Source organism: Chionomys nivalis, chromosome 4 (assembly GCF_950005125.1).
Source record: "Chionomys nivalis chromosome 4, mChiNiv1.1, whole genome shotgun sequence".
NCBI classification, from domain to species: Eukaryota; Metazoa; Chordata; class Mammalia; order Rodentia; family Cricetidae; genus Chionomys; species Chionomys nivalis.
In genome coordinates, this window is record NC_080089.1 from 36,848,096 (window position 1) to 36,992,274 (window position 144,179).

The 144,179-nt window shown below is 36.2% G+C and overlaps 9 protein-coding genes and 3 pseudogenes across 9 annotated transcripts; all 12 read left to right on the forward strand.

Annotated features, from left to right (window-relative positions):
- The first annotated feature begins 11,297 nt into the window (after positions 1-11,297).
- On the forward strand, positions 11,298-12,233 carry LOC130873331 (olfactory receptor 147-like). Its single transcript, XM_057768120.1, has one exon. It carries the CDS (start codon positions 11,304-11,306, stop codon positions 12,231-12,233), a length of 930 nt encoding a protein of 309 aa, XP_057624103.1. The 5' UTR covers positions 11,298-11,303.
- Positions 12,234-40,342: 28,109 nt separating this feature from the next.
- On the forward strand, positions 40,343-41,317 carry LOC130872726 (olfactory receptor 143-like; annotated as a pseudogene).
- A 5,827-nt stretch (positions 41,318-47,144) lies between these two features.
- LOC130873832 (olfactory receptor 143-like) lies at positions 47,145-48,980 on the forward strand. Its single transcript, XM_057768811.1, has 2 exons — positions 47,145-47,156; positions 48,438-48,980. The coding sequence occupies exons 1-2, from the start codon at positions 47,145-47,147 to the stop codon at positions 48,978-48,980; spliced, it is 555 nt and encodes a 184-aa protein (XP_057624794.1).
- Positions 48,981-51,028: 2,048 nt separating this feature from the next.
- On the forward strand, positions 51,029-51,988 carry LOC130873452 (olfactory receptor 143-like). Its single transcript, XM_057768295.1, has one exon. The coding sequence runs from the start codon at positions 51,035-51,037 to the stop codon at positions 51,986-51,988; it is 954 nt and encodes a 317-aa protein (XP_057624278.1). The 5' UTR covers positions 51,029-51,034.
- Positions 51,989-56,179: 4,191 nt separating this feature from the next.
- LOC130872728 (olfactory receptor 143-like) lies at positions 56,180-58,504 on the forward strand. The gene is made up of 2 exons (XM_057766943.1): positions 56,180-56,277; positions 57,535-58,504. Exons 1-2 carry the CDS (start codon positions 56,180-56,182, stop codon positions 58,502-58,504), a joined length of 1,068 nt encoding a protein of 355 aa, XP_057622926.1.
- A 13,657-nt stretch (positions 58,505-72,161) lies between these two features.
- LOC130872729 (olfactory receptor 143-like) lies at positions 72,162-73,130 on the forward strand (annotated as a pseudogene).
- A 7,900-nt stretch (positions 73,131-81,030) lies between these two features.
- LOC130872730 (olfactory receptor 143-like) lies at positions 81,031-81,990 on the forward strand. Its single transcript, XM_057766944.1, has one exon. It carries the CDS (start codon positions 81,037-81,039, stop codon positions 81,988-81,990), a length of 954 nt encoding a protein of 317 aa, XP_057622927.1. The 5' UTR covers positions 81,031-81,036.
- Positions 81,991-89,607: 7,617 nt separating this feature from the next.
- On the forward strand, positions 89,608-91,266 carry LOC130873392 (olfactory receptor 143-like). The gene is made up of 2 exons (XM_057768202.1): positions 89,608-90,116; positions 90,822-91,266. Exons 1-2 carry the CDS (start codon positions 89,614-89,616, stop codon positions 91,264-91,266), a joined length of 948 nt encoding a protein of 315 aa, XP_057624185.1. The 5' UTR covers positions 89,608-89,613.
- Positions 91,267-98,086: 6,820 nt separating this feature from the next.
- Positions 98,087-99,028, forward strand: LOC130873266 (olfactory receptor 147-like). Its single transcript, XM_057767989.1, has one exon. It carries the CDS (start codon positions 98,087-98,089, stop codon positions 99,026-99,028), a length of 942 nt encoding a protein of 313 aa, XP_057623972.1.
- Positions 99,029-111,973: 12,945 nt separating this feature from the next.
- On the forward strand, positions 111,974-112,936 carry LOC130872731 (olfactory receptor 143-like). The gene has a single exon (XM_057766945.1). It carries the CDS (start codon positions 111,974-111,976, stop codon positions 112,934-112,936), a length of 963 nt encoding a protein of 320 aa, XP_057622928.1.
- Positions 112,937-120,570: 7,634 nt separating this feature from the next.
- On the forward strand, positions 120,571-121,494 carry LOC130873827 (olfactory receptor 143-like; annotated as a pseudogene).
- Positions 121,495-131,332: 9,838 nt separating this feature from the next.
- LOC130873158 (olfactory receptor 147-like) lies at positions 131,333-132,277 on the forward strand. Its single transcript, XM_057767757.1, has one exon. The coding sequence runs from the start codon at positions 131,333-131,335 to the stop codon at positions 132,275-132,277; it is 945 nt and encodes a 314-aa protein (XP_057623740.1).
- Positions 132,278-144,179: the final 11,902 nt, after the last annotated feature.

Sequence of the window (144,179 nt, forward strand, 5' to 3'; positions counted from 1 at the left end):
GAACATAGTTGAACAAATGCTTTTGTCATATGATAGGGCATCTCTTGGGTATATTCCTAAGAGTGGTATTACTGGGTCTTGGGGTAAGTTGATCCCAAATTTCCTGAGAAATCGCCACACTGATTTCCAAAGTGGTTGCACAAGTTTGCATTCCCACCAGCAATGGATGAGTGTGCCCCTTCCTCCACAACCTCTCCAGCAAAGGCTATCATTGGTGTTTTTGATATTAGCCATTCTGACAGGTGTAAGATGGTATCTCAAAGTTGTTTTAATTTGCATTTTCCTTATCGCTAAAGAGGTTGAGCATGACCTTAAGTGTCTTTTGGCCATTTGAATTTCTTCTGTTGAGAATTCTCTGTTCAGTTCAGTGTGCCATTTTTTAATTGTGTTAATTTGCATTTTAAAGTCTAGTTTCTTGAGTTCTTTATATATTTTGGAGATCAGACCTTTGTCTGTTGCAGGGTTGATGAAGATCTTTTCCTGGTCAGTGGGTTGCCTTTTTGTCTTAGTGATAGTGTCCTTTGCTTTACAGAAGCTTCTCATTTTCAGGAGGTCCCATTTATTCAATGTTGTCCTTAATGTCTGTGCTGCTGGGGATAAACGTAGGAAGTGATTTCCTGTACCCATATGTTGTAGAGTACTTCCCACTTTTTTTCTATCAGGTTCAGTGTGTTCAGACTGATATTGAGGTCTTTAATCCATTTGGACTTGAGTTTTGTGCATGGCGATAGATATGGATCTATTTTCATTCTTCTACACATTGACAACCAGTTCTGCCAGCACCATTTGTTGAAGATGCTCTCTTTTTTCCATTGAATACTTTTAGCTCCTTTATCAAAAATCAGATGTTCATATGTTTGTGGGTTAAAATCAGGGTCTTCTACTCAGTTCCATTGATCGACCTCTCTGTTTTTATGCCAATACCAAGCTGTTTTCAATACTGAAGCTCTGTAATAGAGTTTGAAGTCAGGGATGGTAATGCCTCCAGACGATCCTTTATTATATAAGATTGTTTTGGCTATCCTGGGTTTTTTGTTTTTCTATATAAAGTTGATTAATGTCCTCTCAAGATCTGTGAAGAATTTTGATGGGATTTTAATGGGGATTGCATTGAATCTATAAATTGCCTTTGGTAGAATTGCCATTTTTACTATGTTGATCCTCCCAATCCAAGAGCAAGGGAGATCCTTCCATTTTCTGGTATCCTCCTCTATTTCTTTCTTCAAAGACTGGTCAGCTAAAAACACTGCAGGATGCTGTTCTATCATGGTTTATTGTGTTGTGATTAGCAACAGAATGTCTGGATAACCTCTGTGACTGAAAAATCATGCCTCATGTGTCTCTAGGAAAAGAGTTTTGCAGTCTCATTCTTGTGACATTCTGAGTTTTCATTCTCAATGTATTCAGCCTACTAATGAACTCTGAGCACTTAGTATTTTCCTATCCTTGCCTATTTATTATTTCTTTGAACTTCTATATAGGTTTAAGTATCTGTGCTAAATCCTCATTTATATACTCAGGAATAAGGCCTGAACCTTGCTGTGAAGAGAACGTTTCAGAGTCTTACCAACAAGCGAAATACAGTTATGTTTCTCTTAAGATATATTTCCATTTGTCTGCTGTTCCCCTTTAATTCTTTATTTGTAGTTTTGATTACCTATCTTTTATTTTTCATTCTTTTCATGTTTCTACAGTGCTTCTAGTTTCCTACAGTATCCCTTTTCTTCTACTATGTAATGTCTCTTGTATGCAACCATTCATTGTCTGTAGATACCTACAGACTCATTGTATTCAGCATGGTATCCATTGCCTATATCAGCACAAGACCATGCTCTGCCTACTTATTTTCTTAAGGACAAGACTACCTATTTCTTTCTTTTGTGTATCTGTTCTTTCCAAGACAACCATGAGCTTTCATTCTTTATCTCAAATTGATTTCTTTCCTGATCTTTTTTTCTTTTATTTTTCGAGACAGGGTTTCTCTGTAGCTTTTTGGTTCCTGTCCTGGAACTAGCTCTTGTAGACTAGGCTGGCCTTGAACTCACAGAGATCCGCCTGCCTCTGCCTCCCCAGTGCTGGGATTAAAGGCGTGTACCACCACTGCCCGGCGTTTCCTGATCTTTTGTAATAATTTTGTATATGCATTTTTTATTATGATGAGTTTATTTTCTACATAGTGATTAACAGAGATAAAAGGTGACTTAATTGTCAAAGTTTCAGTAACTTTTCAGGTTGCTTTGCTATTATTTCTTTTAAAAATATGTATGTTACTTTAATATATTTTTCACCTACATTATTGACTTTCTCCCTCCATCTCCATGCTCCCAATTTTGTCAGGTGATCGTGTCTGTTTTGATGTTTTACGTGGAGCTATATATGTTTTTCTTAGGGTTAAACTTATTACTTAGTTTCTCTAGGATTATGAACTTAGGCTCAATATCCTTTGTTTATAGCTAGTATCCACTTATCATATCATATTTTTCTTTTTGGGTCTCGGTTACCTCACTCAGGATAGTGTTCTCTATCTATTTTTATGCAAAATTCAAGATGTCATTATTTTTTACCACTGAGTAGTACTCTAGTGTTTACATGTACCACATTTTCTTTATTCATTCTTCTGTTGAGGGAAATCTAGGTTGTTTCCAGGTTTTGGCTATTACAAATAATGCTGCTATGAACATAGTTGAACAAATGCCTTTGTAGTATGGTTGAGCATCTTCTGGATATATGCCCAAGAGTGGTAATCCTGGATCCTGAAGTAGGTTGGTTTCCAATTTTCAGAGAAACCAGTATACTGATTTCCAAAGTGGTCGTACACAATTGCATTCCCACCAGCAATGGATGAGTGTTCCCCTTACTCCACATCCTCCCCAGCATAAGCTATTATTGGTGTTTTATATCTTAGCCATTCTGACAGGTGTAAGATGGTCTCTCAGAGTTGTTTTGATTTGCGTTTCCCTGATGGCAAAGGATGTTGAAAGAGATATCTTGATTGAGGGAGCCATTATAGGGTTATCAAGAAACCTGGCTCTAGAGAAATTCCCAGGAATCAACAAGGGTGACCCTAGCTAAGACCCAAAGCAATAGAGCAAAAGGGGCCCTGATGTTGACTTGCCTGTAGTCAGACTGATGAATATATTAAATATCATCATAGAACCTTCATCCAACAACTGATAAAAACAGAGGAAGATACCCGTATTGGAGCACTGGACTGAGCTCCCAAAGTCCAGTTGAAGAGTGGAAGAAAAGAGACTATGAGCAAGGAGGTCAACACCATGATGGGTTCACTCACTGAAACAGTCTACCTGAGCTAAGGGGAGCTGACCAACTCCAGTCAGACTGGGAAAAAACAAGCATAGGACCAAAGTAGTACCTCTGATTGTGATTGACAGATACATGGCTGGGGCAGACTGAGGGGCCACTGGTAGTGGCACCAGGTTTTATCCCTACTGCATGTTCTGGCTTTTGCAGAACCTATTCTTGATGGAGGAAGGTCATTGGCTAATAAAGAAACTGCCTTGACCCATCTAATAGGGCAGAATTTAGATAGGTGGAGTAAATAGAACAGAATTCTGGGAGGAAGAGGAAGTGAGCTCAGATGCAGGGCAGCATCTCTCAGAGCCAGATGCGATGAAGCAAGCCGCCAGGTCAGACATGCTGAATCTTTCCTGGTAAGACTGATGCTACACAGATTATTAGAGATGGGTTGATCAGGATATGAGAATTAGCCAGTAAGGGCTAGAGCTAATGGGCCAAGCAGTGTTTAAAAGAATAGAGTTTGTGTGTTGTTATTTCGGAGCATAAGCTAGCCAGGCTGGGAGCTGTGTGGCAGGAATGTAGCCCGCAGTTCCCACAACAGAATGGCCCCCAACATGTGGACAACTATATCCACAGAAAGCCTTGGGAAAGAATAGAGTACAGCATGGCTTCTTGGTAGCAGCAATTTCTCGGGTCTGCTCTGCTTGCTAGAGGCAAGTAAGCGCTCTCCTCTAAGAGATGCTTCCTGACTCAGCTTTAGCTGCAAAACCCTGCAGCTCTTAAGAGGTCCTGCCACGAAACACTTAAATGGTGTTGATGAAAAGCTGAACATGTGCTTTTCGGTTTTCAGCTGTAGCAGGAAAAAACCTGTGCCGATTTAAAATGCTGGCTTTCTGGGCCGTCTGGCCAGAGAAAACTCTGACTCTTTCAAGCAGGCAGTCCTGACTACGGAGCTTTTGAGTGTTGGTTAATACTGCTGCAGCTTGCTTGCTGGCAAGGACCTTGAAACACCACAGAGTTGTGGCAAGAAAAATGGCTCCAGCAGTACCTCAGCCATGAGGCTGGAAAGCTAAGGAATGGGCTGGATCCAGCCGTCAAAGCCACGGCTTTAGTCCTACCAATATTGCTTGGTAAATTAAAGACATATATGGTCAGAAAAACAGAGAGAGATACAGTAAAGAGAGATTCAAAGATAAAGAAAACCTTTAAATGATTTACAGTGTGTTTAAAAATATATGCAGGCTAAAAGTTAAAGTTCTTAAAAGAAAAAAAAGGAAGAAAGAAAGTAGTTGGGTGTGGTAGTACACACCTTTAATCCCAACACTTGGGAGGCAGAGGGAGATTGACCTCTGTGACTTCAAGGTGTGGTAGCACAAGCCTTTAATCCCAATGCCTGGGAGGCAGAGACAGGCGGATCTCTGAGAGTTCAAGGACAGCCTGGTCTACAGATTTATTCCAGGACAAAGATACACAGAGAATATAAAATAAAAGTAAAAATAAACAAAATAGAGGTTAAAATAAAGTGCACAAAGATGGAAAATACACAGAGAATTTTGATACTGTATGCTATTATGCTCTGTTTGAATTGTTTGAATACTGAGGAAAGAGCAACAGATGCTAAAAGATATTTGTTTATAAATGCTGCTGAACTAATCCAACATAGATATTTTGAAAATACCTTGACTTTAAAATTTGAATCTAAGGACATGATGCTTTGGAAAGGAGTTTCTTTTGTTTTCACAGAGGATGAGACTCTTTGGATTCCTTCTATCCCAATATGGTATGATAGACTATGCCCTCCTGAAAGGTTGCTGTGAACACCTTCAGAAAATTACTTCACTCAACTGCCGACTGAGATGACCCTGGCACACAGGTTACACCATGAAAGATCTGAATAACAGTGCCTCCATTCAGCAGGAAGCAGTTTGGAGAGAAATAACTACGCCCATATTCCCAAATATTGTTTATAAATGTTCTTTTACATTTAAAGGGGGATATGATATAGGTATGAATAATTTGCATTAGTATAGATTTTACTTTATTGATAGAGATTTAAGGTCAATTTTGTTATATGTATATGTATTTCTGATCTTGATTAAGGTATTGTGATTGTGTAGTTCATGTAAAAATGTAATTATATAGGCTGTTAATAGATAATCATCTATAATAGTCAAGTTTGTAGTCACGTTAGTTAGATTTTCTAGATGTGCATAGATATATTTTAGATAGACATTCTTCATATCTTTCAAAGACTATGGAATATGCTATTTAATGTTTTAATAACTTAGGGTTTTCATGACAATGAGACATGTCTGCTCCTGGCAGCACCAATCTACTTCAAGAGGAAGATGGGCATCGAAGAGGATCCTTATGGAGTTTGACAGCCATTTGGGCAAGAATGCTGTTGCCTGGACTATTGTATAAACTGGACACAGAGAACCTGCAGAGAGCGAGGACTACTGAACTTGCCTAAAGGTGAGATGACTTTTCAGGGTTCCTGATTCATGAAGGAGTCTGCAAAACATTCTGCAGGACACAGCAGATAGTGACTGAACTGCCTTTGAATTTTCCTGCTTCATGGAAATGTCTGCTGGATACCATGGGTCTGTAGGCCGAAGATGGATACCCCAACGGTACAGAGAAACTTTGGGTGACTGTCCAGGCAGTGAGATGTCTCTGTCATTTCTAGGGTTTGGAAGTTGCTTATATCTTGTTTGCTTAGATAATATTGTATCCTTCTGGAGTTTTTGATGGAGTTGAAGAATAGATAGTTATAGTTGTTTTCCTTTGTTATGATAAAAGATAAAATAGATGTAAATATTGTAACTGTAATTCTTACTTGATAACTGTTTTGTTATATGTAATTTTGCTACGTTAAAGCCTTTCCTTTTTGTTTAAACAGAGAAAGGGGAAATGATGGAGGAAGGACATTGGCTAATAAAGAAACTGCCTTGGCCCATCTGATAGGGCAGAATTTAGATAGGCAGAGTAAACAGAACAGAATGCTGGGAGGAAGAGGAAGTGAGCTCAGATGCAGGGCAGTGTCTTTCAGAGCCAGATGCGATGAAGTAAGCCGCCAGGTCAGACATGCTGAATCTTTCCCGGTAAGACTGATGCTACACAGATTATTAGATATGGGTTGATCGGGATATGAGAATTAGCCAGTAAGGGCTAGAGCTAATGGGCCAAGCAGTGTTTAAAAGAATAGAGTTTGTGTGTTGTTATTTCGGAGCATAAGCTAGCCAGGCTGGGAGCTGTGTGGCAGGAATGTAGCCCGCAGCTTCCACAACATATTCTGTTTGGATGGATACCTTGCTCAGCCTAGATATAGTAGACAGGGCCTAGGACCTTCCCCAAAGCAATGTGCCTTACTGTCTCTGAGGATTGGATAGGGGTAAGGTGGGAGGGTATGTGGAGGAATTGGAGGAGGGGAGGGAGTGGGAACAAAGATAATTTGCTTTCTTTTAATTAATTATTTAAAAGAAAGCAAAGTATCTTTTAATTAATTAATTAAATAAAAAAGAAAGCATCACCATATAACGAGAGAGACAATACCTCAGCTAGACATTTTATACCAACTAAAACATCCAGTGCCATGAATGCGTTATATCATGTTAACATGTTGGCTAGAAGGTTCACATAGACTGTCCCCACAAACCTTACAGGCCATTGCCAAGGCTATTATTACTGCTCTTTCTCAACAACCTGACAGCATGGTCTTTTTGCTGGCATCACTTATGTCTTTGAACATGGAAATAACTAGTTGGTACCCAGTTAGAAGCTTTATTCCTACAGACTGACATTCACAATGCTAGAAAGTACTTTGCTTAGACTGGAGGAAAGAAATAATTAAAAAAGAAAATCAAAACAAAACTAATCAACGAAAAAGTTCTTAGTATTTTATATAGAATATATTTTAGTAAATCACTTTTGGAAGGCATTGCTTGCTGGTAGAGGTTGCAATCTGCCATAGCCTGGCAGATTTCTGTGGAAACTCCATCCCTTCCTTCCAAGCAAAGCTTCCTGCTCTCTACCTGTCCTTAGATGGAGGATGTCCCTGGGCCTGGAGAACTGACCTTATCTAAAAGCTATCTCTAAACTGGATGCCTGATTCATCTTTAGTTTGACCCTTGACACAGATCCCTGATAAGAATACTTGGGTTAGGAGCTCTGCTATAGAAACCTACTGGCACAAACCAAGTCTTTTGATAGGAGCATGCCACTTAGTGCAAATCAGAGTTTGGACCCAGACTCCCCTATCCTGTATATTCTTTATCTTCTGGAATACTGTTGCGCTGATTCACAGAAGTCTGTCTCCTGGAGGGCTCTCTCTGTGCTCATTCCCTACATACAAAGCTTTCTGCCGCCATTTCTGTCTCTTTCCCTTCTTGTATTGATGGCCTACAGCCCAAAAGGGAAGGAGGACCCCCACAAATCACCAAGTCGTGATCACTGTGGTACACCAAGGAAAGTTTTCCTGTGGTGTACATTTCATGTTTGCCCTGAGCAATTTTTGGTTCCTTAGTAATTTTGGCGAGTTAAGAAGTACTTTTTCCCTTTTGTTCTCTATCTCCCAGTTTTTCTTCTGTTCCTACTCATTGCCTTTTGTAATTGCCACTGGATTTGGACTTCACTTCCCTCTCTCTGTTGCTAATCATTTTCCCTGTTCTGTTTGACCAACTTAATTTTTCTAAGCACTGAAGTTGTTTTAATATTGTGCCACAAATTTTTATGGCTCCCAATGGAATTCCAAACTTTAGAAAACTTTGCTTTTGGAATTTCAGACCTCATTATAAGGATGCGCTATTATAGATTTTCCTCTGATCTTAGTATATGCTACAAGTGTGGGAAAAGACATTGGGTATTTTCAGCAAACCGGAGTGACATTCATGGATGGAAGCTATAGCTTTTTTTCTTTGACCTTAGTAACTCTAATCTAGGGGTTCTTTTGTTGGCCTCTGGATTTACCTGTTGCTCTATGTGCCTTATGGATCTCACCCTGCCACATTCTTGTCTATAAGTAAATGCATTGGCACTGTGTAAGTTTTTGCCTGAGTGTCAAATATTTTGCATAGTATCCAGCATATATTCGTAGAGAACTGAGAACTATCCCTTCTCAGTTCTAATTTGCCAATTATTCTTTATACATTTATAAATTTCTGCCTTCACATGTAAGGTTCAATTGCTTTAAGTGCTTCCAAAGTAGCTCTAAAATAAACAGGCATATCCCCTTATTATCATGCACATAGATTAAGAAACAAGTGTGATATGACTGAAAGAAGACATTAAAAAGAAGAATAAAAGATTTCATCTAGCAAAGAAAAACATGGAGAATCTGTAGTATATGAGACACACTTTCATGCTTTTCTAATGGAAAGTTCCCAGATTGGCAGGAATAAAAGGTAGGTAACTCTGGAGCGCAGATGATGTGAATGAAGAAGGGGAATAACAGGAATTAAGATTGGATCAGGCACAAGATGGAAGAGCAGAGTGGAGGAGGTAGTTTGAGGATGGATAACCAACACTAAATACCTTTGAGAAAGTCATGTGGAAACTACTGCTGTACAATACTTGCATGTCTAAAATGAGATGAAATGAAAATACCTTATCATTTGGAGAAAGTGTCCCTTCTATACAACACAGGCTATCAAATAAATACCTAGAACCAGACATGAGCAACCTCTTTGAAGCTGTTAGCCAATTGTGTCCCATAGACTCCCAAATATTATAGGCTATTTCCTCTGCTCTTGATTATCCCCAGATTTGGCGCTTAAGACCCTATTCAAGAAGACACCATATATGCATGTCATAAAATGGAGAATAAAAATCATTTGTCTAATTTGTAACCTATTATCTAGCATTTTAAAGAAAAAGAATTTGACATTTATCCTTTTTTGTACTCACTTCTTTTATTATTTGGTAATTTCATACTTGAAAAAAATGGACTTAGACCATGTCTACCTACATACAGTTCCAAATTCCAAACCATTAACTCAAACACACAACTGAAAAGAAAGTGTGATAATTTTACTTGCATTATATGAAGTTATCAAAAGCATTGCTTTCCCTCAGCATGATTCAAAGACTGGTGAGAAACTAATCCTTCCCTGAAAGCAGTGTCTCAACTGTTCTGTGTAGTTAAAGAGATAGCAGGATATATCATTATTTGAAAGTGAGTAATGTCTTCTGTAAGAAGTTGGGAGATGAATCTGGCATTGTCCAGCTATTAAAGTGCTGAAAATCTATACATGCTATTAAAGAAGAAATGCAATAATCAATTTCACTGAGGTTTGAATCATGAGAGCTACAGTCATAGCTAACCTAGCAGGCATAAAACTGGTGCAATATTGTTATAAGTGTTGTAGGAGTAATCAACCTCAAACCATTTTTTTTGGAATGGATTTCAGGCTTGCTCCACAGACAAAATTCTTTCCTAGCATGGTTTTTGCAGTCAGCTACTGAGGCTACATAGGTCAGAGTCCTGAGGGAAGTACTTATAACTGTTTATTTGCTTTGGATATAATAGCCTCCTAATGACTTTCCATTATACCTATAATTTAGTGCATCTCTCAACCTTCATCAGAGATGCTTCTTTCAGCAGTAGATGGTGATTAACACAGGTGTCTTCAGTGGATCAACTGGTAGTGAATAAGAGACTATGAATGATCAATCCTAAATGGACCTCCACATCATGCTCCTTTTCCCAAGTCTCATAGATTATAAGGGAATTAGGGCTAGAAAGATTGTAAGAGCCAGAAGAGATAGATGATTGCATTAAAACAATGTTTTCACTATGTGTTCAAGGACCTCAGAGTGGTTACAACTGTATGCATAAGATCGCTGGAAAATTAAGCTTGATAAAAATCCAATTTGAGGGGGAATGTGGTAGTGAATCCTACTTCTAGCTGAGGAACTATTGACAGTCGATGGCTGCTGTGAGAAACGTGGTCATTTTCAAGGATGCAGTCCCTGAGAGGTTACACATTCTGAAACAGATGGGCTCTATACTCATATATATAATACAGGTAATGAGGAGTTGAGTCGGTGGGTTAAAAAAATTGAAAAGTAGAGATGAAGTTAGAAGGGAATATGGTAGGAGGATAGAGAAAAATTGGCAGGCAGGAAATCAGGAGTGAACTTCATCAAAACACACTTTATATGTGTATAAAACTTTCAAAAAATAACAACAAAACAAAATAACAGTGTATACCTGCAATAAGCTAATGCCATTACTATTGAGCTAGTTTGTAATCGCCCAGCCTGACCTCTTGGGGAAAATACCTGGTAATCACAAGCCTTTCAATTTTTACTCAGGTCCCTCAGATTACAAAATCCTTGAACCCTCTTGGGTCATTACCTGGTGACTCTTGTGACATCAGTAGATGTTTGTTTTGCCAACCTTTGGGATAAAGAAGGCATTCTGGGAAATGTCACTACTGGAAATCATGAAATACAACTCATGGTTTTCAGAATCTGGAGAATGAGGGCTCTGGATTACCATTCCAAAGTGAGTTTCCCTCATGACCAAACCAAAACTAGTAATATCAAAAAAGAGCATTGCTTCTCTATGCTATTCACCTTATAGCTCATCCGTGGCATGTGTACGTTCCCTCTGTGAAAACAGAAGCGTTACTAAGGTCACTTGTGAGTTCTCCAGGAAAAAAGGTAAGCAAAGAATTAGATGCATGTTTTTTTTCTCCCAAACTACCTCTGAACAATTCAGTGTACCTTGTCTCTTCTCTTTTTTGATGATCTCTGAGCCTGAATTGGGTGGTGGATTGTCAGGGTAGAAGAACAGAGATGCTTCAGATCCAGGAATGGTCATTGATGCCATGAATATTATACTCAAAGAAATGACCTTCCATTTATTAATTGTTATTTCTATACATAAACTCCAGAAACCCACATAGAAAACAGAGGAACAGAGAAGTGTAAGCTTGGCATTATCATTTGATTCTGGTTCTTATTCTCATATCAGAGAAGGCTGCAATTTTATTATAATGTAACCATTTATTGCTACTGTTCTCACAGATATAACCCGAGGAATGGCCTCAGAATATAACTCTTCAGTGAAGGAGTTTATCCTGCTGGGTTTGACACAGAAGCCAGAGCTCCAGCTGCCTCTCTTCTTCCTCTTCTTGGGAATCTATGTCATCTCCACGGTGGGGAACCTGGGCTTGATTGTCCTGATTGTTTTGAACCCTCACCTGCACACCCCCATGTACTACTTTCTCTTCAACCTTTCCTTCACAGATCTCTGCTACTCCTCTGTCATAACTCCCAAAATGCTGGTGAGTTTTGTGAAGCAGAACACCATCTCCCATGCAGAGTGCATGACTCAGCTCTTCTTCTTTGCCTTCTTTGTTATAGATGAATGTTATATTTTGACAGCCATGGCCTATGACAGATATGCTGCCATCTGTAAGCCCTTGCTTTATCAGGTCACCATGTCCTATCAGGTCCGCCACATGATGATGGTGGGTGTGTATGTGATGGGATTTGTGGGTGCAATGGCCCACATAGTTTGTATGCTGAGACTGACCTTCTGTGATGGCAACATCATCAATCACTACATGTGTGATATTCCTCCTCTCTTGAAGCTCTCCTGCACAAGTACCTACATCAATGAGCTGGTGGTTTTCATTGTTGTGGGTGTCAATGTAACAGTGCCCAGCCTGACTATCTTTATCTCTTATACCTTGATCCTTTCCAGCATTCTTGGCATTCGTTCTGCAGAGGGTAGGTCAAAAGCCTTCAGCACCTGTGGCTCCCATGTTGTAGCTGTTTCTCTTTTCTTTGGAGCTGCAGCATTCATGTATTTTAAACCTTCAAGTGCATCTGTGGAAAATGATAAAATATCTACCATATTTTATACAATTGTGGGTCCAATGTTGAATCCTTTCATCTATAGTATAAGAAATAAGGATGTTCACATTGCACTTAGAAAAACTTTGAAGAAAAGTGCATTTACCTAAGCAAAATCTATATTGACTTTGGAAGTAAATCTTGGTACACATGAGGTTTACAATTAGAGAGAGTAGCAGAGGAATTGCTCATTGGCAGAGCATTTGCTTACAAGCATGGGGCCCTGGAATTTGACCCATTATATAGAATAACTTCAATGGGTACAATAATTAAAATAACATAAAACTTATCAATAATGAGAATAGTATGGAATTTAAATTATTTAACATTATTCAAAATTGTTAATTATCAAAGATAAACTGAAGTAAAAAGAGTAAAGGATGATTAATTCATCACCTTTTAGGGCAGAATATACAGTTTATTTTATATTTTTCCAAAATCAAATATATCTTCTGTCAGTATTGAAACTGAACAAACCCAGTTGTATAGCCATCTACTAGCAGAGTACACTCTAGGTTCAGAAATCACAAGGAGATAAGTATATAGCACCGTATGATACTATACTCAGAATCAATAAGGTCATAAGATCTTTCAATTGTGTATTTTTGAATATATTTGTAGTTTATGTACTTGGGTAATAATGTCCAGGCCTTTTTGCCTGTTGGGCAAGTGCTCATCCATTGATCTGTGTCTTACAGACAACTGTGATATCTTTGCCTGGGGTCCATCTAGAAGTCTTATGTTGCTGTACCACCAAGAAAAAAAATTCAGTAGTCTTAGAGATAGTGTCTCATTTAATCAGTTAGCAACCCCCGGGGATATTTGTGGGAAAGTTCATGTTAAAAGGTCTTTTTTTTTTTTTTTTCTCAGAGGGTTAAGATAAGAAGTAGAAATGTCCTTTTCACTCTGGTTATTTCTCTTTAGTTTTAAATCAGTTTGGGAAAGAGCAGTGGTAATTCTGTTAAAATTTGTGTGCTTGAAGGCTGAAAATGAAACTCTTTAGATCATTCAGGATAAAGGGAACCAATATTAGGTTTTTATATCATGGACTTGAGGGCAGGTATGTGCATATATGGATCTGTTATATCTTCATTGGGAAGAATCTGACTAAGCAAATTTACTAGCTATTGGTAGAGGGATTTTTCTTTTACTCAAATAAATCATATAATCTGAATTTATTAGCAGTCAATTCTTTCCATTTAGTGATTTCCACTGTCATTCTATCTCAGAATGCTATGTACAATAATGCTGTTTGTTGAAGTAACAAATATAAACTGAACATGTATTTTATTCTACACATCAAAATATGTAGCCCCTGTCAAACATTAAAAATACAGTCAGACATGATGCCGAGTGAGGGTCTAAGTGGGACACTTCATCCAGTCTCTCTCCCAGTAGTTCAGGGAATCCCAAGGAAGAGGGAAGGGGTAGAGGGACTATAGGAACCAGAGATAATAGAGGACCCCCCCCCCCCGCCAAAAAAACCACAGGGCACTGAATCAACTAAGCAAAGCACATATGGGCTCACAGAAACCGAAGGGAGGAAGCATGTCTCTTACAGGTATCTGCACCAGATCCTCAGTGTGTGTGTTATAGCTGTTAGCTTGGTGTTTTTGTGGGCCTCCTAACTGTGGGAACAGGTATGTCTTTGACTCTTTTTGTTTACTCTTGGGACTCCTTTCCTCCTATTGGTTTACATTGTCCAGCTTTGTTGGGAGGGATAACAAATTAAAGTATGTATATATGTATATCTGTATAGAAATATGAAGATACTTGTGAACTCAGAACTCTACAGATTAGAAGGATAATAAAAATAATACTGTTTCTGTAAGTTTGTGTCAGAAAAATGAAACACAATGACTTGAACCAATGTTCTTGTACTGATAACAGCTGCCTTATTATTTTGGGTTGGCTGGTAGGAAGGACTCCTTCAGATGGGGCAGGGGGCCTTTCTGAAGGCAAGGTTGCCTGCTGAACACCTAAACATAAGGATGAGATGAGCAGCATTTCAGATGCGGGAACATTTTCAAGAAGATTGATCTGGAAACATATGAATGCTATGGAAGAAAGTGAAGCAGAAAAGCACGTACACAAGTGTGAAAAATGATTAGTAAATGAGGTTGAATTGGGACTAGGTAAGAGAAAAGAATGAATGTCAAGAAGCACAATAAAATTCCAGGTAATATCAAACATACATTGGACTTTATTTTCTTCCTTCCTCCATATTCTGAAGCTCAGTCAATTCACTTACAAGCAATATGTAGTAAAATTCATGAAACAACAAATTTTAATAACAAACATTTTCATGACCTGTCGGAGGGATGCCCTTTCTTTGCTAATTATACATACATGAAGAACTGGTCAGCAAGTGCCAGATGTCAGCTGAGGCAGCAACAGGAGTTAGCTTGATCCTGCCTCAGCCCTTTCGCTTCAGTAAACTGTGTCAAATGGAAAGATTAGTACAACTAGTCAGTTTTTGACTATGGATTCTGTAAGCTTTGCTTCTTTGTCTTTTCAGTCCTAGATTCTGCACAACAAATATTAAAACTGCTATGGTATACATTAAATAAATGATGCACATTTTAAAAGTACTATATGTTGCCTTTAAATATCATATTCAAGAAATATAAACATGCAATTATTTTTTCACTTAACGTCCTTGAAGTCAGCCTCCCACTGTTTATTTTGGTTTTATTTTACATTGATAAAGGATTGTATTTTGTACCACAGGATGTCCATGAAATTAGTCCCTTGAGTACTGAGACTGTAAATGTGTTCTACTACCCATGGCTTAACAACTTCTCAGTGTTGACAGTATCCTGCAGGTGGTTCCAACATAGCTGTCATTGCTTATACATATGCAAGTAACTGAACATAGTTATTGATTTTTCTGTTATTACAATTAATTTGGGAGAATTAGTCCATGTTAATTTTCCCAAGCTAACACACACACAGAGTTCTTTCTGGACTACTTAAGAGTCATATATATTTATGAAAAAGTATATTCAATTTTAAAACTATGAGATTCATTCAAACTATACTATAAAATGAAGCTATACTTCTGACACACACCCACACCACTCATATATATACATATCAGAATATTAGCATATTAAAAGTAATTAAGGAAAAATAACACAATTTTACTACTTTGAATGGATTGAGTATCTTCCCATGTCAGAAAAGCACTAAATACTCATGGCTATACCTTCAATTTTAAAGGATTTTATTGTTGAAATTGTACCATTCTTATATACTAATTTACTTATTCATTCATTGCAAAGCAATCATTCCCCAGGCTTCCAAATAGCCATAAGTCATAGGAACTAGGTCATTATATCTGAAGCTCATGCAAAAAAATAGCATATATATCAAAAACTTTATTTCTTAAGACAGGATAAATTGTCAAGTCATCTTGAAATAGGAGTGTATACATACACATAGTACACATCAAGCCCTACTAATCTTGGTATTGATGCCTTAGTGTAGTTCCAGTCTTTTTCTTTGTAGAATAGTGGTTCTTATACAGGTGTGTTTCTGTAGGCGCTTTTGTTGATGTCCCATTTCCCAAGAAAATAGAGTATAACAGTGCTAGGTTCTTAATGATGTGAGTAGTTTAAAACTCATTTAAGTTAATTTGTAATGTTAAGGTTGGTCATAATCCAATCTGACTAGTGTCTTTAAGAGAAAAGAAATGGAACACATAAACATTAAGAATGGACATACTCACAGGAAGTGCCTGGTGATACAGCAAAAGCATAGTCATCTGTAAACCAAAAAGAGAAGCAAGCCTCAGACATGACCTACACTTGATGGATGACTTTTATTTCCCAGAGCTGCAAGAATGGTCTCCTCTTGTTTAAGTCATTTTGTCTACTACACTGTTAAAAATATCTTATGGTAGACCTAAGCAACTGACACAGTGGAAAATACAATTTTAAATCTTTGTGTGATAGGCACTAAACATAGGACTAAGAAGTACTTTATCACAGTTCTATATATAGACATTCCTTTTTTCAATTTTGCATTTGAAACAAGCTCTCCCTGATTGACTCATGATGACCTTGAGCCCTACCTAGGGTCCAGGTAGGTCTTGACTTCAGCATCCAGAGTTGTTAGAATTATAGTCATGTATCACCAGGCCGAGTTACTCATATTCTTAAGAGCCTATAGCGAGAAAAACAAAACAACAGAACTCAAATGAACTTGTCAGCACGGGTGTCCATACTGTATCACATACTGTTATTCCACACATGGGAGTCTGAGACAGAAAGCTGGCCAGTAACAATGCTTTCCTGAACATACACAAGCCAGCATGTGTTATATAATGAGACTGTGTTTCAATACCAACTACCCAACCAGCCAAATAAAAATCTGAAACGGAAAACAAACCAAAACAAAAAGGCAACCTACTCTGAAAACCAAAACTCAAAAAAAATAAATCAAAAACACTAAAAATGAAACCAAATCTCTCAAGTTTTTGAAATATTAAAAAAATTATTTTATGTAAAGAAATATAATTTTAATAGATGAATTCTGCCAGAGGAAAAAATTATTTTGAAAAGGTTGAGTTCTTACAGTTTTTTAAAAGAAGGAGGAGAAATAAACGAAGGAAAGGAAGAGAGGATAAGGAAGAAGAGGAAGAAGCAGCAGCAAACTTATAGCAAACACAGTGTTCATTACAATTGCACTGCTCAGCTAGGATCACTGAAGGGTGCTGTTCTATCGCTGGTGCTTTCTGTCTATGCCAGGTGAGAACTGTGATGAACAACAAAAAGCCAGAATGACTTTGGTCATGCCTCCTGTTTGTTAGGTAAAGAGTTTTGTGATCTCATTCTTGTGACATTCTAATGTTTTTTTCTTCCATTATTAACTGTATTCAGTCTGATGATCAAATCTGAGTGCTTAGAATTTTCCTATCCTTCCTCATCTGTCATTTCATTGGGTAGAGAACACTTGAACACATCTCTTCTAATATAGATTTCAGTGAGTATAGTCATTCCACCTTGGAGAGAAAGGCCTAGGAGGAACATTTCAAACCCTTGGACATAAAACAACAGCCTCTGTGGGTTCACCCATCTTGACACCCCTGCCTTGTACAATCCTTCCTCCCTTTCTTCCACAGGACTCTCAGAGTTCAGTGCAGTACTTGTCTGTGGATCTCTGCCTCTGCTTTCGTCAGTTACTGGATGGAGTATTTTTGATGGCAATTAGGGAGTCACCAAATTGCTTCCAGTAGATGGTCATTGTATAAATGTACCACATTTTCCAAACCCACAGAAATAGTGGACCTGAGTTCGCAGAGCTCATGGATGATGGACCGACAATTAGGGAGCTTTTATGGAACCGACCTTGGCCCTCTGCATGTGTAAGACAATTGTGTAGCTTGGTTTCTTAGTAAGGCTTCTAACAGTGGGACAAGGTCCTATCCCTGACTATTAGTTGCCTTTTGGTAACCTGTTCCCCATCCTGGATTACCTTGCCCCACCTTGACATAAGGGGAGGAACTAGGTCCTGCCTCAACTTGATCTGTCATGTTTTGTGCAAGCCTATGGAATGCTTTTCCCTTTCTTAATGGAGATGGAGGAAGAGCAGATGGGGAGGACCACAGGTCAGAAATAGGAGGGGGATGGAGGAGAGGAGGAAGGGGAACCGGGTTGTAAAATGAATTTTAAAAATGTTATTTAAATAAAAAATAAAACAAAAGCCTAAAGGGTTTATTCAGTTTTTTAATTTCAAGCATATTTTTTGAGATGCGAGGTACAAACAAATTATTTTTACAGTTTTTTGAAAGGAAATGTTGAAAACATTAATAAAATGGGTGTATACTCTTAGTTAATTTTGGGGAAAAATTTATCTTTTAAAATAAATAGGTATAAAATTTAGAATTTAAAAAATGAAATTACGGGGCTGGAGAGATGGCTCAGAGGTTAAGAGCACTGGCTGCTCTTCCGGAGGTCCTGAGTTCAATTCCCAGCAACCACATGGTGGCTCACAACCATCTGTAATGAGATCTGGCGCCCTCTTCTGGCGTGCAGGCATACATCGAGGCAGAATGTTGTATACATAATAAATAAATCTTTAAAAAAAATGAAATTACATCAATGATAGATTACATCAGGTATGCTATGTATGATATATATCACACTAATGGTCAAAAGACACACATGTCAAACTTACTTTTATTGATGACTAATCTCTTTTTTGAAAATTTATTACTGTTAATTAGATCAAAGTCCATATACACAGAAAGAGAAAGGAGTCTGGTGAGCTAAGGGTGAGTTATTGGAATTAAAAAAAAAGCTTTATTTATAGAGTCTGCAAGACAAGATGGTGGCTAGTATCCACAAGTGACTGTCTTAACATAGCACTAATTTAAGTTCCTTTTGAATTTGGAAAGAGTTACACACACAGGTTTATGTTAGGAAAGTGCTGGTGCCTTGTAGGCAGTGCTCTGAAGTTGCAAAACCTAATAGTTGTCGATCTGGGGGTCCTGATGCCTCTGTAAACCATGAAGCTATGTTGGTCACACAATTTATATTTAGCCCTGAGGGAGACTAGGGAGCTGAGAAAATTTTGGCATCTATCAATATCCTACTGCCTTTCTCTGAATGTCTAGCATGTATGTGTGCGAAGTTTAACAGGAGCAATCTGACCCAAAGGTAAGAAAATAGAGAATACAGACATGGTTCAAAGACCAAGATGTTAAGCTTATTAACCCTGTTTGTCACCCTAGAACAATCTGCAGACTGAATTGCTTTTGACATATGTATATAAAAAGTTTCTCAGGCAGCCACCATCATCATAACCCACAAATCAGCATGATACATATATAGCAAAGCAAAGTGTGTGAATACATCTTATGTTGTTCATAGGCATGCTGTCTAAGAGTAGTGATTTTGAAGTTAACTGAAATAAAAAGAAGCTAAAGGGTTTGCTTAGATTTCAAGAACATGTAAAGATTAGATTCATTAAAGCATCAGGAAAGTTCTGAAAATGTTCACATCTGTCCACTTGGCAGACATTCCAAACTACTTTTTTAAAATTTAAAAATAATCTAGGTTATAGGAGAAATCTCAATGGTCTCAATGCAAAACCACATGTGTCATTTCAAAGAGATCATTTTTTCTATATTGACTACAGCTTAGAGACATGGATTCAGGTTGCTCCAAATACCATGCTTCAATGGTACAGTTTTATGGAGGGTTTTATAATAACACAACAAAGAAAGTCATAAGTCAATGTACCTTTAAAATACTAGCAGGGTCATCACATAGGAGGTTAGCACAAAGGGGAAATTTCTTTGTTATAGCCCACAGATGCCATCTGTTGAAATTTTTTTTGCCTTTAAGTTGGTGGAAACAAGTGGTAGTTAGTATATTCCAAAAGTATTTTGCCTGATTGTTACAAGTATGGGAGGGAAGGATGAGGGAGGGGTGGTGAGGGGTAAGTATCACTAACCTGTGAATGGAACATTTACATCGCACTCCCTCACTCCAAGATGCAGGCATCTACAAGGTAGGAAAGAAGAATTGTAAGAGTCAGAGGGATTAGACATTGCCAGGTAAATAGCATCCTTTGACTATGACAATGACACAGAGCAGGTACTCTACAAATGGCATTTATCCCAGTCCACAGTTTTGATTTTAATCTGTTAAATGCAAGGAAATTTTTGTCAGAATAATATAATCAAAATACATTTTAATGTAATAGTCATTTTTATCATACAGTATTTTTCTTTAAAAACTAGCATACAACTTTTCTTCATATTTTAAATATTTGCCCTTGGTTATTTAAATAGAGAATCAATGTGCAACAGTATAATAAATAAATAATATATGGCACATATATTTTAAGAAAAATAAAGCAATGTCTAGAATTCTAATTATGCAACTTTAATGATATTTATGTTTCACTATTGTTTTCACTATGAATTATTTCACTATGAATGACTTTGGAATGTCCTAACATCTGTTTCAAAGGACAGCAAAATTCCAGGTAGGAAGTTTATATCCAATACCATAAATTAGATTGTAAACTTAGATACTTCTATATCTTCCTTTCCAATTTGATCACCACAGTGAATTCCTAATGGAGTTCTACTCTGGAAGTCTAGGGAAGTCTAGATGGACTTTATGAGTCTCATGAAAATGGCACATGCTTTTAAGGCATGGTGGCTCTGCTACCAGCTTCTTACCTGTCCACACTCTCTTGGTAAATGATTAACTAGTAGTATGATCTCTACTGCTTAGTGATTCCTTGAACACGCAGAAAAAACACACAGTTTTGTGTGCTATCTTACCATTTTACTATTTTTGTGGTAAAGGAGAAGGATTCTGTGATTGCCACTGATTAGGTTTGACACATCCTGAGCTAGAGCCTGCTCCAGGAAAGTGGAAGTGAGATGAACACAGAGGTCAGCATCAAGTTATCTGGGGTGATTCAGATGAGTTCATCAAACCTCTAGTTCATCTTATTTATGTGGCTGAAACAGTAAAACTGGTTTATAGACTAGCAATCTCATCTCTGACTTACTGTTTCTATTTCATCAGAGATTTTGCTATGTTGACTGCATTCTTAGTCATCTGGCAGCAAGGCAGATTTACAAGATTCAAGTACACAATGACATCATTCATCCCTTCACAAAAACTGATGTGTGCTATAGATATAAGAATGTCATCTATAAGCTGGGCGGTGGTGGCACACGCCTTTAATCCCAGCACTTGGGAGGCAGAGGCAGGCGGATCTCTGTGAGTTCGAGACCAGCCTGGTCTACAAGAGCTAGTTCCAGGACAGGCTCCAAAACCACAGAGAAACCCTGTCTCGAAAAAACCAAAAAAAAAAAAAAAAAAAAAAAAAGAATGTCATCTATAATAAGAATACAGTTGGGCATTCATTCATATTTAATAAATAATGAAATAATATGCAAATTAATTATGTTTCTCATTCAACTATAAAACATCATTTAAAAACATATTTTTATTCTTTATTCATCCATTATCTATCTAGAATGGAGGAGAGGAGACTACACAGAGAACTAGGACATGGTTTGTGATTAATTATAAAGTTTAAGATATGAACTGTTAAGCCAGCCAGGTGGTGGTGGCGCACGCCTTTAATCCCAGCACTCGGGAGGCAGAGGCAGGTGAATCTCTGTGAGTTCGAGGACAGCCTGGTCTACAAGAGCTAGTTCCAGGATAGGATCCAAAAAAGCTACAGAGAAACCTGTCTCAAAAATCAAAAAAAAAAAAAAAAACAAAAAAAAAAACAAAACAAAAAAACCAAAACAACAGATATGAACTGTTTCTTCATATCTTATGAATCTTCATTATGATATCTGAAAACCCTGCAGAAGTAGAAGACTATCTTTTTTTTATCTCTTCCTTAGAGGAATTCCCTTTCTTGATAATCATCATCAGAGAATTGAGGTGTCTGGTAAAATAACTGAGATATGAATGGTGACTAGCAATTAAAGGGAGGTTTGAGAGACAAATCTTTTGTAAGCAAATTCAGCAGACAGTTTGAGATATCAGATAATCATTTATTTTCACTAAGGAATGGAGAAATAATTTGTCACATTCAACTCAAGTGTGTCAAAACCAGAAAGACTAAAATGTTGAAGGGAGAGTATGGTTGTACATTCAGATGTCATTGACAAAGGAAAACTTTCTTCATAATTTTCACCAGACCCTGGTTATACATGTGAGTTGGAAGCAGATGGTTGGCATGTTTATCAGAGAAAATTTCTTCTGTCTCCCCAGATTTTGACAATGGAGTTTTCTGGCTGGAAATGGCTCCTTCATGACTGAGTTCATTCTACATGAATTGACAGATTTTTCCTGAGCTTCAGCTGAACCTCTTTTACCAGTTTCTAATGATCTACATGGTCACAATTGTGGGAACTTTCTTTATTACCCTCATTGGCCTCAAACCTCATCTGTACACCAGCTTCTACAATTTCTTTTTCAGCATTGCCTTCATTTATTTCTGTTATCCTTCTTTTCCAGTTTCAAGATTCTTATGAATTTTGTCTTTGAGAAGAATGCCATTTCCTATACTGGGTATATGACTCATATTTTTTTTAATATATTTTTTTTTGTCATATCCGAATGCTACATGCTGACTTCAATAGACTTATGATAGCTACGTAGCTTGTTTGGATAAAACAATAATATCCTTGCTCGAACAATTAAAAATAATTGCACACATTAATTTCTATTAATAACAATTATTGTAGTAAAAGGAACGGTGGGCTGCTTCTTACCTGGCTCCCATCTGCCCAGCTAGCTTAGCCCCCAAAATAACTACACGGAAATTGAATTAATTTAAATACTGCCTGGCCCATTAGCTCTAGCCTCTTATTGTCTAATTCTCACATCTTGATTCAACCCATTTCTAATAATCTGTGTATCACCACAAGGCCATGGCTTGCTGGGAAAGATTCAGCATGTCTGACCTGGCGCTTCATGGTGGGCGGCTCTCTGCCTCTGCCTCCTTTCTCCTAACATTCTGTTCTGTCTACTCTGTCTAAGCTGCTCTCCTATCAAAAGGCCAAGGCAGTCTATTTATTTAACCAATGAAAGCAACACATAGAAAGAAGACCCTCCTACACCAAATTATAAACAACTTTAGGGTTAATTTGTTTGTTGGACTTTAGCCTTAGATGATACTGCTTAGCTAGTTGTCAAGAGAGGTACCTGGAGTGTAGAAATTTGATGACAGCCTGTGTCTGGTAAGATTTTGTGTGTACTTTAGTGCTCAGGCTAAGAAAGGTTTACTTGGAGACGCTCCAGTTAATGACTAAGCCTGGTGTGTCTACGTACAAGGGCTGGCTACTTTCTGCCTAATATAGCTTACTCATTAATCTGTTCAAGATTTTTTAGAACCATACTGTCGTTTGAGATACTTTCACCACCACTAAATTCTTCCATTTGTTTCTTTTTTTTTTTTTTTTTTTTTTTTTTTTTTTTTTTTTTTTTTTTATTTTTTATTCTTTTTTAATTAAAATTTCCACCTGCTCCCCGTTTCCCATTTCCCTCCCCTCCTCCCAAATATTGCCCCCTCCCCCCACTCCCCTCCCCCTATCCCCACTCCTCTTCTCCTCCCCCCACACCATTCCCCCTCCCTCTCGATACTGAAGAGCAGTCCAAATTCTCTGCCCTGCGGGAAGACGAAGGTCTTCTATCTACGTCCAGGAAGGTGAGCTTCTAAACAGGCTAAGCTCCCACAAAGCCAGTTCATGTATTAGGATTGAAACCTAGTGCCATTGTCCTTGGCTTCTCATCAGTCTTCGTTGACCGCCATGCTCAGAGAGTCCGGAATCAACCCATGCTTATTCAGTCCCAGACCAGCTGGCCTTGGTGGGCTCCTAATAAATCAGTTCCACTGTCACAGTGGGTGGGTGCATCCCTCGTGGTCCTGATTTTTTGCTCTTGTTCTCCCTCCTTCTGCTCCTCATTTGGACCTTAAGAGCTCAGACCGTTGCTCCAAATTGAGACTCTGTCTCTACCTTGATCCATCACCAGATGAAGGTTCTAAGGTGATATGCAAGATATTCATCAGTATAGGATAGGGTCATTTCAGGTTCCCTCTCCTTAGTTGCCCAAGGTACCAGCTGGGGACATATTCCTGGACACCTGCGAACCCCTCTAGAGTCAAGTCTCTTGCCAACCCTAAGATGGCTCCCTTAGATAGGATATATACTTCGCTGCTCCCGTATCCATCCTTCCTATATCCCAACCATCCCAATCCCCCGAGCTCCTCCCATCCTCCCCTTCTCATATTTCTCATCCCATTTCCCCTTTGCCCCATGCCACCTCACCCGCAAGTTCCCATTTTTTGCCCTGCAATCTTGTCTACTTCCCCCTCTCCATGCGGATGACTATATGATTTTCTTTGGGTTCACTTTCTTATTTAACTTCTATAGGATCGCACATTATATGCTTAATGTCTTTTACTTATGGCTAGAAACCGATTATGAGTGAGTACATCCCATGTTCCTCTTTTTGGGTCTGGGATACCTCACTCAGGATAGTGTTTTCTATTTCCATCCATTTGCACGCAAAATTCGAGAAGTCATTGTTTTTTACTGCTGAGTAGTACTCTAATATGTATATATTCCACACTTTCTTCATCCATTCCTCCATTGAAGGGCATCTAGGTTGTTTCCAGGTTTTGGCTATTACAAACAATGCTGCTATGAACATAGTTGAACAGATACTTTTGTCATTTGATGTGGCATCTCTTGGGTATATTCCCAATAGTGGTATTACTGGATCTTGGGGTAGGTTGATCCCTAATTTCCTGAGAAATCGCCACACTGATTTCCAAAGTGGTTGCACAAGTTTGCATTCCCACCAGCAATGAATGAGTGTGCCTCTTTCTCCACAACCTCTCCAGCAAAGGCTATCATTGGTGTTTTTGATTTTAGCCATTCTGACAGGTGTAAGATGGTATCTCAAAGTTGTTTTAATTTGCATTTCCCTTATCGCTAAGGAGGTTGAGCATGACCTTAGGTGTCTTTTGGCCATTTGAATTTCTTCTGTTGAGAATTCTCTGTTCAGATCAGTGCCCCATTTTTTTATTGGGTTCATTAGCATTTTAAAGTTTAGTTTCTTGAGTTCTTTATATATTTTGGTGATCAGACCTTTGTCTGTTGCAGGGTTGGTGAAGATCTTCTCCCAGTCAGTGGGTTGCCTTTTTGTCTTAGTGACAGTGTCCTTTGCTTTACAGAAGCTACTCAGTTTCAGGAGGTCCCATTTATTCAATGTTGCCCTTAATGTCTGTGCTGCTGGGGATAAACGTAGGAAGTGATCTCCTGTACCCATATGTTGTAGAGTACTTCCAACTTTTTCTTCTATCAGGTTCAGTGTGTTCAGACTAATATTGAGGTCTTTAATCCATTTGGACTTGAGTTTTGTGCATGGTGATAGATATGGATCTATTTTCATTCTTCTACACGTTGACAACCAGTTCTGCCAGCACCATTTGTTGAAGATGCTCTCTTTTTTCCATTGAATACTTTTAGCTCCTTTATCAAAAATTAGGTGTTCATAAGTTTGTGGGTTAAAATCAGGGTCTTCTACTCGGTTCCATTGATCGACTTCTCTGTTTTTATGCCAATACCAAGCTGTTTTCAATACTGAGGCTCTGTAATAGAGTTTGAGGTCAGGGATGGTAATGCCTCCAGACGATCCTTTATTATATAAGATTGTTTTGGCTATCCTGGGTTTTTTGTTTCTCCATATAAAGTTGATTATTGTCCTCTCAAGATCTGTGAAGAATTTTGATGGGATTTTAATGGGGATTGCATTGAATCTATAAATTGCCCTTGGTAGAATTGCCATTTTTACTATGTTGATCCTCCCTATCCAAGAGCAAGGGAGATCCTTCCATTTTCTGGTATCCTCCTCAATTTCTTTCTTCATTGACTTAAAGTTCTTGTCAAATAGATCCTTTACTTCCTTGGTTAGGGTTACCCCAAGATATTTTATGCTATTTGTGGCTATCGTGAAGGGTGATGCTTCTCTGATTTCCATCTCTGCTTCCTTATCCTTTGTGTATTGTTTCTTAGTTGTCATTATGCTGTAATTGTTATCATTAGCTTAGATAGTAATTCATTGATGGGCATATAAACTAAGTATATGTCTTGGATGGATGTTAAAATAATAGTTAGTGAATGCCTGCTGTTTACAGAAGCACAGATATATTAATTATCTGAATGGCTTAGATTTAGGGGAAGGGCAAAGCCTTCCCTGAGTCAAGCTCATAGAAAAGGCAAAGACTTGCCCTGTTCCTCTATGGAAACCTGCTACTGATAGACTAGCTAAACCTGTTTCTTTGTTCAAATGGTGATGTGAATAAGAATTGCCCTTATAGACTTGCATGCATATATTTGAATGCATCGTCCTCAATTGGGTGAAACTATCTGTGAAGGATTAGGAGGTATGGCTTTGCTGGAATAGGTAGGTCACTAAGTGTTCAGAAGCCCATTTCATATCCAGTTTCTTTCTGCCTTCTATTTGAGGAAAAAAATATTAGGTCTCAGCTACTGTTCCAGAACCATGACTGCCCTGCCTCAGCCATATTGCCCATCATAATAATCATGTACTCCAACCCTCTGGAGCCATAAGTCCAATTAACTCTTCCCTAAGTTAGCTTTGTAATGGTGTGTCTTTACAGCAATATGGTATAACTAAGACTACTCCATTTGGGATCAACCTACCCCTGGACCCAGCAATACCACTCTTGGGAATATACCCAAGAGATGCCCTATCATACAACAAAAGTATATGCTCAACTATGTTCATAGCAGCATTGTTTGTAATAGCCAGAACCTGGAAACAACCTAGATGCCCTTCAATGGAAGAATGGATGAAGAAAGTATGGAATATATACATATTGGAGTACTACTCAGCAGTAAGAAACAATGACTTCTTGAATTTTGCATGCAAATGGATGGAAATAGAAAACACTATCCTGAGTAAGGTAAGCCAGACCCAAAAAGAGGAACATGGGATGTACTCACTCATATTTGGTTTCTAGCCATAAATAAAGGACATTGAGCCTATAATTCGTGATCCTAGAGAAACTAAATAAGAAGGTGAACCAAAAGAAAAACATATAGGCATCCTCCTCAATATTAACCTTCATCAGACAATGAAAGGAGACAGAGGCAGAGACCCACATTGGAGCACCGGACAGAAATATCAAGGTCATCTGTTCCTACTGGAGATTTCTCAGGTGGTCTTTCTTGATCAAACCTGATTTTTTCTTAATTCAGAATGAATATACAGCCTCTCATTTCTTGTGGGAACAAAAGCAAATATTCTTCTTCAAAGTAACATATATTTTGACTTCAATTTTTAAGTCAAGGTATTTTCAAAAAACCTATCTTGGATTAATTCAGCAGCATCTATAAACAAATATCTTTTAGCAGCTGTTGCTCCTTCCTCAGCATTCAATCCATTCAAAGAGAACATAATAACATAAAGTATCCAGACTCTCTGTGTATTCTTCATCTTTATGTGGCTTTATTTTAACTTCTATTTCTTTTAAGTTTTTTGCTTTTTGAGACAGGGTTTCTCTGTGTATGTTTGGCTATCCTGGAATTCACTCTGTAGACCAGGTTGTCCTTGAACCCACAGAAATATGCCTGCCTCTGCTTCTGGGTGTTGGGATTAAAGGTGTGTGCCACCACACCCTACTACTCTCTTTTTTATTTTGTGACTTTAACCTTTAGCCTGCATACATTTTTAACACGCTTTAAAGAGGTTTTCTTTACCTTTGACTCTCTCTTTACTGTATATTTCTCTTTTTCTGACCACGTGAGTCTTTAATTTGCTAAGTGATGTGGCTAAGGTTAAAGCCATGGATTTATCAGCTGAATCCAGCCCATTTTTTAGCTTTCTGATATTCCACCCTCATGGAAGAGGTAATGGCTGTAGCCATGTTTATTGCCATAACTCTATGGCATTTCAAGGTCCTTGCCAGCAAGCAAGCTACAGCAGTCTGCTCATAAACCACATTCAAATGCTCTGTAGCTGGACCGCCTGCCTGAAAGAGTTAGAGTTTGTGCTGGCAGGACAGCCCAGAAAGCTGGCATTTTAAAATGGCCCAGCCTTTTTCCTAAAATGGCTGAAAATCAAAAAGCATGAGGTCAGCTTTTCATCAACAACATTTAAGTATTTTGTGGCAGGGCCTCTAAAAATAGCTGTAAGGTTTTGCAGCTAAAGGTGAGTCTCTTTAATGAGGCACATTTGCCTCTAGCAAACAGAGCCCACCTGAGAAAATGTTGCTATCAATAAGCTTTGTTTAATTCTATTCTTTTTGTCTAGAATTACTCCCCAAACTCTCTCAGGCTTTATGTGGATGCAGTTGTCCTAATGGGTGCCATTTATTGTCTGAGTTTCTGTCCTGCCCAGTTCCTGCAATCATTAAGCAACAAAGAAATTACACAGAAGTCTATAATAGTTATAAACTGATTTTCCCATTAGCTCAGGCTTCTTACTAACTCGTATAACTCATATTAGCCCATTATTCTTTTCTATGTTATACAACATGGCTTGGTACCTTATTCAATGAGGCAGCCACATCTTATTTCTTCTATTCCTGGGTCATGACTGCAGAATCTGCTTCCATCTTCCCAGAATTCTTCTGTTCTTAAAGACTCAACTCTACTTCCTGTCTGGTTTTTCCCACCTATACTTCCTGCCTGGCTACTGGTCAAACATCATTTTATTAACATATAATTGACAGGGTACAAATAATGGTCTCACAACAGACTTGTGTATGCAAAGTAATGTTTCTACTACTGGACCATATCTTAGACCCTCTCTTATGAGCAATATTATATAGACATATATACAAATATGGATATGTAAATAAAATTAGAACTTTGGTATATAGTTTCATTATTAAGAAACAAAATCCAAATTTAATCTCATATATTCTTTTCTTATTCTTTTTTAATTAAAATTTCCACCTGCTCCCCGTTTCCCATTTCCCTCCCCTCCTCACAAATATTGCCCCATCCCCCCACTCCCCCCCTCTATCCCCACTCCTCTTCTCCTCCCCCCACACCATTCCCCCTCCCTCTGGATACTGAAGAGCAGTCCAAATACTCTGCCCTGTGGGAAGACGAAGGTCTTCTATCTACGTCCAGGAAGGTGAGCGTCTAAACAGGCTAAGCTCCCACAAAGCCAGTTCATGTATTAGGCTCGAAACCTAGTGCCATTGTCCTTGACTTCTCATCAGCCTTTATTGTCCGCCATGCTCAGAGAGTCCAGTTTCAACCCATGCTTATTCAGTCCCAGACCAGCTGGCCTTGGTGGGCTCCCAATAAATCAGTTCCACTGTCACAGTGGGTGGGTGCATCCCTCGTGGTCCTGATTTCCTTGCTCATGTTCTCCCTCCTTCTGCTCCTCATTTGGGCCTTAAGAGCTCAGACCGTTGCTCCAAATTGAGTCTCTGTCTCTACCTCGATCCATCGCTAGATGAAGGTTCTAAGGTGATATGTAAGATATTCATCAGTATAAGATAGGATCATTTCAGGTTCCCTCTCCTCAGTTGCCCAAGGTACCAGCTGGGGACATCTCCCTGGACACCTGCGAACCCCTCTAGAGTCAAGTCTCTTGCCAACCCTAAGATGACTCCCTTAGTTAGGATATATACTTCGCTGCTCCCGTATCCTCCCTTCCTATATCCCAACCATCCCAATCCCCCGAGCTCCTCCCATCCTCCCCTTCTCATGTTTCTCATCCAATTTCTCCTTTACCCCATGCCACCTCACCAGCAAGTTCCCAGTTTTTGCCCTGCAATCTTGTCTACTTCCCCTCTCCAGGTGGATGACTATACGATTTTCTTTGGGTTCACTTTCTTATTTAGCTTTTCTAGGATCACAAATTATATGCTCAATGTCCTTTATTTATGGCTAGAAACCGATTATGAGTGAGTACATCCCATGTTCCTCTTTTTGGGTCTGGGATACCTCACTCAGGATAGTGTTTTCTATTTCCATCCATTTGCACGCAAAATTCGAGAAGTCATTGTTTTTTTACCGCTGAGTAGTACTCTAATATGTATATATTCCACACTTTCTTCATCCATTCCTCCATTGAAGGGCATCTAGGTTGTTTCCAGGTTCTGGCTATTACAAACAATGATGCTATGAACATAGTTGAACAGATACTTTTGTCATTTGATGGGGCATCTCTTGGGTATATTCCCAATAGTGGTATTACTGGATCTTGGGGTAGGTTGATCCCAAATTTCCTGAGAAATCGCCACACTGAATTCCAAAGTGGTTGCACAAGTTTGCAATCCCACCAGCAATGAATGAGTGTGCCCCTTTCTCCACAACCTCTCCAGCAAAGGCTATCATTGGTGTTTTTGATTTTAGCCATTCTGACAGGTGTAAGATGGTATCTCAAAGTTGTTTTAATTTGCATTTCCCTTATCGCTAAGGAGGTTGAGCATGACCTTAAGTGTCTTTTGGTCATTTGAATTTCTTCTGTTGAGAATTCTCTGTTCAGTTCAGTGCCCCATTTTTTTATTGGGTTAATTAGCATTTTAAAGTCTAGTTTCTTGAGTTCTTTATATATTTTGGAGATCAGACCTTTGTCTGTTGCAGGGTTGGTGAAGATCTTCTCCCAGTCAGTGGGTTGCCTTTTTGTCTTAGTGACAGTGTCCTTTGCTTTACAGAAGCTACTCAGTTTCAGGAGGTCCCATTTATTCAATGATGTCCTTAATGTCTGTGCTGCTAGGGATAAATGTAGGAAGTGATCTCCTGTACCCATATGTTGTAGAGTACTTCCCACTTTTTCTTCTATCAGGATCAGTGTGTTCAGACTAATATTGAGGTCTTTAATCCATTTGGACTTGAGTTTTGTGCATGGTGATAGATATGGATCTATTTTCATTCTTCTACATGTTGACAACCAGTTCTGCCAGCACCATTTGTTGAAGATGCTCTCTTTTTTCCATTGAATACTTTTAGCTCCTTTATCAAAAATTAGGTGTTCATATGTTTGTGGGTTAAAATCAGGGTCTTCTACTCGGTTCCATTGATCGACTTCTCTGTTTTTATGCCAATACTAAGCTGTTTTCAATACTGAAGCTCTGTAATAGAGTTTGAAGTCAGGGATGGTAATGCCTCCAGACGATCCTTTATTATATAAGATTGTTTTGGCTATCCTGGGTTTTTTGTTTCTCCATATAAAGTTGATTATTGTCCTCTCAAGATCTGTGAAGAATTTTGATGGGATTTTAATGGGGATTGCATTGAATCTATAAATTGCCCTTGGTAGAATTGCCATTTTTACTATGTTAATCCTCCCAATCCAAGAGCAAGGGAGATCCTTCCATTTTCTGGTATCCTCCTCAATTTCTTTCTTCATAGACTTAAAGTTCTTGTCAAATAGATCCTTCACTTCCTTGGTTAGAGTTACCCCTAGATATTTTATGCTATTTGTGGCTATCATGAAGGGTGATGCTCCTCTGATTTCCATCTCTGCCTCCTTATCCTTTGTTTATAGGAGGGCAACTGATTTTTTGGAATTGATCTTGTATCCTGTAACGCTACTAAAGGTGTTTATCAGCTGAAGGAGTTCTTTGCTGGAGTTTTTGGGGTCACTTATATACACTATCATATCGTCTGCAAATAATGAAAGATTAACTTCTTCCTTTCCAATTTGAATCCCTTTGATCCCCTTATGTTGTGTTATTGCTATTGCTAGAATTTCAATCACTATATTAAAGAAGTATGGAGAGAGTGGACAGCCTTGTCGTGTTCCTGATTTTAGTGGAATAGCTTTGAGTTTCTCTCCATTTAATTTGATGTTAGCTGACGGCTTGCTATAAATAGCTTTTATTATACTTAGGTACGACCCTTGTATTCCTAATCTCTCTAAGACCTTTATCATAAAGGGATGTTGAATTTTGTCAAATGCTTTTTCAGCATCTAATGAAATGATCATATGGTTTTTTTCTTTCAGTTTATTTATATGATGGATTACATTGATAGATTTTCGTATGTTGAACCAGCCCTGCATCTCTGGGATGAAGCCTACTTGATCATAATGGATAATTTTTCTAATGTGTTCTTGGATTCGGTTTGCCAGTATTTTATTGAGTATTTTTGCGTCGATGTTCATGAGTGAGATTGGCCTGTAGTTCTCTTTCTTGGTTGGGTCTTTGTGTGGTTTTGGTATCAGAGTAACTGCAGCTTCATAAAAGGAATTTGGCAATGACTTCTCTGTTTCTATATTGTGACATACATTAAGGAGTATAGGTATTAGGTCTTCTTGGAAGTTCTGGTAGAATTCTGCATTGTAGCCGTCTGGACCTGGGCTTTTTTTGGTGGGGAGGTTTTTTATAACTTCTAATTCTTCGCGACTAACAGGTCTATTTAGTTTGTTCACCTGGTCCTGGTTTAACTTTGGTATATGGTACTTATCTAAAAAAGTGTCCATTTCTTTTACATTTTCCAATTTTGTGGCATACAGGTTTTTGTAGTAAGATCTAATGATTCTCTGAATTTCCTCTGTGTCTGTGGTTATGTCTCCCTTTTCGTTTCTGATTTTGTTAATTTGCGTATTCTCTCTCCGCCGTTTGATTAGTTTGGATAGTTGTTCATCAATCTTATTGATTTTCTCCAAGAACCAGCTTTTTGTTTCATTGATTCTTTGGATTGTTTTCTGTGTTTCTATTTTGTTGATTTCAGCCCTCAATTTGATTATTTCCAGTCTATTTCTCCTAGGTGAGTCTGCTTCTTTTTTTTTCTAAAGCTTTCAGGTGGCCTATTAAGTCTCCAATGTGTGCTTTCTCTGTTTTCTTTAAGTGGGCACTTAATGCTATGAACTTTCCTCTTAGCACTGCTTTCATAGAATCTCATATATTCTTGAGAGCCCATTCCTCTTCCCTCAACCTTCTTTTGTAGTTTTCATCTATGAACTATGTAGTTACTGATGCAAATGCTAGGATTTGTAGAAAATTACAAAAAATGACAAGTTTATATGTCTCTGGAGTTTACTCTTGCTGAGTTGTGCAGGGATTAATGAGTAGAATTCTAAAGGGAACAACGCAACACTGCTCAGGGAACTAGGTATTCCTTGTGGAAAATTGTGCAATAAACAGGACTTTGAATCTCAAAGAGAGAGAGTGTTTATATCCATACTATATGGTGTAAACACCAGTTCTGTTTTTTTTTTTTTTTCATTAAGCAACTCACTCAGCCTCAGAGATGGCATCAAGGACAGAATAATTTTCTATGCTTCTCTGATGGCTGTTCTTGGTTTTCAACTTGATTATAAGTAGAGCAAACTATAATCCAGAAATGGAGAGCACACTTGTGTTACAGATCTTGAGGCAGGAAGCTATGTGCCTTTAATCTAGATATTGAGGCTGGCAGGTATGCCTTTAATCTGGGCCTGTAGAAGGACAATGAAATAAAGAAGGGTTTGATTTTCGCATTTTTGTCTTAACCTCAACAGTTCATCCATTCCTTTTTTGGGATCGCAGCAGACTAGTTGAGACACCCAGCCTTGTCTGCCTTAGCAGGTACTAGATTCTTATATTTTCCATTTATAACTAACATTGTTGGACTGCAGCCTGTAAGTCATTTCAATAAAGTTTTACAATATGAGTACTGTGAGTCTAGAGAACCCTAATGAATACAATGTCTATTATATTTTCCTAGAATATATGTATGAGTCTCACTTGAAAGAAATGATGTATTGTATGAACATATGAGATTGTTATTTTTCTGTGTAAATAAAAAGTATTTTAAAGAGAAATTCTTAAATTGAAATCATGTCATATCCTTGTCATAAATATTTTAGGAGGTCAGAGCTAATTTTGTATTGATAGCTAGCATATCTCTTCATGTCTTAGGATATTGAAGTGGGACCAGGGTGGTTCAAGAGCAGTGACATATTCAGGTAAACATGGGTTAGCATTTCATCAATCGTCTTTATCTTAATAACACCTCTAAAAACTCTAAGCACTGTAAATCATAGGTTCAGAAGACAGTGATGGTTTGTATTCTTTCCATTTCTAATCTTTGATGAAAACTAGAGAGATAGGAGAAAATGGTAATTTAGAGACTTTAGGAGCTGTGTCAGTGTTTAATCAGAGTAGATTTTTTTCAAGACCAGGAAAAGAATAAATAGGGATTTATTTATTTATTTATTTATTTATTTATTTATTTTTTTATTGAAAAAAAAATTTCCGCCTCCTCACCGCCTCCCATTTCCCTCCCCCTCCTCCTGCCCCTCTCCCCCTCCCCCCACTCCTCTTCTCCTCCCTCTGCAGTCCCAGGAGCAGTCAGGGTTCCCTGCCCTGTGGAAAGTCCAAGGTCCTCCCCCCTCCATCCAGATCTAGGAAGGTGAATATCCAAACTGTGTAGGCTCCCACAAAGCCAGAACCTGAAGTAGGATCAAAACCCCATGCCATTGTTCTTGGCCTCTCGTCAGCTCTCATTGTCCGCCATGTTCAGAGAGTCTGGTCTTATCCCATGCTTTTTCAGTCACAGTCCAGCTGGCCTTGGTGAGCTCCCAATAGATCGGCCCCACTGTCTCAGTGGGTGGGTGCACCCCTCGTGGTCCTGAGTTCGTTGTACATGTTCTCCCTCTTTCTGCTCCTCATTAGGACCTTGGGAGCTCAGTCCGGTGCTCCAGTGTGTGTCTCTGTCTCTATCTCCATCCATTGCTAGATGAAGGTTCTATGGTGATATGCAAGATATTCATCAGTATGGCTATAGAATAGGTTCACTTCAGGTTCCATATCCTCAGGTGCCCAAGGAACTAACTGGGGACATTGCCCTGGGCATCGGGTAGCCACTCCAAGTTCAAGTCTCTTGCCAACCCTTAGGTGGCTCCCTTAACTAAGATATGAGTTTCCCTGCTCCCCTATCCAACCTTCCTATATCCCCAATCATCCCGTTTCCCCAAGTTCCCCTCATCCTCTCCTTCACACTTTTCTCTCTCCATCTCCCCTTACCCCCATCCCACCCTACCCCCAAGATTCCAATTTTTTGCCCGGCAATCTTGTCTATTTCCCATAGCCAGGAGGATAACTATATGTTTTTCCTTGGGTTTGCCCCCTTGTTTAGCTTCTTTAGGACCACAAATTATAGACTCAGTGGCTCCCTATCCATGGCTAGAAACCAATTATGAGTGAGTACATCCCATGATCTTCTTTTTGGGTCTGGGTTACCTCACTCAGGATAGTATTTTCTATTTCCATCCATTTGCATGCAAAATTCGAGAAGTCATTGTTTTTTTACTGCAGAGTAGTACTCTAATATGTATATATTCCACACATTCTTCATCCATTCTTCCATTGAGGGACACCTAGGATGCTTCCAGGTTCTGGCTATTACAAATAATGCTTCTGTGAACATAGTTGAACAAATGCTTTTGTCATATGATAAGGGATCTCTTGGGTATATTCCCAAGAGTGGTATTACTGGGTCCAGGGGTAGGTTGATCCCAATTTTTCTGAGAAACCGCCACACTGATTTCCAAAGTGGTTGCACAAGTTTGCAGTCCCACCAGCAATGGATAAGGGTACCCCTTTCTCCACAACCTCTCCAGCAAAGGCTATCCTTGGTGTTTTTGATTTTAGCCATTCTGACAGGTGTAAGATGATATCTCAAAGTTGTTTTGATTTGCATTTCTCTGATCGCTAAGGAGGTTGAGCATGACCTTAAGTATCTTTTGGCCATTCGAACTTCTTCTGTTGAGAATTCTCTGTTCAGTTCAGTGCCCCATTTTTTAATTGGGTTAATTATCATTTTAAGGTCTAGTTTCTTGAGTTCTTTATATATTTTGGAGATCAGACCTTTGTCTGTTGCAGGGTTGGTGAAGATCTTCTCCCAGTCAGTAGGGTGCCTTTTTGTCTTAGTGACAGTGTCCTTTGCTTTACAGAAGCTTCTCAGTTTCAGGAGGTCCCATTTATTCAATGTTTCCCTTAATGTCTGTGCTGCTGGGGTTATACATAGGAAGCGATCTCCTGTGCCCATATGTTGTAGGGTACTTCCCATTTTCTCTTCTATCAGGTTGAGTGTGTGCAGATTGATATTGAGGTCTTTGATCCATTTGGACTTGAGTTTTGTGCATGGTGATAGATATAGGTCTATTTTCATTCTTCTACAGGTTGACATCCAGTTGTGCCAGCACCATTTGTTGAAGATGCTTTCTTTCTTCCATTGTACACTTTTAGCTCCTTTATCGAAAATGAGGTGTTCATAGGTTTGTGGGTTAAAATCCGGGTCTTCTATATGATTCCATTGGTCGACTTCTCTGTTTTTATGCCAGTACCACGCTGTTTTCATTACTGTAGCTCTGTAATAGAGTTTGAAGTCAGGGATGGTAATGCCTCCAGAAGTTCCTTTGTTATATAAGATTGTTTTGGCTATCCTGGGTTTTTTGTTTTTCCATATAAAGTTGATTATTGTCCTCTCAAGATCTGTGAAGAATTTTGATGGGACCTTGATGGGGATTGCATTGAATCTATAGATTGCCTTTGGTAGAATTGCCATTTTTACTATGTTGATCCTCCCAATTCAAGAGCAAGGGAGAGCCTTCCATTTTCTGGTATCCTCTTCAATTTCTTTCTTCAAAGACTTAAAGTTCTTGTCAAATAGATCTTTCACTTCCTTGGTTAGAGTTACCCCAAGATATTTTACGGTGTTTGTGGCTATCGTGAAAGGTGATGATTCTCTTATTTCCCTCTCTGTTTCCATATCCTTTGTGTATAAGAGGGCGACTGATTTTTTGGAGTTGATCTTGTATCCTGTCACATTACTAAAGGTATTTATCAGCTGTAGAAGTTCTTTGGTGGAGTTTTTGGGGTCGCTTAAGTACACTATCATATCATCTGCAAATAACGCAAGTTTAACTTCTTCCTTTCCAAATCGATCCCCTTGATCCCCTTATGTTGTCTTATTGCTATTGCTAAGACTTCAAGAACTATATTGAAGAGGTATGGGGAGAGTGGACAGCCTTGGCATGTTCCTGATTTTAGTGGGATGGCTTTAAGTTTCTCTCCATTTAATTTGATGTTAGCTGTCGGCTTGCTGTAAATAGCTTTAATTATATTTAGGTATGACCCTTGTATCCCTAATCTCTCCAAGACTTTTATCATAAAGGGATGTTGAATTTTGTCAAATGCTTTTTCAGCATCTAATGAAACTATCATATGTTTTTTTCTTTCAATTTATTTATATGATGGATTACATTGATAGATTTGCATATGTTAAACCAGTCCTGCATCTCTGGGATGAAACCTACTTGATCATAATGGATAATTTTTCTAATGTGTTCTTGGATTCGGTTTGCCAGTATTTTGTTGAGGATTTTTGCGTCGATGTTCATGAGTGAGATTGGTCTGTAATTCTCTTTCTTGGTTGAGTCTTTGTGTGGTTTTGGTATCAGAGTTACTGTAGCTTCATAAAAGGAATTTGGCAATGACTCTTCTGTTTCTATATTGTGAAATACATTTAGGAGTATAGGTATTAGGTCTTCTTTGAAGTTCTGGTAGAATTCCGCATTGAAACCATCTGGTCCTGGACTTTTTTTGGAAGGGAGGTTTTTGATAACAGCTTCTAATTCTTTGCGACTCACAGGTCTATTTAGGTTGTTTACCTGGTCCTGGTTTAACTTTGGTATATGGTATTCATCTAAAAAAGTATCCATTTCTTTTACATTTTCCAGTTTTGTGGCATACAGGCTTTTGTAGTAAGATCTAATGATTCTCTGAATTTCCTCTATGTCTGTGGTTATGTCCCCCTTTTAATTTCTGATTTTATTAATTTGCAAATTCTCTCTCTGCCGTTTGATTAGTTTGGATAGGGGTTTATCAGTCTTGTGGATTTTCTCCAGGAACCAGCTTTTTGATTCATTGATTCTTTCAATTGTTTTCTGTGTTTCTATTTTGTTGATTTCAGCCCTTAGTTTGATTATTTCCAGTCTTCTACCCCTTCTAGGTGAGTCTGCTTCTTTTTTTTCTAAAGCTTTCAGGTGGGCTGTTAAGTCTCCAATGTGTGCTTTCTCTGTTTTCTTTAAGTGGGCACTTAGTGCTATGAACTTTCCTCTCAGGACTGCTTTCATAGTGTCCCATAGGTTTGAGTATGTTGTTTCTTTATTTTCATTGAATTCATGGAAGACTTTAATTTCTTTCTTTATTTCTTCCTTAATCCAGGTATGGTTCAGTAGTTGACTGTTCAGTTTCCATGAGTTTGTAGGCTTTCTGGGGGTAGCATTGTTGTTGAATTCTAGCTTTAATCCATGGTGATCTGATAAGATACAGATGGTTACAGATATTTTTTTGTAACTCTGGATGTTTGCTTTGTTACCAAGTATGTGGTCAATTTTTGAGAAGGTTCCATGGGCTGCAGAGAAGAAGGTATATTCTTTCCTATTTGGGTGGAATATTCTATAGATGTCTGTTAAGTCCATTTGATTCATTACCTCCATTAATTCTCTTATTTCTCTGTTAGGTTTCTGTCTAATTGACATGTCCATTGGTGAGAGAGGAGTGTTAAAGTCTCCTACTATTAATGTGTGGGGTTTGATTGCTGCCTTGAGTTTTAGCAATGTTTCTTTTACGTACGTGGGTGCTTTTATATTAGGGGCATAGATATTCAGGATTGAGACTTCATCCTGATGAATTGTTCCTGTTATGAGTAGAAAATGTCCCTCTCCATCTCTTCTGAATGATTTAAGTTTGAAGTCAACTTTGTTAGAAATTAGTATGGCCACACCTGCTTGTTTCTTAGGTCCATTTACTTGATAAGCCTTATCCCAACCCTTTACTCTGAGTAGGTGTCTGTCTTTGTGGTTGAGGTGTGTTTCTTGTAAACAGCAGAATGTTGGATCCTGTTTTCGTATCCAATCTCTTAGTCTGTGCCTTTTTATAGGTGAGTTGAGTCCATTGACATTAAGTGATATTAATGATCAGTGATTGTTAACTCCGGTCATTTTTTAGTAGTAAATTTTGTGTGTTTCCCTTCTTCGAGTTGCGCTGGTGAAGGGTCTCTAGTTGTCTGAGATATTGTGGTCATTGCTGGACTCCTTGGTTAGTGATTTTCCTTCTATTACTTTCAGTAAGGCTGGATTTGTGGCTACGTATTGTTTAAATTTGTTTTTATCCATGAAAATTTTGTTTTCTCTATTTATAGTGAATGAAAGTTTGGCTGGGTATAGTAGTCTGGGCTTGCTCTTAGTTTCTGCAGTACATCTATCCAGGACCTTCTGGCTTTCATGGTTTCCATAGAGAAGTCAGGTGTAAGTCTGATAGGTTTACCTTTATAAGTAACTTGGCCTTTTTCCTTTGCAGCTCTTAATATTCTTTCTTTGTTCTGTATGCTTTGTGTTTTGATAATTATATGGCGAGGGGATGTTATTTTTTTGATCCAGCCTATTCGGTGTTCTGTGTGCTTCTTGAACCTTCGTAGGTATATCTTTCTTTAGGTTGGGAAAGTTTTCTTCTATAATTTTATTAAATATATTTTCTGGATCGTTGAGCTGCGCTTCTTTCCCTTCTTCTACTCCTATTATTCTTAGGTTTGGTCTTTTTATTGTGTCCCATATTTCCTGAATGTTTTGTGATGAGAGTTTGTTGGCCTTGCTGTTTTCTTTGATCAGCATGTTTATTTTCTCTATGGTATCTTCAGAATCTGAGATTCTCTCTTCTATCTCTTGTATTCTGTTGGTTATGCTTGTTTCTGTAGACGCTATTCGTTTACCTAGATTTTCCATGTCCAGCCAGCCTTCTGTTTGTGTTTTCTTCTTTGCCTCCATTTCAGTTTTCAAGACTTGAACTGTTTCCATTATCTGTTTGATTGTTTTTCCTTGGTTTCCTAGGGTATCATTCACTGATTTACTCAGTTCTTCGAACTTTCTGTTGTACTTCTCATCCATTTCTATAAGGGCATTTTTTACATGCTGTTTAGGGCGTCAATCACTTTCATAAAGTCAATTTTTTCTACTTCTTCATGATTAAGGTGTTCATGTTCTCCTGTTGTGAGGTCGCTGGGTTCTGGTGGTTTCATATTATTTTTCAGATTTTTGGGTGAATTCTTGCATTGGTGCCTGCCCATCTCTTCCTCCGAATGCTCTCCTATGGATCTTCTTTTACAGGATCAGGTCTCCTTGCCTACTGTTGTACCTTCCCAGTGATGGTACTCCCCAGTGATGGTTCTCCTGTTGTTCCAGTGATGGCTCTCCTGGTGACATTATCAGATCTCCATGCCCAATGATGGCTCTCCTGGTGCCAAGATTAGCTCTCCGTGCCCAATGATGGTTCTCCTGGTGCTGAGATCAGATCTCCATGCTGGTTGGGTAGTTGGTAAACAAAGCGCCTACCTTGCTTGGTGCAGGTAGGCCAGTGAAACAAAGGAACTCCTGCCCGCCTGTTTACCCTGAGGATTCGCCCCCAGCGCCCAGACAGGCTGAGCTAGGTGGTGTTATGTGCCCAAAGAAGGAAGGGGGCAGAAGGAAGAAACGTTCTGGATGCAAGCTGGGTGGGGTAGGAAGAGAGAGGCAGTCTGCAGGGAGTAGAGTCTCTGCAGGGAGCCAAATAGGGATTTCTTAAGAATGGGAAGTAATGCTTTGTTCAGTGGCTTTAAATAACCATGAACTTGTAATAACTGGCTCTAGTTGTCTTTTTGGACTCTAAAAACAGTTCCTTGCCAATGTGAAGATTTACTTCTGTTTTTATAGAGCTGCTGATGACATAAATGGCTATGGAGAATGACTCTACAGTGACCGAATTCATTCTCACAGGACTGACAAAACAACCTGAGCTCCAGCTACCCCTCTTCATCCTCTTTCTGGTGAACTATGTCATCACAATTTTGGAAAACTTGAGTTTAATGAGTCTCATTTTCCTGAATTCAAACCTGCAGAATCCCATGTACTTTTTTCTCTTTAATTTGTCCTTTATTGACTTATGTTATTCCTTTGTCTTTACTCCCAAAACACTAATGAGTTTTGTTTCAGAGAAGAACACCATCTCCTTTAGAGGATGCATGACTCAGCTATTTTTCTTCTGCTTTTTTGCCAACTCTGAGTGCTATGTGTTGACAGCCATGGCCTATGATCGCTATGCAGCCATCTGTCAACCACTTTTGTACATGGTCATCATGTCTCATAGGATATGTTCCCTGATGATGCTTGCTTCATACTTGATGGGGTTTGCTGGTGCCATTGTCCACACAGGATTTATGATCAGGCTACACTTTTGTAATTCTAACATCATCAACCACTATCTGTGTGATATCTTCCCCCTTCTGCAACTCTCCTGCAGCAGCACCTATGCCAATGAGCTTGTGAGTTCTGTTGTTGTCAGCACAGTAGTCATTGCATCTAGTGTTATCATTTTAATGTCCTATGCTTTGATTCTTTTTAATATCACTCAGTTGTCATCAGGTAAAGGTTTGTATAAAGCCATGAACACCTGTAGTTCTCACATAATCACTGTGGCCTTATTCTATGGATTTGGTATGCTTACACATATCAAAACATCATCTGATGAGTCTGAAGATCAGGGGAAAATTCTCAGTGTATTTTGTACATTTTTGCTGCCATTATTGAACCCTTTTATATACAGTCTCAGGAATAAGGATGTGAAGCTTGCTCTAAGGAGAACTCTGAGGAGATTCACAGTGAGTCAATCACCTGAGCTGTCATAGTCCATGTCTCCAATTTGGGTCTTTGTCTCCAGTTTATTTTCTTATCACCTTCTTTTCAATATTCTCTTTCCTTCTCTTCATCTTTCTTTCTATATTTTCCTAAGTCTTTCTCTTCCTTTTGCTCTATAAAAATTCTTGATATTCTTATCTAGCAATAAGAAAATATTTTTGATCTAGGGCCTTGTACTGAATGTGGAAACAACACATCTTTGTACAAGCTAGAGACACAAGATGACATATTTTGAATCTTGAGACATATCTACCAACTATGTATCTATATACTTCTACAACCAAGGAAAGCCAGGAAGTTGAATGTTAATAAGTTTAATTGTGTTATTCTTTTCAGAGAGAAATTTGTAGTGTTCTTCCTATTTCAGCTCTTTAAAAATACTTGAGAATTGCACATAATTTCAGAATGGATGACAAAAGCTGTGGCCACGGTAAAATTGTCAAAGGTTTTAGTATTAGTTATTGCCTTTCAAGATTTTCCTTATTTTGAATTTTGTAACTCATCATTACAAAATGACATTATGTGTTTTCTTGGAGAAATGATTAACCATTTTTATAACCATTAAAGCTTAATTTATGCTAATTTTGTATTCATACTTCTTAAATATCACTAGCAATGACTGATTTTTTTGTAAAAGGATGTTTTGTCATAAATACAATGGAATTTGTCCTTTTTTCCGATCTATTGATATTCATTACTTTTAGTAACCACACAATAATAATACATAGTGTCTAAAGTCATTATTCTCTTTGTTATATAGCAAGGATGATGCTTTCAAAGAAATGTCTATTTACTTCTTTAAAAGAAACCTTAGATGAAATTATAGCCTAATGATAGAGTGCTAGTATATGCTCCTGTTTGATTCTTAACACACATGTACATACATATAACTACATTTAATGTATATATCATGAACATATGTTCATATACATGTATTTATGGCACAAATATCAAACAACTGTAATTTTTATTTAAATGTGTTAATCTAGTTTTTTCTTTTGCTTATTTCTAGGAATGCCTCCCCACAACTAATGGCAAACCAAACAAATAACTAATCTTCCTGAATGTCAATGTAATGTGTAATATTCTTAAATATAGTGTTACTATAATTCTTTTCTGTTCTATGGATTTGACTTGTTTTAGGTTATATAGTTAGTAACACAGATCCTAAATTTTAACTCACCATGCATCAAATGAACAAACAGAATGAAGGAAAGAAAGAGAATTGTTAAATGACAGAGAGAGCTAGAGAGTCATTCAGGATGAGTCTGAAAGAGGGTGCATACCTGGTGACCACATGGACAGCCTGATACCTCTGCCTTGGCAGAGATTGAGTGTGTTATCATGACCCAACAGTTTCCAGTTTCACGACAAGGTATTGTTTGGGACCTGAAAACTGACACTGGTTAAAAATCACATCATAAGAACAGTGGCTTGGAAGACATGAAGCTGTGAGCAAAAATGGCAGAGCCCTGGGCTCAGTGGCAAGCAAGACTGACTCTTTACAGATTTTGTGATTCTGTGTTGTAGTGGATCATTCCCTCAGATAACACAACCTTAGCAATTGTCAATGCCATCCAGTTGATGAATTGCTTATATCATTGTTTCCCCACATGATGCTTAGAGACAGCCTTTTAAGACTTTTTCTTTTGCATGGCTTTGACTTTGGGTTGGAGTTCAACTGTATCGATGTATTAAGACATGTAAGCAGCTACCAACAGTTGCTTAAAGTAGATTGCTAAAAAGCAGGAGTGAGAAAAAATACTCCAAAGAGATAATTAAGCCTCAAGCTGATCTATAAACAACAACAAGAGCAGCCATAATCATTTTAATAGTTGTCCTTAGAGTAGATCATGGATATCAGAGAAGTTCAAAGCCAGACAACAGACTGAAAGTGGGAACAATGTCTTCTATTGGTTTCTGTTTTTGAAGGTTATCTTTAGAAATGATGGATTGTTTGTCAGAATAAATGACAGGATGCTTAACCATGAAATCAAAAAAGCTTATGCATCATAAGAATACATTTTTTTCACTAGAGAGTAAATTTTACAATTTAGTGCATATGTCACTTCATCTCTTCATAGAACTAAATGGAACATCATAATTTTCAAATAAAAGAAACAGTATGCAAGAAGTAAATATTTCCAGAAAGAATTAGGTAAGAACAATTCTGCTGACTCACACAAAGCATAACTGAATAATAAAATGTGATATGACATATACCTATTGTATAATATTGGTAGACACCTGAGGTATATATTAGTGGTGTTTTTGTTATGAAATTAATTCTGCTTTGTTTTGTAAATTTTCTGTAGACTCAATTGAGAAACAATAAAAAACTGCTGCAGTCTGATTCTTAACAACTGGTATTTGTACTGTCTAACTTCAATTTATTTTGGAGAATTATGCCACCGACCACCTCAGCCGGGTATGTGGTCTTGTGGGACGTGGTTTCTTGAAGACTAGGTGGTTAAGGATTCGGTGGTTACAAACAGAAACAAACACAGAGGAAGTTTGAATCTGAGTGTATTTTGCAGCTCTCAAACAAGGGTTTTTATAGAAGAAGAACAGGTATTGCACTCTTAAAAGATGTGCTCAGTGAAGCAGTTACAAAGAACAGTTATCATAATCATTTGGCACAGGAAAGCATAAAATCAATCAGGTTTTACATTTCCTGAACAGTTTGTTCAAAGAATCAATTATGACGAAAACAGATAACATCTTAGTTACTAAACAGTGAGTTCGAAGAATTAATTATGACACTAAACAAGTACAAAAAAAATCACTTATAGTTAATGAATGACTCTTAGGTCCTGATCAAGTTCATAAATTTTCATGTGTAATCCTTAACTATCATCTAGTTTTTGTTTTATTAAAAATCCTCGAAGTTGAGTTTAAAACTACTTAAGCAATGCTTTCTATTCCTCAGTGTCAAAGCCAACCTCACCTACACATGCACAGCCATACAAATTCATATGTTGTTGAATATATTTTTGTAATTATGTAAATGATTGTGAAGCAAAGCATTGAATCTCTTAGAAAAGAGGGTGGTGGCGGCGCACGCCTTTAATCCCAGCACTCGGGAGGCAGAGGCGGGCGGATCTCTGTGTGTTCGAGGCCAGCCTGATCTACAAGAGCTAGTTCTGGGACCGGCACCAAAGCTACGGAGAAACCCTGTCTCGAAAAACCAAAAAAAAAAAAAAAAAAAAAAAAAAAAAAAAGAAAAGAGGTCATGGCCAGTAATCCCAGTTCAAGGGGATGGCTTATTCTCCGCCAAGGCTATCAGGAACATCTTGTAAATATTAAAAAGAAGTAGAAGCAGACAAACTGCCATGAGAAGTACGGCTCAATAATTTCTCTCTGGCTAGAGAGTTCCACAACCGGTTCCAGGAGATCTCCTCCCTTTGGAGTCTAAAGCCTCAGTCTATGGAACTTGTCACACAGAATCTACTGCGGTTGGTGTGGCAGAACTACATGCTTTGTTGCTAAATTTGGATTTCTAAATAATTATCACACAGTGTGTCCTCAGTAGTGGTGGTGTGTGTATGTCTCATGAATGGTTAATATAATCTGCATTTACTTCGAAACTGTGTTCTACTGTGAGGAGGTTAGTGGAAATCACTGAATCCCAGTGACCGTGGCTTTTTAAAGAATACTTGGAGTCTATCGCACATACTGGCTTTCGGGGATCCTGTTTCCTTTGGATGTATACCTTGCTCAACCTGGATGTAGTGGGGAGGGCCTTGGACTTTCCACAGGGCAGGGTGCCTTAGCCTCTCTTAAGATTGGAGGTGGGCGAGGTGAGGGTGTGTGGAGGGAGTGGGAGGGGAGTAAGATGAGGGGAGGATGTGGGATTTGGATTGGTATTTTTTAAAGGAATATAATAATAATAATAAATACTTGGAATTAGCTGATTAATGGTGGCACACACCTTTAATCCCAATACTTGGGAGGCAGAGGCAGGCGGATCTCTGTGAGTTCAATTCCAGCCTTGTCTACAAAAGCTAGTTCCAGGACAGGCTACAGAGAAACCCTGTCTTGGAAAAAAAATAAGACAAACAAACAAACAAAGAATACTTGAAATTAGATATATTTATGCACTAACTCTTAACTTTTGACCTTCTGATATTGATTTGGAGAGTTGTGACCTATGATCTTGGAAATTAATTCCATATTGTAATGATCTTCCTGCACATTACTCATTTGAAAGTTGTTTTATTTCCTAATTTAAATTATATTTAAATTTCGTGAAAAAATTATGTAAATAAACAAAGATTCCAATGTTAGTTTACATAAATCATCATGGCCTTTGCAATCTGAAAAATGGTCTACTTTGCCTATCAGAGCTATCTTTCCTCCCTCTTTAGGTACTGTGAAATTTCAAAGTGAGTAGCACAGAAAGTCTACAAAAGTAAACCTCAAGCACTTTTTCTTATTTATATGATGTTTAAATTATTCTAGTAGTCTTTTTCTGCCTTTTCTGCCTTTCTAAATGGTCTTTATAAAATGGTTGACAATAATATCAAGTAAAGAACCAGGTAAATTTAAATTTTTCAAAAAAAAGTTTTAAATAAGAGAGAAATAATGCCACTTTTGTTTTTCCCTGGAATTATTGTTGTACATATTTCATTTGGCTTGACAAGCCATTAAATAAGAATACTAAAAAGAATTAGAAAAGTTGTTCCATTATTGACCTGAAAATAAACTTTAGTGTACCATAGTTGAATATACTCATCATTATTCCAACTTTGTTATATTATTGTCACACAAACAAATGGGATATTTTATTAGTGATATTTTCAATAAATATTTTCAATGTTTGTCTGTCTTTTGTACTATAATTTATGATATTGCAATGAATATTTGTTTACAAGATCCTGTTAAGGACTTAGTAATTTCTTTTGAGCACGTAGTGTATATGTTTATAAGCTAGTTACATATGCATTTAAAATGTTTCCTAAGATGCTACAGGATTTGGTTAAAAATTTCAAAATATTATTAAAAGAGAGTGTGTAACTTTATTTTCATAATAGTTTATGAATATTCCAGTTGTTTCACATCTGCCTATGTAATCAATTTTGTCAGCTTTGTTACTGAGCTGACTGTTTCAAATCAATATTAGTAGCCATGCTGCTTTGTGGAAAGATGACTTCATATATTTACCACATGGGTAGTTTAGAAAGAATGTTACAAAGTTTCCTTTGTTTCCTGATAAGATATCCTATCAGAAATCTGAATAAGTGAATGAAAAGTATCAAAATTACCCCTGCTCTGTATCCAGATGACTAAAAACACAAAACAGTAAAAGGATACAAAATTAATATATGAAATCTATTCTTTGATTTGATGAAAGCAACAAATATTTGAAATTAAAATACAATATCGTTGATGTTAGTGTGAAAGAGTAGAGTCACATATACACCAGCCTAGCAGTTGTGGGTAGATATCTTCCAAAGCAAGGATAGAACACACTATCACATGAATATAAAATGACCTCTAAAGTCTCATGTGCTTGACCACCTGGTCCTAAGCTGATTGTGCTATTTTTGTTTGGCTGTGTCCTTGTTAGAAAAAGTAGATTACCATAGAAAGGCTTGAAGGCTATATTGACTTGAGGCTCTGGCCCAAGCTCTCTATATTCTGGTCAACTCTATGTAAAATGTGTTTTCTGCATGTTCCTGCTGCTGTTTTCAAATGGAGCTTCTTCCACTGCTGTGCTTTCCCTGAAAAGATAGAGCACAATCCCATCAAATTCTGAGACTAAATAAAGCTTTCTGCCCTTAATTTGTCTGTGTTATATGTTGTGCCACAATATATATGACGAGAAAGGCAATCTACAGGATCTTTATTCATAAAATGTATGAACTGATCTCTTAGTCTTTTGTACTCTAAAAATTCTATCACCATTCCAAAACTCATACCATTTTTTTTCAAAGTACTTTAGTCTGTTTATTTCTTAAGCATATATAAGATACATTTCTAAGTATATACAGATATAGTTCTATGTAAATAAGGGTCATTTCTGTCTACCTCTACACTAATAAAAGTGTAAAAGCCTATGTGTAAACTTATATTACTCTCCTCTCTTAATTTATCTATAGAGTTTAATCTATCTGTCTGTCTGTCTGTCTATATACATATCTAGAATTTTAAAACTGTGGTCTACTTTTTATTACTCCATTCAAAGAGGTTCATAGGATAGCTGCAAATGGCAAGTGAGCAGTTCTCTCAATGTTCTATTGTAGAGCTATGTAGAGCTTGAGAATGGCAAAGGGGACCAATCACAACTCTGTCCTGGGAACTAGATGTTCCCTGGTGAGAAATTATAAACAGAATAAGACTGTGAATCTCAAAAGATTCACCTTAGTTTTACAGCAGTTGATGTAAACATAAATTCAGTAATTTTTACCCTCAAGAGGTATAACCCATAGAGAGGATATCATAAAGAAGAGAATACTTTTCTGTACTTACAAGATTTTTTTTCCCACAAACCTTGACCTTCATATTCTCATGAGTAAGGTAATGCTTTAGAGACTCATGTAAGATGTTGTTTTATTTTTGAGTATGTGGAAAGAACTTTCTATGTCATTTCACATAATGAACTTCTTCTAGCAAGTCATATATAATCTACACTTGTGCAACTACCCACTTCATCACCAGTAACTTTGGCTCTTCTAGACTGTGAAGAAAGGTACAAAGAGATCTGAAAGTAAGACAGGTTCTAGATGACCAATGCTGAGCATTGAATTTTTGTATTGACAATTTCCCTTAGAATTTCGAATTTCATAAATCTTGGGTTTTGAAAGAAACCTCTTATGTATTACTTTTTTCAACTTCAATGTTTAGTAAAGAACAAGGGAAAGGGAAGAAATTATATTCTGAGTCACTGGAGGTCAATTGACAACATTTCTGTGGATACATATTATGGGTAGAGGAAATAGAAATAGGGATGACTTAGGAATCAACACATAGGTTTTGCTCTTTGGGGGGCCACCTATGTGTTCCCTCATGCTTGGAAATCACTAAATCAAGCTTTCCACTTGGAGAGAAAAATGTGCTATTGATTAAAGTTCATTTCTATATTTGTTCTTCCAGGTGCCACACATGTAGCAAATGATTATGGAAAATGACTCTTCAGTGTCTGAGTTCATTCTTATGGGTCTGACAGACCAACCTGAACTCCAGCTGCCCTTATTTGCTCTGTTCTTGGTGAATTACACAGCCACTGTGATGGGAAACTTGAGCTTAATGAGTCACATTTTCTTGAATTCAAACCTTCACACCCCCATGTACTTTTTTATCTTTAATCTCTCCTTCATTGATTTCTGTTATTCATTTGTCTTTACCCCCAAAATGCTGATGAGCTTTGTTTTAAAGAAGAACACTATTTCCTTCAGAGGATGCATAACTCAGCTGTTTTTCTTCTGCTTTTTTGTGAGCTCAGAGTGTTATGTGTTGACAGTCATGGCCTATGATCGCTATGTGGCCATTTGTCAGCCACTATTGTACAAGGCTATTATGTCTCCTGAGATATGTTTTACATTGATGTTTGGTTCTTACATAACAGGGTTTGGTGGGGCCATGGCTCACACAGGGTGCATGCTCAGGCTCAGGCTTTGTGATTCTAACATCATCAACCACTACATGTGTTGAAGTGAGCTGCGGGCCTCTTCCCACAGCCCCGCTCATGGCTGCCTGGCTAGCTTATGCCCCGAAATAACAACACATAAACTGTACTCTTTTAAACACTGCTTGACCCATTTCTATTTATGTGTGTAGCACCCCAAGGAGCGCTTACCGGGAAGATTCTAGCCACCACCGCCCAGCCTATATGCTCCTTTTTGAGACATATTTTATAGATAGCCACAAAACATAAATATGTTAATATAAATAAAAAAGGCCAAATAGATTACATTTTTTTGTATAGATTCATTAGTAAGAAACAGAAGCCAGGCGGTGGTGGCGCACGCCTTTAATCCCAGCACTCGGGAGGCAGAGACAGGCGGATCTCTGTGAGTTCGAGGCCAGCCTTGTCTACAAGAGCTAGTTCCAGGACAGGAACTAAAAGTTACGGAGAAACCCTGTCTTGAAAAAAAAATCAAAAAAATAAATAAATAAATACAAAAACAGAAAAATCTGGATTTAAACTCAAACTGTCTTGAAGCATAACTTTTTTCTTAAATGTTTTGCTCCAAAATCTTTTATGTTTAGTAGAGTATTATTTAATAATTATTGATGCAATTGCAAGACTTGTAGATAATTATTAATAATGACAAATGAATATGTCCCTGTTTTTTTTTCCCTTGCTGAGTTGTGCAGGGCATAATGAGTAGATTTCTGAAGGGAACAACCCAATACCCTGCTCAGGGAACTAGGTATTCCTGTTGGGGAATTACAAACTAAGCAGGACTTTGAGACTCAAAAGAGAGAGTGTTTATATCCATGCTACATGATATAAACACAGGTTCTGTTATTTCTACTCTTAAGGTAGAAATCACTAAACGTGGGAGGTGTCATCAGAAGAGAATAATTGTCTATACCTCTCTGATGGCTATTCTTGGTTGTCAACTTAACTATAACCGGAATTAGCTATAATCTAGAAATGGAGAATACACTTGTGATCCAGATCTTGAGGCAGAAAGATGCCTTTTATCTAGATATTGATGCTGAAAGGCACACTTTTAATCTGGGCCACACCATTTTCTAGAAGCCTGTATGAGGACAATGTAAGAAGGAAGGGTTTTTTTCTTTTCCTGCTTGCTCTCACCTCATCAGCACACCAATTCCTTCTTCAGGATCCTGCAGACTAGCTGAGACATATAGATTTGTCTTCCTGAGAAGCTACTAGATTATTGTACTTTTAGAAGATATGGTTGAAATATAATCTGTAAGTCATTCTAATAAATTGGATTTAAATTTCACAAAATATTCATATTTTATATATAACATAGTATTCATAACTTATAGTATATATAAGATAATAGATAATATATATTTATTCCAAATTTCATAAGTTTTGTGACAATAGAGAACCCTGACTAATAATATTTCTAATATATTATTTTACAATACTGTGTTAGAAGAATCTAAATTGAGAGAAATGATGTATTGGATACAAATGAGATTATATTTCTTTGTGCAAATTAAGAGAACATTTAAGAAAAATAATTGAAATCATGCCACATCCCTGGTATACATATTTTAGGGAGTCTGAGCAGGTTTTGTATTGAAAACTATCATCTCTTCATTGTCAGAAGCTTGAACTCCTTAGAATATTGAAGCGAAAGTAGCTATGTGGTATAACAGCAGTGATATATTCAAGCATAAAAAAATAAATCGTCTTTATCTTCATAATATACCATAAAACTCAAAGCTATATAAATCATGGGTTAAGAAGACAGTGATGTTTTCTTTCTAATTTTGTCCCAAATCCTAAAAGAAGCTTAAAAAGACAGGAGACAGTGGTTGCTTAAAGTCTTTAGGAGTTGGGCTAGTGTTTAATCATAGTGGATGCTCATCATAAATAGGAAAAGAATAATCAGAGATTTCTCAAGAATGACAAACAATTTTTCTGAATGTTTTGCTCATTGGCTTCAGACAACCTCGAATTTTAACAACTCACTCTAGCTGTTCTTTTGTAGTCAGTGACAGAGTTCATTGTTTAATGTGACCTTTACTAATGTTTCTCCAGATCTACTGTGACAAAAATGGCTATGCAGAATGACTCTTCAGTGACCGAATTCATTCTCGCAGGATTGACAGACCAACCTGAGCTCCAGCTACCCCTGTTCATCCTGTTTCTGGTGTATCACACAGTCACTGTGGTGGGGAACTTGAGTTTAATGAGTCTCATTTTCCTAAATTCAGACCTGCAGACCCCCATGTACTTTTTTCTCTTTAACTTGTCCTTCATTGACTTATGTTATTCCTTTGTTTTTACTCCCAAAACACTAATGAGTTTTGTTTCAGAGAAGAACATCATCTCCTTTAAAGGATGCATGACTCAGCTGTTTTTCTTCTGCTTTTTTGCCCATTCTGAGTGCTATGTATTGACAGCCATGGCCTATGATCGCTATGTAGCCATCTGTCAACCTCTGTTGTACATGGTCATCATGTCTCCTAGGACATGTTTCCTGATGATGTTTGGTTCATACATCATGGGGTTTGCTGGTGCCACTGTCCACACAGTGTTTATGGTCAGGCTCAAATTTTGTGATTCTAACATCATCAACCATTACCTGTGTGATATCTTTCCACTTCTCCAACTCTCCTGCAGCAACACCTATGCCAGTGAGCTTGTGAGTTCTGTTGTTGTCAGCACAGTGGTCATTGCATCTAGTGTTGTCATCTTAATGTCCTATGCTTTGATTCTTTTTAATGTCACTCAGTTGTCATCAGGTAAGGGTTTGTACAAAGCCATGAGCACCTGTAGTTCTCACATAATCACTGTTGCCTTATTCTATGGATTTGGTATGCTTTCTCATATCAAAACATCATCTGATGAGTCTGTGGTTCAGGGGAAAGTTCTCAGTATATTTTGTACATTTTTGCTTCCATTGCTGAACCCTTTTATTTACAGTCTCAGGAATAAGGATGTCAAAGTTGCTCTAATGAGATCTCTAAGGAGACTCAAAGAGAATGAAGCACTGGGGCTGCCATAGTCCACATTTCTAATTGAGTCTTTTTCTCCATTTATTTTGTTCTCACCTTCTCTTCAATATTCTATTTTTTTCCTCTCATCTCTGTTTTTTTTTTTTTTTTTTTTTTTTTTTTTTTTTTTTTTTTAGCAATAATAATGGTTTCCATTTATTGGGCAACTACTATGTTACAGGAATTTTGCTAAATGTTTTATATACATACACCACCATATTTAACTCTAAAAACACCATAAGGAGCTATGAGTCCCATCTTACAGATATAGAAACTAAGCCATAAGTGTTAAGTGAATTTCTCAAAGTCTCAAAGCTAGTAAATTACAGAGCTGAATCTCCAACATAAATTGGTGTGAAAACTTAAAATTGTTAGCATTAACACCTGTAATTACACATGTATAATTATTTCTGGTATCATCTCATCTCTGTTTTTATATTCTTGCAAGGTTTACAAAAATTCTTGATTATTTTACTTGGAGATAAAATATTTTTGATCTGGGGACTCATTCTGAATATGGATCCAGCTTCATCTTTGTACATGTTAAAATCACAAGGTGGCATATTTTGTATTTTAAGAGAACTCTATTTTCTTTTTATCTATGTACTTCTATGACTAAGTAAAGTCAGGGAGATGAATGCTTTCTAATAAGTGTACTTCTGTTGGTCATTTCAGAGAGAATTTTGTAGGGCTTTTCCAATTTAAGTTCCTTGAGTACACTTGTGAGTTGCATTCAAAGAGAGAATGATTAACTAATTTGAGGCCATAGTAAAGTTATCAATATTTCTAGCATTATTGATTGATTTTCAAGATTTTTCTAATTTTGGATTTTTCTCCTCATTATTACAAAATGACATTGTGTACTTTTATGGAGTAATGGTCAGGTTTTTATAATTATTGAAGACTGAACTAGGCTATATTTTATTCAGAATTTTTAAATATTATTAACAATGACAGTGATTTTGTGAAAAGTTAGTTTGTCATAAATGCAATGGAATTTGTCACTGCATTTGAACTATTGATAAGAACTAGTTACTTTTAATAAACACAAATAAATAACATACAATGTCTAAAGTTACGATTCACTTTCTTATATAACAAAGATGATATTTTTAAAGAAAACTCTACTTACTTACAGAAAAAAAAAACTAGACGTGACATTATCACCCAGTGATGGAGTACTTATATAAGCGCCTGTTTAATTCTTATCACATATGTACATATACATGCTCACATATATTTATGTATACATCTTAAACATATGTTCATATATATATGTTGTTATGGCACAGATATTTGAGTTACTGAAATTTTTATTTAAATGTGTATATAAACATTTTTCTCTTGCTTATTTCTAGGAACCCCACCCCACAAATCATGCCAGTACAAACAAAACTCTACCTGAAAGTTAGTGCAATGTTTAATGCTCTTACACAGAGGGTTAATATAATTCTTCTTTTCTGTTCACTGTATTTGACATGTTTTTGGTTATATAGTTAGTAATACAAGTCCTAGTTTTAAACACAATATGTATCCAATAAAGAAACATATGGAATGAAACAAAGAGAATTGTGAAGTGACAGAAAGAGCTAAAAGTTGTTCAGAATGACTCTAATAGAGGGGGAGAACATTTGACCACTTCTGCAGCCTGATACATGTGTCTCTACAGGTTTTGAGTGTGCTATGATGACCTAACCATTCCCAGTTTCACGGCAAGAAATTATTTGGGACCCGAAAGCTGACATTGACCAAGACTCATGTCATAAAACAGTGGCTGGGGAGACATGAAGCTCTGTGCAGAAATTGGCAAAAGTTCTGAGCTAAGGGGAAAGCAAGATTGACACTTTACAGATTTTTATGATTCTATGTTGTGGTAGATCATTCCCTCAGATAACACAACTTCAGCAATTGGCAACTTCATCCACTTGGTGAATTGCTTATACCATTCCCTCCCACATAATGCTTAGAGGACACATTTTAAGACTTTTGCAAGGCTTTGACTTTAGAATGATGTTCAACTGTACAAATGAGTTAAGATGTATAAACATCTACCAACAGATGCTCAATGTAGATTTCTGCAAAGCAGGAGGGAGGATGAATACTACCAAGAGATAATTAAACCTTATATTGGTCTATACACTGGAGTATAAAAAACATGTTTTAGATAATCTCTTTAATTGTTATTCTTACAATAGATCATGGATATCAGAGAAGTTCATAGCCAGAAAAGAGATTGAGAAGTTTCTCTGTTTGAGGATCAGCCATGTCTACACCCAATTTTACTTCTGAACTTGAATGATTGAGAAAGGCCTTCCTACTGGTTTTCTTCTGTTGAGGGTTGTCTTTAGAAACAATGGGTTGTGTATCAGAATGAATGTCAGGATGCTTAGCCATGAGATCAACAAGACATATGCTTCATGGAGTACATAGTTTACTAGAGATCACATTTTATAATTTAGTGCATACTTCATCTCTTCTTTTCATGGAATTTAATGAAACACTAGAATTTACAAGTAACAGAGATAGTTAGTGAGAGGTGAATATTTCCAGAAAGAATCAGTTAATAACAATTCTGCAGACTCACACAAATGTATATCTGAATAATAAAATCTTATATACCTATTACATAATGTAGTTGATCACTTTAGGTACATATTATGGGTATTTTGTTATTAAATTAATCTCTCTTATTTATGTAAATTTTTATAGTCTCAATTGAAAAATAATAGATAATAGTCTGATTATTTCAGCAACTGCTGATTTTAGTGTATAACTTAAAAGTTCATCCAGAGAATTGCATGTTCTGAAGCTGAATTTGCATTTCTAAATAACTATCACGTAGTATGACCTCAGTAGTAGCAGTGTGTGCGTGTCTCATGAATGGTTAACATAATCTGTACCTACTGTGAAACACTGTGTTCTACTGTGAAGATGTTAGTGGAATTCAGTGAATCCCAAGCCTGTGGCATTTTAAAGAGTTCTTGGATAAAGAAATACTCATGTATTAGCTCTTTTTTTTTTTTGACCTTCTGATATTTGGAGAGTTGTGATCTATGATCTTAGAAATAAACCTCATGTTGTAATGGTCTTCCTGCACACAATTCATTTGAAAGATCTTTTGTTTTCTAAATTTAAATTAGCTTTAACATTTGAACAAAATTTTATATGTGAGGAAGTAAACAAACAAACAAAAATACCAGTGTTATATTACTTAAGCCATCATGTCCATGGAAGTATATAATAATTTTTACTTTTTCTATCAGAACTACCTTTCTTCCATCTTTAGATATTAACAGCATGGAACTGAGTAGTACAGAAATTCCCCAAATTAAATCTCAAGCATATCTGTTTATTTAGGTGATGTTTAAACAATTTTAGTCTCTTTTCTGTTTTTTTAGATGGTCTTTAAAAAAGAGAAGAATATAAAATGATCAGGTAAAAATAAGTTTTCAAAGAAAAATTTTTAAAGAAGAGAGAAATATCACCACTTTGCTTTTGTTCTGAAATCAATATTGTACATATTTCTTCTGACTTGATAAGCCATTAATTAAAGATATTAGAACGTATTAGAAAAGTTCTTCAATTATTGACCTGAAGATAAATTTTAGTGGACTATACTTGAACATATTCATCATTATTCCACTTTGTTATATGATTTTCAATCAGACTTGCAGGGGATACTTTGTTAGTGACATATGTTCAGAAAAAGTTTTGGTATTTATCTATCTTTTTTTACTACAATTCACAACATTTCAGTCAATATACAAGATTTTGTTAAGGACTTAGTGGTTTCTTTTGAGTACACAATGTATACTTTTACAGACTACTTATAAACGCACTTTTAATGTTTCCTCAGATGCTACATGTATGTGTATCTTAGGTTGGAAATTTTAAGATACCTGACGAGTTTGTGTAACTTTTCTTTCATAAATTTTTTGAGTATTCAGTCATCTGTTTATACCATTTTGGCTGACTCTGATGTCAATAGAAATAGTAGATTATCATGGGAATGCCTTGTAGATTATATGTGTTGGTGAGTGAATATTCCTTCTTTCCTTAAATGTTTTGCTCCAAAACTTTTTTTTCTTGTAGAAAGTTTATCTAATCGTTGCTGATGCAATTGCAAGGCTTGTAGATAATTACTAGAAATGGCAGGTGAGTATGTCCCTAGTTTTTTCTCTTGCCAATTTGTGCAGGGCATAATGAGTAGAAGGGAACAACCCAATACCCTGCTCAGGGAACTAGGTATTCCTGTTGGGGAATTACAAACTAAGCAGGACTTTGAGTCCCAAAAGACAGAGTATTTGTATTCTTGCTACATGATATAAACACTGGTTCTGTTAATTCTACTCTTAAGGTAGAAACTCACTCAACCTGGGAGGTGTCATCAGTAGAGAATAATTGTCTAAACTTCTCTGATGGCTATTCTTGGTTGTCAACTTGACTATAACAGGAATTAGCTATAATATAGAAATGGAGGATACACTAGTGATCCAGATTTGGGGGCAGGAAGATGCCTTTAATCTAGATATAGAACATAGAAGGCCTACTTTTAATTTGGGTCACTCCTTTTACTAGATGCCTATAAAAGGACAATGTAAGAAAGAAGGATATATTCTTTCCCTGTTTGTACTCACCTCATCAGAATCCCACAGATTATCTGAGACACATAGCCTTGTTCTTTGAACAATTTGTAAGTCATTCCATTAAATTGCCTTTAAATTTCATAGAAATATTTATATTTTATATATTATAGTATTCATAATATAATATATATATATATATGATAATGGATAGTATATATTCATTCCATAAGTTGTGTGACAACAAAGAACACTGACTAATACAATTTTTCTAATAATTCCAGGTTATAAGATCCTCAATCGAATGAAATGATGTAAATGAGATTATTTTTCTTAAGGAAGTAAAAAGAACTTTTAAAAGAAATTCTTAAATTTAAATCATGTCATGTCACTGGCATAGATATTTTAGGAGATCCCAGCAATTTTTAATTGATAACTAGAAACTCTTCATTGTCAGAAACTTAAACTCCTTAGGATATTGGTGTGAAAGGTCTTGTGGGTACAACAGCACTGACATCTTTAGGACAAAAAAGGAAGGAAGGGAGGAAGGGAGGGAGGGAGGGAGGGAGGGAGAGAGAGAGAGAGAGAGAGAGAGAGAGAGAGAGAGAGAGAGAGAGAGAGATCATCTTTTTCTTTATAACAATCTTTAAAACTCTAAGCTATATAATTATCTGTTTAGGAGACAGTGATATTTTATTTCTTCTTTTGTCCTTAATCCTTAAAGAAGCTTAAAAAGACAGGAGAAAGTGGTTGCTTAAAGACTTTGGAGTTGTGCCAGTGTTTAATCATAGTAGATGCTCATCATAAATAGGAAAAGAATGAACAGAATTCGCAGAATGAGTAGCAATGTTCTCTGCATGCTTTGCCCAGTGGCTTCAGACAACCCTGAACTTGTCACAGCTTGCTCTAGCTGTCCCTTTGTAGTCAGTGACAGAATTCATTGTTTAATGTGACCTTTACTAATGTTTCTCCAGATCTGCTGTGACAAAAACGGCTATGAAGAATCACTCTTCAGTGACTGAATTCATTCTCACAGGATTGACAGACCAACCTGAGCTCCAGCTACCCCTGTTCATCCTGTTTCTGGCGAATCACATAGCCACTGTGGTGGGGAACTTGAGTTTAATGAGTCTCATTTTCTTAAATTCAGACCTGCAGACCCCCATGTACTTTTTTCTCTTTAACTTGTCCTTCATTGACTTATGTTATTCCTTTGTCTTTACTCCCAAAACACTAATGAGTTTTGTTTCAGAGAAGAACACCATTTCCTTTAGAGGATGCATGACTCAGCTGTTTTTTTTCTGCTTTTTTGCCAACTCTGAGTGTTATGTGTTGACAGCCATGGCCTATGATCGCTATGTAGCCATCTGTCAACCTCTGTTGTACATGGTCATTATGTCTCCTAGGACATGTTCCCTGATAATGTTTGGTTCATACTTCATGGGGTTTGCTGGTGCCATTGTCCACACAGGGTTTATGATCAGGCTCAACTTTTGTGATTCTAACATCATCAACCACTACCTGTGTGATATCTTCCCCCTTCTCCAGCTTTCCTGTAGCAGCACCTATGCCAATGAGCTTGTGAGTTCTGTTGTTATAGGCACAGTAGTCCTTGCATCCAGCACTGTCATCTTAATGTCCTATGCTTTGATTCTTTTTAATGTCACTCAGTTGTCATCAGGTAAGGGTTTGTACAAAGCCATGAGCACTTGTAGTTCTCACATAATAACTGTGGCCCTATTCTATGGACTGGGTATGCTTACACATATCAAAACATCATCTGATGAGTCTGTGGATCAGGGGAAACTTCTCAGTATATTTTATACATTTTTGCTGCCACTGCTGAACCCTTTTATTTACAGTCTTAGGAATAACGATGTCAAGCTTGCTCTAAAGAGATCTCTAAGAAGACTCATAGTGAATGAAGCACTTGGGCTGCCATAATCCACATTCCCAATTTGAGTTTTTTTCTCCATATTTTTTTGTTCTCTCCTTGTTTTCAATATTTTAATTTATTTCTTTTATCTTTGCTTTTATATTCTGGCAAGTGTTCCAGTGTATTTTTTCTTCTCATTCCTTCACAAAAATTCTTGATTATTTTACCTGGAGATAAGAAAATATTTTTGTTCTGGGGACTCATTCTGTGGATTCAGCTTCATTCTTGTACAAGGTAGAATCATAAGAAAACTCTATTAACTTTTTATGTACTTCTATGACCAAACAAAGCAAGGGAGATGAATGCTTTCTCATAGCTTACCACTGGTTTTTTTTTTTTTTTTGCTGTTGTTGTGTTCAGAGAGAAATACATAGAACATTTCTAATTAAGTTCTTTAATATACTTGTGAATTGCATTCAAAGAGAAAATGGTTGACTGAGTTGTGGCCACTTTAAAGTTGTCAATATTTCAAGCAGTATTTATTGTTTTTCAGTATGATATTCTGCAAGTTTTTCTGTTTATTATTTCTTCTTTTTCCTTCACAAAATTCTTGTATTATTTTACATGGAGATACAAAAATAATTTTGATCTGGGGACTCATTCTGAATGCGGATCCTGCTTCATCTTTGTACAAGGTAGAGACAAAGGTGGCATATTTTGTATCATACGTGAGCTCTGTTTACTATTTATCTATGTACTTCTATGACCGAGGAAAGCCAGGGAGATTAATACTTTCTTATAACTTTACTAGTGTTATTCTTTTCAGAGAGTTATTTATATAGCTTTTTTAATTTAATTTTTTTATTGATTTTATTGAGCTGTAGTTTTCTCTGATCATCTCCCTTCCATTTCCAGTTTAAGAGCTTTAAATTCATGTGCGAATTGCCTTCAAAGAGATAATGGTTGACTCTATTGTGGCTACTGTAAAGTTGTCAATGTTTCTAACAGTACTTACTATTTTTCAATATTTTTCTTATTTTGGATTTTGCACCTCATCATTAAAAAATGACATTATGAGCCTTCATTGTCCGCCATGTTCAGAGAGTCCAGTTTCAACCCATGCTTATTCAGTCCCAGTCCAGCTGGCCTTGGTGGGCTCCCAAGAGATCAGTTCCACTGTCACAATGGGTGGGTGCACCCCTCGTGGTTCTGACTTCCTTGCTCATGGTCTCCCTCCTTCTGCTCCTCATTTGGACCTTAAGAGCTCAGTCCGTTGCTCCAAATTGGGTCTCTGTCTCTATCTCGATCCATTGCCAGATGAAGGTTCTAAGGTGATATACAAGATATTCATCAGTATGGCTATAAGATAGGGTCATTTCAGGTTCCCTCTAATGAGAAGCAAAGGACAATGGCACTAGGTTTCGATCCTAATACATGAACTGGCTTTGTGGGAGCTTAGCCTGTTTGGATGCTCACCTTCCTGGACCAAGATAGAAGTGGGAGGACCTTGGTCTTCCCGCAGGGCAGGGAATTTGGACTGCTCTTCAGTATCGAGAAGGAGGGGGAATGGAGTGGGGGGAGGAGAAGAGGAGTGGGAATAGGAGGAGGGGAGGGGGGGGGAGGGGGCAATATGTGGGAGGAGGGGGAGGGAAATGGGAAACGGGGAGGAGGCAGAAATTTTAATTAAAAAAGAATAAAATAAAAAAATGACATTATGTATTTTACTGGATGGTCAATTTTTATAACTATTGAGGACTGAACTAGGCTATTTTGTATTCAGAATTATTAAATATCATTAACAATGACAGTGATTTTTGTGAAAGTTCGGTTTGTCAAAAATACAATGGAATTTGTCACTGCATTTAAAGTATGATAAGAATTAATTACCTTTAAGAAACAAACCAATATATACTAAACAAACTTTAGTATATATTATTGGTATTTTTGTTATGAAATTGATCTCTCTTGTTTATGTAATTTTTCTGTAACCTCAATTGAGACATGATAAATTTCTCTGTCATATTATTTCAACAACTGAGGTTTTCCCTGTCTAACTTAAAGTTCATCCAAAGAATGCATATTCTGGAGCTGAATTTGGATTTCTAAGTAATTATTACATAGTGTGATCTCAGTAGTATCAGTGTGTATATGTTTCATAAATGGTTATCATAATCTCTACCTACTGTGAAACACTGTGTTCTATTGTGAAGATGTTAGTGGAATTCAGTGAATCCCAATGCCTGTGGCATTTTAAAGAGTACGTGGAAGTAGACATACTGGTATACTAGCTCTTCTCTTTTGACCTTCTGATATTAATTAATATATTTGGAGAGTTGTGGTCAAAAATAATCCCATGTTGTAATGGTCATCCTGTACACAATTCATTTGAAAGATCTTTTGTTTTCTAAATTTAAATTAGCTTTAATATTTGAGCAAAATTTCATATGTAAATAAGCAAACAAAAGAAAACAAACAAAAATCCCAGTGTTATATTACTTAAGCCATCATGTCTATGGAAATGTGCAATAATGGTTACTTTGTCTATTAGAGCTATCTTTTTCAACTTTATATATTGCAGTATGGAACTGAGTAGTACAGAAAGTCCCCCAAGTTATCTCAAGCTTATTTATTTATTTGTTTAGATGATATTTAAACTGTTTTAGTGTCTCTTCTGTTTTTCTAGTTGGTCAGCATAAAAGGGTAGGTTATAAAACCATCTGCTGTGGGAGCACATTCTGCTCCATCAGTCAATAGCCTTTAAGATACCAGCCCACTTGGGCATTGTCTCTTTTGCTTTAAAAAAGCAGTAGCCATGCGCTCGCTCTCTTGCTTCTGGCTTCTGCTTCTGGCTGCCAGACTCTGTTCCTGGTTGTGCCGAGGGCTATTGTCTAGGACAGTGATCCGTAAGTCTTTCCCCTTAAATAAATAAGCCTTTTAATAATTGTAATTCCAAACTGATGTGGGATTGTTTTGTGACTTATGCTTTCATCTGATGCCGAACATTTGGTTTTAGATCCCCTCAGCTCCACTGCCTGCTGCCTTCTAGGAGTGTGTCTGGCTTGGCATGAACCCTCCCTCATCCAGCTGTGGCCAGTACGTGGATCCAGCAGTTCAGTATAGAATCATGAACAGCTGCTTTTCTTGCTAAGGATCAGCTGCAATTCTTTATATTTTCTCTTTACATGCCTCGAACTGGCTTCAAGTCCCCAATAACCCTACTGTTTGCCTCCCACCAGGGCACACCATAGAAATCTGGGTGAGATGCGGACTTCCCTGTTCTGAGCCAGCTGTTCCATGGCTTTCTAACGATATGTTTGCATTTGCCTATTCCACTGCTATAAAGACATCCGCAAAGCACACAGTCTGTGATTTATCTTTCTTTTTTTAATTTTATTCTTTTTAATTAAAATTTCCGCCTACTCCCCATTTCCCATTTCCCTACCCTCCTCCCACACATCGCCTCCTCCCCCCACTCCCCTCTTCCTCTCTCTACTCCTCTCCCCCTCCCCCAACTCCATTCCCCCTCCCTCTCAATACTGAAGAGCAGTCCAAATTCCCTGCCCTGAGGGAAGTCCAAGGTCCTCACACTTCTCTCTAGGTCCAGGAAGGTGAGCATCCAAACAGGCTAGGCTCCCACAAAGTCAGTTCATGTATTAGGATCGAAACCTAGTGCCATTGTCCTTGGCTTCTCATCAGCCTTCATTGTTCGCCATGTTCAGAGAGTCCAGTTTCATCCCATGCTTATTCAGTCCCAGTCCAGCTGGCCTTGGTGAGCTCTCAGTAGATCAGTTCCATTGTCACAGTGGGTGGGTGCACACCTCATGGTCCTGACTTCCTTGCTCATGTTCTCCCTCCTTTTGCTCCTCATTTAGACCTTAAGAGCTCAGTCCGTTGTTCCAAATTGGGTCTCTGTCTCTATCTCGATCCATTACCAGATGAAGGTTCTAAGGTGATATGCAAGATATTCATCAGTATAGGATAGGGTCATTTCAGGTTGCCTCTCCTCAGTTGCCCAAGGCACTAGCTGGGGACATCTCCCTGGACACCTGTGAACCCCTCTAGAGTCAAGTCTCTTGCCAACCCTAAGATGGCTCCCTTAATTAGGATATATATTTCTCTGCGCCCGTATCTACCCTTCCTTTATCCCAACCATCCCATTCTCCCAAGCTCCCCCCACCCTCCCCTTCTCACGTTTATCACTCCATTTCCCCTTAGCCCCATACCACCTCACCCCCAAGTTCCCAGCTTTTGCCTGGCAATCTTGTCTACTTCCCCTATTCAGGCAGATGGCTATACGTTTTTCTTTGGGTTCATCTTCTTATTTAGCTTCTATGGATCACAAATTATATGCTCAATGTCCTTTATGGCTAGAAACCAAATATGACTGAGTACATCCCATGTTCATCATTTTGGGTCTGGGATACCTCACTCAGGATAGTGTTTTCTATTTCCATCCATTTGCATGAAAAATTCACGATGTCGTTGTTTTTTACCGCTGAGTAGTACTCTAATATGTATATATTCCACACTTTCTTCATCCATTCTTCCATTGAAGGGCATCTAGGTTGTTTCCAGGTTCTGGCTATTACAAACAATGCTGCTATGAACATAGTTGAACAAATGCTTTTGTCATATGATAGGGCATCTCTTGGGTATATTCCCAAGAGTGGTATTACTGGATCTTGGGGTAGGTTGATCCCAAATTTCCTGAGAAATCGCCACACTGATTTCCAAAGTTGTTGCACAAGTTTGCATTCCCACCAGCAATGGATGAGTGTGCCCCTTCCTCCACTACCTCTCCAGCAAAGGCTATCATTGGCGTTTTTGATTTTAGCCATTCTGACAGGTGTAAGATGGTATCTCAAAGTTGTTTTAATTTGCATTTCCCTTATTGCTAAGGAGGTTGAGCATGACCTTAAGTGTCTTTTGGCCATTTGAATTTCTTTTGTTGAGAATTCTCTGTTCAGTTCAGTGCCCCATTTTTTAATTGGATTAATTATCATTTTAACGTCTAGTTTCTTGAGTTCTTTATATATTTTGGAGATCAGACCTTTGTCTGTTGCAGGGTTGGTGAAGATCTTCTCCCAGTCAGTGGGTTGCCTTTTTGTCTTAGTGACAGTGTCCTTTGCTTTACAGAAGCTTCTCAGTTTCAGGAGGTCCCATTTATTCAATGATGTCCTTAATGTCTGTGCTGCTGGGGATATACATAGGAAGTGATCTCCTGTGCCCATATGTTGTAGAGTACTTCCCACTTTTTCTTCTCCAAGGTTCAGTGTGTTTAGACTGATATTGAGGTCTTTAATCCATTTGAACTTGAGTTTTGTGCATGGCAATAGATATGGATCTATTTTCATTCTTCTACACATTGACAACCAGTTCTGCCAGCACCATTTGTTGACGATGCTTTCTTTCTTCCATTGAATACTTTTAGATCCTTTATCAAAAATCAGGTGTTCATAGGTTTGTGGGTTAAAATCAGGATCTTCTACTCGATTCCATTGATCGACTTCTCTCTTTTTATGCCAATACCAAGCTGTTTTCAATACTGGATCTCTGTAGTAGAGTTTGAAGTCAGGGATGGCAATGCCTCCAGAAGTTCCTTTATTGTATACGATTGTTTTGGCTATCCTGGGTTTTTTGTTTTTCCATATAAAGTTGATTAATGTCCTCTCAAGATCTGTGAAGAATTTCGATGGGATTTTAATGGGGATTGCATTGAATCTATAAATTGCCCTTGGTAGAATTGCCATTTTTACCATATTGATCCTCCCAATCTAAGAGCAAGGGAGATCCTTTCATTTTCTGGTATCCTCCTCAATTTCTTTCTTCAAAGACTTAAAGTTCTTGTCAAATAGATCCTTCACTTCCTTGGTTAGAGTTACTCCAAGATATTTTATGCTATTTGTGGCTATCGTGAAGGATGATGCTTCTCTGATTTCCCTCTCTGCTTCCTTATCCTTTCTGTATAGGAGGGCAACTGGTTTTTTGGAATTGATCTTGTATCCTGCCACGCTACTAAAGGTGTTTATCAGCTGTAGGAGTTCTTTGCTGGAGTTTCTGGGGTCGCTTATGTACACTATTATATCATCTGCAAATAATTAAAGTTTAACTTCTTCCTTTCCAATTCGAATCCCTTTGATCCCCTTATGTTGTCGTATTGCTATTGCTAGAACTTCAAGCACTATATTGAAGAGGTATGGAGAGAGTGGACAGCCTTGTCGTGTTCCTGATTTTAGTGGGATGGCTTTGAGTTTCTCTCCATTTAATTTGATGTTAGCTGTCTGCTTGCTATAAATAGCTTTTATTGTAGTTAGGTACGACCCTTGTATCCCTAATCTCTCTGAGACCTATATCATAAAGGGATGTTGAATTTTCTCAAATGCTTTTTCAGCATCTAGTGAAATGATCATATGTTTTTTTTCTTTCAGTTTATTTATATGATGGATTACATTGATACATTTTCGTATGTTGAACCAGCCCTGCATCCCTGGGATAAAGCCTACTTGATCATAATGGATAATTTTTCTAATGTGTTCTTGGATTCGGTTTGCCAGTATTTTATTGAGGATTTTCGCATTGATGTTCATGAGTGAGACTGGCCTGTAGTTCTCTTTCTTGGTTGGGTCTCTGTGTGGTTTTGGTATCAGAATAACTGCAGCTTCATAAAAGGAATTTGGCAATGACTTCTCTGTTTCTATATTGTGAAATACAATAAGGAGTATAGGTATCAGGTCTTCTTGGAAGTTCTTATAGAATTCTGCATTGAAGCTGTCTGGACCTGGGCTTTTTTTGGTAGGGAGATTTTTTTATAAAACTTCTAATTCTTCGCGACTAACAGGTCTATTTATATTGTTCACCTGGTCATGGTTTAACTTTGGTATATTGTACTTATCTAAAAAAGTGTCCATTTCTTTTACATTTTCCAATTTTGTGGCATACAGGCTTTTGTAGTAAGATCTAATGATTCTCTGAATTTCCCCTGTGTCTGTGGTTATGTCTCCCTTTTCTTTTCTGATCTTGTTAATTTGCATATTCTCTCTCAGCCCTTTGATTAGTTTGGATAGGGGTTTATCAATCTTGTTGATCTTCTCCAAGAACCAGCTTTTTGTTTCATTGATTCTTTGGATTGTTTTCTGTGTTTCTATTTTGTTGATTTCAGCCCTCAGTTTGATTATTTCCATTCTTCTACTCCTCCTAGGTGAGTCTGCTTCTTTTTTTCTAGAGCTTTCAGGTGGGTTGTTAAGTCTCCAATGTGTGCTTTCTCCGTTTTCTTTAAGTGGGCACTTAGTGCTATAAACTTTCCTCTTAGCAGTGCTTTCATAGTGTCCCATAGGTTTGAGTATGTTGAGTCTTTGTTTTCATTGAATTCAAGAAAGACTTTAATTTCTTTCTTTATTTCTTCCTTGATCCAGGAATTACTCAAAAATCACCATCATTGTAACTCACAAATCATCACAATATTTACAGCAAAGTAATGTGACCGAATACATCTTATGTTGTTTACCTGCACGATACCAAAGTTTAGTGATTTCCAACTTAACTAAAGCAAAAGAAGTTAAAGATCTTACTCAGAGATTTCTATAAAATGTAGGATTTGATTCATTAAAACATTAGGAAGCCCTGGAAATGTTCACATCTTTCCACTTGGAGGTATTCTGAGCTTTTTTCCTAAAACAAATAAACAATAACAACCCCCCACCAATTTAGATTATAGAAAAAGTCTTGGAAGTTAAATAATGACTGTTCTCAGTGCAAAAATACATTTGTCACTTCAGAGAGTGTTTATTCTGGGTTGACTACACCTCAGAGACAAGTATTTAGGTTACATGAAATACTGTACCTACAATGCTGTAATAACTTTATGGAGTCTTGTATGGTAAAAGAAAAAAAGGAAATAACAAATCAATTCACCTTTAAATACTAGCAAAGTCATCAGGTAGAAGTTTAGAGCAAAGTGGAAACGTCTTTATTATAGTCCTCAGTTGCTGTCTGTTGACATTTTTAGCAATTGAATTTGTGGAAACTAGTGGTTAGTTAGTATTTTCTAAAATTATTTTGCCTGATGGCTACAGGGATTGAAGAGTAAGATGAAGGAGGGGAGACTGAAGAATAATGATCACCAAACCTTAAATGAATTGTCTATATCACTCTCCCTCAACCCAATGTGCACACATCTTCTTGGAACATAGGGCAGAAGAATTGTAAGAGCAAAGGGGGTAGACATTGCCAGGGAAACAGCACCCTTTTGCTAAGACAATGAAACCAAGCAGGCACTCTACTAATGGCACTTATCCCATTGCACATATTTGATTTTTATCTGTTAAATGTAAAGAATTTTTATTTATCAGTATAATATATTCAAAATAGAGTTTACTGAAATGGTCATTTTTTCATATTGTACTTTTCATTATAAACCAAAGTGCCTCTTTTCTTCAAGGATCTTAAATATTCACCCTTTGTTACTTAAACAGAGAATGCAAGTGTGAAACAGCATATTAATTATGTTTTTAATTAAAAAGAGTATCTATAATTCTAATATGGTCACATTAATGATGTTAATTAGTTTGCTTCGCTATGAATGACTTTAATGGGTCCTAGCATCTATATTCAAGGGATTGCATAATTCCAAGTAGGAAATTCATATCTACTACTAGGAATCAGGATGCCAACATAGGTACTTTAATTTCTTCCCTTCCTATTTGTTCACCATTTGGCCATCCTAAGTGAGTTCCACTCTGAAAGTCTAAGGAAGTCAAGACGAACCTTATAAGTTCCATGAAAATGGCATTTGATTTATAGCATGGATGTCCTGATATAAGCTTTGTTCCTTTCCTTCATATTTTCTTGTTAAATGATTAGCTAGTAGTATTATCTCTACTGCATAGTGATTCCTAAAACACTCAAAATGTGTTTTGTGTGTTATTTTGCTGTTTTTCTGATTAAGGGATAAGATTTTGTGATTGCCACTGATCAGCTTTGAATTGTCCACAGTTATAGCTTCCTCCAGGAAAGTGGAAGAGAGGCACACACAGGGATCTGCACAGAGTTCTCTGGGGAGGGAGAGAAACAGGGTGAGTTATTCGATCCTCTATTCATCTCATTCATGTGCCTCATATAGTAAAACTTGTTTGTAGACCAGCAAGCAACTAAGCAATTTCATCTCTGACTTACTGTTTCTATTTCTTTCATGAATTTTTGCTGTATTGGCTGAATTCTTAATCATCTGGTAGCAAGGCTGATTCACCAGCTTCAGGTACACAATGACCTCATTTGTCCCTTCTCAAAAACTGATGTGTGCTATAGGTATAAGGATGTTAAACATAATAAAAATACAGTTAGTATAATGGTCTCTTCTGTCTCTTTAGGAGACAAACCATGACCACTCCCTCCCCCATCTACTGAGACAGGCAGATCTCCTTTCCTGCTTGCAGCCTGAGTCCCTTTCTTCTCTATCTCCCTCTTGAAGAGGCAGCTTCTGCCTTTCCCCACTTTTCCCCTTCAACCTTCTCTCTCTCTCTCTCTCTCTCTCTCTCTCTCTCTCTCTCTCTCTCTCTCTCCACCCCTCTCTCTGTTCTTCTCCTTCTCCCCATTCCCTTCCATAACCTACTAAATAAATATTCAACCTCACTCTGCATGGTGTACCTATTCATGTCGCTCTCGCACACCGGCCACGTGGTTCCCTACCCCTGGACCAGCTTCCTTCAGAGACCTGTCTCATGCACCATCCCTTCCTGGAACAAGCTGTTCTTGTGACCTGCTACCTACTGCCACCTCTTGACCTGCAGTGTTTCTGCCACTGTAACTACTTGGGGATCCGCAGCATATTTTACTAATCCATTACATTGGTGCCGTGAGGTTCAGGAGGCTCTTTTACCCTGAGCCCCTCTCCTGGGGTCAGGATACAGAACCAGATATTTCTTCCAAAATAACCATGTGTTCCATATGCCTGAGGTAATTTCTCTGAACAACACTGGCTTCAATTGGAGAGTTTCTCCCATTCTGCTACGGTTGAGCCCTTCACTGGCATTCATTTCTGGATTGCTTCCTTTAGTTAAAGTCCACGAGGCACCTATTTTCAATTCCAGCCTTTTGCTTCCTGCTGTGGCTTGTGACACGGTGGCTCAGTGACAAAGAAGATCATGACTCTAGGTCCCTCTTATTATTAAACTTAAAAATCCTGCAGCTCAAAATTGTGGCTTTTTTATGCAACATGTGACTGCTGCCATTTTGACTGAGGTCAGGCTCCCTTCTTACCACCATTTTATTGAAGTCAGGTGACTTCACTGCCATCTTAACTGAGTGGCTTTTCCATACAACATGTGACTACTGCAATTTTGACTGAGGTCAGGTGACTTTACCACTATCTTAACTGAGGTCAGGTGACTTCACCACCATCATAACTGAGAGCCAGGTACGGTGACCAGTCCTGGCATCTTTATTGCAGTATACCCTGCCTGATCCCCCAATTTCTTTATGTTTATGTCTCTAAATTCCTATTGTTGACTCTGTTGCATTTGTGTTTTGTGTAGTGTCATGCCTTTGGTAAGGTCCATCAAGAGCATCCACTTCACCCACCTCCTGTTTATTTTCTGTGTGTGTTCATACATGTAACTTAATTGCACCTATGTTTACTGTTAAATGTTATAATTATCTGTTCATTGTATCTCATTCCAGATTACAAAGCAATAAGTCTCATGTTTTGAACTGATATGTACTTTTAATTCTTTTTCAGTGATACAGTATATTTAATCAAACCCTCATTTAAAATATATTAATATGTTCTTTACTATTGTCAGTTCTACCATTAGCCTTCTATTGCAAGCAGTTGTTTTTTTTACTTCTGCCTGTCTTTTTATGAGTGTAAATCTTACCTGTTAAAATCCAGTACTCTCAAACTCAGACCCAGCTCTCCAGGCAGATTTTATACTGTAGTTATACCTGATAAACAACCCCTCTAGGAAATATGGAATTTTAATATTTAATTATTAAAAAACTTTTACTGGGCACAGAACAATGTCCATCCACAATTCGCTTCAATGGCCAAGCATTGACTACTGGGAAAAATTCCCTTTTATCTAAGATGAAGATCAGCAGACAGTGGACAGAATTGCTGAAATTGACTGCCTAGCTGCTTATGTCAAGATAGGCTTGTCTTCCTACCGATTTTGTAGACCACAGGATCTTTTGGAGCCTGTCAGGCCCTGTGCTAAACAGCAAAAGACAAATATGACCTTCACCAGCCATGGAGCACCCCGAGGAGAAGCTCTAGGTACCAACCAAGTAAGTTCTCTTGTCATTTTTAATCAGTGACTCAAGTAAAATTTTATCCTTCCAAAGATCTCTGATGCAGTTTGACAGCTGAGAGATTTTGTCAGTTTAAAAGGACAACCTCACCAAACAAATTTCAGTAAAATACAAATACAAGACCTGCAAGTTATAAAGGTGTGAGGACAAATACAAGTTATCAAATTTCTCTCTCACACTTTTTCTTTTTGGTTTCTCTGTAGCTTTGGTGCATGTCCCAGAACTAGCTCTTGTAGACCACGCTGGCCTCGAACTCACAGAGATCTGCCTGCCTCTGCCTCCTGAGTGCTGGGAATAAAGGCGTGCACCACCACGGCCTGGCTACAAACCCAAATTCTTGTGAGTTCCAGGGAACTTAATTGAAGGATCTACCTTAAACAGGTCAGATATACCCCTTCAATTCCCTGTTGCTAAATTTTTTACCTTAACGTTGTCCTCTGTTCTACCAATATATTAAACAGGTATATGAGACACCAGACATTTCCATACCACAAACACTGGACAGGAACAAACATACCAGCTACACCAGGATGTGACCAGCACCCAGCCTTCTCAGATTTCCCACAAAGAAGATGCCCATAAATAAGCAGGAAACAGTCTCAAGAATCTTCTACTCTAATTCCTTTAACCTGTGGTACCTAAACTCCCACATTTTTTTAATAAAAAAGAGATGGGAATGTAATGGTCTGCCCTGTCTCTTTAAGAGACAAGCCATGACCACTCCCTCCCCCCTCTGCTGAAGCAGGCAGATCTTCCTTCCTGCTTGCAGCCTGAATCCCTTTCTTTTCTGTCTCCCTCTTGAAGAGGCAGCTTCTACCTCTACCCACTTCTCCCCTTCCCCCCTCTCTCCCCCTATCTCTGCTCTTCTCCTTTTCCCCCTTGCCTTCCATAACCTACTAAATAAATATCCAACCTCATCCTGCATGGTGTGGCTATCCATGTCTCTGTCTCTCGCCTGCCATTTTTGCTATGTTAATTTTACCTACTCAAGAGTATGGGAGATCTTTCCATTTTCTGGTGTCTCTTAAATTTCTTTCTTCAAAGATTGAAAGTACTTGTCATACAAGTCTTCCACTTTTTTGGTTAGATTTACTCTAAGATACTTTATGTTATTTTTGGCTATTGTGAAGAGTGATGTTTCTTTGAGTTTTTTCTCAGCCATTTATTTTCTATATAAAGGAGAGCTATTGATATTTTTGAGTTAGTCATGTATGCCGCTACATTACTGAATGTGTTTATGAGTTGTATGAGTTCCTTTGTAGAATTTTTGGGATTGCTTATGTAAATTATCATATCATCAACAAATACTGAGAGTTTGACTTCTTCTTTTCTAATATTTATCCCCCTTGTCTCTTTGTTTGCTCTAGCTGGAACCTCAAGTAGATAGATATGAAGAGAGCAGACAACATTTTCCTGTTTCCAGTTTCAGTGGGATTGCTTTGAGTTTCTTTCCCTTTAGTTTGATGTTGGCTGTTGGCTTGCTGTATATTGCTTCTATTATGTATAAGTATGTGCCTTGTATCTTCTTCTACTATTCCTATTACGCTTAAATTTTTTTCATGGTATCCTATATTACCTGGAAATTTTGTGTTAAACTTTTGTTAGATTTAATGTTTTCTTTGACCTGCTCTTCCAAAGGACTGGGGTTCAATTCCCAGCACCCACATGGCATATCACAGCTAAATTTCAGGGGATCTGATACCTTCATACCAATGCAAATATAATTTTTTTAAAAAATGAACACTAACTAATAGAATTTGTAATATATTATCCTACAATACTATATTATAAGAGTCTAAATTGAGAGAAATGAGGTATTGGATACAAATAAGATTATTTTCTTTTGAACAAATAGAGGGAACTTTTAAGAGCAATTCTTGAACTGAAATCATGTCATATTCCTGGGTTAGATATTTTTGGAGGTCTGAATCAGCTTTTTGTTGATAATTAACATCTCTTAATTATCAGAAATTTAAATTACTTAGGATATTGGAGTGAGAGGGCCTGTGCTGTATAACAGCAGTGACATACTAAGGCAAAAAAATGTTAAATCATCTTAATTTTCATATCACCTGCTAAAACTCAAAGGTATATAAATCAAGGGTTTAACATACAGTGGGGCTTTTTTTTCTCTTTTTTGTCCCTAATCCTTAGAAAAGCTTAAAGAGACAAGAGAAAGTGGTTATTTACAGACGTTAGGAGGCACAACTCCGAAACTCCTAAAGTTGTGCCAGTCTTTAATCAGAGTAGATGCTCATCATGAATAGGAAAAGGATAAACAGGGATTTCTCAGTAATGAGTAGCAATGTTCTCCTAATTCTTTGCTCAGTGCATTCAAAGAACTTTAAACTTGTAAAACTGGGTCTGGTTGTCCTTTTGTAGTCAGTTTCTCGTTTAATGTGACCCTTTCCTACTGTTTCTCTAGACATGACAAAAACGGCTATGCAGAATGACTCTTCAGTGACCGAATTCATTCTCGCAGGATTGACAGACCAACCTGAGCTCCAGCTACCCCTCTTCATCCTGTTTCTGGTGTACCACACAGTCACTGTGGTGGGGAACTTGAGTTTAATGAGTCTCATTTTCCTAAATTCAGACCTGCAGACCTCCATGTACTTTTTTCTCTTTAACTTGTCCTTCATTGACTTATGTTATTCCTTTGTCTTTACACCCTAAACACTAATGAGTTTTGTTTCAGAGAAGAACACTATCTCCTTTAGAGGATGCATGACTCAGCTGTTTTTCTATTGCTTTTTTGCCCATTCTGAGTGTTATGTGTTGACAGCCATGGCCTATGATCGCTATGTAGCCATCTGTCAACCCCTCTTGTACATGGTCATCATGTCTTCTAGGACATGTTCCCTGATGATGTTTGGTTCATACCTCACAGGGTTTACTGCTGCCATTGTCCACATAGTATTTATGATCAGACTGAAGTTTTGTGATTCTAACATCATCAACCACTACCTGTGTTATATATTCCCCCTTCTGCAGCTCTCCTGCAGCAACATCTATGCCACTGAGCTGGTGAGTTCTGTTGTGGCCAGCACAGTGGTCATTGTATCTAGTGTTGTCATCTTAATGTCCTATGCTTTGATTCTTTTTAATATCACTCAGTTGTCATCAGGTAAGGGTTTGTACAAAGCCATGAGCACCTGTAGTTCTCACATAATAACTGTGGCCCTATTCTATGGATTTGGTATGCTTACACATATCAAAACATCATCTGATGAGTCTGTGGTTCAGGGGAAAGTTCTCAGTGTATTTTGTACATTTTTGCTGCCACTGCTAAACCCTTTTATTTACAGTCTCAGGAATAAGGATGTCAAGCTTGCTTTAAAGACATCTTTAAGAAGACTCACAGTGAATGAAGCACTCAGGATGTCGTAGTCCACATTCCCAATTTGAGTCTTTTTCTCCACTTTGTTTTGTTCTTAGCTTTTTTTCTTTTCAATATTCTCATTTCTTCTTCTCTCTCTCTTTTTTTAAAAAATATTCTGGCAAGGTTTCCAGATTACTATTTCTTCTCATTTCTTCACAAAAATCCTTGGTTATTTTACTGGGAGATAAAATGTATTTAATCTGTGGATTCATTCTGAATGTGCATCAAGCTTAATTTTTGTGTAAGGTAGAAAAACTCGATAACATATTTTGTATTTTAAGAGCACTCGTACTGTGACAAAGGAAAGCCAGGGAGAAGAAAACTTTCTAATAGTTTACTTGTGTTGGTTTTTTCAGAAAGAAAACTATAGAGCATTTCCAATTTAAGTTTTTTAAATACACTTGTGAATAGCATTCATACATAGAATTGTTAACTAGATTGTGGCCATGGTAAAGTTGTCATTTTTTTAGCAGTATTTATTATTTTTCAATATTTTTGCACTTCATCACTACAAAATGGCATTGTGTGTTTTATTGGAGTAATGGTCAATTTTTATAATTATTGAAGACTGAACTAGGCTATTTTGTATTCATAATTGTTAAATGACAGTGATTTTTTTGAAAGTTTGGTTTGTCGTATATACAATGGATTTTTGTCACTGCATTTGAACAATTGATAAGAACTACTTATCTTTAATAAACAGACATTAATAACGTCCAATGTCTAAAGTTATTATTCACTTTTTTATATATCAATGATGATGTTTTTAAAGAAAAGTCTACTTACATCTAGATAAAAGAAACTATAGTGACATTATACTTCAGTGGTGGAGTACTTATACAAGCTCCTGTTTGATTCTTGCCACACATGTACATATACATAATCATACACATTTATGTAATATATTAAGCATCTGTTCATATACATGTGATTATAGTACAAATACTAAGTAAAGGTATTTTTATTTAAAAGTAAATATATAACTTTTTCTATTGCTTATTTTTAAGATCCCTTCCCCATAAATCATGGAAATCACAAAAACCCTCCCATCTACCTGAAAGTTTGTGCAATGTGTAATTTTCTTAAATAGAGGGTGAATATAATTTTTATTTTCTGTTCTCTGTATTTAACTTGTTTTATGTTATATAGCCAGTAACACAAATCCTTGTTTTAAACCCAATGTTTATCCAATATGGAAACATTTGGAATGAAACAATGAGAATCTTGAAGTGACAGAGAGAGCAAGAAATTGTTCAGAATTTGTATGAAAAAGGTAGAGAGCATTTGACCACATGTGCAGACTGATGCATGTTCCTCTGCATGCTTTGAGTGTGTTATGATGATACAACAGTTACCAGTTTTATGGCAAAATCTTTGTTTAGGACCTGAAAGCTGACATTGGCCAATACTCCGTGGCTGTAGAGACCTGACTCTCTGTGCAGAAATTGTCAGAGCCCTGGGCTTTTTACAGCCTTTATGATTCTATATTGTGGTGGATAATTATCTAAGAAAAAACAGCCTCAGCAATTGTTAACCTCATCCAGTTGATGAATTGCTTATAGCATTGTTTCCCCATGTTTCAAATAATCTGTTTAATTGTTATCATTATAATAGATCATGGATATTAGAGAAGTACAAAATCAGATAACAAAGTTTCCCTCTTTGAGGATCAACCATGTGTCTACCCGATTTCAATTCTGAACTTGAAAGTTGCAGCAATGACATTTTACTCATTTCGTCTGTGGAGGGTTGGAGGGTTGTCTTTAGAAATGATGTTTTTTTTTTGTTTTTGTTTTTGTTTTTTTTTTTATCAGAATGGTTATCAGGATGCTTAGCCATGAGATCAACAAGACATATACTTCATGAGAAAACATAGTTTACTAGGGAGCATATTTTATGATTTAGTACCTACTTCATCTCTTCTTTACATGGAGCTTAATGAAACACTAGAATTTACAAATGAAAGACAGTTTTTGAGAGCAAATATTTCCAGAAAGAATCAATTAATAACGATTCTGCAGACTCACACAAAAGCATATCTGAATAATAAAATCCGATATGACATATACCTATTACATAATCAATTGGGCACTCTAGGTATATGTTAGGGGTATTTTTGTTATGAAATTAATCTTTCTTGCTTATGTAAATTTTCAGCACCCTCAATTGAGAAATGATGGATTGTTTTAGCCTGTTTATTTCAACAACTACTGTTTCCACAGTCTAACTTAAAGTTCATCCAGAGAATTACATGTTCTGGAGTCAAATTTGAATTTCTAAATAATCATCACATAGCGTGACCTTAGTAGTAGCAATGTATGTATGTCTCATGAATGGTTATCATAATCTGTACTTACTTTGAAATACTGTGTTCTACTATAAAAAGGTTAGTGGAATTCAGTGAACCCCAATGCCTGTAGCTTTTAAAACAGTACTTGTAGGTAGACATATTTATATACTAGCTCTTTTCTTTTGAGCTTCTGATATTAATTCATACATTTGGAGAATTGATCTATAATCTTGGAAATTAACCCCATGTTGTAATTTGCCTTCCTCTACACTGTTTATTAGAAGGATCTTCTGTTTTGTAAATTTAAATTAGTTTTAACGTTTGAGCAAAATTTTATAGGTAAACAAGTAAAAAAAACCAAATAAACAAAAGTCCGATTGTTATATTACTTAAGCCATCAAGTCTATGAAAATGTGCAATAATGGGTGACCTTGTATATCAAAGCTATCTTTCTTCAACTTTATATATTTGTAGCCTGGAACTGAGTAGTACAGAAAGCCCTGAAATTAAATCGCAAGCATAATCAACTCACGTTAACTCTGCCTGTTCCTTATTCGTTTGGGTGAAGAAGCAGAGAGAAGGAGAAAATGGGGGGTGATCTCCACCAGGTTTTTAGTTTTTACAGACATGGTTGAAAATTCCATAGGGCAAGACAATGATGATAGGAATTTCAGAATCACAAAAAGGTCAGGGAGAGCCTGACAAAGCAGAACTCCAGGAATTGGGTGACACCACCCTGGATGGGCCAGCATCTAAGGGGAAATACCCAACATTCCAAACCATTAGACAAAGTTACTAAACAACTCCTAATCCTGGATTCACCCACTCTCAGACGTGTCTCTCTGGTAAGGGAGGTGTTTTCTATTCTTTTGAAATTCCTAGTGGTCTGTTAACAAGGGTAAGTTTGGGGGATTGAAACAGAGTGAAGGTTATCACTCCAAGACCTCATGGAAGATCATTCCATTGCCTGTGGGGAAAGTTTATACTACTGAGTTATTTAAGGAATGAATCTCATTTTGAAAGAAAGAATCAGCCAGGAAGTGGTGGCACACGCCTTTAATCCCAGTGCTCAGGAGGCAGAGACAGGTGGATCTCTATGAGTTTGAGGCCAGCTACAACTACAGCTACAACTACAAGAGCTAGTTCCAGGACAGGCACCAGAGCTACAGAGAAACTGTATCTCGAAAAAAAAATATTAAATAAATAAAGAAAAAATCATGGATTCACAAGGGTTTTTACAGATTTGACAACAACTTTTCCAAAATGCAAGTGTTTCCACAGCTCTGCTGAATGGGTTCTCCATGTGGAGTGTACATATATACTTCCCATGGACTAGTCTAATAGATCTATATTTATATATAATAGCTGTATATTTACTGTATAGTCTTGTGGGCTCCAACAAAGTTTATTAGGGAAATTTTTTTTTGTCTCCTCAGATTTTTAGCAATGAGAATTCTTCTGAAAACAACTCCTTCATGATCGAGTTTGTTCTAGGTGGATTCACAGATTTTCCAGAGCTCCAGATGCCCTGTTTCTAAGGATCTACATTGTCACAGTGATGGAACACTGGACTGATCACCCTGACTAACCTCAATCATCATTTGCACACCCACTTCTACAATTTCCTTTTCAGCCTCTCCTTCATTGATCTCTGCTATCCTCCTATCTCCAGTTTCAAAGTATTGATAAATTTTATCTCTGAGAGGAATGAAAGTTCCTATATGGGGTCCATGACTCAGATTTTTCTTTAGTTCTTTTTGGTCATATAAACTGTTAAGCAGGCGTGGTTATGAGCAAAGCAAATGCACTGGCTGTTGACTCCACCCTGCTTCACTTTCCAACATGGCAGAGATTCATTTACTGACATCTCTGGGAGCCATGTTTACCAGACCAACTCTGTGAAGCAGTTAGCCCACACTGCCACCAGTAACTTGTGTCATGCTGCCCGTAAACCCCATTCAAGGGCTCAGTAGAAGGAACTCTCAAAAGAGCCCTTCAAATTGCAAGTTAAATCAGGCAGTCATTTCTTATAAAAGCCATGACTCTCCTCAACACAAGAAAACAGAGCCAATCTGAAAAACATGTGGCCATCAAGAATTTGCAATTGACTCCCATTTTTGTGGGCTGAGAAGTACTTTTTGTAAAGCTTTCTTTGGCTTCATGTGGATGTATATTGCCCCACTTTGGCACCAAAATGTAGGTCTATCAAAGAGTACTACAAAGCCTGGAATAGACCATAACAATTTATTTTATTTGGGGATATACTCAGAGTAAGGGTAGATAACTGGAGTTCTCTCTTTGTGCTGGAAAACGGAAACTGAATCCAGCAGAAAACAGGACCATGCACACTTTTCATCTTCATTTACAGTACCTGAGACCATGCCCCAAAAGGGACGATCTCTAAAAGGCTATTGCCTGAAGGAGCTCCCACAACACTTTTGTATAAGTTATCTTGGTCATGGTGTCTCCTCACAACAATACAGTATAACTAAGACACCGACCTCCTTGAGTCAGATATATAAAATAAAGGGTATGGGTTTCCAGGCTCTTTCTGCTACATCTCCATTAGAGTGCCTTGTCCAACCAATCTCAGCTTTTTTATATATGTGTCTGTGTGTCTTTCCTTTCTTCAGTAACTCACAACCCCAGTCATGTTTTCAGGACACAGACATGTGTACTGTAGCAGTACAGTTATTCTAATGACTCATTTGGACAATTTTGCCGTGGTAAAGATGTATACAGGTTATACTTTATACCCTGGCACTGCCAGTATGAGGGGCATGAACCACTTTTTTTCCTTTTCCACTCTGACTTTCTCTATTCTTTTCTTAATTCAATCTGCTGTTTTCCTTCATATATATGTATATATATATATATATATTTAACAGGTTTTCACTATAGAATCTTGGATTTTCAATCCCTCAGCTCTGCTTCTTAATGATTAAGACAGTACACCTGTGGTCCAAGTCTAACATTCTTCTTAAAGAACAGATTAGCTAAAGAGAAATATAATAGATTAATTTTTTCAAGTGTTTGCATGAAATAGGAGCTACTAAAAATTTCAGAGATCAAGGAAAACAGTCCAGTGTTATTGCTAGGATTTAGAGACACTGAAAAGCTCTATCTACAAATGTGATTAGACAAAAAAGTTCAGGACATATTACAAACTCGAAGTCCCTTTGTGTCATACTCATTCTTCCTGAGTACATGCCAAGACCCCTTCTGGAATGGAGGTCATTAGTTCTTCATAATCAACTGACTCACTCATAGAGGCAAGGCTTGGGAAGAACAGTATTTCTGGTTTATGGTTGATTTTATGTAAAGTGATTCTATACTCTCTAGGTTTCCTTATGGAGGATCTTTGTTATAATGGTCTATCTTCATAAATTAAAGGCTCAGAGCAATGTATTAACAGCTGTATTATCAAAAGCTCAAGTTACCTATAAGTCCTGTTCTATCAGAGTAAGACCAGATTACTTGGCAGAAAACTTCAAATCAAGGAGGGTTTTTTTTGTTTTCAACACGTTACTTTCTGAGCCTGACCAATGTCCATGGAATATATTACATTGCTAGAGAAATTTCATTGGCCATGACCAGTGTATAGGCTGTGATGTTGTGGTTTATAACACCAACATGCATTACTGAGCATGGCTATGAGATGATGTTTATTTTACGTTATACAGGAGAACAACACAGCATATACTTACTTCCTCTAAAAGACTAATGTGATGAGAAATCCTGGGTTACCAGTTTATGAAACAGGGAATGGGGATTACAGATTTTTACATGTCTAGGACAGTTTTATTTGCTACTTTATATGGATCGTTAAATTTAATTAAAACAACAATACAGTAACTCCTTTATCTTGTTTCATATTACTATTATTATAATTGTAACAGTGCTGAGATTAGACCTAGAGGCTTGTGTATGCAAAATAATTTTCTACCACTGAGCCATACCCAGATCATCTTTTTTGAGACATATTTTAAGATAGACACAGAAATATGTATATGTTAATATAAATGCACAAAGCCACATAGATTACAATTTTGGTACAGATTCATTAGTAAGAAATAGAAAAAAACAGAATTAAACTGTCTTGAGGGCATATTCCTTTTTCTTAAATGTTTTGCTCAAAAACCTTTTACTTTTTGTAGAGTTTTTATTTAATAATTACTAAAGCAATTGCAAGGCTTGTATATAATTATTAAAAATGACAATTGAGTATGTCCCTGGTGATTTCTCTTGTCAATTTGTCCAGGGCGTAATGAGTAGAATTCTGAAGGGAACAACCCAATACTCTGCTCAGTGTACCAGGTATTTCTGTTGGGGAATTAGAAATAAAACAACTTTGTGTCTCAAAAGAGAGAGTGTTTATATTCATGCTGCATTCTATAAACACATGTTCTATTATTTCTACCCTTAAGGGAGAAATCACTCACCATGGGAGGTGTCATCAGGAGAGAATAATTGTCTATACTTCTCTGATGGCTATTCTTGGTTGTCAACTTAACTATAACAGGAATTAGCTATAATCTAGAAATGGAGGATACACTTGTGATCCAGATCTTGAGGCAGGAAGATGCCTTTTACCTAGATATTGAGGCTGGAAGGTACACTTTTATTCTGGGCCACACCATTTGCTAGAAGCCTATAAAAGGACAATGTAAGAAGGTAGGATTTTTCCTTCTCCTGCTTGTTCTCACCTCATCAGCACACCAATTCCTTCATCAGGATCCTACAGAGAAGCTGAGACACATAGACTTGTCTGACTGAGCAACTACTAGATTATTGTACTTTGTGAAGCCATAGTTGAACTATAGTCTGTAAAATATTCTAATAAGTTGCATTTAAATTTCATAGAAATAGTTCTGTTATATATAACAGAGTATTCATAATTTGTTGTATATATATAAAAATAATAGATACTAATTCCATCATTCTATAAATTCTGTGAGAATAGAAGACACTGGATAATATAATTTCTAATATATTATCCTATGCTACTATGTTGTAGAGATAAATGATATACTGGGTGCAAATGAGATTAATTTTAGATCAAATAAAGACAACTTTTAAGAGAATTATTTAATTGAAATTACATCATGTCCCAGGCATAGATATTTTAAGAGGTCTGAATCTCTTTTGTATTGATAAATATCATCTCTTCATTATCAGAAATGCAAATTCCTTAGGATATTGCAGTGAAAGGGCCTGTATGGTACAATAGCAGTCACATATTTAGTCTAAAAAAAGTTAAATTTTTTTAATCTTTATAACACCCCCCAAAACTCAAAGCTATAGAAGTCAAGGGTTTAACATACAATGATGTTTTATTTTTCTTTTTGTCCCTAATTTTTAAGAAAGCTTAAAGAGACAAGAGAAAGTGGTTGTTTACAGACTTTGGGAGTTGTGCTGTAATAAGAGTAGATGTTCATTATAATAGGAAAATAATAAATAGATATTTCCCAGGAATGAGAAGCAATGATCTCTAAATGCTTTGCTCTGTGGTTTCAGACAACCTTGAACTTGTAACAGCTAGTTCTATCCTTTTGTAGTCAGTGACAGAGTTCATTGTTTAATGTGACCTTTACTAATGTTTCTCCAGATCTACTGTGACAAAAATGGCTATGCAGAATGACTCTTCAGTGACCGAATTCATTCTCGCAGGATTGACAGACCAACCTGAGCTCCAGCTACCCCTCTTCATCCTGTTTCTGGTGTATCACACAGTCACTGTGGTGGGGAACTTGAGTTTAATGAGTCTCATTTTCCTAAATTCAGACCTGCAGACCCCCATGTACTTTTTTCTCTTTAACTTGTCCTTCATTGACTTATGTTATTCCTTTGTCTTTACACCCAAAACACTAATGAGTTTTGTTTCAAAGAAGAACACCATCTCCTTTAGAGGATGCATGACTCAGCTGTTTTTCTTTTGTTTTTTTGTCCACTCTGAGTGCTACGTGTTGACAGCCATGGCTTATGATCGCTATGTAGCCATCTGTCAACCTCTGTTGTACATGGTTATTATGTCTCCTAGGACATGTTCCCTGATGATGTTTGGTTCATACTTCATGGGGTTAGCTGGTGCCTTTGTTCACACAGTGTTTATGGTCAGTCTCAGGTTTTGTGATTCTAACATCATCAACCATTACATGTGTGATATCTTTCCCCTTCTCCAGCTCTCCTGCAGTAACACCTATGCCAGTGAGCTTGTGAGTTCTGTTGTTGTCAGCACAGTGGTCATTGCATCTAGTGTTGTCATCTTAATGTCCTATGCTTTGATTCTTTTTAATGTCACTCAGTTGTCATCAGGTAAGGGTTTATACAAAGCCATGAGCACCTGTAGTTCTCACATAATGACTGTTGCCTTATTCTATGGATTTGGTATGCTTTCTCATATCAAAACATCATCTGATGAGTCTGTAGTTCAGGGGAAAATACTCAGTGTATTTTATACCTTTTTGTTGCCACTGCTGAACCCTTTTATTTACAGTCTCAGGAATAAGGATGTCAAAGTTGCTTTAAAGAGATCTCTAAGGAGACTCACATTAACTGAAGAACTCGGGCTGTCATAGTCCACATTCTCAATTTGAGTTTTTTTCTCCACTTTGTTTTGCTCTCACCTTCTTATCTTCTATATTCTTATGTCTTCCTTTCATCTTTTTTTTAATATTCTGGCAAGGTTTCCAGTGTATTATTTCTTCTTGTTCCTTCACAAAAATTCTTTATTATTTTATCTGGAGATAAGAAAATAAGTGTGGATCCAGCTTCATGTTTGTACAAGGTAGAGTCACAAGGTGACATATTTCGTATCATAAGAGAACTCCATTTCTTATTTAGGTACTTATATGGCCAAGGAGAGCCAGATAGATGAATGATTTCAGATATCTTTACTACTGTTGGTCTATTCAGAGAGAAATTTATAGAGTATTTCCAATTTAAGTTTTTAAAATATGCTTGTGAATTGCAATCAATGAGAATGGTAGGCTAAATTGTAGCCATGGTAGAATTGTCAATGTTTCTAGCAGTATTTATTGTTTTTCAATATTTTTCTTATTTTGGATTTTGCACCCCATCATTACAAAAATGACATTATGTGTTTTCCGGGAGTAATGGGCAATTTTTATAATTATTGAAGACTAATTAAGCTATTTTGTATTCAGAATTTTAAAATATCATTAACAATGACAGTGATTTTGTGAAAGTTTGGTTTGTCTTAAATACAACTGCCACTGCATTTGAACTATTAAAAAGAACTAATTACTTTTAATAAAGACACACTAATAACATGCAATGTCTAAAGTCATTATTCACTTTTATATAACAATAATATCTTTTTAAAGAAAAGTCTACTTGTTTCTAGAAAATTGAAACTATAGGTGACATCATAACCCAGTGATGTAATACATATATAAACTCCTATTTGATTCTTACCACACATGTACACACACATACTCACATACATTTATGTATACATATTAATCATATATTCATATATATGTTATTATGGCACAAATATTGAGTAACTGGAATTTTTAAAATATACTTATAAGTTTTTCTTTTTCTTATTTCTAGTAGCCTCTTCCAGCAAATCATGCTTAGTCAAACAAACTTCCATCTACCTGAAAGTTTTTGCAATATGTAATGTTCTTACACAGAGGGTTAATATAAATCTTTTTTCTTTATTCAACTTGTTTTAGGCTATATAGATAGTAATACAAGTCCTATTTTTAAACTCCATGTGTACCCAATAAGGAAACATATGGAATGAACAAAGAATCTTGAATTGAAAGAGAGAGCTAGAAGTTGTTCAGAATGAGTCTGAAATAGGGGGAGAACATTTGACCTCATATGCAGCCTGATACATGTAACTCTGATGACCCAACAGTTTCCGTTCCACAACTAGGAATTGTTTGGGACCTGAAAGCTGACACTTGCCAAAACTCACATCAAAAATTTAGTGGCTTAGCAGACATGTAGCTCTGCTCAGAAATTGGCAGAGCACTTCTACTGGGAAAATGTTAGTGGAATTCAGTGAAAGACAATACCTGTGGCTTTTGAAAGATTACATGGAAGTAGACTTACTGGTATACTAGTTCTTCTCTTTTGACCTTTTGATATTAATTCATACTTTTGGAGAGTTGTGATCTATGACCTTGGAAATTAAGCACATGTTGTACAGGTCTTCCTGTACACAATTCATTTGAAATATATTTTGCTTTCTAAATTTAATTTAGCTTTAACATTTGAACAAAATTTTAAATGTAAACAAGCAAACAAAAATACCAGTGTTAGAACACTTAAGTTATCGTGTCCATAAAAATATGTTTTACTTTGTCTATCAGAGCTATATTTTTTCATCTTTAGATATTTGCAGCATGCAACTGAGTAGCACATAAAATCCCCTAAATAAATAAGCATGTCTGTTTATTTAGATTGTGTTTAAACTATTTTAGTAGTCTTTTCTGTCTTTCTAGATGGTCTTTAATAAGGACAGATTATAAAGTCATCAAGTTAAAAAACAGGTAAAATTAACTATTCAAACAAAAAATTTTAAAGAGGTAAGAAATTTCACCACTTTAGTTCTGAAATCACTATTTTTTGTATTTCTTCTGTCTTGATAAGACATTAAATAAGGATATTAGTAAGTGTTATAAAAGTTTCTCCATTATTTACCTGAAGATAAATTTTAGTGGACTATACTTGGATATATTCATCATTATTCCAACTTTGTTATATGATTGTTAATCAAACATGCAGTGGATATTTTATTATTGACATATGTTCAGAAATATTTTTGGTATTTGTCTGTCCTTTATACTCCTTTATACTATAATTCACAATATCTCAGCTAATATACAATATTTCATCAGGGACTTAGTGATTTTTTTGAGCACAGGATGTTTATATTTAAAGACTACTCATAAATGCTTTTTTTTTTTTTTTTTTTTTTTTGGTTTTTCGAGACAGGGTTTCTCTGTGGCTTTGGAGCCTGTCCTGAAACTAGCTCTGTAGACCAGGCTGGTCTCGAACTCACAGAGATCCGCCTGCCTCTGCCTCCCGAGTTCTGGGATTAAAGGCCTGTGCTACCATCGCCCGGCCTCATAAATGCTCTTAAAATGTTTCCTCAGATGCTACATATACATGTGACATATTGGAAATTTTCAAGATACCTGCAGAGTTTTTGTAACTTTACTTGCATAATTTTTTTAGTATTCTATAAGCTGGTTCTATCATTTTAGGTGACTCTGATTTCAATAGAAATAGTATAATACCGTGGGAAGCCTTGAAGGTTATTTGAGTTGGTGTTCTGGCCCAAACTCTCTATATTCTGGTCAACTCTATGTAGGATGCGTTTTCTGTATGTTCCTAGTAGTATAGACAAATAGACTTTTTCCACTGCTGTGCTTTCCCTGCAAAGATAGACCAAAATCTCATAAAATTCTGGGACCAAATAAATCTTTTTGCCCTTAAATTTTCTCTGTTGTATATTTTGCAACAACACTTGTGATAAAAAGGCAACTTATATTATCTTTATGTGCAAAATATATAAACTGATCCCACAGTCTTTTGTATTCTAAGAACTCTACCCCCAATTCAAATGTACACCTTTTAAACTCCTTTCAATGATTTAAATGTTCATTTATTGAGTATGTACAAGATTTATTTTTAAGTGTATGTGATGGAGGAAGGTCATTGGTTAATTAATAAAGAAACTGTTTGGCCCTGATAGGTTAGAACATAGGTGGGTGGAGAAAACAGGACAGAATGCTGAGAGGAAGAGGAAGTGAGATAAGACACCTCAGAAAGATGCCAGGCCACTGCACTGCTCTTCAGGGCCGACACGATAAAGCAAGCTGCCAGGTCAGACATGCTGAATCTTTCCTGGTAAGACTGGTGCTACACAGATTATTAGAGATGGGTTGATCGGGATATGAGAATTAGCCAGTAAGGGCTAGAGCTAATAAGCCAAGTAGTGTTTAAAAGAATACAGTTTGTGTGTTGTTATTTGGGGGCATAAGCTAGCCAGGCGGCCGGGAGCTGGGTGGCAGGAAGCTGCATGCAGCTCCTTCAACAGAATGGCCCCCTACGTGTGGACAACTGTATCCACAGAAAGTCTGAGATAGCTTGGGAAGTAATTCTAGAACAAAATGAAAGCATTACACCTGGCTCCAAATGAGTGTGATCTGTGAGCAGAATGATGCAACTTGCTTGCTGGCAGGGACTTTGAAATGCCACAGAGTTGTGGCGATAAATGGCTCCAACAGTACCTCTGCCATGAGGCTGGAAAGCTTAGGAAGTGGCTGGATCTAGCTGGGAAAGCCATGGCTTTAATCCTACCCATATTGCTCAGTAATTTAAAGGCTTGTGTGGTCAGAAAAAGAGAGATATACAGTAAAGAGAGATTCAAAGACAAAGAAAACCTTTAAATGATTTACAGTGTGTTTAAAAATATATGAAGGCTAAAAGTTAAAGTTCTTAAAAGTAAAAAAAGGAAGAAAGAAAGTAGTTGGGTGTGGTAGTACACACCTTTAATCCCAACACTTGGGAGGCAGAGGGAGATTGACCTCTGTGACTTCAAGGTGTGGTAGCACACGCCTTTGATCCCAATGCCTGGGAGGCAGAGACAGGCAGATCTCTGAGAGTTCAAGGACATACTGGTCTACAGAGTTATTCCAGGACAAAGATATACAAAGAACTTGTCTCAAAAAATAAAAGCAAAAAACAAAAGTAAAAATAAACAAAATAGAGGTTAAAATAAAGTGCACAAAGATGGAAAATACACAGAGAATCTTGATACTGTATGCTATTATGCTCTGTTTGAATTGTTTAAATGCTGAGGAAGGAGCAACAGATGCTAAAAGATATTTGTTTTATGCTACTGAACTAATCCAACATATATATTTTGAAAATACCTTGACTTCAGAATTTGGATTTAAGGATATGATACTTTGGAAAAGAATTTATTCATTTTCACAGAGGATGAGACCCTGTGGATACTTCTATCACAATATGGTATGATAGACTACACCCTCATGAAAGGTTACTGTGAACACCCTTAAAAAATTACTTCACTCAACTGCCGACTGAGATGAACCTAGCAGACAGTTTATCCCATAAAAGATCTGAATAACAGCACCCCCATTCATCAGGAAGCAGTTTGGAGAGAAATAACTGCGCCCATATTCCCAAATACTGTTTATAAATGTTCTTTTACATTTAAAGGGGGATATGATATAGATATGTATAATTTGCATTGGTATGGATTTGACTTTATTGATATAGATTTAAGGTCAATTTTGTTATATGTGTATGTATTTCTGATCTTGATTAAGGTATTGTGATTGTGTAGTTCATGCAAAAATGTAATGTATATAGTTGTTAATAGATAATTATCTATAATAGTCAAGTTTTTAGTCATGTTAGATTTTCTAGATGTGCATGGATTATTTCAGATAGGCATTCATCATATATTTCAAAGGCTAGAGAATATGGCATTTTAAATGTTTTAATAACTTAGGGTTTTTCATGACAATGAGACACATCTGCTCTTGGCAGCACCAATCTACTTCAAGAAGAAAGAAGATGGGAATCGAAGAGGCACCTTATGGAGTTTGATAGCCATTTGGGCAAGAAACTGCTCTTGCCTGGACTATTATATAAACTGGACACAGAGAACCCACAGAGAGAGGACTACTGAACTTGCCTAAAGGTGAGATGATCTTTCGGGGTTCCTGATTCATGAAGGAGTCTGTGCGACATTCTGCAAGACACAGCAGATAGTGACTGAACTGCCTTTGAAATCTCCTGCTTCATTGAAATGTCTGCTGGAAACTATGGGCCTGTAGGCCAAAGATGGATGCCCCAACTGTACAGAGGAACTTTGGGTGACTGTCCAGGCAGTGAGATGTCTCTGTGATTTCTAGAGTTTTGTAATTTGCTTACTTCTCATTAACTTAGGTAATATTATATCGTTCTGGAGTCTTTGATGGAGTTGAAGAATAGATAGATAGTTATAGTTGTTTTCCTTTGTTATGATAAAAGATAAAGTAGGTGTAAATATTATAACTGTAATTCTTGCTTTATAACTGTTTTGTTATATGTAATTTTTCTATGTTAAAGTTAAAGCCTTCCTTTTTTTGTTGTTTAAACAGAAAAAGGGGAAATGATGGAGGAAGGTCATTGGTTAATAAAGAAACTGCTTGGCCCTGATAAGTTAGAACATAGGTGGGTGGAGTAAACAGAACAGAATGCTGAGAGGAAGTGGAAGTGAGGTAAGACACCTCAGAAAGATGCCAGGCCACTGCTCTTCAGGGCAGACACGATGAAGCAAGCTGCCAGGTCAGACATGCTGAATCTTTCCTGGTAAGACTGATGCTACACAGATTATTAGAGATGGGTTGATCGGGATATGAGAATTAGCCAGTAAGGGCTAGAGCTAATAAGCCAAGTAGTGTTTAAAAGAATACAGTTTGTGTGTTGTTATTTTGGGGCATAAGCTAGCCAGGCGGCAGGGAGTTGGGTGGCAGGAAGCGGCCCGCAGCTCATTCAACATGTATGCAGATATATTTATATGTAAAACAATTGTCATTGAAGTCTACATCTACATTGTTGAAAATGAAAAGGCCTAGATGTAAACTAATACAAGTTAAATGCCTGTTTCCACCCTTTAATGTATCTGAAGGGTTTTATTTATCTATCATCTATCTATCTATGTATCTATCTATGTATCTATATATATGTATGTATTATCTATCTATCTATCTATCTATCTATCTATCTATCTATCTATCTACCCTTTAATGTATCTGAAGGGTTCTATGTATGTATGTATGTATGTATGTATGTATGTATGTATGTATCTATCTATCTATCTATCTATCTATCTATCTATCTATCTATCTATCTACCTATCCACCCTTTAATATATCTGAAGGGATCTATCTATCTATCTATCTATCTATCTATCTATCTATCTATCTATCTATCTATCTATCTATCTATCATCTGTCTTTCTGTCTGTCTTTTATTATCTATCTATCTATCTATCTATCTATCATCTATCTATCTATCTATTATCTATCTATCTATCTATCTATCTATCTATCTATCTATCTATCTATCTATCTATCTATCTATAATCATCTATCTATAATTCTACTTATTATCTATCTATATATCTATGTATCATCTATCTATCTATCTATCTATCTATCTATCTATCTATCTATCTATCTATCTACCTACCTACCTACCTTGTAAAATTTTAAACCTGTGGTCTACTGTTTATTACTCCAATCAAAAGATGCTCATAGTAAAGCTGAAAATGGCAAGTGAACAGTTCTCTGAATATTCATATGTAGAGATTTTCTAAACTTAAGAACTGCAAATGGGATCAATCAAAACTCTGCCCTGGGAATTAGATGCTCCTTGGTGAAAAAGTATTAACTGAATAGGATTTCAAATCTCAAAAGATCCAATCTTAGCTTTACAGCATTTGATGAAAACATCAGCCCAGTAATATTTATCCTCCAGGGTCGCATCCTGCAGGGAGAATATCATGAAGAAGAGAATATTTTTCTGTACTTATAACATTTTTCTCAGAAACCTTTCCTTCATATTCTCATTTTAGTGAAGCAGTGCTTTGGAGTCTCATGCAAGATTGCTTTTCTTTTTTAAATATTTTGAATGTGTAGAAAGAACTTTCTACAGAAAAGTCAACAGTGGGCTTCTTCTAGCAAGTCATACATTATCTGTATTGGTTGCTGTCACATTCTTCATTACCAGTAACTTTGGCTCTCCTAGAACAGTGAGAAGGAAGGTATCCAGATCTCCCAAAGTAAGACAGTTTCCAATGGTATGCATTGGATTTTTGTTTTGATAATTTCCCTTGAAGTTCAGTTTCATAAAATAAGGGTTGATTGTTTTTGATCTTAATTGTTAGTGAAGACCAAGGAGGAATGAAGAAATTATGATCTAAGACACTTGAGGTATGTTGACATCTTTTTTTGTGGATACATATTATGGGAAGAAGAAAATGAAATAGGTATTATTTAGGTATCACAAGAACAGGTTTTGTTCTCTGGAGGTTATGTGTTTTCTAAACTTATGCCTCTAAATCACTAAATCAAGATTTCTACTTGGGGTGAAAAAAATGCATTATTGGTTAAAGGTGAATTCTTTACTTATTCTTCCAGATGCCACATGTGAATCAAATGAATATGGAAAATGACTCTTCAGTGTTAGAGTTCATTCTTATGGGCCTGACAGAACAACCTGAGCTCCAGCTGCCCTTATTTGTTTTGTTCTTGGTGAACTACACAACCACTGTGATGGGAAACTTGAGCTTAATGAGTCTCATATTTTTGAACTCAAACCTCCACATTCCTATGTACTATTTTATCTTCAATCTCTCCGTTGATTTCTGTTATTCATTTGTCTTTACCCCAAAAATGTTAATGAGTTTTCTTTTAGAGAAGAACACCATCTCCTTCAGAGCATGCATAACTCAACTGTTTTTCTTTTGCCTTTTTGTGAACTCAGAGAGTTATGTGTTGACAGCCATGGCCTATGATCGCTATGTGGCTATCTGTCAGCCTCTACTGTACAAGGTTATTATGTCACCTGAGATGTGTTTTATGCTGATGTTTGGTTCTTACTTGATGGGATTTGCTGGGGCCATGGCTCACACAGAGTGTATGCTCAGACTCAGTTTTTTTTTTTTTGACTTTAACTATTTTATTCTTTTTTTTCATTTTTTTATTCTTTTTTAATTAAAATTTCCAACTGCTCCCCGTTTCCCATTTCCCTCCCCCTCCTCCCACATATTGCCCCCTCCCCCCGCTCCCCTCCCCCTATACCCACTCCTCTTCTCCTCCCCCCAGTCCATTCCCCCTCCCTCTTGATACTGAAGAGCAGTCCAAATTCCCTGCCCTACAGGAAGACCAAGGTCCTCCCACTTCTATCTAGGTCCAGGAAGGTGAGCATCCAAACAGGCTAAGCTCCCACAAAGCCAGTTCATGTATGAGGATCGAAACCTAGTGCCATTGTCCTTGGCTTCTCATCAGCCTTCATTGTCCGCCATGTTCAGAGAGTCCAGTTTCAACCCATGCTTATTCAGTCCCAGTCCAGCTGGCCTTGGAGAGCTCCCAATAGATCAGTTCCACTGTCACAGTGGGTGGGTGCACGCCTCGTGGTTCTGATTTCCTTGCTCATGTTCTCCCTCCTTCTGCTCTTCATTTGGACCTTAAGAGCTCAGACCGTTTTTCGAGACAGGGTTTCTCTGTAGCTTTGGTGCCCGTCCCAGAACTAGCTCTTGTAGACCAGGCTGGCCTCGAACTCCCAGAGATCCGCCTGCCTCTGCCTCCCGAGTGCTGGGATTAAAGGCGTGCGCCACCACCGCCAGGCTCAGACTCAGTTTTTGTGATTCTAACATCATCAACCACTACATGTGTGACATCTTCCCACTTCTCCAGCTCTCCTGCAGTAGCACCTATGTCAATGAACTTGTGAGTTTCATTGTGGTAGGTACAGTTATCTCATTATCTAGCCTCATTATCTTAGTCTCCTATGCTTTGATCTTTTCTAGTATCATTGAAATGTCATCAGGTAATAGTTGGTCCAAAGCCATGGGAACTTGTGGGTCTCACATCATAACTGTCAGTCTCTTTTATGGATCTGGACTACTTGCTTATGTCAAGCCATCATCTGCTGAAACTGTGGGCCGGGGAAAAATTTTCTCAGTCTTTTACACCTTCTTGGTGCCCATGCTGAATCCTCTCATTTACAGCCTCAGAAACAAGGATGTCAAGCTTGCTGTGAAGAGAACGATGAAGAGAATGACAAGCTGATCTATCTGTGGGTGTTTCTCTTAGATTTGTTTCTACTAGTTGGCTCTCTCTGTCTCAAATTTTGTCTTTTTGATTATTTATTTATTTATTTTCTTCTTTCTCATACTTCTCCAGTATCACACCACAAATTTTTCTACAGTATCATTTGTCCTTCCACTGTTCAACATCCCTTTTATGTGATGGTTCTTTTTCTGGAGGTATAGACAGATTTATTTGTATCCAAGAGGATGCCCATTTTCTATAGCACATTAAGAACTTGTTCTGTTAGCTTATTTTATGTAACAGCACTAACTATTACTTTTTCTTATATGTCTTTTGTATCCAAGAAATATCCATGGGCTTGTATTCTTTATATCTAACTGATATCTTTCTTGATTTTTGTAGGAATTTTGTATACTCATTTCCTTATTTGATGGGTTTATTTTCTATATATTCATTAATACAGATAAGAGGCTACATAATAATTAAAATTACAATAAATTTTTGGTTGCTATGGGAGCAGTTTCTTTTTAAATATTTTTTCACCTTAATTTTCATCTTATATTTTTGATATTTAACAAAAAATAACATAGGAAAAAATTACATGCAGTAAAAATTGAGCCTTACTGAATAAATAAAATACTGTCTAACTGTTTTTCTCAACATTAATGGCAAAATCTATTCTATTATTAAATTCTAGACAGTATTCTAAGAACTTTTTTCATAATATCATTGTTTTCATTTTGAAATGAGAAAACTGAGATACAGAGAGGATTATGAGCTTGTTAAGCTGCTGAGTGACAGATTTGAGATTTGATTTTGAATATAATAAAGGCATTTTGCTACAATGTCCCTCCATTACCACATATATTACTTGGAGGTAGGATTTATATTAAGAAATCATTAAGATGTTTTCATCATTTTGTAGTCAAGGCTTTTATCTTCAAGATTGTAAAGTAATGTATAATTTATCTAAATGAGTGGCATTTTATGATTATTTGGAGTATTTATTAGATGTACATCTCTACCCCAGTTTCTTAGATACCCACAATTTTGGCAAAAGATCAGCAAACATATTCTCATATATCATATAAATAGAATTTAATTTTTTCTTCTTAATATGTGTACTGCATCTGTATTTTTACTGTAATATTCATTCTTCGATATATAACAGTGTCATAAAAATATCTAGTCCCTGTCCCTTGTTACATGGATGTTCTTATTTAAAAAATTGTTCTTTACTTCCAAACAATTGAATCCCATCTGGTCTCAATTTTTATTGACACGAAGAATGCATGCTCTTGTTTATGAATTTAATTTATAAATCTAGAAATAATGTCTCTCACTTTCTCCATTCCTCCCTTCTTCCCTATATATTGTTATCTCCTTCTCTATATCATTTCTCTCATACAGAGCAAGATAATTCCAACATTTTAAAAATAAAGTACACTATTAAAATCTATTTGAGCTTTAATGCCAAACAAACAATAATGCAGAAGTTAATTTTATACTCATTATATATCTGACAAAGAAATAGAAGAAAATAAAAATGAATTACAAGGCAACAATGAGAATTTCTGTAGAATTATTCAAAAATGAAGGAGTCTATGAAGCTATGAACCAGCCAAGATTCTGTAGCAGAGAAGAAAACTTATCTACAAGATTTTGATGGCAAAATTTAAAAAATACACATATTCTTAAAGAACTGTCATATAAAAGTGCACACTTGGTAAACTTCAAAACAATACTTATTGTTCATTGTAATTAGTGACTGTTTTTCTGGAATCATGAAGCATAGGGGTTTAGTTATGCTTTTATGGTGAATCATGTTACTATTACCATAGTAAATGTGTAATTTAAGATGCTTGATGCTCTCACTTTTATTGGCAAGAAAAATGATTTGATTATAAAAGAAACAAGAATTTGTAGCATATAATACTGTCATTGATAATACCCAATTTTATTCACTAATAAAGTCTAAGACCCACAAAGGATATATGATGTGATGATTGCCTTACTTAGCCTTATTTGAGATACTTAGTAAAATCACCATGAGATATAGCCAGTTTCCTACAAATGACATAACTTCAAGCTTCATTTGCTTGAAAAAATCTACTGTATATATAAACATCACCTTTATCCATTCTTTTGTTGTTGGACATTTAGGTCTCTTTCATTATTTAGCTTTTGAAAATAGTGTGTTTGTAGTATATTGATTTGGAGTTTGGCATAAATAATGAATAAAGGGTAGTGCTGTGTGGGTCACTTGGTAAATCTACTTCAAGTTTCTTGAGAAACCTCTATACTGATTTTTATGTTAGCTGGATGAGTTTACTTTCCCACCAGCAATATACAAAAGTTCCTTTCAGTCCACATCCTCCTCACTATTGTTGTTATCTAATTTCTTGATGGCTGCCATTTTGAATGGGGTGAGATTGATGTTCCTTGTTTATATATGTGTTTCTTTGATGATTAGTGATTTTGAACATTTAAAATGTTTATTGACTATTTTTGTTTTGTTAATGAACAACTATGGGTACATTTTATTGGCTGTTTCATTGATTATTTTGTTTGGTTTTAGGTGCTTAGTTTTCTAAAATTTATATTATTTCTGTATATTCAAGATATTGATCTGAATGTATGGATACTAAATATTTTCTTCTATTCTTTTGGCCATTTTTTAGTCAAAATAGCTTTTTCCTATGCGAAACATAAACATACAAATCTATCTTATGATTGTTTTTTGAGCTGCTGGAAGTCTTTCAGAAAACCTTTGTTATTTTGCCTATGTCCTAAACTATATTCTCCATGATTTCTTCTAAGAGTTCCAGTCTTATGTCATAGTCAATATTCATTATTCTCTGGAATAAATTTGAGCTGATTCACCAAATCTGCCTCCTAGAGTGCTGTCTCTGTTCATGCCTAAGGAATGCGCACTAAGGTGTCTGTTGCCCTTCTGTCTCTTTCCCCTCTTGGACTGTTGGCCTACATGTAGACCAGAAGGGAAGGGAGATACCTTTAATCGCTAAGTCCTAATCACTGTGGGACCCTGTGGGAAGTCTTTTCTGTTGGACATATTTCATGTTTGCCTTGAGGGACTTTAGTTTCTAAGTAATTTTTGGGAGTCTAGAATAATTTACCTCCTTGCTCTCTGTCTCCCATCTTTTCTTCTGTTCCTACTCATTTCTGTTGTAATTGTTTCTGCAACTCACTTACTTCTCTCTTTCCAGTTCTAGTCATTTCTCCCTCTTCTCTCTGGTCACCATAATTTTTCTGAGCACTGAAGTTGTTTTAATTTTGTGTCACAAAATTTAGTGGCTCTAAATGGTATTCTGAAAGGACGAGAGCTGTGATTTTGGAATTTAGGACCTTATTATAATGCACTATTACAGATTTTCCTTTGGTCCGAGAAAATGCTACAGGTGCTGTAAAAGACATTGAGTATTGTCAACAATTGAGAATGACATTCAGGGTTGGAAGCTATAGTATTTTTTCCCTCTGAATTTAGTAACTCCTGTCTGAGATTCCTTTTGATGACCTATAGAGGTACCTGAGGGTCTACATGCTTAATGGATGTCACCTTGTCCACATTATTATCTATAAGTAAGAGCATTGGAGCTATTTACATTTTTGCCTGTGGGACAAATATCCTGTGTAGCATCAAATATGTTTATTAGATAACTAGGAAGGTATGCTAATTTATTCATTCTTCTATCTACATTTATAAAGCACCCCCTGTGTATATATGGTTAATTGTTTAAAGTGCTTCAGAAGTAGCTCTGAAGAAAATAGTCATATCATTTTGATGTTACAGACATAGATTAATAGGCATATTGATATGTATGAAGGAAGGCATTACAAAGAATAAAAGATTTCAATTAGGAATGGAAAGTGTGGAGAATCCATAGTATAAGGGACAGGTTTTCTTGCTTTTCTTATGGAGAGTTCCCAAATTGGCAGGAATAAAATGTAGGCAATACTGGAGCACAGGTGACGTAAAAGAAGAACGAGACTAACAGCAAGAAGAATTGGGTCAGGCAGGAGGTAGGAGGGCAGAGTAGAGGAGGGAGTTTGAGGAAGGATAACTAGCACTAAAGACCTATGAGAAAATACTGCCTAAACTACTACTGCATAAGCTTCCAAAAATAGTTTCGTGACTAAAATGAGTTTAAACTGAAATACCTAATCATTTGGAGACACTGCTTCTATACTACTAGACACACCGGGAATAAAGGAAAACCTAGAACCTAGAATGAGGTACCAGTTTTGGAGCTGTTAGCCAATTGTGTCCCCATAGATTTCCTAATATTGCAAGCTATTGCCACTGCTCTCGATTACCTCCAAACTTGATAATTAGACCATATTGCAGAAGACACCATATATTCATGGAGAAATAAAGTTTGTATATATTTTGCAGCCTATTGTCAAGCATTTTTTAAAAAAGTTTTTATATGTCTATATATTTCCATTTTATTGTAGTCACTTCTTTATTCTTTGGCAACTTCTTACTTGAAAAAATATATGTAGATCAGGTCTATCTACATACAATTCCAAATTCCAAATCATCAACACAAACACACAGACCTGAAAAGTTGTGATAATTTTACTTACACTGTATAAAGTCATCATAAGCTTTCATTTCCCTCAAAATGATTCAGTGGCAGGTGAGACCCTAGTCCTTCCCTGATAGCTGTCTCTTAACTGTTCTCTGTACTTAGGAAGATAGCAGGATACATCATTATTTGAAAGTTGATCATGTCTTGTGTAAGAAATTGGGAGTTGAGTCAAGTATTGTCCAGCATTTAGAGCACTAAAAGTCTACATATGCTATCAAAGAAGAAATGCAACACTCACTTTCACTGAGGTGTGAAACATGAGGCTACAGTCATAGATAGCTAACTTGTCAAAAATAGCCACTAGTGGAATATTTTCTTAAGTATTGTAGGAGTGATCAACCATTGAGCACTTTTGGACTAGATTTCAGGCTTGCTTTTTAGACAAAATTCATTATTAATGTGGTATTTTTGTTTTTTTTTTTTTTTTTGTTTTTTTTTTTTTTTTTTTTTTTTGGTTTTTCGAGACAGGGTTTCTCTGTGGTTTTGGAGCCTGTCCTGGAACTAGCTCTTGTAGACCAGGCTGGTCTCGAACTCACAGAGATCCACATGCCTCTGCCTCCCAAGTGCTGGGATTAAAGGCATGCGCCACCACCGCCCGGCTTTTAATGTGGTTCTTGCAGTCAACTTCTGAAGCAAAGTCATAGGGAATAGACCTGAGGGAAATGCTTATGACTGTTATTCTGCTTTGATACAGTAGCAAATTGTCTCCTAATGAGTTTCCATTATACCCATAGTTTGGTGCATCTCTCAACTTTCATCAGAGATGATTCCTTTAGCAGTAGATGGTCATTAACACGGGTATCTTCAGTAGGTCGACTGGTAGAGCATAAAAGACCGTGAATGATTAATCCTAAATGGGACCTCCATATCACACTCCTTTTCTCAAGTCTCAGAAATTATAAGGGAAGGAGCAGTGGAAAGACTGTTAAGAGTCAGAAGTCATAGAGAACTACGTCAAAACAATGTTTTCGGAATGTGCTCAAGGACCTCAGAGTGGTTACAACAGTATGCATAAGATACCTGAAAAATTTAGACTGATAAAAATCCTAGAATGGAGGGGGTGATGGTAATGAATTATTCCTCTAGTTGAGGAACTGTTGGCAGCAGCTGTCTACTGTGAGAAACATGGTTAGTTTCAAGAATGCAGTCCCTGAGAGGTTACGTTCCCTCAAGTAGATGGCTCTACACTCATCCAACAGGTAGTGATGAAAGGAGTCATTGCGGTAACAAATTATAAAGAAGAGATACAGTTAGGAGGGAATATGGTTGGAGAATGGAAAAAAAAATCAGAGGAGAAGAAATTGAGGATGAACTTCACTAACCACAATGTATATATGTATAAAACTTTCAAACAATAACAACCAAAGAAAACAATAGTGTATATCTCCAATAAGCCAATGTTATTACTATTGAACTAGTTTGTAAGCAGCATGGCAACAAAGCCTGATCTCTGGGGAATTACCTGGTAATCATAAGTCTTTCAATTTTTAATCAGGTCCCTAAGAGGACAAAAATCATAAAACCCTCTTGGGTCATTACCAGGTGACTCTTGTGACATCAGTTGATATAGTTACCAACCTCTGGGATACAGGAGACATTCTGGGAAAAGTGACAACTGGAAATCATGAATTACATACAACTCACGACTTTTCAGAATTTGGAGAAATGAGGGCTCTGGATTACCCAGTCAAAGATGAATTTCTCTCACCACCAAAAAGCCTAACTTAGAAACAGAAAAAAAAATTCCTAGGCTATTCACCTTACAACTCATTCATGCCATGTGTACTTGGCCCTCTGTGAGTATAGAATAGAAGAGCTACTAAGGTGACTTGTGAGTTGCCTATGTACAAAGGTAAGCAGTGAATTAAATGCATGTTTTTCCCTCTCAAACCAACTCTGAGCAATTCTGTATATTGTCTTTTCTCTTTGGAGAGGACCAATGAGCCTGATTTGCGAGGTGAATTGACAAGGTATAACAACAGGGATATTTCAAAGGAAGAATGATCATAGGTGCCCTGAATACTCTTCTCAAAGAAATAGCCTTCCATTTATTAGTGGTTATTTCTAACCACTAATGAACTCCAAAAAATGTTGAAAACAGAGTCCCAGAGAAGTGTGAGTTTGAATTTATTTTTCAAAACTGCTTCTTAATCATATTTAAATAGGGTACTTTGGAAAACCTGGAATTCCTTTTTAATATCATGATTTTTATTGTTTTCACAGATATGACCCAGAGAATGGCCTTAGTTAATGACTCTTCTGTGAAAGAGTTTATCCTGCTGGGCTTGATACAGAAGCCAGAGCTCCAACTGCCTCTCTTCTTCCTATTCTTGGGAATCTATGTGGTCTCCACGGTGGGGAACCTGGGCTTGATTGTTCTGATTATTTTGAACCCTCACCTGCACACCCCCATGTACTACTTTCTCTTCAACCTTTCCTTCACAGATCTCTGCTACTCCTCTGTCATCACACCCAAAATGCTGGTGAGTTTTGTGAAGCTGAACATCATCTCCTATGCAGAGTGCATGACTCAGCTTTTTCTCTTCTGCTTCTTTGTTATTGATGAATGTTACATTTTGACAGCCATGGCCTATGACAGATATGCTGCCATCTGTAAACCTTTGCTTTATCACGTCACCATGTCCTATCAGGTCTGCCATTTGATGACATTTGGTATATACTTGATGGGGTTTGTGGGTGCAATGGCCCACGTAGTTTGCATGCTGAGACTGACTTTTTGTGATGGCAACATCATCAATCACTACGTGTGTGATATACTTCCTCTCCTAAAGCTCTCTTGTACAAGTACTGCCATCAATGAGCTGGTGGTTTTCATTGTTGTGGGTGTCAATGTAACAGTGCCCAGCCTGACTATCTTTATTTCTTACACCTTGATCCTTTCCAGCATTCTTGGCATTCGTTCTGCAGAGGGTAGGTCAAAAGCCTTCAGCACCTGTGGCTCCCATGTTGTAGCTGTTTCTCTTTTCTTTGGAGCTGCAGCATTCATGTATCTTAAACCTTCTAGTGCATCTGTGGAAGGTGATAAAGTATCTACCATATTTTATACCATTGTGGGGCCAATGCTGAATCCTTTCATTTACAGTATAAGAAATAAGGATGTCCACATTGCAATGAGAAAAACTTTGAAGAGAAGCATGCTTACTTAAGTAAAATCTGCATTTGTTATGGGATAATCTTAGCACATGTGATGATTACAACTAGAGGTAGTACCAGAGGAATAGTTCATCGGTAGAGAATTTGTTTACATGCATGGGTCCCTGGATTTGATCCACAGTGTTGAAATCTTCAAGGGCTAGAACAATTAAAATAACATAAAATATCCCAATGGTAAAAGTAGTGTAGAATTAAAATTTTTTAACATTATTCAGAATTAAGTTAATTATCAAGGAAATTTCAGAAGTAGACAGTTAAGGGTGATTTATTCATCATCCTTTTAGAATAGAATGCATAATTTATTGTATAATTTTCCAAAATCATTGTACTTTTTGTCAGTATTGAAGACTGAGGAATACACACATTTGTGCAGCTATCCAGTAATATAGTAACCCTAGAGTTAGAAATCACAAGGATTTAAGTACAAAGCATTGTATAATACTGTACTCTGAAACAATAATCTCATGAGATTTTTAAACGTACTTCTTTGAATATCATTGCAGTATGTGTTTTTGGGGAATAATATCCAGGCCCTATTGCATGTTAGACAATACTCTTCTATTGATCTATATTTAAGCACAACTGTGAGAACTTTGACTAGGGTCCATCTAGAAGATTATATGACTGTGCCACTTTTATAAAAAATTTCAGAAGTCTTAGAGACAATGTCTCATTTATTCAATTAGAAATCCCCTGGAAATATTTGTAGGGGAGCTCATTTCAAAAGGTTCTCTGTTTCACAGAAGGTTCCAACAAGGAAGGGAAAAGCCTCTTTGACTCTGGTCTCTTCTCTTTAGCCTTAAGATTTGGGAAAGATCAATTGGTGATTCTCTTGTAATTCTAGTGCTTGAAGACTAAAAATTGAACTATTTAGATCATTCAAGATAAAGGGAATCTATATTATATATTTGTCTCATGGACTTGAGGGTAGCTATGTGAGTATATGAACCTGTTTTGCCTTCACTGTGAAGAATTTGACTAAGTAAATTTATTAGTTATTGTTAGAGGAATTTTGTCTTTTACTCAAATGAGTAATAAAATAAGCAATCTTAATTTATTAGCAATCAGTTCTTTCCCTTTAATAATTTCCACTTTCAGTCTTAGTGTCCTATGTACAATGATGAAGTTTATTGAAGTAACAAATAATTACTGAGCATCTATCCTATGCTAAACATCAAGATATGTAGGCTTTGGTCAAACATTAAAAATACAGTCAGACCTTTTACAGAGGGATCTAAATTGTAGTGCTTCTTCTGTCCCTTTTCTGGTATCTCAGGGAATCCCAAGAAGGAGAAGGCAGAGGGATTCTAAGAGTCAGAGGGAATAGACAACCCCAAGAAAACACAGGCCACTGAATCAACTAAGCAGGTCACATATGTGCTCACAGGTACTTCAAGGGGCAAGAACAAGAGCATATGTACTAGTTCCTCTGTGCTGTGGCTGTTAGCTTGATGTTTTTGTGGTACTACTACCTGTGGGAGCAAATATGCCTTTGACTCTTCTTCCTGCTCTTGGGACTCCTTTTCTCCCATTGGTTTTCATTGTCAGCTTTGTTATGATGGGCAAAATTTAAAATAAAAAAATATATCTGTGAAGAAAGGTGAAGATGCTTGTCAACTCTTTTTCTTCTGTTTCCTTGATGAATGTTACATTTTGACAGCCATGGCCTATGACAAAAATGCAAGGAATAAACAAAATGATCATCTTCTCAAATATCCAAAGCATCAAGTAACCACACCCTAGGTCAAAACATCCTGATAGTAGCCACGTCCTGGATCAAATCTCCTGTCCATAACCTTAAGGAGCAAGAATAGGACTTAACTCTCTGAACTTTGGTCAAGGTGGAATGAATGAACATCTATACTGGTGGACACCTATACTGGTGGTTTTAACATAACTGTCATTGCTAATATCTGTGCAAGTACCTGTTCATAGCTATTGAGTTTTATGTTATTACAATTAATTTGGGAGATTTAAATCCATGTTTATTTTCCCAAACTAACACACACAGAGTTAACTCTATGCTATTAAAGAGTCATATAAATCAATGAAAAACTACATTTAATTTTAAAATTGTGAGATCAATTCAAACTTAGTATAGAATAGAAATATTCTTCAGTCACACATATATGCATCATCCTATTATATATATATATATATATATATATTATATGTATATATACATATATACTACTTGGAATGGATGTAATAACTTCCCATCTCAGAAGAGCACTAAATACTCATAGATAGGCCTTGAGTTTGAAAGGATTTTGTTTGTGAAATTGTACCATTCTTTTATAATAATTAACTTATTCACTCATTACAAAGCAATTATGTGAAAGAAAACAAGATAACCACAAATGATAGGTACTAGATCATTGTATCTGAGACTCATGCATAAAATGCCATATATATTAAAAACCTTATTTTAAAGAAATAATAAACTGTTGAATCATCTCAAAAATAGAAGTGTATATGTACATATAATAGGATATTTTTAATAAGAATAAAATTCAATGCAGATTTCAGGCAGGTGTGGGTTGACAGTCTCCCTTTCTTAGTGATATGTAACACAACATCAGGTCTTACAAATCTTGATATTGCTATCTCAGTGCAGTTCTACACTGTCTTCACTTTCTTTGTAGAATACCGGTTATTATGCAAGTGTGCGTTCCTAATGAACTTTTGTTGGTGAATTATTCTTTAGGACAATAGACTGTAAAAGTACAAAAATTTTAATGATGTAATTAGTTAAAAACACATTTAAGGTGATTTACAATGTTAAGGTGGTCCCTCAGAAAATTTGACTATTGCCCTTAAGAGAAAAGAAATGGGACACACACAAATCAAGAATGGATGTATACATATGAAGAGCCTGATGACAAGAAAGAAAAACCATAGCCAAATGTTAATAAAAAAGAGATGTGGCATAAATAATAAAAATTCAGAGACAATTATTGTGGTTCGAAGACAAGTAAAGCAGTCAAGCCAACAGAGAGCTCTTACCTCTACATGTCTCATCCCACCTTATAATTCTCTCTAGTGCTAGGATTAAAGGCATGCACCACAACTACCCAGCTTTTTTGGCTAAGTAGTGTGATTGCTGAGATAAAAGGTGTGTGCCACCACAGCCTGGCCTGTTTGGCTGACTAGTCTAACTGCTTTGCACTGATCTTCAGGCAAGCTTTATTTATTAAAACAAATTATATGCCACTACATTTCACCTTTTTTGTGTAAGACAAAAAAGAAGGCTAAAGTTAATATAAGAAAAATATATACAATAAATACAATAGCTATATACAATATATACAGTTAATAAATACATCAACAATGTTTAGTATATTTGCATGTGAATATTCAAGGAAAAATACTCCATATCTAGTCTATGTTTGGGATTCCAAAGTCTTGTACCTAATTTACATTCTACCATAACTTGTTTTCTACATCAAGTAAACAAAAAAAATAAGTAAACAATCTAGTCTTCCAACACTCTCAGAGACTGAAGAATAAAATAATATTAACTGAGTAAGCAGAAAGTGTAAACAAGTGGCTTCTAAAAATTGTGAGAAATAACAGAAACAGCTGTCTGCCTGTACAATTACCCAAAGTTGCTGTGCAGCTTTGGGACATCTATCTTCAGCCTACAGGCCTAGCATATCTGTCAGACTTTTCTGTGAAGCAGGATGTTGTTAAGGGCTATCCCTCATTGTCAATATTTGGCAGTCACTTTCTTTTGTGTCTTCCTTGTCTAATTAAGACAACACACTGTCAGCTGTTAAGGCAAGTGCCTTATTTTTGCCACAAAGAAAGCAAACTCCATGTGGAATCTGTTCAGTGCCCATTATGTTCTCTGAAGAAGATTGGTGCTGCCAGGAACAGATGTAACTCATTGTCGTAAGAATGAGCCTATGTTATTGAAACATCTTAAATGTTCTGTTGATCTCCTAAGTGTTTGACGATGACCTGCCTGTTTAATATATATATATATATTATATATGTAAAATATAAAATATATGTATATTTATTTGACCTTGAAAAGGTACCTAAGTTTGAACATAGTAGAAGAGTAATTACTAATCTGCATTTCCTTATTATCCTAAACCACAGGTAATAATAATTATTAAGGACTAGAAATTTGTATTACATTGTTAAATGAGTTGTATAGGCACAATAACTTGAACAAGAGTAGAAATGTAAGTACAATATGTTCTAAAAATTAATCTTAAATTTGTATCCACATACAAAAATTTTATACAATATACAAAAATTCAATCCAATGTAAAATTTTTCAACTACTAACAGAACAGGTACAGGGGAATAACCACTGAGTGAGTGAGCCACAGCCAGAGACTGCTGAGAGTCCGGACATGAATCTTGGACATTCAAGAAAGTAGATTTAAGCCAGAATTCATGTGGATCTGGGTGTGAGTCTTGGACCTCTGAGGAATTAGGCTTGAGCCAGGACCTCTGCCTGTCTATGCATGAGTCTGGGACCTCAGAGGGAGTAGGCCTGAGCCAGGAACTCTGTGGATCCAGGTGTTGATCTGGGACATCAAAGGAATAGGCAGAAACCTGAAACCTCTGTAGGTCCAAGCATGAGTCTGGGAACTCTGAAGGAACAAGCCTGAGCCAGGTACTCTGCAGTTCTGAGCACACTGAGCCTGGGAACTCCGAGGCAGTAGACCTGAGCCAGAGACCTTTATAGGACAACTCCAAGCCTCGGACCTCTGCAGGAGGGGATTCAGACTAGGATTTACAAAAACAGGTCAAAGCAGGTAACCTAGGCCAAAATAGGCCTGAGACAGAAAACTCCTAGGGACCTAAACAAAGCCCAGGAGTGCAGAGCTATCTCCAGGAACATGGAGTAATCAATGGGGTAACTAGAACTGTGGCACTGACTATAAGATGAGGAACAACCATATGAACTTTGGATTCAATGGAACCTAGAAGATTAATCAACAGAATCTCAGACAGCCCAAACCACACCTATCAGAGAAAAAGCTGACTAGAAAAGGTAAGAACACATGCAACACCAAAAAGAGCAACACACCAGTAAAATCTAAAGACCCTACAACAACAATACCTGAACAACCAAATAAAGATGAAGCAGAAGAAAATGACCTAAAACATGACTTCAGGAGAATGTTTGAAACTCTTAAAAAGGAAATGAGAATTTTCCTTAAAGAAATGGAAGAAAAGACAAACAAAAATTTGGAAGACATTAGCAAATCGCTTAAAGAAAACCAAGAAAAAGAAAACAAACATCAAACATATGAAAGAAAATATTCAAGACTTGGAAATTGAAATAGAGATAATAAAGAAAACACAAGCCAAGGGAATTATTGAAACAGAAATCATGAGAAAACGATGAGGAACCACAAACACAAGCATGAGCAGCAGAATACAAGAGATGGAAGAGATAATCTTAAGCACTGAAGATACAATAGAGAAAATAGACTCATCAGTTAAACAAAACATTAAATCTAACAAAAACTTATCCCAAAATACCCAGGAAATATGGGATACCATGAAAAGGTCAAATCTAAGAATAATAGGTATAGAAGAAGTTCAACTCAAAAGCACAGAAAATGTATTTAACAAAATAATAGAATAAAACTTTCTCAACTTAAAGAAAGGTACACCTATGAAGATAACAAGAAGCTTACAGAACACCAAATAGACTAGATAAAAAAAATGACCCCTCATGACATAATAATCAAAACATTAAACTTACAGAGTAAAGAAAGAATATTAAGGGCTGAAAAGGAAAAAGGCCAAGGAACATATAAAGGCAGACATATCAGAATTATACCTGCCTTCTCAATGGTGACAATGAAAGCCAGAAGTTCATGGTCAAGTGTTATACAGACATTAAGAGATCATGGGTGCCAGCCCAGAATACTATACCCAGAAAAACTTTCAATCACCATAGAAGGACAAAACAAGATATTCCATGACAAAACTAGCCACAAAATACTAGAAGGAAAACTCCAACCCAAGGAAGTTGACTACACCAACAAACACACAGGCAATTGATGGTCTCACAGCAGCAAATCCCAAAGAAGGGAAAAATAGACAAATTAACATCAGCAACAATGAAAACTAAATTAACAGGAGATAACAATCACTGGTTATTAATATCCCTTAATATAAATGGACTCAACTCATCTATAAAAGGGCACAGGCTAACAGATTGGATATGAAAACAGAATCTATCCTTCGTCTGCATACAAGAAACACATCTTAACCTCAAAGATAGACATTGTCTCATAGTAAAAGGGCTAGGAAAAATTATTCCAATAAAATGGACCTAAGAAGCAAGCGGGTGTAGCTATCCTAATATCTAACAAAGTAGATTTCAAGCTAAAATTAATCAAAAGAGACAAAGAAGGTCATTTCATATTAGTCACAGGAAAACTCCATATAAAGGAAATCTTAATACTGAACATCTATGCCCTAAATACAAGGCCACCTTCAAATGTAAAAGAAACTTTTAAATCTTAATTCATACATTAAACTCCACACACTAATAGTGGGATATTCAACATTCCCCTCACCACTGGACAGGACAGTCAGACAAAAAAATTAACAGAGAAATAACGGAACTAGCAGAGATTATGACTCAAATGGACTTAGACATCTATAGAATATTCCATTCAAATAGAAAAGAATATACCCTTTTCTCAGCACCTCATGGAACCTTCTCAAAAATTGACCACATACTCGGTAACAAAACAAACCCCAACAAATACAAAAAAGTTGGAATAACCCAATGTACTTGGATTTTAAACCCAAGTACATTGTTTAAAACTAGAAGTCAACAACAATATTAATTCTAAAAAACCCACAAACACATGGAAATTAAACAATGCTTACCTGAATCATCAATAAGTCAAGGAAGAAATAAAGGAAAAAAATTAAAGACGTTGTAAAATTCAACGAAAATGACCATACAACATACCCAAATTGATGGGACAAAATGAAAGCAGTGTTAAGAGGAAAGTTCATAGCACTAAATGCCTCCATAAAGAAGCTGGAAAAATACCACAGTAGTGAATTAACAGAACATTTGAAAAATTTAGAACAAAAATAAGCAATCTCACACAAGAGAACTAGATGGCAGGAAATAATCAAATTGAGAGCTGAAATCCACAAAATAGAAATAAAGAAAACAATACAAAGAACCAATAAGACAAAGAATTGGTTCTTTGAGAAAATCAACAAAATAGACAAACCTTTATCCAAACTAACCAAAAGGCAGAGAGAGAATATCCAAATTAACAAAATCAGATATGAAAAGGGAGACATAACAACAGGCACAGAAGAAATAGAGAATCATCAGTTCATATTTTGAAAACCTGTACTCCACAATATTAGAAAACTTAAAGAAAATGAACAACTTTCTGGATAAATATCACATACCAAAATTCAATCAAGACCAGAGGACTAAGATAAGGAGGGGGCAGAAGAAAAGGAGGAGAAGGAGGAGGAGGAGGAGGAGGAGGAGGAGGAGGAGGAGGAGGAGGAGGAATAAAAAGAAGATGTATAAGAAGAGTAGAAGGAGGAAGAAAAAGACAGGGAGGAAGAAGAAGTAGAAGGAGGAATAAGAAGGAGGAGGAGGAAGAACAAGCAGCAGCAGCAGGCTTATTGCAAACACACTGATCATTACAATTGTACTGTCAGCTGGGAACACTGGAGAATGCTTATCTACCATTGCCCTTTTGTTTCTTCGCCAGGTATGAATTGTGATGAGTAGCAGAAGGCAAGAATGACCTTGGTCACCGAAGTCCATGCTTCCTGTTTCTTAGGTAAAGAGTTTTGTGATATAATTCTAACATTTTTTAAATTATTAAATGTATTCAGCCTACCGATCAAATCTGAGTCCTTAGTATTATCTTATCTTTACTCATCTATCATTTATTGTGTAGAGAACACTTGAACACATCTCTTCTAATAAGATAGATTTCAGTGAGTAAAGTCATCCCATCTTGGAGGGATGGGCCTTTTACAAATTTGCATTCTCTTGAAAATAAAATGAAAGCCTAAGGAATTTACTTGGTTTTTGAATTTTAAATGTATTTTTTAAAGCTGCTAAGTACTAATGATTTATTTATGCAGCTTATGTAAAGGAAACATTTAAAACATTAATTAAAAGGATAAATATTCTTGTTTAATTTTTGAAAAATCTGATTTTATTAAGTAGATAGGCACAATATTCAGAATTTAAATTTAGAATTTAAGAAATAAAGTTAAATCAATGATAGTAATATCTTATCTAATATCTATTATGATCTATATCACTCTAGTGGTCAAAATATACATATATCTAATTTACTTATACTGATTACCAGTCTCTTTTTCTGACAATTCATTATTCTTAACTGAATCAAACTACCTATAAAGAGACTATTAAAACAGGATCACTATGAATCAAGAAGGGGTTATTGAAATGAAATAATACTTGCTGATAGAGTCTGTCAAGCAGGATGGTGACTAGTGTCCAGAAATTACGATGGTACAGAAGAATTATAAAAGCCAGAGCGAGTAGACATTGCCAGGGAAACAGTATCCTTAGGATTGCGACAATGAAATACAGCAAGGTGTTCTACTAATGGCCTGTATCCAGTGCAGAGATTTGATTTTATTCTGTTAAATGCAAAGAAATTTTATTAGTCAGAATATATATTATCAGAATACATTTTAAAGAAATAGTCATTCATTATAATGCAGTACTGTTCTTCAAACCCCACAGTACAGCTTTTCTTCATACTTCTTAATATTTACCACTGGTTATTTAAATAGAGACTCAAAATGTGAAACAGCTTAATAAATAGAACGTATATTTCAATAAAAATCAAACAGTATCTAGAATTTCAATTAGGTTAACATTAATGATATTAATTATATTTGTATCTAGAATTTCAATTAGGTTAACATTAATGATATTAACTATATTTGATTTGCTGTGAATGACTGCAGAGGGTCCTAGCTGTTATAATCAAAGGACTGTATAATTCCAAGTGGGAAATTTATATCCACTATCACAAATTAGGAGGTAAACATAGGCACTTTAATTTCTCCCCTTCCTATCTGGTCACCAAGGAAAATTCTAAGGGTGTTCCACACTGCAATTCTAGGGCAGTACAAATGAATCATATAAGTCTCATGAAAATGGCATGTGCCTTATGGCCTTTCCTTATATCCTCTTAGTAATGACTAACTAACTAGTACTGTGATGTCTACTGCATAGTGATTCCTGGAACACTCAGAATGCATGTTTGCATGATATCTCACTATTTTTCTGGTAAAGGGATACGATTCTGTGATTGCCACTGATTACCTTTTATATATCCAGAGCTAGAACCTCCTCCACGAAAGTGGAAGTGAGACACGCACAGATGTCAGCACAGAGTTCTCTGGGGTGAGGGAAGCAGGGTGAGTTCATCAAGCCTCTATTCATCTCATTCACGTGGCTGATATAGTAAAACTGGTTTTTATACTTGCAAGAACTAGACAATTTCATCTCTGACTTACTGTTTCTTTCATCATGAGTTTTTGCTATGTTGGCTGCATTCTTAATTGTCTGGTAGCAAGGCAGATTTAGCAATTTCAGGAAATCATTTGTCCTTTACATAAACTGGTGAATGATTTAGATATAAAGGTGTTATATATAATGCAAATATTGTTGGGCATTCTTTCATGTTTAATGAATATAATGAAATGATAAGCAAATTAATTATGATTTTCATTTACCCATAAAACAACTTTTGAAAACATATTTCTGTCCTTTTTCATGCCCTGTCTATCTAGAATGGGATAGGGAGACTGCATATAGACACTAGGCTATGATATTTGATAAATTATAAAGTTTAAGGTACCAACTATTTCTTCTTATTTCTTTATGAATTCTTCAATATGATATCTGAAAAGCCTGTTTAAGGGACGGACTATCATTTTGGTCTCTTCCTTAGAGGATGTTTTTCTTACTAATCATCATAAGGGAACTGAGGTGCTAGTAAAATAATGAAGACATGATGGTGACTAGAAATTAAAGGGAGTTTGAGAGACAAATCTTTTTAAACAAATTCAGAAGACTGGTTTAGGTATCAGGTAATTATTTATCTCCACTAAGGAATGGAGAAATAATTCGTCACATTCAACTCTAGCATGTAATAATCAGAAAAAAATGAAAGATTGAAGGGATTTTGTGGTTGTAAATTCAGATGTCATTGACAAAGGAGAACTTTCTTCATATTTTTTCTCCCTGGTCATACATGAGAGTTGGAAGCAGATTGTTGGCATGTTTATTAGCAAAAATTTCGTCTGTCTCTCCAGATTTTTAATGAGAATTCTGGCTGGAAAAAGCTCATTCTTGACTGACTTTGTTCTAGTGTGATGGACAGTTGTTAAGAGCTCCAATCTCCTCCTCTTTTACCTGTTTCTAAGTATGTTTATTGTCACAGTGGAGGGAAAACTCTCAATTTCAAGGGAAATTGTCAAGACAAAATTTCAGTGCTCACCATTGATCATCTAGAAACATTCTTGCTCTGGCAGAGTTCTTGGTTCCTTCCTTCTCACTATTCTAGGAGAGTCAAAGCTACTGGTAATGAAAGGTTTGATTGTAACCGGTAAAGATAATGTATCACTTGCTAGAAGAGCTTCCTTGTGGAACCCTTTCTACAGTAGACATTCTGGGAGAAGTTTCTTTCTATACACTCAAAATAAAACATCAAACTTACAAGTGTCTACAAAACACCACCTCACTCAAATGAAAATGTCAAGGTCAAGGTATATAAGAAAAATGTTATAAGTACAGAAAAGTATTCTCTTCTTTATGATATTCTCCCTGTGGGATGTGCCCCTTGAGGGTAAAAATTACTGAGTTGATGTTTACATCAAATGTTATAAAAAACTGATATATCAATGGGGGTTCCTCCTAGATCTGTTTCTACCTGTCTGTCATTTCCTCTCACTTTTTGTTTTTTTTTAATATGTATCATTAACTGATTAATCAATTTTGCTTTCTTTCCTGTTTCTACAGTATGATTAAATTTTCGACAATTTCAGTTTTCCTTCTACAGTGCAAATGCCACTTTTGTTATATTTCTTTTCCTTATATTCATAAACATAGATAAGAGGTTACATAATTGTTAGAATTTTTATAATTTTTAGGTTACTTTCTTAGTGATTTCTTAAAATATTTGTGTCACTGTTACTTATTCACCTTATATTTTTGGCATTTATTCAAAAATCATATAGGAAAAATTATATGCAGAAAAAATGAGCCTTACTAAATAAATAAAATACATTTTAATGTATGCTACAATACATGAATCATTAAATTTAATTAATAGAGTAACTCTTTTATCTTGTTTCATATTACTATTATTATCATTGATACAGTGTTGTGATTAGACCTAGAGGCTTGTGTATAAAAATGTTTCTACTACTGAGCCATATCGAGACCCTTTTGTTTGAGACATATTATATAGATAGCAACAGAAATATGAATATGAGAATATAAATGCACAAGACCAGATAAATTAAAATTTTGGCATATAGATTCTTTAGTAAGAAACCAAACAATCTGGATTTAAACTCAAACTATCTTGAGTGCATATTCCTTTTTTTCTCAAAAGTTTTGCTCCAAAATCTTTTAAATTTGTAGATTATTTATTTAATACTTACTGATGCAATTGCAGGACTTGTGGATAATTGCTAGAAATGACAAGTGAGTATGTCTCTGTTTTTTTTTTTTTCTTCTCTTGCTGAGTTGTGCAGGGCATAATGAGTAGAATTCTGAAGGGAACAACCCAATACCTTGATCAGGCAACTAGGTATTCCTGTTGGGGAATTACAAACTAAGCAGGACCTTGAGTCTCAAAAGAGAGAGTGTTTATATCCATGCTACATGACATAAACACTGGTTCTGTTATTTCTACTCTTAAAGTAGAAACTCACTCAACTTGGGACCCTTTCTAGAAGCCTATATAAGGACAATGTAAGAAGAACAGATGTTTTACTACTCCCGCCTGTACTCCCCTCATCAGCACACACATTCCTTCTTCAGGATCGTGCAGTCTTGGTGAGACACATAGCCTTGCCTGACTGAGCAACTCACAGATTATAGTACTTTGAGAGGATATGGTTGAACTACAATCTGTAAGTCATTTTAATGAATTGCATTTAAATTTCATAGAATTAATTACATGTTATGTATAAAATAATATTCATAATTTGTATATATAGTAGATAATGTATACTTATTCCATCATTTCATAAGTTCTGTGACAATAGAGATCCCTGACTAATATTATTTCTAATATATTATCCTATAACACTAGGTTATAAGAGTCTCAATTGAGAGAAATGATATATCGGATGCAAATGAGATTATTTTCCTTTGAGCAAATAAAGAGAACATTTAGGAGAAATTTTTAAATTGAAATTATGTTGTATCCCTGGCATAGATATTTTAGTAGATCTGAGCCAGTTTTCTATTGAAAACTAACATCTCTTAAACAGCCTGTGTGGTACAAAAGCAGTCACATATTCAGGCAAAAAAAAAAGGATAAATTATCTTTATCTTCATAACATCCCCTAAAACTTAAATCTACATAAATAATGGGTTTAGGAGAGAGTAATGTTTTCTTTCTATTTTTCTCCCTGATCATAAAAGAACCTTAAAGAGACAGGATAAAGTGGTTGTTTAAAGACTTAGGAGTTGGGCTAGTGTTTAATCAGAGTAGATGCTCATCATGAACAAGAAAAGAATTAACAGAGATTTCTCAGAATGAGTAGCAATGTTTTCTGAATGCTTTGTTCAGTTCCTTCAGACAACCTTGAATTTGTAACAGCTGATTCTAGCTGTTCTTTTGTAGTCTGTGACAGAATTCATTGTTTAATGTGACCTTTACTAATGTTTCTCCAGATCTACTATGACAAAAATGGCTATGCAGAATGACTCTTCAGTGACCGAATTCATTCTCACAGGATTGACAGACCAACCTGAGCTCCAGCTACCCCTGTTCACCCTGTTTCTGGTGTACCACACAGTCACTGTGGTGGGGAACTTGAGTTTAATGAGTCTCATTTTCCTAAATTCAGACCTGCAGACTCCCATGTACTTTTTTCTCTTTAACTTGTCCTTCATTGACTTATGTTATTCCTTTGTCTTTACACCCAAAACACTAATGAGTTTTGTTTCAGAAAAGAATACCATCTCCTTTAGAGGATGCATGACTCAGCTGTTTTTCTTTGGCTTTTTTGCCCATTCTGAGTGCTACGTGTTGACAGCCATGGCCTATGATCGCTATGTAGCCATCTGTCAACCTCTGTTGTACATGGTCATCATGTCTCCTAGGACATGTTCCCTGATGATGTTCGGTTCATACTTCATGGGGTTAGCAGGTGCCATTGTCCACACAGTGTTTATGGTCAGGCTCAACTTTTGTGATTCTAACATCATCAACCACTACCTGTGTGATATCTTCCCCCTCCTCCAGCTCTCCTGCAGTAGCACCTATGCCAGTGAGCTTGTGAGTTCTGTTGTCGTCAGCACAGTGGTCATTGCATCTAGTGTTGTCATCTTAATGTCCTATGCTTTGATTCTTTTTAATGTCATTCAGCTGTCATCAGGTAAGGGTTTGTACAAAGCCATGAGCACCTGTAGTTCACACATAATCACTGTGGCTCTATTTTATGGATTTGGTATGCTTACACATATCAAAACATCATCTGATGAATCTATGGATCAAGGAAAAATTCTCAGTGTATTTTGTACATTTTTGCTGCCACTGCTAAACCCTTTTATTTATAGTCTCAGGAATAAGGATGTCAAAGTGGCTCTAAAGAGATCTCTAAGGAGACTCACATTAACTGAAGAACTCGGGCTGTCATAGTCCACATTTCCAATTTGAGTCTTCTTCTCCACTTTGTTTTTCTCTCACCTTCTTATTAATATTCTAATGTCTTCCTTTCATTTTTGTTTTTATATTCTGGCAAGGTTTCCAGTGTATCATTTCTTGTTGTTCCTTCACAAAAATTCTTTATTATTTTACATTTAGATAAGAATATATTTTTGGCCTGGGTACTTATTCTGAGTGTTGATCCAGCTTCATCTTTGTACAAGGTAAAGTCACAAGGTGACATATTTTGTATTATAAGAGTTATGTATTTACTTATAACACAAACATATATATATATATATATATATATATATATATATATATATATATATATATATATACTTTTTATCTATATACTCTATGACTAAGGAAAGCCAAGAAGATGATTGCTTTTTCATAAGTTTACTAGTGTTGATATTTTCAGAGGGAAATTTATAGAGAATTTCCACCTTAAGTTCTTTAAATACACTTGATATGTGATTCCTCTCTCTTTACTTTGAAAATCATTGATTAATAAAGGAACTGCTTTGGACATATAACAGATTTATATGGCAACAGAGCTAGTTGGGAAAACTAAAATGAATATTGGGAGAAAGGAGGCAGAGTCAGAGAGAAGCCATGGAGCTGCTGCTGGAGACAGACATGCTAGAAATTTGCTGATAAGTCACAACCTTGTAGTGATGAACAGATTAATGGAGATGAGTTAAATTATGATGTAAGACTTATCAAATAAGAAGGTAAAACTAATGGGCCACACAGCTATTTAAATAATATAGTTTCTGTGTGGTTATTCTGGGGCTGAGACAATGAGCAGCTGGGAACCAACAGGCAGCCTCCCTAAAACAAATTGGCACCAAAGTTGCCAACTATAATCCATGCAAAACCTTAGAGGGCTTGGAAGGGAATTCTAGACATTAAAAAAAAAAAGCAAATTTAATTTAGCCACATTTTTTTGAATGGACTTTGCTTACCGGAGGCATGCTGTACCTCCTTTAAGAGAGGTTTTCTTGATTCAGTGGTAGAAAATAAAAGCTGCACTGTTTTAAAATGCTGGCTTTCTTGGCCACACTGCCAGTGGTACCTCTGGCTCTTTAAGGAGGCCTGACATTTAAATGGGTTTGTGAGCAATGTACTACATCTTGTTTAATGGCAATATAGACCTGCAGTGCCTAAAACAGGGACAATGTGCATGGCTTACAGAGGTGGTGAACAGACGTCTACCATGTTGGACTGTGTAGTGCAAACAGGAAGGACCGTATATACCCTCGCAATACCACACCTTAAGTGTTTAAGAAGTGCTTAGCATTTTAAGGAGCACTCCTGGACAGTTAAGAATTTCAGATTCACAATATTACATACTCAGACATAAAAGACCTCTAAATGGTTCACAGTGTTGGATAAATGTATGTAGGCTTGGGAGAGTGAAGAAAATAGTATAGAGAGTTACAAACAGTCATAAAGATAATAAAATAAATATGAAAAAAGGAACAGAATAAAAACAATTAAGCCAAGTAAAGATGAAATATGCACAGAATCTGGATTATGTATATTATTGTGTTTTATTTGAAATTTTTGACTGTGAAGAGCTAGATACAGAGAGACATTTCATTGTAATGGCTGCTAAGATAAACTAGCATATGTATTTTAAAGGTATCATGACTTCAAAATATGGGTCTAAGGATATGTTGCTTTGGAAAAAAGATTCTTTTTTTACTTTCAACAGAGGATGAGAGTCTGTGGATTGCTGCCAGGTTAATGTGGTTTGATTGAATAAGAACCCCCAAAAGCTTACTGTGAATACTTCCAAAAATTACTTCACCCAACAAAAAAAAGAAAGCAGTTTGGAGAGGACTATGCCCTAAATTTTTTTCCTAAATGATTTCCTAAATGATTGTTTATAAGTGTTTGTTTACATTTAAAGGGGATATTCTATAGAGATTTGCATTGGTATGGATTTTGGTTTATTGAAACAAAATTTTTTTTGGAGAGGAAAGGGTTTTTTATCTATCTATCTATTTATTTATTTGTTTATTTAAAATTTTTTTATTGAAACAAATTTAAGGTCAATTTTGTTATACTGTGTATATGTATATTTCTGATCTTGATTAAGTTATTGTGTTTGTACAGCTCATTTGAAAATGTAATATGTAGTAATAATATAGTTTTCCTAAGTTATGATAAAAGATTAAGTAGATATAAATACTGTAAGTATAACTCTTGCTTAATACCCATTTTGTATATGTAATTCTACTTTGGTAAAGTGAAAAACCTTCCTTTTTATTTAAAGAGAGAAGGGGAGATTATGTGGGATTCCCCTCTCTATGCTGTGAATATCAATGGTTAATAAAACTGCTTTGGACCTATAGCAGATCTATAGGGCAACAGAGCTAGGTGAAGAAAACTAAGCTGAACGTTGGGAGAAAGGAGGCAGAGTCAGAGAGAAGCCATGGAGATGCCGCTGGAGGTAGATGCGCTGAAACTTTGCTGGTATGCCATGACCTTGTGGTTAATGCATAGATCAATGGAGATGGGATAAATCAAGATGTAAAAGTTATCAAATAAGAAGCTAGAGCTAATGGGCCAAGCAGTGATTTTAATAATATAGTTCCTGTGTGATAATTTGGGGGCTGAGACAAAAAGCAGACAGGCACCAACAAGTGGCCTCCTCCAACATACACTTGTGAATTGAATTCAAAGAAGAATAGTTGACTAATTTGTGGCCATGGTGAAGCTGTCACTGTTTTAGCACTGCTTATTGTTTTTCAATATTTTTCTTATTTTGAATTTTGCACATCATCATTTTAAAATGACATGTGTTTTCTCTGGAGTCTTGGTAAATTTTTCTAATTACTGAAGACTGAACTAGGCTATTTTGTATTCATAATCGTTAAATATCATTAACAATGACAGTGATTTTTGTGAAAGTTTAGTTTGTTACAAATACAACAAAATTTGTCACTATTTGTATTTGAACTATTAATAGGAACTAATTACTTTTAATAAATACACATTAATGATATGTAATATCTAAAGTCATTATTCACTTTGTTATATAAAAATAATGATGTCTTTAAAGAAAAGTCTAATTACTTCTAGAAAAAAGAAACAATAGGTGATATTATAACTCAGTGATGGATTACTTGTATAAGCTCCTGTTTGATTCTTACCATATATGTACATACATATACTCACATACATTTATGTAAACATTTAAAACATATGTTCATATAAATGTGGTTATAGCACAAATATTTGAATAACTGGAATTTTTATTTAAATGTGCATATATAATTTTTCTTTTGCTTATTTCTAGGAACCGCTCCCCACAAATAATGCCAATCGAAATGAAACGCCCATCTACCTGGTAGTTTTTGAAGTGTATAATGTTTTTACACAGAGGGTTAATATAATTCTTCTTTTCATTTTTTTTTGTATTTGACTTTTTGAGGTTATATAGTTAGTATTATAAGTCCTAGTTTTAAACCCAATGTGTATTCAATAAAGAAACTTACGGAATGAAACAAATAGAATCTTGAATTGACAGAGAGAGTTTGAAGTTGTTCAGAATGACTCTAATAGTAGGGGAGAACATTTGACCACATGTGCAGTCTGAGATGTGTATCTATGCATGTTTTGAGAGTGTTATGATGACCCAAAAGTTCTAGTTTCACGACAAGGAATTGTTTGGGACCTGAAAGCTGACACTGGCCAAGACTTATATCATAAACACAGTGGCTGGGGAGAGATGAAGTTCTGTGCAGAAACTGGCAGATCCCTGGGCTAAGTGGAAAACAAGATTGACTCTTTACTGCTTTTATGATTCTATGTTGTGGTGGATAATTGCCTCAGAAAACATAACTTCAGCAATTGGCAACTTCATCCAGTTGGTCAATTCTTATACTTTTTTCCCTACATAATGTTTAGGGACAACATTTTAATACTTTTGCATGGCATTGACTTTGAGATGAAGTTCAACTGTACAAATGAATTAAGATGTGTAAATGTCTACCATTAGATGCTCAATGCATATTTCTGCAAAGCAGGAGGAACAATGAATACTAAAAAGAAATAATTAAGCCTCATGTTGATTAATACACTGGAGTATAAAAAAACATGTCTTAGATAATTTCTCTAATTGTTATCCTTATAGTAGATCAAAGCCAGAAAACAGATTTAGAAGTTTCCCTGTTTTTGAATCAACCATGTGTGCACCTAATTTCAATTCTGAACTTGAAAGTTAGTGTAATGCCTTCTTATTCATTTCTTCTGTTGAGGGTTATCTTTAGAAATGATGGATTGTTTATCAGAATGAATGTCAGCATGCTTAGTCATGAGATCAACAAGACATATACTTCATGGAAAAATATAGTTCACTAGAGAGAATATTTTTTAAAATTAGTACCACTTCATCTCTTCTCTTCATGGAACTTAATGAAACACTAGAATTTACAAAGACAAGAGATAGTTTATGAGAGGTAAATATTTCCAGAAAGAATCAGTTAATAACAATTCTACAAACTCATACAAAAGCATAACTGAATAATAAAATCTGATGTAACATATACCTATTACATAATATGATTGGGCACATTAGGTATATTGGGATATTTTTGTTATGAAATTAATCTCTTTTTATGTAAATATTTTATAGTCTCAATTGAGAAATGACAGATTGCTTCAGTCTTCTTATTGTTTCAACAACTGCTATTTTCACTGTCTAACTTAAAGGTCAGTCAGAGAATTGCATGTTCTGGAGCTGAACTTGGATTTCTAAATAATTCTCACATAGTGTGACCTCAGTAGTAGCTTTGTCTGCATGTCTCGTGAATGGTTAACATAATCTATATATACCTACTGTGAAACACTGTGTTCTACTGTAAAGATATTAGTGTAATTCAGTGAATCCAAAGACTGTGACATTGTAAAGAGAACTTGAAAGTAGAAATGCTGATGTAATAGCTCTTTTTGTTTGACCTTTTAATATTAACTCATACTTTTGGAGAGTTGTGATCTATGATCTTAGAAATAAATCCAATCTTATAATGGTCTTCCTGTACAGAATTCACTTGAAAGAGCTTTCATTTTCTAAATATAAATTAGCTTTAATCTTTGAACAAAATTTTATATCTAAAGAAATGAATAAAAAGACAAAAAAACAAAATCCCCAGTTTTATATTACTTAAGCCATCATGACCACAGAAGTATGCAATAATGTTTTACTTTTTCTATCAGAGATATCTTTCTTCCATCTTTAGATATTTGTACCGTGAAACTGAGTAGTACCAAAAGTCCCCAAAGTAAGTCTCAAGCATATCTGGTTATTTAGATGATGTTTAAACTAACTTTGTGTTCTTTCTGTCTTTCTAGATGTTCTTTATGAATGACAGACTATAAAATCATCAGATAAAATTAAGTTTTCAAACAAAAATTTTTAAAGAAGAGAGAAATATTACCACTTTTGTTTTTCTCTGAAATCACTATTTACATATTCTTCTGACTTGATAAGCCATTAAATAAAGATATTAGAAAGTATTAGAAAAGTTCCTCTATTATTGACTTGAAGATTAATTTTAGTGGACTAAAACATATTCATCATTATTCCAACTTTGTTATATTATTGTCAATCAAACATGCAGGTGATATCTTGTTAGTGACATATATTTAGAAATTTTTGGTATTTGTCTGTCTTTTTTATTACAATTCACAACATTTTAGTCAATATACAAGATTTTGTTAAGGACTTAATGATTTCTTTTGTGTATACAATGTATATGTTTACAGACTACTTATAAATGTACTCAAATGTTTCCTCAGATGCTACATATATGTGTGAGGGGTGGAAATTTTCAAGATACCTGAATAGTTTAACTTTTCTTTCATATTTTTTTGAGTATTCAGCAAGCTCATATACCATTTTGTGTGACTCTGACTTCAACAGAAATATTAGATTACCATGGGAAAGTTTTGAAGGTTACATGAGTTGGTGTTCTGGCCCAAATTCTCTTTTCTGGTCACCTGTATGTAGAATGTGTTTTGTCCATGATCTTGCTGCTATAGACAAATAGAGCTTCTTCTACTGCTGTGCTTTCCCTCCACTGGTAGACTAAAATCCCATGAAATTCTGAGACTAAATAAATCTTTCTGCCCTTAAATTGTCTGCTATATGTTTTGCCACAACACTTAAGTAAAGCAATTTACATTACTTTCTTGTGCAAAACATATGAACTGCACCCACAGTATTTTGTACTCTAAGCGAAAACTCTACCCCCAATTCAAAATGAACATATTTTTAAAATCCCTTTCAATGATTTAAATGTTCATTTATTAAGAAAGCACAAGATTTAAGAATTTGCAGATATAATTATATGTAAATCAGGGTCATTGAAGTCTATCTACACCTAAAAATGGTGTAAACTAATACTAATTCAATGCCTCTTTTTCTCAATGTATCTGTAGAGTTTATTCTGTCTATCTGTCTGTCTGTCTGTCTATCTGTCTATCATCTATTTTTCTTTCTATCTTCTTTCATTCTTTCCTTCTTTCATCTCTCTCTCTATTTATCTATTATCTAACTATCCTTTCTTTCCTTCTTTTTTCTTCCTTTCATTTATTTATCTATATATCTTTCTACCTATCATATATATTATATATATATATATAATCTACCTATATTTGTACATATCTATCTATTTATCTACCTTGTAGAATTTTAAACATGTTGTCTACAGTTTATTACTCCAATCAAAGAGGCTCATTTTAAAGCTGAAAATGGCAAGTGAGCAATTCTTTAAATATTCCTGTAGAGATATGCTGAGCTTGAGAATGATAAAGGAGACCAATCAAAACTCTGCCCTGGGAACTAGAGGCTTCCTGTTGGGAAAGTGTTACCTGAATAGAATTTCAGCTCTCAAAAAATACAATCTTAGTTTAACATCATTTGATGTAAAACTCAGTAATTTTTACTCTCAAGGGGCACATCCCACAGGGAGAATATCACAAAGAAGAGAACATTTTTTCTGTACTTATAACATTTTTCTCAGAAACCTACCTTCATATTTTCATTTGGGTGAAACAGTGCTTTGGAATCTCAAGCAAGATTGCTTTTTTTTTTTTCATTTTGAGTGTGAACCTTCTATAGAAATGTCATTTCCAACATTGGACCTCTTCTAGAAAGTCATACATTATTTGTATTGGCTTCTGTGCCATTCTTCATTACCAGTAACTTTATTTCTCCTAGAACAGTGAGAAGGAAGGTATCAAGAGCTCCCAAAGTAAAACAGTTTCCAGTGGTGTGTATTGGAATTTATTTTAACAATTTCCCTTGAAATTCAGTTTCATAAATCTTGGGTTTATTATTGTTGATCTAAATTATTAGTAAAGACCAAGGGAAAATTAAGAAATTATGTTCTGAGATACTGGAGGTCTTTTGACATCCTTTCTGTGGAAACATATTATGGGTAGAGGCAAATGAAATAGGGATTACTTAGGAATCAACGTGAACAGGTTTTGTTCTTTGGAGTTTATGTGTTCTCTCAACTCATATCTCTAAATCACTAAATCAAGCTTTCCACTTGGAGTGAAAAAAATGTATTATTGATTAAAGGTGATTTCTATACTTATTCTTCCAGATGACACGTGCGAGTCAAACGATTATGGAAAATGACTCTTCAGTGTCAGAGTTCATTCTTATGGGCCTGACAGACCAACCTCTTCTCCAGCTGCCCTTATTTGTTCTGTTCTTGGTGAATTACACAGCCATTGTGATGGGAAACTTGAGCTTAATGAGTCTCATTTTCTTGAATTCCAACCTTCACACTTCCATGTACTATTTTACCTTCAATCTCTTCTTCATTTATTTTTATTATTTCTTCTGTCTTTACCCCCAAAATGCTAATGAGTTTTCTTTTAGATAACATTATTTCCTTCAGATGATGCATGACTCAGCTGTTTTCCTTCTGCTTGTTTGTGAGCTCAGAGAGTTATGTGTTGACAGTCATGGCCTATGGTCATTATGAGGCCATTTGTCAGCCACTGCTCTACAAGGTTATTATGTCATTGAAGATATGTTTTATGCTGATGTTTAGTTCTTACTTGATGGAATTTGCTGGGGCCATGGCTCTCAGAGGGTGTATAATCAGCCTCAAGTTTTGTGATTCTAGTATCATCAACCACTACATGTGTGACATCTTCCCTCTTCTTCGGCTCTCCTGCAGGAACGTTCATTTTCTTAGGTCCAATTTTTCTGTTTATCTTGCCCCATTATCTTAGTCTCATATGCTAGGATCCTTTTAGTATCATTCAGTTGTCATCAGGTAATGGTTGGTTAATAGAATGGGAACCTGTGGGTCTCACATCATAATAGTCAGTCTCTTCTATGGATCAGGGCTGCTTGCATTTATCAAGCCATCATCTGCTGAAAGTGTGGATCGGGGGAAATTTTCTGAGGCTTTTATGTCTTTTTGGTGCCCATGCTGAATCCTCTCATTTACAGCCGCAGAAACAAGGATGTCAAGCCTGCTGTGAATAGAACCATGAAGAGAATCACAAACTGATGTATCTACGGCTGTTTCTCTTAGATCTGTTTCTACCTGTCTGCTGTTTTCCTTTCATTTTTTATTGTATATCATTAATTGATTAATCAATTTTGATTTCTTCTCTTGTTTCTGCAGTATCACCAAGTTTTCAACACTATCATTTGTACTTCCACCATGCAATGTCACCTGTAACTGACCATTCTTTGAAGGTTTCCACTGAATTTTTTGTGTCAGAGATGGTGTATATTGCATATAACACATAAAGTCCTTCTTCTTTTAGCTTGTTTTATGGAAGAAATTTCTACATATTGTTTTTTCTTTTATATCTTTTGTATCCAAGAAAATCCATTGACATATTCTTTATTTCTGTCTGATTTCTTTACTGATTTTTGTAGTAACTTGTATATGCATTTCCTTATTTTTAGATATATTTTCTTTATATTATAAACATAAATAATAGGTTGAATACTTGTTAGCATTTTCATAATTTTCAGGTTACTTTCTTAGTGATTTCTTTTTAAATGTTTGTATCACTGTCAGTTTTTCATCTTATATTTTTGGCATTTATTCCATAATCATATAGAAAAAATTTATATGCAGAAAAATGGAGCCTTACTGAACAATTCAAATGCATTTTAATATAATACTGTTCTTATCAACAGTGATGACAGTTTGTACCTATTGAGTTAGTATATGTTATAATTGAGTTAGTACATGTTATACACCATCCTAAGGACATTATTTTATAACTCTCTTAAATAAATGATACTACTGTTGTTTTTATATTGAAGTGGTGAGAAAACTGAGACACAGAAAAGTTTAAACGACTTAGTGGCAGATATGAGATTTGGTTTTAAATTTAATAAAAGAAATTATTTTTTGCAATGCTCATCCACCTAACTGCCATATTACTTGGAGATGGAATTTGTATTAGGGACTCATTAAGAAGACGCCAGCACTTTGCATTCAAGCCACTGAATTTCAAATTTGTAAGGAAATTATTTATTTTATTTAAATGGGGGTTTGTTCTTGTGTTTACTGGAGCATTTATGTGTTTTACTTCTCTGTCTCAGTTTCTCAGACCCCACAATTATGACAGAAGATGGGCAAACATATTCTCTCATTTCTTTCTAGCAGAAGTGAAATCATTATTTTTCTTCTTGATTTATGGATTATATCTGTGAATTTTTTATTATCACATTCACTTTTGGTTAGATAAATCTGTCCTAAAAATATCTATTACATTTTTTGTTACATGGATATTATTAAGTTAAAAATTAATGTTTACTTCTGATCCATTGAAAAACAGCTAGTTTTGAGGCTTATTATTACAGTACATGCATGCTCTTGATTATGAGTTTGATTTACAAGATTAGAAATAATTTCTATCTCTTTCCCTCTCTCTTACTTTATCCCTTTCACCCTCTCTCTATATTGCTATCTTTCTCTATCTCATTGCCATCATACTGATCAAAATAGTCATGCAATTCTGACATTTAAAGATATTTATTGTTATTATTATTATTATTAAAAATTTCCACCTCCTTCCCTCCTCCCATTTTCCTCCCCTGTAATTTGAGTAGAATTTAATTTTTTCTTCTTGATATGTGTATTGCATCTGCAATTTTTACTGCAATATTCATTCTTGGATATAGAACAGTGTCATAAAAATGTCTAGTTTTTGTCCCTTGTTACATGGATGTTCCTTTTTCAAAAAATGTTGTATACTTCTAAGCAATTGAATCCCAGCTGGTCTCAAGGTTTATTGATACAATAAATGCATGTTCTTGTTTATGAATATGATTTATAAGACTAGAAATAATCTCACTTTCTCCATTACTCCCTTCTTCCCTATATATTGTTAACTCATTATAATGTTTCTCTCATACAGAGACATATAGTTATATAATTCCAACATTTTAAAAATAAAATACGCTCTTAAAAATCTATGTGAGCTTTAATGCCAAATGAATAATAATGCAGAAATTAATTTTATACTCATTATATATCTGATAAAGAAATGGAGGGAAAGAAAAATGAATTGCAAGGGAACAATAAGAATTTATGGAGAATTATTGTACAATGCTTCCAATATGAAGGAGTCTATGACGCTATGAACCCCGCCAAGATTATGAAGCAGAGAAGAGAACTTTGATGGTTAAATTAAAAAAATTACACATATCCTTATAGAACTGTCATATGAAAGGGCACACATTGTGAGCTTCAAAATGATACTTATTTTCAATGTAATTAGTGACTGTTTTTCTAGAATCAAGAAGTGTAGGGGTTTAGTTAAGTCATAGTAAAATATGTATTTTAACAAGTCTCTTGATGCTCTCTGTTTATTTTGAAAAAAATGATCTTATTAAAAAAGAAAAAGCAGGGTATGGCTAGTAAACATCACTGTATCCTGGCACCTACCACTGTATTGATGCTGATAATAACCACTAAATTCTGTTTCTGATAAGGGTATAAAATGTCTGATTGCTTACAATAAACTTGTCAGAGCCTCAGTTTTACTGTGGCTCCTCCATCCTAAAACAAAAAAAAAACAAAACAAACAAACAAACAAACAAAAAAGAAAAAGCAATTTGTACCATATGACACTGTCATTGATAATACCTAATTTTATTTATTAATAAAGTCTAGGACCCACAAAGGAGATAAAATATATGATATGGTATTTGCCTTACTTAGACTTATTTGAGTTCCTTATTAAAATCAACATGAGATATATCCAGTTTTCTACAAATGGCATATCATCAAGTTTCATTTTGGTTGAAAAAAAATCTACTGTTTATATATATATATATATATATATATATATATATATATATATATCATCATCTTTACTCATTCTTTTGTTGTTTTTATCTAGGTTTCTTTTATTATTTAGCTTTTGAAAATAGTGTGTTTGTAATTTATTGATTTGGAGCTTTGGATAAATAACAAATAAAGGATAATGCTGAATGGGTCATTTGGAAGATCTATTTCTTATACCTTGAGAAATCTCTACTGATTTTATGTTAGCTGGATGAGTTTACTTTCCCAGCAATTTACAAAACCTTCTTTCAGTCCACATCCTCCTAAGCATTGTTGTTATCTGATTTCTTGGTGGCTGCCATTTTGAATGGGGTGATATTGATGTTCCTTGTTTATATGTGTGTTTTTCTGATGGTTAATGATTTTGATTTTTAAAAGGTTTATTAACTATTTTTGTTTTGTTAATGGACAACTGTGGGTACATTTTATTGGCCTTTTCATTCATTGTTTTGTTTGGTTTCAGGTGTTTAGTTTTTTTTAAAAAATATTATTATTGTATATTCTAGATATTGATCTTAATGTATAGATACTAAATATTTTCTTCTATTCTTTTAGCCATCTTTTTCGTCATAGCTTCTTTCATTTGCAAGAACATTTTAAACATATAAATCTATCTTATGATTGTTTTGTGAGCTGCTAGAACCCTTTCAGAAAATCTTTGTCTATTATGTCTATGTATTAAACTATTTTTTCCATGATTTCTTCTAAGACTTCCAGTCTTATGTCGTAGTCTTTGACTAAATTATAATTTATTTTAATACAGGAAAGAGATAGGCAGTGAGGTTCATTCTTTACACAAATGATATTCATTTTGCTTAGTGCCATTTTTGAACTGGCTATTTTTACTCAAATGGATATCATGGTATATCTGACACTGTTAGTGGGGCCAAGAACCTGTCACTATATAGGTTTCAGGTCCTTGGGCATGACAAATTACAATTATTCTTTTAAATGGACATATATTAAAATGATTCTTAATGCATTATTGCTATACACATAGATCAGTGTACCTATCAGCCCATGTAATAGCACCTTCTTCTAGCATAAGATGATAATTGATATAGAGATTTTCTTTTGATTAACGTGCAGAGAACAAGAAACTTTGTGGTGGTCAGTAATAAATGGAATATTGATCATATCCCTTCTCTCAGGTTCAGAGATGTTCACAGATGAGAGGACAGATAGATTTCAAGAGCTTGAGGTGATTTTGGGTAACTTTGAGCAAAGAAGCAACTAGCACTATCATTTACAGTGCCAGAAAGTACTTGATATAGACTGGAGGAAAGAAACAAATAAAAAGGAGAGTCAAAACAAATCTAACCACAGAAAAAGTTCTTAGCATTTTATATAGAATATAGTTTAATGAATCACTGTTGGAAGGCATTGCTGGTTGGTTGAGGTTGCAATCTGCCATAGCTTGGTAGCTTTCTATAAGCTGTACAATGAAAACGTCCTTCCTACCTCCCCAGCAATGTTTCCTGCTCTTCACTTAGCCTTTCTGAAGGATGTCCCTGGGTCTTGAGGACTGACCTTATGTAAAAGCTGTCTCTAAAACCAGACTCACCTTTAGCTTGACCCTTGACACAGATCCCTGCTAAGGAGACTAGAGCTAGGAGCTGTGCTATAGGAACCTACTACCATATACATAGCCTTTAGATAGAAGTGTGCCACTTAATGCAAACAAGGGTTTGGAGCCAGGCTTCCCAATCCTGTATATTCCTTATGCTCTGGAATAAATTTGAGCTGATTCCTACAGGGCTGTCTCTGTTCATGACTAAGAGATGCACACTAAGGTTTCTGTTGCCCTTCTGTCTTTTTCCCCTCTTGGACTGTTGGACAACATGTAGGCCAGGAGGGAAGAAAGATCGCTCTAATCACTAAGTCCTGATCACTGTGGGACCCTGTGGAATGTCTTTTGTGTTGGTCATATTTCATGTTCGCCTTGGGGAATTTTTGGTTTCTAAGTAATTTTTGTGAGTTTGGAATAATTTACTTACTTGTTCTCTGTCTCCCACCTTTTCTTCTGTTCCTACTCATTTCTGTTGTATTTGTTTCTGCAACCTACTGCATTTCTCTCTTTCCGTTGCTAGTCATTGCCCCTTTTCTCTCTGGCCATCTTAAGTTTTCTGAGCACTGAATTTGTCTTACTTTTGTGTCACAAAGTTTAGTAGTTCTAAATGATATTCTGAAAGCAAAAGAGCTTTGATTTTGGAATTTAGGACCTTATTATAATGAACTATTACAGATTTTCCTTGGTCTGAGCATATGCTACAGGTGTTGGAATAAACATTGGGTATTATCAACAAATGAGAATGACATTCAGGCATGGAAGCTATGGTATATTTTCCCTCTGAACTTAGCAACTCTGATCTAGGATTCCTTTGGATGACCTTTAGAGGAACCTGAGGTTCTACATGCAGAATTGATGTCACCTTGTCTGCATTTTTATCTATAAGCAAGAGCATTGGAGCTATATAAGTTTTTGCCTGTGGGACAAATATTCTGTTTAGTATCCACCCTGTATACTTAGAGAACTGGGAAGGAAAACCAAATGGTTCACTCTTTTATCTATATTTGTAAAGCACCCCTTGCATATATAAGGTTAACTATTTTAAGTGCTTCAGAAGTAGCTCTGGCTGGGCGGTGGTGGTGCATGTCTTTAATCCCAGCATTCGGGAGGCAGAGGCAGGTGGATCTCTGTGAGTTCGAGGCCAGCCTGGTCTACAAGAGCTAGTTCCAAGACAGGAACCAAAAAGCTATGGAGAAACCCTGTCTCGAAAATCAAAAAAAAAAAAAAAAAAAAAAAAAGTAGCTCTGAAGAAAATAGTCATATCCCTTTGATGATATGGACTTCGATTAACAGGCATGTTTGATTTGTATGATGAAAGGCATTACAAAGAAGAATAAAAGACTTTACCTAATAATGGAAAGTATGGAGAATCCACAGTATATGGGACAGGTTTTCATGCTTTTCTAATGAAGAGTCCCAAAATTGTCAGGAATAAAATGTAGCACACTGGAGCACAGTTGAAATGCAAAAAAAAAAAAAGGAGGACTAACAGCAAAAAGGATTGGGTCAGGCAGGAGATAGGAGCGCAGAGTAGAGGAGAGAGTTTGAGGAAGGATAATTAACATTAAGGATCTTTAAGAAAATACTTCTTAAACTACTACTGCATAAGCTTCTAAAAATAGTTTCGTGACTAAAATGAGTTTAAACTGAAATACCTAATCATTTGGAGACACTGCTTCTGTACTACTAGACACAATGGGAATAAAGGAAAACCTAGAACCTAGAATGAGGTACCCTTTTTGGAGTTGTTAGCCAATTGTGTCCCCATAGACTTCCTAATTTTGCAAGCTATTGCCACTGCTCTTGATTACCCCCAAAGTTGATAATTAGACCATATTGCAGAAGACATCATATATTCATGTCATATACAGAGAAATAAAGTTTGTGTATTGTCAAACATTTTTAAGAAAACTTTTTTTATGTATACTTATTTCCATTTTGTTGTACTCACTTCTTCTATTTTTTGACAATTTCATACTTAAAAATATGTATGTAGATCAGGTCCATCTATATACAATTCCAAATCATTAATCCAAACACACAGATGTGAAAAGTTGTCATAATGTTACTTACTTTGTATAAAATCATCATAAATTTTCATTCTGCTCACATGTTTCAGAGGCAGGTGAGAAGCAAATCCTTTTCTGATAGGTGTCTCTTAACTCTTCTCTGTACTTAGAGAGATAGCAGGATGCAACATTATTTAAAAGTTGGTCATGTCTTGTGTAAGAATATCGCAGTTGAGTCTGGTATTGTCCAGCATTTATAGTGCTAAAAGTCTATATGTGCTATCAAAGATGAAATGCGGCACTCAGTTTCACTGAGGTATGAAATATGAGGCTACAGTCATAGATAGCTAATCTGGCAAATATACCCACTAGTGGAATATTTTCTTAATTATTGTAGGAGTAATCAACAATCAAGCACTTTTGGACTAGGTTTAAGGCTTGCTTCATAGACAAAGTTCATTTTTTTTCTTTTTATTTATTTTTATTCTTTTTTAATTAAAATTTCCACCTGCTCCCCGTTTCCCATTTCCCTCCCCTCCTCCCAAATATTGCCCCTCCCCCCACTCCCCTCCCCCTAACCCCACTCCTCTTCTCCTCCCCCCACACCATTCCCCCTCCTTCTCGATACTGAAGAGCAGTCCAAATTCTCTGCCCTGCAGGAAGACGAAGGTCTTCTATCTATGTCCAGGAAGGTGAGTGTCTAAACAGGCTAAGCTCCCACAAAGCCAGTTCGTGTATTAGGATCGAAACCTAGTGCCATTGTCCTTGGCTTCTCATCAGCCTTCCTTGTCCGCCATGCTCAGAGAGTCCAGTTTCAACCCATGCTTATTCAGTCCCAGACCAGCTGGCCTTGGTGGGCTCCCAATAAATCAGTTCCACTGTCACAGTGGGTGGGTGCATCCCTCGTGGTCCTGATTTCCTTGCTCATGTTCTCCCTCCTTCTGCTCCTCATTTGGACCTTAAGAGCTCAGACCCTGCTCCAAATTGAGACTCTGTTTCTACCTCGATCCATCGCCAGATGAAGGTTCTAAGGTGATATGCAAGATATTCATCAGTATAGGATAGGGTAATTTCAGGTGGAATATATACATATTAGAGTACTACTCAGCGGTAAAAAACAATGACTTCTCGAATTTCGCGTGCAAATGGATGGAAATAGAAAACACTATCCTGAGTGAGGTATCCCAGACCCAAAAAGAGGAACATGGGATGTACTCAATCATAATCGGTTTCTAGCCATAAATAAAAGACATTGAGCATATAATTTGTGATCCTAGAGAAGTTAAATAAGAAAGTGAACCCAAAGAAAATCATATAGTCATCCGCCTGGAGAGGGGAAGTAGACAAGATTGCAGGGCAAAAACTGGGAACTTGCGGGTGAGGTGGCATGGGGCAAAGGGGAAATGGGATGAGAAACATGAGAAGGGGAGGATGGGAGGAGCTCGGGGGATTGGGATGTTTGGGATATAGGAAGGGAGGATACGGGAGCAGCGAAGTATACATGCTATCTAAGGGAGCCACCTTAGGGTTGGCAAGAAACTTGACTCTAGAGGGGTTCGCAGGTGTCCAGGGAGATGTCCCCAGCTGGTACCTTGGGCAACTAAGGAGAGGGACAAAGTTCATTCTTAATGAGGTTCTTGTAGTCAACTACTGAGGCTAGGTCATAGACCTGAGGGACGTGCTTGTGACTGTTATTTTGCTTTTGATACAGTGGTAAATTGTTACCTAATGAGTTTCCATTACACCCATAGATTAGTGAATTTCTCAACTTACATCAGAGATGCTTCCTTTAGCAGTAGATGGTGATTAACACAGATGTCTTCAGTGGGTAAACTGGTAGAGAATAAGAGGATATGAATCACCAATCCTAAATGGGACCTCCATTTCACATTCCTTTACCCAAGTCTCAGATTATAAGGGAAGTAACAGTTGAAAGAGTGTAAGAGTCAGAAATCATAGAGGAAGCCGAGCAGTGGTGGTGCCTGCCTTTAATCCCAGTACTTAGGAGGCAGAGGCAGGCAAATCTCTTGAGCTTGATGCCCGCCTTGTCTATAAGAACTAGTTCCAGTACAGGCTCCAAAGCTACAAAGAAACTCCGTCTCAAAAATACAAAACAGCAACAACAACAACAAAAAGAATTCATATAGGACAACATTAAAACAACATTTTCAGGATGTGGTCAAGGACCTCAGAGTGCTGACAACAGCATGCATAAGATACCTGAAAAATTAAGCCTGATAAAAATCTTAGAACGCAGGAGGGGGCATGGTAATGAATTCTACATCTAGTTGAGGAACTGTTGGCAATGGATGGCTACTGTGAGAAAGATGGTTAGTTTCAAGAAAGCAGCCCCTGAGAGGTTACCTACTTTCAAGAAGATGGCCCTATACACATAATACAGGTAGTGATGAGAGAAGTCATTGTGTTCAAGAAATTGAAAAGAAAAGATGACATTAGGAGGGAATATGGTTGGTAATGGAGAAAAATCAAAGGGAAAGAAATTGAGGATGAGCTTCATTAAACACAATATATATATATATATATATATATATATATATATATATATATATATATATATATATATAAAATTTTCAAACAATAACAACCAAAGAAAACAATAGTGTATACCTCCAATAAGCCAATGCTATTACTATTGAATTATTTTATAAGCACCTTGGCAACAAAGCCTGATCTCTGGGGAATTACCTGATAATCACAAATCTCTCAAATTTTAATCAGGTCCCTAAGAGGACAAACTCAAAAAAACCTCTTGGGTCATTATCAAGTGACTCTTGTGACATCGGTTGATATATTTACCAACCTCTGGGATACAGGAGACATTATGGGAAAAGTCACAACTGGAAATCATGAACTACAGCTCATGGCTTTTCAGAATCTGGAAAAATAAGGGTTCTGGATTACCCAGTCAAAAATGAATTTCTCCTACCACCGAAAAGCTGCCTAAACAGCAAAAGCCATTTTTTTTCTGGGCTATACACCTTCCATCTTATTCATATGTGTACTTGCCCCTCTGGGACAGTAGAAGAGCTACTAAGGTGACTGTGAGTTGCCTATGCACAAAGGTAAGCAATGAATTGGATGCATGTTTTTTTTTCTACAAAACCAACTCTGAGCAATCTTAGGTACTGTCTCTTCTCTTTTGAGATGACCACTGATCCTTAATTGGGAGATGAATTGTCAAGGTATAAGAACAGTGATGCTTCAAAGCAAAAATAGGTGCCTGAATACTATTCTCAAAGAAATAGCCTTTAGTTGATTGCTGGTTATTTCTATATATATAAACTCCAAAACATGAAGAAAACAGTGAAACAGCCCAGAGAAGTGTGAGCTTGACTTTATCATTGGAAAATGGTTCGTAATCTCATTTTAATGGAGTAGTTTGGAGAGTCTGAGATTCCTTTTTAATGTTATGATTTTTATTGTTCTCACAGATATGACCCAGAGAAGAATGGACTTACTAAATGACTCTTCTGTGAAAGAGTTCATCCTGCTGGGATTGACACAACAGCCAGAGCTCCAGCTGCCTCTCTTCTTCCTATTCTTGGGAATCTATGTGGTCTCCACGGTGGGGAACCTGGGCTTGATTGTTCTGATTGTTTTAAACCCTCACCTGCACACCCCCATGTACTACTTTCTCTTTAACCTCTCCTTCACAGATCTATGCTACTCTTCTGTCATAATCCCCAAGATGCTGGTGAGTTTTGTAAAGCAGAACATAATCTCCCATGCAGAGTGCATGACTCAGCTCTTTTTCTTCTGCTTCTTTGTTATTGATGAATGCTACATTTTGACAGCCATGGCCTATGACAGATATGCTGCCATCTGTAAACCTTTGCTTTATCACGTCACCATGTCCTATCAGGTCTGCCATTTGATGACATTTGGTATATACTTGATGGGGTTTGTGGGTGCAATGGCCCACGTAGTTTGCATGTTGAGACTGACTTTTTGTGATGGCAACATCATCAATCACTATGTATGTGACGTACTTCCTCTCCTGAAGCTCTCCTGTACAAGTACTGCCATCAATGAGCTGGTGGTTTTCATTGTTGTGGGTGTCAATGTAACAGTGCCCAGCCTGACTATCTTTATCTCTTATACCTTGATCCTTTCCAGCATTCTTGGCATTCGTTCTGCAGAGGGTAGGTCAAAAGCCTTCAGCACCTGTGGCTCCCATGTTGTAGCTGTTTCTCTTTTCTTTGGAGCTGCAGCATTCATGTATCTTAAACCTTCTAGTGCATCTGTGGAAGGTGATAAAGTATCTACCATATTTTATACCATTGTGGGGCCAATGCTGAATCCTTTCATCTACAGTATAAGAAATAAAGATGTCCACATTGCAATGAGAAAAATTTTGAAGAGAAGCATGCTTACTTAAGTAGAATCTGCATTTGTTATGGGATAATCTTAGGTCATTTGATGATTACAACTAGAGGTAGTACCAGAGGAATAGTTCATCGGTAGAGAATTTGTTTACATGCATGGGTCTCTGGATTTGATCCACAGTGTTGAAATTCTCAAGGGCTAGAACAATTAAAAGAACATAAAAACCCCAATGGTAAAAATAGTGTAGAATTAAAATTATTTAACATTATTCAAAATTAAGTTAATTATCAAGGAAATTTCAGAAGTAGTCAGTTAAGGGTGACTAACTCATCTTTTTAAGATAGAGTGCATAATTTATTCTATAATTATCAAAATCATTTATTCTTTTTGTCAATATTGAAGACTGAGGAAAACACACATCTGTGCAGCCATCTACTAGTATAGTATCCCTAGAGTTAGAAATCACAAGGATTTAAGTACAAAGCACTGCATGATACTATTCTAAGAAACAATAATCTCATGAGATCTTTTAAATGTACTTTTTTGAATATTGTTTCAGTCTGTGTGTTTGGGGAATTATATCCAGTCCCTATTGCATGCTAGGCAAGCACTCTTTCATTGATTTATATCTGAAACACAACTGTGAGTTCTTTGACTAGGGTCCATCTAGAAGTCTTATGTTGCTGTGCTATTGAGATAAAAATTTCAGAAGTCTTAGAGAGACAATGTCTCATTTATTCACTGTATATGTTTGTAGGGGAGCTCATTTCAAAAGGTCCCCTGTTTCTCAGAGGGTTCCAACAAGAAAGAGAAATGTGCTTTTTACTCTGGTCTATTCTCTTTAGCCTTAAGACAGTTTGGGAAAGAGCAATTGGTAATTCTGCTGTAATTCCAGTGCTTGAAGACTGAAAATGGAACTATTTAGATGATTCAAGATAAAGAAAATCTATATTATATATTTGCCTCATGCACTTGCGGGCAGGTATGTGAGTATATTCACATGTTATGTCTTTATTGTGAAAAATTTGACTATGCAAATTAACTAGTTATTGGTAGAGGAATTTCGTCTTTTATTCAAATGAGTATTCAAATAAGTGATCTTAATTTTTTATCAGTCACTTCTTTCCCTTTAATAATTTCCACTTTTATTCTCAGTGTCCTATGTATAATGATGCAGTTTATTGAAGTAACAAATAATTACTGAGCTTCTATCCTATGTTAGACATCAAGATATGTAGACTTTGGTCAAACATAAATACAGCCAGAATTCACAGATATAGGATCTAAATTGTGGTGCTTTATCTGGTCTCTCTTCTAGTAGGTCAGGGAATCCAAGGAGGAGAGGCAGAAAAATTCTATGTGTCAGAGGAAATGGAGAATCCCCAAAAAAACCCACAGGACACTGAATCAACTAAGCAAAGCATATATGGACTCACAGACCTTCAAGGGGGCAAACACATCTCTTGCAGATTGTATGTACCAGGTCTTCTGTGTTGTTACTGTTAGCTTTGTGTTTTTGTGGAACTCCTACCTGTGGTAGCAGGTAGATCTTTTTACCTCCTCTTGTGACTCCTTTCCTCCCTTTGGTTTGCATTGTCCAGCCTTGGTATGAGGGATGAAAAAATTTAAAAAATAGCTGTGAAGAAAAATTAATATGCTCATGATCTTAGAAGGCTACAGACTAGAAAGATGGTGAAAAATATATTTGACCTTTGAGTTTGTATCAGAAAAATGATACATGATATCGTCAGCAAATGTAATTGTACTGATAAGAACTGCTTTCTTATCTTGCACTGGCTGGTAAGATGTAATCTTTTGGAGGTCGAAGTTGACCTGACTGAAGGCAAAATTGTCTGCTGAACATCTAAGCAGAAGGAAGGGCTGAGTAACATTTCAAATGTAGAAATAATCTTTATAATGACCTGGAATGGTTACTGGAAAGAGAAGAATGCTATGGAAGAAGGTGAAGCAGAAAAAGAAGTACATAAGTGTGAAAAATAATTAGTAAATGAGGTTGAATTGGGCCTTAGTAAGAGAAAAGAATGCATCCAAGAAGCACAATAGAAATGCAGGTGATATAATACAAACATACAATAAAATTCTCTTGCTTCCTTACTCCATATTATGAAGCTCAGTCAATGTTCATTTTTAATCAATCTGTAGTGAAATACATGAAACAACAAATTCTAATGGGCATTTGTGTTTTTACATATATGAATGCATGTCTATATAAAGGTGTCAGGTACCCAGGAACTGGAGTTAGACAGCTGTGAGCTACCATGTGGGTGCTGGGAACTGAAACTGGTCCTCTTTCTTAAACCACAGAGCCATCTCTCCAGCCCCCAAACAACAAATAACAAACACTTTCATGTCCTAAAGGTGGGATGATGTTTCTTTGCTAATGATATACACTTGAAAAACTGGTCAGCAGTTGCTAAGGCAGCAACAAGTGTTAGTCAGTTTTTCCTTGATCCTGTCATCCCCCTTAGTAAACTGTGTCAAATGTGAAGATTAGCGGAACTGGTCTGGTTTTGAGTCTGGATTCTGTAAGATTCGAGTCTTTGTTCTTTTAGTCCTAGATTCTGCACAACTATTATAAAACTGCTGTGGTATACATTAAATAAATGAGATGTATTTTAAAAGTACTACATAGTGTGCTTAAATATCATACTTAATGGATAAACACACTTTTTTCACTTAACTTCCATAAAGCATCCCACTGTTGAGTTTGTTTTGTTTTATATTGAGATAGGTTTGTATTTTGCAGCTCAGGGTAGTCATGAAATTAGTCCTTTGAGTACTGTGATTGTAGTTATGTACCATTACTTCTAGCTTAACAGCTTAGCTGACAATAGCTTGCTGGTATGTCTGAAGTCCCACATTGATGATTATCTATGGGGTCCAGGCTCAACAAGTTTGTACATTCCAGGTTAGGCCTAGAAGTGTGTACTAGAAATGTTGGGCAGAAAAAACAGAAACATAAAAGAAATGGACAGAGGCACCTAACAGTCAGGAGGGCAACCCAGTAAATACCAAATCCGCCTACATTTATTTTACATAAGCTTTGTATACCCCAATCTAAAAAGGAAGGAAAAGACAAAAGATCTTTTTACAAAAATGCAAGGAACAAAGTGATCATCTTCTCAAACATCCAAAGCAACAAGTACCCACTCCCTAGGTCAAAATATCTTGTTATTAGCCACATCCTGAATCAAATCTGTGAACAACCTTAAGGAGCAAGAATAGGAATGGAACTCTTTGACCTTTGGTCAAGATAGAATGAATCCACATCTGTAGACACTTATACTGGTGGTTTTAATATAGCCATTATTGCTAATATCTGTGAAAGTAACTGCTCATAGCTATTGGGTTTTCTGTTATTACAATTAATTTGGGAGATTTAATTCCATGTTAATTTTCCAAAGTAACTCACATGGAGTTAACTCAGTGCTATTTAAGATTCATATACATTTATGAAAATTTTAAAATTGTGAGATCAATTCAAACTTAGTATTGAATAGAAATATACTTCTGTTGCATATAAATGTATCATCATATGAACATATATATATATATATATATATATATATATATATATATATATATATATATAGCTTGTAATGGATGTAATAATGTTCCATGTCAGAAAAGCACTAAAGACTCATGGGTGTGCCTTGAGTTTGAAAGTTTGAAAGGATTTTATTGGTGAAATTGTACCATTCTTTTATACTATTTAACTTATTCACGCATTACAAAGCAATTATGCCAAAGACAAAAGGTTAACCACAAGTGATAGGTACTACTAGGTCATTGTATCTAAGATTCATGCACAAAATGCCATAATATTAAAAGCCCTATTTGGAAGAAACAATAAATTGTTGAATCATCTCAAGAATAGGAGTGTATATGTACATATAATAGGATATTTTAACGAGAATAAAGTAGAAATTCAGATTTCAGGCAGGTGTAGGTTGACAGGCTCCCTTTCTTAGTGATATCTAACACAACATCAAGTCTTACTAATCTTGATATTGCTATCTCAGTGCAGTTCCACACTGTCTTCACTTTCTTTGTAGAATACTGGTTATTATGCAAGTGTGTTCCTGATGAACTTTTGTTGGTGCATTATTCCCTAGGACAACAGACTGTTAAAGTACTAAAATTTTAATGATGTAATTAGTTAAAAACACATTTAAGGTGATTTGCAATGTTAAGATGAGCCCTCAGACAATCTGACTAGTGTTCTTAAGAGAAAAGAAATGGGGACACACAAGCATCAAGAATGGATGTATACATAGGAAGAACCTGATAACAAGAAAGAAATCCATAGCCAAATTTAAACAAAAAAGAGATGTAGCACAAATAATAAAAATCCAGAGACAGATATTGTGGTCCAACCTGAAGACAAGAAAAGTAAAGGAGTCAAGCCAATAGAGAATTCTTGCCTCTATAATATTTTCAGCCTGAAAAGGGATTAGTCGCTCTCTCATCCTGCCTTATATTTCTCTCTAGTGCTAGGATTAAAGGCATGCACCACCACTCCCTAGCATCTTTGGCTAACTACTGTGATTGCTGAGATTAAAGGTGTGTGCCACACTGCCTGGCCTGTATAGCTGACTAGTTTAACAGCTTTGCATTGATCTTCAGGCAAACTTTATTTATTAAAACAAATAATATGCCACTACACTTCACTTTTTTGTCTAAGAAAGAAAACTAAAATTAATATAATAAAATATATACAATAAATGCAATAACTTATACATATACAAACAATAAATACATCAACAATGTCTAGTCCATTTGCATTTGACAAAATCAGAGAAATACTCCATATCTATTCTATCTTGGTGATTCCAAAGCCTCGTACCTAATTTATATTCTATCATAACTTGTTTTCTGCATCATGATAACAAGGAAAAAAACTATAACAATCTAGTCTTCCAACACTCTCAGAGACCCAAGAATGAGATAATATTAACTGAGTAAGCAGAAAATGCATACAAATGACTTCCAAAAAATGTGAAATATGACAGAAATAGCTGCTTGCCTGTACAATGATCCGAAGTTGCTGTGTAGTTTTGGGACATCTATCTTCAGCCTATAGGCCTAGCGTATCTGTGAGACTTTCTGTGAAGCAGGATGTTCTGAAGAGCTGACTTTATCTTGACAATGTTTGCTAGTCACTTTCTTTTCTGTCATCTTTGTCTAATTAAGACAGGACATTGTCAGCTGTCAAGGCAAGGGCATTTTTTTTCCCACTGACTTAATTGTGCCACAAAGAAAGCAAACACCATGTGGATTCTGTTTGATGTCCATTAACTTTTCTGAAGAAGATTGGCACTGCCAGGAACAGATGCATTTCATTGTCATAAAAAAGAGCCTATGTTATTAAAACATCTAAATGCTATATTCTGTTGATCTCTTAAGTGTTTGAAGATGATCTGCCCGTCTAAAATATATATTTATTTGACCTTGAAAACATAACTAAGTTTGATTATAATAGCTAAAAATCAATAAAAATAGGTAATTACTAATCTGGTTTTTCTTATTATCCTAAACTGCAGGTAGTTATAATTATCAAGGACTAGAAATTTGCATTATATTGTTAAATGAGTTGTATTGGTACAATACCTTGAACAAAATACAGTATGTTCTAAAAAATTGTATATACATGTAAATACAGTATGTTCTAAAAAATTAATCTCAAATTTGTATCAATATACAAAAATTGTATATAATATGCAAATATTCAATCCAATGTAAAACATTTAAACTGTTGTTTTTTTTTAAAAGTAGATTCAATAAACTAACTTTTTATCTTATATCTATATTCCTCCCCTTTTTTTCTTTTTAAAACAGGTAATCTGAATCTAATCTTCCTTGTTCAAAATTTCTCCTGGTCATAACCAATAACAAATTGTATCCAACACCCCTAAACAATGACAAATATCCATAACCCATTGAACCACCATAAACCTTCTTGGGAATGTGGGCGTCATATTCTTCAATTTATTTCCTGCTGTCTGGGGCAACAGTATCTTCAGGATTTGCGAAAAGAAAAATTTGGGTTAATTGTGGAGTCCTGGGAAAAGTATGTGCATAATTTGTTTTCCAGTCTCTACATAATGGGAAAGTGCAGGTATTGTCTCAACTCCTGGCTAGAGTAGTCTGTTAGGTTAAATTATTGCAGCTAGCTAGCCTAAAATTGTTCTGAGCAGTTTGTAGTCCAAAGTTGATCTTCTGGAGGTGTTTTTTAGGTTAGTGGTATTATCATAGTTCCAGAGAAATTATTACCAGTCCCCATCCTCCTTTTGGAGACGTCAAAGTTGCTGTTAGGTTCACTGCAGAAAGCTCATGAAGACTCAAACCCTAAATCATGTACAGGAAGGTAGATGAAACCTTTTTATAGAATTTGTACTTTATATGACCATTAATATCATGACAAAAAGTTTAATATATGCTGGGCGGTGGTGGCACATGCCTTTTACCCCAGCATTCGGGAGGCAGAGGCGAGTGGATCTCTTTGAGTGTGAAGCAAATATGGTCTATAAGAGCTGGTCTCTGGACAGGTTCCAAAGCTACAGAAAAACCCTGTCTCGAAAAACCAATGTTGTAATCTTAGAAATCTTACCAGTAGGCCACACCTCATGGCAGTACACAGATTGATAGAAATGGGTTAATTTAAGATGTAATAGTTAGCTAGGAATAGGCTGGAATCACTGGCCAAACAGTGTTGCAATTGATATAGTTGCTATGTGATTATTTGTTTCTGGGTGGCTGGGAATGAAAGAGCAGTCTGTTTACATAATGGTGTTCCAATGTCAGGCAACTACATCTACATAAGAGCTGAAAGAGCTTGGGAAGAAATTCTAGACACAATAGAACAAACATAAGCATAGCTTCTTGGTAGTCACATTTTTTTTCAGATATACTGTGCTGTTTGCAAGCAGAGGCATGACTTCTTTAAGAAAAGTCTTCTGGACTCAGTATTAGCAGAAAAAAAAATTCATGGCTTCTTTAAGATTCAGCTTCGTGGTTCATGCTGGCAGAATGAACTCTTCCTCTTTAAGGAGGTCCTGTACTTACATGGGGTCTATGAGCAGTATGTTACAAATTGTTTAATGGTGACATAGACCTGTTGCATTTCTAGAGCTGAGGCAGTGTACTTGACTCACATAGGAGGTGAACATACTTCAGCCATGTTGATCTGGGTGAACAAACAGGCAGGGTGCTGCAGTTGGTCCTAGCTATTCCTGTTTAGCATTTAAAAAAAAAAAGTGCTCCTGGTCAGAAAGTGATTATAGATATGCAATGAAATAAATTCAAATTAAAAGAAAAAAACAACTCTGAATGGGTCACAGTGTTGTAAGTAATATAGTTTCTATGTGATTATTTGTGATTGCATAGTCAGGGATGAAAGAGCCATCTCTGTTTATACCTTTAGATTCAAAAACCTTCTCCAGCCCTAATTTAGGGGAGACTCTATTTTGGCAAGTTATATCTGATGAAATGAAAAGCATATGTTAAGTTTATAGGTTAATTTCAATTAAATGACCACGGTTTCTCTTTTTCAAATAGGATCTTTATTAATTTTAATGGCATCCATAGCTTTTCTTCTCCTGTGAAAACAAGAGCAAAACCCCTTCCCCAACATATCACATGTACTCATTTCCATTCTGAGGTCAGTACATCTTTAAAGTATGTTAACAATATTAATACTGTAGGTTTTTTTCCTACTACCCAATGTCTCTCTTCAGCTGTTGCTTTTTTCTCATTAGCATTTAGAAAATTCAAACTTAATAATGCATTATGTAATCTGTTTATTAGAATACTTATCATTCCTTTCTGTTTATTTAACTTATCCTTAAGAGCTCAATTTGATATTTCTATAACTGCCTGACCTGTAGCATTGTGTGGTATATCTATAATTTTTATATTATAACAAGCAAAAAAAAAACTGTTTCATTTTCTTAGAGATATATGTGGGCTTATTATCTGTCTTTATTTGTATGGGTATTCCCATGATGGCCATAACTTCTAGCAAGCATGTGATTATCAAATCAGACTTGTCCAAACTCAAAGAAGCTGCCCATTGAATACCTGAATAGACATCAATGGTGTGGTATACATATTTTAGTTTTCCAAATTCAACAAAATGGAGCATAAACTTCTACCAGATTTCACTCCTTTGAAAACCCAATGGGTTACTTCCTACAGGTATGGTCTTTGGTTGTTTAAATAGCAAGTAGTACATTTCCTTATAATTTCTGTGATTTGTTGACATGTGATAGAAAAGTCTTTTTTTTTAACTTTTGCTAATGACATAATTTTTTTGTGAAATTATGAGGCTTTAAGCACATTTCCAATAAATAATTGATCGATTTCTGCATAACCGTTTGCTAGAAAACCTGGCAGACTTGTGTGGAATGGATGTGTGATATGTATATGGAATGATTCCTATTCCTGATTTTATCTTGTAACTTAACAAATAATGAAGTAAACTCTCTATCATCTGGTATAAATTCAGTTGTTGCAATATGCAAAACAACTCATTCTGCATATTATGAACTGGTAAAAATGTTGAGAGGTTTTTAAAAGTCCTTAATATCATAAGAATAGCATATAATTCTAATTTTTTGAACAGAATCCTAAGGGCTTTAATCCACTTTACTTAAATTTTCTGATTTGTAACCTGCCTTTTCTGATTTATTTGCATCAGCATAGAATGTAGGGCCTCTAGTTATCTAGTTATACAATGCGAGAAAGAATCCAGTTAGTACTCTTTGTAAGTTGAATTATTTTGTTTTTGGGGTAGTTGTTAATCTCTCCCCAAAATTACTACAACCTCTTTGCTAGATTTCACTTTTTCCCATAATTTGGCAATTTCATCATTATTAAGATGCACTATAACTTTTGCTGTGTTTATTCCTGCTAACTGACAAAGTCTCAATTTTCCTTTTGCAATTAGCTCAGAGAATTTTCCATATAAGTTTTTAATTCTTTACTCAGTTTACATAGTAAAAAGATCCATTATAATATATTATCTTCCTTCTGTATTAAAATTTCTGTAGGGGACTATTTGGATAGTAACATGATCAGAATGCAATTAATATTGAATCTCATGACCATGATGATTCATAAAAGTAAAGGTGATTTCCAGATATTTGAGGAAAAAACAAAATGCCAAATGTTATAATTGTGGCAAGCAAGGTAACCTTAAAAGGGATTGTAGACAGGGTGTTCCTAACACAATGTTTTTACTAAAAATAATCGATGTGGAATGCTCCCCCATTCTGGATTATGCAGAAGGTATGGCAAAGGCAAGCATTGGTCTAATGAATGTAGGTCAATGAGAAATAGTCAAGGCAATCCTTTACTGTGAAGAAATCCTGTGAAACACCTCTATCAGGTCCCTATGCCATATCCAGTTTAGTTGCTTCCTGCCATTATAGAGGAAACTCCTTCCCAGAGCAATTAAACAACCTAATATCTATTGTAAGAAACCATACTGCTCTGATAATAGAACAGCTATAGAAGAGGGTATAAAAATTCAAAAGAAACCATAAAATGAGTATTTTGGCAAAATACTGATGACTAATCTCCTTTTCTGGCAATTCATTATTCTTTACTGGATCAAACTCTATCTAAAGTGGCTATTGACATAGGAACCCAGTGAATCAAGAAGGGGTTATTGAGATGAAAAAAATACATACTGATAGTCTGTCAAGCAGTATGGTGACTAGTGTTCTGAAAATATGGTCTTATCTCAGCACTAATTTAAAGGGTTAAACAAAGGTTTCTGTTAGGAAATTGATGGTGACTAGAACCTTGTATGCTGTGCTGTTTAGTTGTAAAACCTGGTGGTTGTCATTCTGTGGGTCCTGATGTCTCCATAAATCTTGAAGCTATGTTAGTCACACATTTAGCCTTGAGGAAGACTAGAGAGATGAGGAAATTTTGGCATATTTCAATCTCTTATTGATTTTCTCTGAATGTTTAACCTGTATGTATGCAAAGTTTAACAAGAAAAATTGGACCCAAAGGTAAGTGAGCAGAGGCTCCTGATACAGTGTGAGGGTAGAGATATCAATCTTATCCTGCTTTGCCACCCCAGAAAATCTGAAGATATAATTGAAGAGTGCATGCTTTTGGGAAAAGGCTATGGAAAGTTATTGAGGAAGCAACCATCATCATAACCCACAAATCACCATGATATTTATAGCAAATAAAAATGAGGGAGTAAATCTTACACTGTTCATCTGCATGGTCCAAATAAATGATTTTCAATTTAGCTAAAAATAAGAGAAGCTATAGGTTCATTTAAATTTCAGTAGCACGTAAAAGTTAGATTCATTAAATCTTCAGGGTGTTTTAAAAATGTTCGCATCTGTCCACTTGGAAGCATTCTGAGCTATTTTTTTTTTTTTAAATTTAGTCTAGAGGCTGGGTGATGGTGGCATACATCCTTAATTCCAGCACTTGGGAGGCAGAGAGACTAGCGTGTCTCTATGAATTCAAGGCCAGCCTTGTCTATAAGAGTTAGTTTTAGGACAGCTAAGGACTGCTACACAGATAAACCCTGCCTTGAAAAACAAAATGAAACAAAACAAAGCACAAGAAAGCAAGCAAACAAAGAAAAACAATCTAGGTTATAGGGAAAGTTAAATGATAACTGGTCTCAACGCAAGAACAAGTGTTACTTCAAAGAGATCATTTATTCGGGATTGACTACAGTTCAGAGACATGGATTCAGGTTGCTTTAAATACTATGCTTCAATGCTAAAACAATTTTATGGAGTCTTTTATAATAACAGAACATAGAAAGTCACGAATAAATGCACATTTAAAATATTAGCACAGTCATCAAGTAGAAGGTTAGAGCAAAGTGGAAACATCTTTGTTATAGTTCTCAGATGCTGGATGTTGTCATTTTTAGCTTTTAAACTGGTGGAAGCTAGTGGTTAGTTTGTATATTGCAGAAGGGTTTTGCAAGAAGGTTACAAGGTTGAAAGATAGGATAAAGGAGGTGAGAGCAAGGGATAACTATCACTAAACTGTGAGTGGAACATCTATATCACACTCTCTCACTCCAAGGTGAAAGATGGATCAGAAGGATTATAAGAGCCAGAGCGAGTGGACATTGCCAGGGAAACACTATCCTTTGGATTATGACAGTGAAATACAGCAAGGTGTTTTACTAATGGCCTGCATCCAGTGCAGAGATTTGATTTTATTCTGTTAAATGCAAAGAAATTTTTATTAATCAGAATAACATAATCAAAATATATTTTAATTAAGTAGTCATTTTTTATAATGCAATGCTCTTCTTTAAACCCCACACCATAGCTTTTCTTCATATTTCTTAATATTTACCCTTGGTTATTTAAATAGAGAATCAAAATGTGAAACAACTTAATAAATTATATATATATATATATATATATATTTCTGTAAAAATTAAACAGTATCTGGTGTGGAAGGTCCTTCTGTTTATGTGTTGCTTTTATTGGCTAATGAATAAAGAAACTGCCTTAGCCTGTTAATAGGGCAGAACTGAGTTAAGCGGGGGAAAACTGGACTGAATGCTGGGAGAAGGAAGGTGGAGAGAGGGACACCATGGAACCGCCAGAGTCAGACATACTGAGACTTTGCCAGTAAGTCACTGCCATGTGCCAATACACACATTAATAGAAATGGGTTAAATTAAGATGTAAGAGTTAGCCAAAAATACTAGAGCTAATGGGCCAAGTGATTTAATTAATGCAGTTTCTGTGTGATTATTTAGTGTATAAGCTAGCTGGTGGCTGGGAAGAACAAGTGACTCTCCTTGCAACAAGTATCTAGAATTTCAATTAGGCAACATTAACAATATTAACTACGTTTGATTCCCTGTAAATGATTGCAGAAGGTCCTAGCTGTTATAATCAAGGGACTATCTAATTCCAAGTGGGAAA

Bases quoted from the DNA above. Each gene is read 5' to 3' on its own strand.
- LOC130872730 (XM_057766944.1), top strand. From the start codon at position 81,037: ATGGCTATGCAGAATGACTCTTCAGTGACCGAATTCATTCTCGCAGGA.
- LOC130873452 (XM_057768295.1), top strand. From the start codon at position 51,035: ATGGCTATGCAGAATGACTCTTCAGTGACCGAATTCATTCTCGCAGGA.
- LOC130873392 (XM_057768202.1), top strand. From the start codon at position 89,614: ATGCCACATGTGAATCAAATGAATATGGAAAATGACTCTTCAGTGTTA. The intron at 90,117-90,821 runs GCTCAGACTCAG...CACCACCGCCAG, and splicing joins ATGGCTCACACAGAGTGTAT to GCTCAGACTCAGTTTTTGTG.
- LOC130872728 (XM_057766943.1), top strand. From the start codon at position 56,180: ATGAGTAGAAGGGAACAACCCAATACCCTGCTCAGGGAACTAGGTATT. The intron at 56,278-57,534 runs GTATTTGTATTC...ATGTTTCTCCAG, and splicing joins TTTGAGTCCCAAAAGACAGA to ATCTGCTGTGACAAAAACGG.
- LOC130873158 (XM_057767757.1), top strand. From the start codon at position 131,333: ATGACCCAGAGAAGAATGGACTTACTAAATGACTCTTCTGTGAAAGAG.
- LOC130873331 (XM_057768120.1), top strand. From the start codon at position 11,304: ATGGCCTCAGAATATAACTCTTCAGTGAAGGAGTTTATCCTGCTGGGT.
- LOC130873266 (XM_057767989.1), top strand. From the start codon at position 98,087: ATGACCCAGAGAATGGCCTTAGTTAATGACTCTTCTGTGAAAGAGTTT.
- LOC130872731 (XM_057766945.1), top strand. From the start codon at position 111,974: ATGACAAAAATGGCTATGCAGAATGACTCTTCAGTGACCGAATTCATT.